The sequence below is a fragment of the Acipenser ruthenus genome, chromosome 16, assembly GCF_902713425.1.
Source record: "Acipenser ruthenus chromosome 16, fAciRut3.2 maternal haplotype, whole genome shotgun sequence".
Lineage (NCBI taxonomy): Eukaryota > Metazoa > Chordata > Actinopteri > Acipenseriformes > Acipenseridae > Acipenser > Acipenser ruthenus.
Genome location: NC_081204.1, coordinates 19,741,584 through 19,885,762, shown reverse-complemented (window position 1 = coordinate 19,885,762; position 144,179 = coordinate 19,741,584). Strand labels below are relative to the sequence as shown.

Genomic DNA, 144,179 nt, shown 5'->3' with positions numbered 1-144,179 from the left:
GTTAGTTTCCCCCAGTGGAGTGTAAATTATGAATGTTACTTTCTCTGCCAAAGGCCTTTCTGTGGGAGACTTCTTCCATCTCTACCTTTGAGTTACCCACCTCTGAAGAGTCTATGTAGAGACTCTGCTGATATAATAGCTGTTCACTGTGGAGTCGACGCGTGGGGTCTATGTAGAGACTCTGCTTATATAATAGCTGTTCAGTGTGGAGTCGACGCGTGGGGTCTATGGAGCAAAGATTCTGCTGATATAATAGCTGTTCAGTGTGGCGTCGACGCGTGGGGTCTATGGAGCAAAGATTCTGCTGATATAATAGCTGTTCAGTGTGGAGTCGACGCGTGGGGTCTATGGAGCAAAGATTCTGCTGATATAATAGCTGTTCAGTGTGGAGTCGACGCGTGGGGTCTATGGAGCAGAGACTCTGATATAATAGCTGTTCACTGTGGAGTCGACGCATGGGGTCTATGGAGCAGAGACTGATATAATAGCTGTTCAGTGTGCAGTCGACACGTGGAGTCTATGGAGCAGAGACTCTGATATAATAGCTGTTCAGTGTGGAGTCGACGCGTGGGGTCTATGGAGCAGAGACTAATATAATAGCTGTTCAGTGTGGAGTCGACGCGTAGGGTTGACTCCACACTGAACTAGAATGGTAATGCCCGAATGAAGGTGTGTGGAGACGGGGGAGGTGGTGGGCAGCACAAACAATCTCACATTCATTCATTCTGAGCACCCACACAGAGAACTGAACTACACTAATGAAGATGGCTTCATTCTGAGCACCCACACAGAGAACTGAACTACACTAATGAAGATGGCTTCATTCTGAGCACCCACACAGAGAACTGAACTACAGTAATGAAGATGGCTTCATTCTGAGCACCCACACAGAGAACTGAACTACAATAATGAAGATTGCTTCATTCTGAGCACCCACACAGAGAACTGGACTACAGTAATGAAGATATTTGCTTGGCTGACATATAATTAACCTATTTGTCTGTGGAAGGGTAGAGTTGCGATCAACACTAGCAACGGGTATAGCAGAGCCAGGAGACAGAGACTGCAGTTTATTTTACAAAACAAAGAAACAAAATATTTAAACAAAACACCAACAATAAATCACACATCCACAAAGGTTCCCTCAGTGTAGAGACAAAAGACACAGCCTGCTGCTCCCAGTCCTAAATTAACTAACCAGAGACCTGGCTCCCAGCTACTGTTTTATAGAGATGGCCACTCCCAAACTGTGAATCAATTAACCAATGTGGGGATGGCCTGTCAAACTTCAATTCAAAATACACAAAAGAAAAAAACTAACAAAATCGACTATTTACATGTGCAGGGCCCCATACCCTGCTACAGGATACAAAATAAAACATTGGCGTAAACATTTGGGGACCCTGAGTGGTTTAAGTGACTACAATCAATGCACTGTGTCCATGAAGTGGACAGTGTCACAGTATCCACAATGTCTACGGAATAGACAGGACCTCATCCAGTGCATAGCGTCCATGTCTTCTTTGCTTCGGAGGTTTCACAAGAGCAGATCCAAGGTGGTTTGTCTGCAGGAACTGAATAGCATACTTTTTTATAGATTTGTTATTATTTTTGTAGCATTGCAAGTTTAGTATTTTTCCAGCTGAAGGTTAAATTACAATCTATTTATTTTTCTTCCTTTGCGTTCTCTGTGTAGCTCAGAGAGATTGCTCTTAGTGTGACGTGAGTTTTCAGACCACTGACGTGCTTTTCCATTCTAGTTTTGTTGTTGCGTGGCAGCTGCCTGCCAGTTGCTCCACATTGACCTGTTTGTGCTCCCTAGAAAAGAAGACTGGCTGTTCATTGCTTTGTCAATGCTGCCCCGCCTAAGTAGCTGGGGGGAGGGGGTTGAAAATTATTATAAAGGAAAACAGCTGGCATCAGCATGCGTAATGTAACTCCATATCTTTATTAAATGAAGTATAATAGAGCTGCTTTCCTTGCTACACTCTAGCATTACAGTCATGAAACAGAGGCACTACACAAACACCCCATGAAAGAACTGCAGTGCAACCGGGCACAGGAAAAGATATGTTTTCACAGCTGAGGATCATTAGGAATCACGTGTCTCAACGTTATTGCAACAGTGGGCATGAACTGGAGGGCCCTTTACAGTTAAAGGTGATATGCTTCAAATACACTTTGTTTCTTTCCCCCTTCAGTGTGCAATCAGTCTGCTGCCCCATTATTGGAATTTAATCATTTTTACATTACAGCCGTCTCTACATGGCTTTGAGCTTGTTTGAGGAATTGCGGTTGTTTGACCATACGTCAAGGGATTTTCTGGAGCTTGTATTCTACAAGCAAGTTCAAAGCCTGGTATGATAGAGACCTTTACAAAACCAGAAACCATTAAAAAAAGAATCAATGTCATTCTTGATATGAAAAAAAAACTGAAAAACAAACAAACAAAATAGAGCACATTATCGGTATAATCTTAAACGTCACTTTGTGCTTTAATGTTCTCGATTTTCCTTCCTCTTCACCACAGTGAATGTAATGAACGGGTGGGTATTTCAGACGCTTTCTTAACAATAAAATGAAGTGCTCTCATTCTGGTGTGTGTTTCAGCAATGAAGGCCGCCACACGCGGCAATATACTTTCACAGCGACATGACCATATACACCAGAAGTGACACAGAGGCGATGCGACAGGTTTGAAAACTGTCAAATCTATACAACTATTAGAAATTGCTATTGACAAAACTATGATCAAGATGGGTACATATTCGTCAACATGATGTGGAAATTATGAGTGTCTTCTCTGACTGTATTTCAACACATATGGCAATAAAGCACACATACCAGGCTTATCCAGTTCCTTTGAAATGGACTCCCATATATTGTCTTTCAAATCTGTACCTTTATAATTGTGATGCCCTTTGTTATAAAGCTCTGAGTATTTTTTCAACGGCAAGTATTATTGTTTCCTCCATCATTCTGGATGCTGCTTCACCGTGCTGGACCACGTGCATTGAAGCTGTTCTCTGATTCCTCAGTGCCTCATTCAATCCTATTAATTTCATGTCACTCCAGTGCCACCCCAATGCTGCTGTCGCATCGTCTGTGATGTGAAAGATACTTATTAAAATATCGACTCTATTCATTTTGTCACATTGCTGCACAGTTTCGCTTGCCGGCTGATTTCCATTACACGAAAGTAGATGTTAAAACTTCATGCTGATTTGAACTCGGCTCTCACCAAGATAAGCACCAACTAAGACGTAGCTTTACAGTAAACTAATGTGATCCATCTGCATCTCCATCCATTTGCTTTTCCTTCCATATGATGATGTAGATATACTTCTGCCTGGTGTTATTATTATTATTATTAGTTTATTTAGCAGATGCCTTTATCCAAGGCGACTTACAGGGACTAGGGTGTGTGAACTATGCAGCAGCAGCAGAGTCACTTACAACTACGTCTCACCCGAAAGACGGAGCACAAAGAGGTAAATTGACTTGCTCAGGGTCACACAATGAGTCAGTGGCTGAGGTGGGATTTGAACCAGGGACCTCCTGGTTACAAGCCCGTTTCTTTAACCACTGGACCACACAGCCTCCTATGTGTTGATGGCTGAAGTGTAATGCTGGCTCCGAGGATCAAACACAGTGCGTTCTCCACAGTGCATCAGCATGACAACCGTCTGGATTGAGCTAAGTAGGGTACATCTCTGGGGTCTTCAAGTGGGCACCTTCCATCCTCTGTGTTTCATCGACAAGCCCACGACACCTCAAGAGGGCTCAACGGTGATACTGGCATCCCAGCATCACCCCCCTCTGTCCCCCACTCAACTCAGCCCAGCTTACTTACCCATACATCAGTGTTGCTTTCTTTCTATTGTGCTTGAGATCCCCAACCAGACTCTTTCCGTCTCAACCACAGCCAGTTGCTGCTCATCTCTGCTGCTTCAGATAAGTTCTTCACTGTGCGACGCAACTCCTGGCCACTGAATCCGACGTCTCTGAGAAACCGCGTTGTAGAGTGTGCCACAAATCCTCGACAACTCACCACTACTGGGTAAACCCGGACTCTCCATCCTTATTGTTCCGCTTCAGCGGCTAGTTGAGCATACCGCAGTTTCTTCCTCTCATACGCCTCATCTACAGCATCCTCCCATGGCACTGTTAACTCCAGACCACAAGAAAATATCGGGTCGAAGGTTAGTGGTGGCAATCTCAGGTGGAAAAATAAGCCGTTGACCAACATCTGCCAGCATTTTCCAGTCTCTAGCAGTATCCAGTTATCCAGGGCGGGGCTTGGTTTTAACACCTTTTCTTGGTGGTTGCTCTCCTGGGTGGAGGAATGTTGTCTATTGTGTGTAATGTTTTGATGGAACTGATGGCAACTTATTGGTCATGTTACGCTTATCTTCCAATGCCAAGGACAAACATCGCTGCACCTGGTCATGGCGCCAAGTAAACCATCCTTGGCTAAGAGCCATCTAACATCCTGTCAAAATGTGCCTTAATGTTGCAGGTGATGAACACAAAGGACATGAGGGATCCTCTCCTACCCAGAGGTTTAGATTCTGTGGTGATGGGAGAACATCATATGTTGACCTGATGAGGAAACTGATCCTGCTCTATTCCATTGACCATAGGTCTTGCCAGCCAATCTTGCGTTGTTCCACACTCTCCCATCTCATCCATTCTCCCTGCTTGGCCTGGGAAATGGCCTTTACGCACTTCATCCTCTCCTCTTGCTTTTGCACCTCGTTGACTACCAGCTTCCTCCGTTGAGCTGGGGCTGCCTTGTGACATGTAGGAGGAGCTGAACTGAGACCAAGACCCTCTCTTCCATGCTGAACTTGCCCCATGATATCACCAATTCGAAGGGCAGCCTTTGCATCTTCCACAGCTTTCTTTGCCGTCCACTTTCTTCCAGTTTTCAACACAGGTGCTGCCTCCCTTACGCATTTGTCGCGTGACTCTACTAATGTCATTTCCAGTCGGACCTTGGCACACTTAAACTCCTCAGTTAGAGCAGAGACTGGTAGATGCAGTATTCCTTTACCATAAAGTCCCACTTTGCTGAGGCAGCGTGGAACTCCCAACCATTTCCTGATTTATGAGCTGATTAAAGCTTCCAGCTTCTCTATTGTTGTCAAAGAAACCTCGTACACAGTAGGTGACCACAGCAGCCTCGGCAGTAGACCAAACTGAAAACATCAGAGTTTTAGTTTGCCTGGTAAAGCGCTGCTGTCTATGCTCTTCAACCCTTCCACTGCTTGTTGTCTAACTTCTCCCACACGAACTGTGTCCTTTAGATCCCTGTCGTACCATCTCCCAAGACTTTTCACTGGCTTCTCAGACACTGTTGGTATTGCCTCACCATTAATGTAGAACATTTTATCTACTACTTTACCTTTAATTATAAAGATGCTCCTTGACTTAGTGGGCTTGAATTGCATTCGTGCCCATTCAATGTTATTGGTTAATTTTCCAAATAATCGATTAGTGCAGGCTAATGTTGTTGTCATGGTTGTCATGTCATCCATGTATGCTCGAATTGGTGGTAGTCGCATTCCAGAAGCCAAGCGCTCTCCTCCCACTACCCATTTTGATGCCCTAATGATTACTTCCATTGCCATGGTAAAAGCCAGTGGAGAAATGGTGCATCCTGCCATTATTCCAACTTCTAGGCATTGCCATGTAGTGCTGAATTCTGAAGTTGAAAAACTAAATTGCAAATCTCCAAAGCAGGCTTTTACTAAATTTATTATTGTCATCGGTACACTGAAAAAATCAAATGCTGCCCAAAGAAGTTCATGTCATATGCATTAGCCAAATCCAGGAATGTCACATGGAGCTCCTTCCTCTCCTTTTTAGCTGATTGAATTTTTTGCCAGATCACATTGATGTGTTCTAAGCAGGTGAACCTGACTGATGTTTGTAGCCTCTTTTTCTTTAGGTATAAAGACCCCACCTGCTCGGCACCATGCTCTTGGTACAACCTGTTTTTCCCATGCCACTTTCATCAGTTTCCACAGGATTCGTAGAACTCCTGAAGCACACTTGTACACTCTGTACGGAACTCCATTAGGCCCTGGAGATGATGAAGCCCTTGCTTTTTTCACAGCTTGCTCTACTTCTTTCCACTTAGGTGCACAGTCCTCCATTTGGTATTCTGGTGGATTGATAGGTGGAATGTCTGAAGGAATTGACATAGGCTCCTGCCTTTTTGAATCTGGATGCAATTAATAGGTTTTGAACAAGGTACTTTATGTGCATAAGCCAGGTTTAAATGTTGTTGTTTTTTGCATAATCTTTAGACACAATAATGTCATTGTTTTACATTTGTTCTGTTGCTAGTTTGTAGATTTAATCTTCCTTACATGGGACAGGAGTGCTGGTGACTCCATGGTTTATTTTTATTTTTATTAAATGACGACATTCATTTAAAACTGGGAGTCCTTTGGCCAAACATGTAAAACAAACAGCATGCTGATGTCAAAAATACTGTTACTTAAAGTAATCAGCTCCAGGTGCAGCAGTATCTACAGTATAAGTACAGATGCATTCAGCTATTCGACCTCCTGAGTGGCACTGCACCAGCCTGCTTGTGTGTTTGCATGGAAAAGAAGTCTGCAGTGATGCAGCTGCTGTGGAATGTCTGTTGCTTATCTGGGAATTTAGCAACTGTTTTCAAGGAGGGGAGGTAGCAAACACATGTTTCACTTTGGGAATGTGAAGAATGTGATGTTGTTGTTGTTTTTTACATTTTTTTATTATCCGCTATATATATATATTTTTTTTTTCCACAGACACATGCCAAGCAGATGTGGAATCAGAGAACAGGGGCTGGCAACTGATAGATTTCACAAGAAACACATCTGTCTCAAGTCTGGTATTTTTGGGTTATTTGCTTTTTACACTAAAATACAAATACTTGTTTACTTGATCCTTCTACTGAAGAACACAGCTTACACACTGAGAATAGTGCCCTGCAGCAGTGACCTCCACTACCTGTGCTATCATTATTTATTAGGCTGACGTGATGAGGTGGTCTATGGCTATGAATGTGTGATCTCTCGTGTGACACATGCTGTTATATAGAACTGACAGAAGGAACCCCAGCAGAAAGGGTGAGATCATGATCACAGTGTTGTGTATATTGAACGACTCTGTGCTCCCTAGCGTTTCATTTCTTACCCGTTTGATATCCTGCTATTGTATATCCTGCTATTTGCTATGGCGGTTTCTGCTCATTATTTACCATGCTTACTTACTATTCCTGCAAAAATGCAGAAACTAGGGACCATTTTCTAAAATGTCTCACTCCAGAAAACTCAGCTTTTAGGAGTCTTTTCAGAAGCAGCCTCCATGGTAGAAGGAAGATGTTAGTGCAGCTGATAAATAATGATCTAGAAATCTAACAGAAACAGCAATGGGTAATTACAGTATACAGAACACACATAGTAGGATATTAAACAATTACTACATTAAATCTTCTGAAGATGTACATGGGATAAAGTACCCCTTTAATACCCCTATTCTATAATCATGGCGTAGGTCCTGGCTGGCTAGGTGAACACATGCTATCAGCTTGGATGCTGTTTGATTTGCATCCAAGGAAACGTCATCTCTTATTGAGTCTCATTAGTGAAAGTGGCAGTGGGTGAGAATCATGTTGCTGATTAATTAAGAGGTGGCTAAACAAGTTGAGCAAACACTGTCAAGTGTCTTAATGAACTCAAGCAGGGAGACACGTGGGTAACAAAAGTCTTAATGAACTCAGGCAAGGAGACACGTGGGTTACAAGAGTCTTAATGAACTCAAGCAGGGAGACACGTGGGTTACAAGAGTCTTAATGAACTCAAGCAGGGAGACACGTGGGTTACAAGAGTCTTAATGAACTCAAGCAGGGAGACGCGTGGGTTACAAGAGTCTTAATGAACTCAAGCAGGGAGACACATGGGTTACAAGAGTCTTAATGAACTCAAGCAGGGAGACGCGTGGGTTACAAGAGTCTTAATGAACTCAAGCAGGGAGACACATGGGTTACAAGAGTCTTAATGAACTCATGCAGGGAGACACGTGGGTTACAATTGTCTTAATGAACTCAAGCAAAGAGACACATGGGTTACAAGAGTCTTAATGAACTCAAGCAGGGAGACACGTGGGTTACAAGAGTCTTAATGGACTCAAGCAGGGAGACGCGTGGGTTACAAGAGTCTTAATGAACTCAAGCAGGGAGACACATGGGTTACAAGAGTCTTAATGAACTCATGCAGGGAGACACGTGGGTTACAATTGTCTTAATGAACTCAAGCAAAGGACACATGGGTTACAAGAGTCTTAATGAACTCAAGCAGGGAGACACGTGGGTTACAATGGTCTTAATGAACTCAAGCAGGGAGACGCGTGGGTTACAAGAGTCTTAATGAACTCAAGCAGGGAGACACATGGGTTACAAGAGTCTTAATGAACTCATGCAGGGAGACACGTGGGTTACAATTGTCTTAATGAACTCAAGCAAGCAGACACATGGGTTACAAGAGTCTTAATGAACTCAAGCAGGGAGACACGTGGGTTACAAGAGTCTTAATGAACTCAAGGAGGGAGACACGTGGGTTACAAGAGTCTAAATCGGCTGCAGATAGGGGTAGTGTAGATAGGGGTCTGTGTTGGCTGCACTGTGATTTGTGTTCGGTTCCACCAGTCAGCTCTTTGCGGGGGACCGAGGGTCTGAGCAATTGGACCGTGTGTATGTAAATGTACCTCTCTGTGTGTGAGCCAATAGGGTTTGTGGGGGGGATCACTTTTTAGGAGCTGCCTGCATGCAGCTCAGGGTCGTGTTGTGGAGTGTTTCTGTTGTTGTTGCTGGGGAGTGTAAAGGAGCTAAATCCATTTTCTGAAAGAGCAAATATTAAAAGGCACTTTTAAGAGTAAAAAAGTGCTATTGAGAACCCACCACATGCATCCACCCCACTGGTGTCAGAAGTCAATGGGATATGCCCGGTCAGAAGCAACCAAAAGAAGCAAGGAAAGGACATAGATCCGGGAGACAGAGAGAGAGACACCCAAGAGAAAGAGCCCCAAGGAGAGAGACCAGCACTACCGCCTGAGTAAAGAGAAACCCCCGCGCTGTAGCTGCCACCAGAGAGAGAGAGTGTCCTGTGCCACCCAAAAGAAAGTGTCCTGCGCTACCAGAGAGAGTACCCTGCGCCGCAACCAGTGAGAGACTGCACAATGCCACCAGCGAAAGAGTACCTCACGCCGCCAGGAAGAGACTGTCCTGTGCTATGAGAAAGAGAGAACCCTGTGCCACCAGAACCCCAAGGAGAGAGTCCAGTGCCGCCACCTGAGAGTCAAACCAGCTACCCTGGTTCAAATGAAAATAGGTTCCCAGGTTTTTAGACTTAAAATGGGGGTGTTACCCCGGTTGACCTACCCCATAATTGTGGGTCGCGACTATTGAAAATTTGAACAGTTAATCCAGATCATAAATGTCCTTATTTCTGATGAACAACCAGGGCCCTCTAGGGGCCAAGAACAGGAACTGTTAGAGGTATTTCCTTTTGAGGAAGAGGTTATGAGGGACCCAGGGAAAACCCAGAAAACACGCAGCCAAAAGAGAAAGTTCCAGGCTAAACCACAGAGGCTTCCCAGGGGAAAGTGTACTGGGAAGGGTACTGTTTTCTGACATAGTTGTTCACAGTCTAGTGATGTTATAGAAACTCCAATTGAAACAGAAGACATGTGTGATGAAATGTGGAACGAGTTACCTGTGTAGCAAAAAGAACAAATAGAGGATGGAAATTTACAGTATGCGTTTGTGACAGAGATCGAATGAGTCTTAGTGTTAGATCTCCCTTTCGACCTGTGAGAGCACGGTGTACGAGGAACAGAGTACCCTTAATGAAATGGCACGACAATTTATTCCGTAGGGTAGATGGAAGTCGGTCAGTTCGGAAGGGGGCGGAGCTATGGCACCCGAGCTCAGTGACCCAGACGGTAAGCGGCGTGGCATCCGAGGACTGGAGGAGCGGATGCGCTCGTTAACCTCGGGGTCATGGGCAAGGGTATAAATAGGGGGCATGGCTTGAGTGATCTGTTCCTTTGCATATGGTTAAATTATATGACCAAGAAGGAGCCCGTTTGTGAGATCGACCGTGAGTGTTTTGTGTCTGTGTTCTAACACTGTGTGTCTTGTGTGTTGTTGTCTCACTAAAGATTACTGAGCACGATCCGGAGCTGCAGCCGCAGGCCAGCGACAAACCCGGACTTCACCACTCACCTTTTCACTACTGGAACTGTCTTTTGTTTTGCACCTTTTAGCACTTAAATCACGCACTGTCTTTGTGTTTGTGTTTAGTGTGGGTGTCGGAACGGGACTTTGGGGTTGCGGGTCAAACCCGTAGGATTATAACGAGAAGTGATACACGCCGCTGTATCACTTCCAGCATTATTATTAGTTACAGGTTTTGCCTTGAGGCTCTGGACATTTATTAATTTAAATAAACACCCTTGCACCTGTACCAACGTTTGTCTGTGTGATTCTTCTGCACTGCACTCACCTGCACGTCATTACCACTTTGCCACACGTGGTTGTCAGAAGTAAGGATGGACTACGCAACACTGTCGGCGCTGCTGGAGCAGCTGGACAGCAGACGGGAGGTGGAGGAAAGACGGAGAGAGGAGAGGTACACTGCGCTGATCGAGAGGGTCGGGCTGGCAATACCTCCCACAGCATCAGCAGAATGCAGCTTCAGAGCGCCCAAAGCACGGACGCAGAAAATGACGGCGGATGATGATCCAGAGGCATACCTGGTGGCATTTGAGCGGCTGGCTACCACCGCGTCATGGCCCCGACAGTTCTTGGCAAGCCAGCTGGGACCCTGCCTGATTGGGGAAGCGCAGGCAGCCTACCAGGCGATGGGGGATGACGACGCCGCTCAATATGACCTGGTAAAGCTGGCTATTCTCCGCCGTCTTAACATTACGGAGGAAACGCACCGAGTGAGGTTCAGGGAGTACAGGAGGTCCCCGAACGTACGCCCCAGGGTGGTCGCGCAGAAGCTCTGTGACCACATGATACACTGGCTCACCCCGGCGCTAAAAACAACTGCCCAGATGGGGGAGGCCATCGTCATTGAGCAGTTTTGTCATGTGGTCGGCGCCGAGACCCAAGGATGGATACGGCGCCACAACCCCGACACCCTGGAACAGGCAGTCAAGCTCGCTGAGGACTTCGAGGACTCCCTGGTATCCGCCCAGACCGGGCTACTCACCCCACCTCAACGGAGCGGCCGAGCCCCACCTCCTCTCTCTGCTCCATCAGCCCCACCACCAGGACCGGTTCAACGACCTCCAAGAGCACCAACCCCAATGGGCGACCTTGCCTCCTCTTCATGGAGACCAAGGTTGGCCCCCAGCTGGGGTAGAGGTGCTGCCCCTGCCCCGTTGCCATACCAGCAGCGGGACAGACCATTTAATACTGTGCCCTCCTTTCCCCCTACCTGTTTTAGGTGCCGCCAGCCGGGACATCAGGCTAGGTCATGCCCATCTGCGATGGAGTGTGACGTGGCCGTCTGTAATCTGGCATCTGAAGCGGGTAAGCGAGGGAAAAATGGTCGGGAGGGGCCTTGTATTGTTAAGGTGATTTTTGGAAATGTGAAAACCCATGCATTAGTGGACACAGGGTGTGGTCAGACCTTAATTAGAGCATCTCTCTTAGGCGGTATGGTGTGGCAGCCACAAGGTCAGGTGGCGATCTCCTGTATCCATGGAGACACGGCAACATACCCCACAGTAAAAGCATATTTATCGGTCGGTCCGATGAAACGTTCCCTGGTAGTTGGGGTAGCGGAAAGGTTACCACATCCCATTATTCTGGGTCGGGACTGGCCCAACTATAAAGATTTATTGAAATTAAGGGCAGTCCCGGCCATACACGCAAATGTGGCAGAAAAAGTAGAAGGGGAAATGATTGGTAATGTTTTTCCCTTTCAAGCGGAAATGTTCTCTTCCCTCTTCCGGCCGAAAAAAACAAACAAAGAGAGAAGGCTGCGGAAATGGGAGGGAGCGTTAATGAGACAAGGCTGGGGGCTGGTGGGAGCCTGTTATAACGGTGAAAAACGTCAGTCGAAGGGGGTCGGAACGCAGTGTGACCGAGAGGGCGAGGTTACTGGGCCATCAAGGGCAGATGTTACTCCCGCCCCGCTCAATATACCGGACATGTGGCACTCGAATGTGAACCTAGTGTGGGAGCAGGACAATGACCCATCACTGGTGCACATTCGGGGACAGGTCCGGTCCATTGAAGGTAAGGATGTTGAAGGCGCTGGGGCACTAGTATTTCCACACTTCATTATCAAGGGGCAATTACTATATAGGGTAAACCTGGCCGCGGGCACAGGACATCCTGTAACACAATTATTGGTCCCACCGTCTTGTCGGCTGGAGGTCATGAGGCTGGCGCATGATATCCCTTTTGCGGGGCACCTCGGAGTTGACAAGACAAGGGAACGGATATTGGCTCGATTCTTTTGGCCAGGTCTTTATAAGGAAGTGTCGAAATATGTAGCCACATGCCCAGACTGCCAGAGAGTAGCGCCGGGTCGAGTGCGCCCCGCCCCTTTGGTCCCACTGCCGATTATTTCCACCCCCTTTGAACGCATCGCAGTGGACATAGTCGGCCCTTTGCTACCTTCTGACTCCGGGTATACGCATATATTAGTGGTGGTAGATTACGCAACGCGATACCCAGAGGCAGTTCCATTGAGGTCCACTAGTGCTGCTGCGATAGCCAAAGAACTAGTGCAGATTATGGCAAGAGTAGGGATCCCCAACGAGATATTGACTGATCATGGAACTAATTTCTTGTCAAATACGCTACAGCAGGTATATAAATTACTAAAAATACGTCCCATCAGAACGTCGGTTTACCATCCACAGACGGACGGTTTGGTGGAACGTTTTAATCAGACTCTAAAGGCGATGCTGAGACGATTTGTGAATCAGGAGCAAAAACATTGGGCATCGCTTCTTCCCTACCTCCTTTTTGCGGTGAGAGAGGTGCCGCAGAGTTCGACAGGGTTCTCCCCCTTCGAGCTCTTGTACGGCCGACAGCCTCGCGGCATTCTCGATCTGTTGAGAGAGGGGTGGGAGGAGCACAAAGGCTCGTCCAAAAATGTAGTGCAGCATGTGCTCCTACTGAGAGATCGCCTAGATTTGGTCGGTCGTTTGGCCCAAGACAATCTCAGATCGGCTCAGCATCGACAACAGCAGCATTACAATCAAAATGCATTAATCCGAACTTTTCGACCTGGAGACAAAGTAATGCTGCTACTTCCCTCAGCGGAATCCAAACTATGTGCTAAATGGCAAGGGCCATATGAGGTGATTCGGGCTATAGGAAAGGTGAATTACGAAATTAAACAGCCCGATCGCCGTAACAAAAAAGAAATTTATCATATAAATTTATTAAAGCCCTGGCAGGCAAGAGAGGTGTTATTTATAGCCCCAGGCAATATAGAGGATGATTTAGGGCCCGAGCTAGAACCCTCTAGCACAAAGAACATTTCGATGGGGGAACAGTTACTTCCTGATCAGCAACGTGAACTACGTAGGTTAATTGAGGAATTTAGCGATGTTTTTTCTAACACGCCCGGTAGAACTAACCTCGCTGAATATGACATTATCTCTCCCCCAGGTGTCACAGTGCGAGAGAGACCTTACCGGATCCCGGAAAGTCGACGGAGTGGCGTTCGCAAAGAGGTATGGGACATGCTCGAACTTGGGGTGATTGAGCCTTCCAGGAGCGAGTGGTGCAGTCCAATTGTGATAGTGGCCAAAAAGGACGGCACCAACCGCTTCTGCGTTGATTTCCGCAAGGTAAACGCTATTGCCAAGTTTGATGCGTATCCCATGCCTCGGGTCGACGAACTCCTAGATAGACTGGGGACGGCGAGGTTCATCTCCACTCTGGATCTGACGAAGGGATATTGGCAGATCCCGTTAACTCGTAGTTCTAGAGAGAAAACCGCATTTTCAACACCAGAGGGGCTGTTTCATTTTACAACCATGCCGTTTGGGTTACATGGTGCGCCTGCTGCCTTCCAGAGACTGATGGACCAGGTTTTACACCCACATCGTGAATATGCGGCAGCGTATATTGATGATGTGGTCATTTACAGCTCCACCTGGCGAGAGCATTTGGCTAGGATCACAGCCGTCCTTCAGTCTCTAAGGGCAGCCCGGCTGACAGCTAACTTGCGAAAATGTGCGTTTGCCAAAAAAGAAACGCAATATTTGGGGTTTGTAATGGGGAATGGCAGGGTGAAACCCGTTGTCTCCAAGGTCCAGGCCTTGGTAGACGCGGCAATCCCCAAAACCAAGGCTCAAGTGCGGTCGCTACTGGGGTTAGCCGGTTATTACCGCCGCTTTATCCCCGAGTATGCCACAGTGGTTAATCCCTTAGTTGACCTCACCAAAAAGAGCGCACCAAATTCAATTAAATGGTCAGAAGAATGTCAGGGGGCGTTTAATACTGTTAAGCAGAGACTTTGCCAGGCCCCTGCTCTCATCACGCCAGACTTCACTAAGAGATTCATCCTCCACACCGATGCTTCGGATGTCGGCTTGGGTGCAGTCCTGTCTCAAATGGTAGGCGGAGTAGAACACCCTGTTCTGTACATAAGTAAAAAAATGCTCCCTCGGGAGCGCAACTACTCCGTCGTCGAAAAAGAGTGTTTGGCCATTAAATGGGCTACTCACTCTTTAAGATATTACCTGCTGGGACACTCATTTGATCTTGTCACTGACCACGCCCCACTCAAGTGGTTAAGCACAATGAAGGACAGCAATGCCCGGATAACTCGGTGGTATCTGGCATTGCAGCCCTTCATGTACCATATGGTACACCGTGCAGGGAAAGACCACCAAAATGCGGATTATTTTTCCCGGGAGGGGGGAGTAATGGGAAAGGTAGGTTTAGCCGAGTGTTCCTTCGGCTCCACTCTGAGCGGTGGGATATGTGACAGAGATCGAATGAGTCTTAGTGTTAGATCTCCCTTTCGACCTGTGAGAGCACGGTGTACGAGGAACAGAGTACCCTTAATGAAATGGCACGACAATTTATTCCGTAGGGTAGATGGAAGTCGGTCAGTTCGGAAGGGGGCGGAGCTATGGCACCCGAGCTCAGTGACCCAGACGGTAAGCGGCGTGGCATCCGAGGACTGGAGGAGCGGATGCGCTCGTTAACCTCGGGGTCATGGGCAAGGGTATAAATAGGGGGCATGGCTTGAGTGATCTGTTCCTTTGCATATGGTTAAATTATATGACCAAGAAGGAGCCCGTTTGTGAGATCGACCGTGAGTGTTTTGTGTCTGTGTTCTAACACTGTGTGTCTTGTGTGTTGTTGTCTCACTAAAGATTACTGAGCACGATCCGGAGCTGCAGCCGCAGGCCAGCGACAAACCCGGACTTCACCACTCACCTTTTCACTACTGGAACTGTCTTTTGTTTTGCACCTTTTAGCACTTAAATCACGCACTGTCTTTGTGTTTGTGTTTAGTGTGGGTGTCGGAACGGGACTTTGGGGTTGCGGGTCAAACCCGTAGGATTATAACGAGAAGTGATACACGCCGCTGTATCACTTCCAGCATTATTATTAGTTACAGGTTTTGCCTTGAGGCTCTGGACATTTATTAATTTAAATAAACACCCTTGCACCTGTACCAACGTTTGTCTGTGTGATTCTTCTGCACTGCACTCACCTGCACGTCATTACCACTTTGCCACAGCGTTCAAACAGGAAATTGAGGTTGATGAGGATTATTGGGCAAATAGGGGCACGGTAACAGTTCCACATTTCATGGTAAAAAATTTGTTTTTATATCGGGTCACAGAAACAGAAACAGGAGACTGGGTAGAACAATTGGTAGTACCAGGAAAGTTTAGAGAGCTTATTTTACAACTAGCACAGAGTCATTTGTTAGGGGGACATTTAGGAGGACAAAAGACAAGAGACAAAATAATGACAAGGTTTTACTGGCCCGGTGTTTATAGAGAAGTTGAGAGGTATTGCTTAGTGTGTCCAGAGTGTCAGTTGGTGTCCGGGAAAAAACCTAAACAAGCCCTTTTAATCCCATTGCCAGTCATTGAGGTTCCCTTCGAATGGATCCCAGTCATTGAGGGTCCCTTCGAACGGATCCTGTCATTGAGGTTCCCTTCGAACGGATCCCAGTCATTGAGGTTCCCTTCGAACGGATCCCAGTCATTGAGGTTCACTTCAAACGGATCCCAGTCATTGAGGTTCCCTTCGAACAGATAGGTATGGATTTAGTTGGGCCCCTGGATAAATCTACCAATGGTTTCCAGCATATATTCGTCATAATCGATTATGCCACACGATATCCTGAGGATAGTCCTTTAAGGAATCTCACAACTAAAAACTTTGCACAAGCCCTAGTACAAGTGTTTGCACGAATTGGGTTTCCAAAAGAAATTATCACCGATCAGGGAACATTGTTTGTCTCCATGATTCTGAAAAAAAAACTATGTCAGTTGTGTAAAATTAATAAAATTCTAACTTTGGTTTATCAGCCTGTCGTCAGGTGCACGTGATGTGGTGTAATCAAAAGACAGTCCAAACAGTATATCTCCCAAATAATCTGTGTCTATTTGAAAACAAACAAAAAGATCTGCCCCTCTACCCACGATGGTATCGGCGGGTACACGGCAGGCTTTGAAAAACCCGAAAATAATACTTTTAAACAAAAACAATAATCCAATGGATGGCTTTGATCCGCCATCCTCTGTGCCGCAAGGGTGAAAGCTGGACATGGTGAAAGTGCTCAGTCCTAACACAGAATCAAAACAAACACTACAGGCTCCGGCCGTCTGGTTACGTTCGTCAGCTCAAGGCGGCGTACAGACGTAGCTGCTTCCCCTTTGTACCCACAAACTCCTCCCTGCAATCAACCCGTCGCCATGGTTTCTCCAATAGAGGGCCGTCCCGCAGCTGATTGCAATAGTCTTTCCGGGGTCCGTGCAACTACGGTGGTCATCTTCCGGTTTCCACCTACCATCAAGGCAGTCCATCTGGGAGGCAGCATACCACCGTCCTTACACAGCATCCTTTCTGATCGGGAGGAAGATTTACAACATTGACTCTTTCTCTCTTTATCACACACCCCCAGACAGATGGGCCTGTAGAAAGGTTTAACAAAACTTTAAAACAAATGCTGAAGAAAGTAATACAACTTGATGGGAAGGACTGGGATATGTTTTTTCCCTACCTTAGGTTTGCTATTAGGGAGGTTCCACAGGCATCAACCAGCTTTGAGTTACATTACCGGAGGCAGACAAGAGGAATTTTGGATGTGGTAAAGGAAATTATTATTTATTATTATTATTATTATTATTATTATTATTATTATTATTATTATTATTTATTTCTTAGCAAATACATTTCAAGTATTACAGTACAAGTAATAATACAATTAAGAGCAAGATAAATACAATGACTTTGGTTCAAGCAAGTACAAGTGTGACAAAATACAATTCAATAATACAGCAGATAACAGTGTCAGTGATAGTTACATCAGGATATGATTAAATACAATATTACTACAGATTAAACACTTGGCAGATTACAGTACTCTGAAGTACAGGATTAAATGCAGTAAAATTGGGGGCAGATAAGAGCAAATAAAGCGCATTTAAGGAAGGGTGATAAGTGTCCCAGGGGGAAAACAGAGGAGTTCTACAGGTGCTGTCTGAAGAGGTGAGTCTTGAGGAGGCGCCGGAATGTGGTCAGGGACTGGGCAGTCCTGACATCTGTAGTAAGGTCATTCCACCACTGCGGAGCGAGGGTGGAGAAGAAGCAGGCTCTGGAGGCAGGGGAGCATAGAGGAGGTAGAGCCAGTCTTCTAGTGCAGGCTGAGAGGAGAGGTCAAGTGGGGGTGTAGGGAGAGATGAGGGTCTGGAGGTAGCTGGGTGCAGTCTGGTCAAGGCATCTGTAGGCTAGTACAAGAGTCTTGAACTGGATGCAAGTGGTGATCGGGAGCCAGTGGAGTGAGCGGAGTAGTGGAGTTGTGTGGGAGAAGCGAGGCAGAGAAAACACCAGGCAGGCAGCTGAGTTCTGGATAAGCTGGAGCGGACAGGTGGTGGACGCAGGGAGGCCAGCCAGGAGGGAGTTGCAGTAGTCTAGGCGGGAGAGTACCAAGGCCTGGACCAGGAGCTGGGTGGCGTAGTTGGTGAGGAAGGGTCGGACTCTTCGGATGTTGCTCAGGAAGAATTGGCAAGTGCGTGCCAGAGTGGAGATGTGCTGAGAATAAGAGAGGCAGGGGTCCAGGGTGACTCCAAGGTTCTTAGCGGAGGAAGAGGGAGAGAGTGTGGTAGATTCCAGAGGAACAGAGATAGAGAGATCAGAGGAGGGGGAGGAGGAGGAGGGAAAGAAAAAGAGGTCAGATTTAGAGAGGTTGAGGTTGCATCCAGGAGGAAATAGCAGACAGACAGGTAGAGATACGGGAGGAGATGGTGGAGTCAGAGGTGGGGAAGGAGAGGAAAATCTGAGCATCATCAGCATAGAAATGGTATGAGAAACCATAGGATGCGATGAGGGGGCCCAGGGAGCGGGTGTAGAGAGAGAACAGGAAAGGACCGAAGACTGACCCTTTGGGGACTCCTGTTAAGAGAGGGTGGGGTGTGGAAGTTGCTCCACGCCAGGTTACCTGGTAAGTGTGGTTGGAGAGTTAGGAGGAGAACCAGGCCAGAGCAGTGCCAGAGATCCCCAGGTCAGCAAGAGATGATAGTAGAATAGAGTGATCAACAGTGTCAAAGGCAGCAGAGAGGTCGAGGAGAATTAGGACAGAGGAGAGAGAGGCAGCTCGGGCAGACTTAAGTGAGTTGGTGACAGACAGGAGGGCGGTTTCAGTGGAGTGAGCAGAGCAGAAGCCAGATTGGAGAGGGTCGAGCAGAGTGGTTGGACAGGTAAGCAGAGAGCTGGCGGTGTACAGTCCGCTCTAGGGTTTTGGAGAGGAAGGGTAGGAGGGAGACGGGATGGTAGCTCTGGAGGAGGGTGGGGTCGAGGGTAGGTTTTTTGAGGAGGGGAGTGATAGAGGCTTTTTTGAAGGCAGAGGGTAAGAGGCCAGAAAGGAGAGAGGTGTTGAGAAGGGAGGAGATGAAGGGAAGTAGAGCAGGAGCAGCAGCTTGAAAGAGGTGAGTGGGGAGGGGGTCCAGGGCACACGTGGTGGGTTTGTGACCCTGGAGCAGAGAGGAGAGTTCAGAGTCTGAGAGGGGCGAGAAGGTGCAGAAGGAGGGTGAGTTAGTAGGGGATGCAGTGGGTGTAGGGGTTGGAGCAGGAGGGTTTAAAGAGTTTGCGGATATCTGAGATTTTAGAAGAGAAGAAGGAGGCAAAGTCATCAGGGGAGATAGAGGAGGGAGGAGGAGGGGGGAGGGTTTAGGAGGGAGGAGAAGGTAAAGAATAGTTTACGTGGGTTGTTAGTGGAGGCTTGGATTACAGATTGAAAATAAGTACATTTAGCAGAGGAGAGAGTAGAGGAGAAGGAGGAGAGGAGAGTGCGGTAAAGGTCTAGGGCAGCAGGGAGTTTGGTTCTCTTCCATTTCTTTTCAGCAGATCGCAGTGTGATTCTTGCTGAGCGGAGCACAGAGGGGAGCCAGGGTTGGGGAGGGGAGGGGCGAGCAGGTCGGGAGGTGAGGGGACAGAGGGAGTCGAGGGAGGAGGTGAGGGAGGAGAAGAGGGTGGAGGTAGCAGAGTCTACGGAGAGTTGTGAAAAGGAGTCGATAGGAGGGAGGTGAGAGAGAGTAGTGGAGGCAAGGACAGAGGGGGAGAGAGAGCGGAGGTTACGGCGAGAGCTGACAGTGGGGGTAGGAGGAGCAGGGAGAGAGGGGAGAGACAGAGAAAAAGAGATGAAATAGTGATCAGAGAGGTCCAGGGGGGTGACAGAGAGGGTAGAGGGGCAGCAGGCCCTGGAGAAGGTGAGGTCCAGTTGACAGCCAGCTTTGTGGGTAGGAGGGTGTGGCGGAGTGTCCCGCCTCTATGTATTATTATTTGTATTTTTATTATTATATTTAAAAACCCAGTGAGGATGCATGGCTGATCAGCTACTGATTATTTAACTAGCTGACAGTCATGCATCCTTACCAAACGTGTGCAGACTCTGGCCGAGGGATAATAAGATAATTAACTACTAGTTAATCCCTCGGCCAGAGTATATAAACCTGCAGCTCTCTGCACTCTGGGTTGGGTGTACAGAGGAGAGTACGGGGAGCGGAGAGAGCGAAAAGAGTAAGGAGGGAGAGAGGAGAAGACGAGTCCCACCTCCCCTTCCAGTGAGACGCGGGGTATGGGACAGGACGTAGAGAGAGGACAGGGCAGCAGGAGTAATAGTGTTATCAGGGGACAGCCAGGTTTCAGTGAGAGCAAGGAAATCGAGAGAGAGGTGGGAGGCAAAGACAGAGATGAATTCATCTTTTTTAGCAGAAGAGTGACAGTTCCAGAGTGCACGAGACAGTGTGCGGGAGGGGGGGAGAGGCAGAGGGATGAGGTTAGAGGGGTTAGAGGAGCAGCAGCGGAGAGAGGGCAGAGAACGAGGGCGAGAGGACAGAACAGGGATGTGAGAGAGGAGAGAGTAACTACCGGGTATAATCTGATAATGTGCTAAAATGAGGGATAGAATGGGAAGAATCAGTAAATTGGTAAATAAAAATCTGATAAAAGCACAGGAGCAACAAAAGAAAGCATATAATGCAGGAGCCAGGTTAAGAAAGTTTTTAGTAGGGAACAAGGTAGTCGTTTTACTGCCCTTGCATGTCCATAAGTTTCTAGCCAAGTGGCAGGGCCCTTATCAAATTGTAGAGAAGTCATCTGATGTAGATTACAAAGTGTTCCCACCTGAAAAGAGGAAAACATATTAGATATACCACATGAACTTGTTGAAGCTGTGGAGGGAAAGGGAAACATCGGTCAGTACTATCCAGGAGCAGAACTTAGATCTGGGTCCTGAAGTAGACAATGAGAGTTCCACAGGAATAAAAACTGGGGAACATTTAGCAGTAGAACAGGAAGGTATGATTAAGTCTTTAAGTAATAGGCGTGTTCTCTGATCTGCCAGGACGAACAAGTTTCATAGAACATCACATTGTAACTCACCTAGGTGTGTGGGTGCAAAAGCAAAATTCATAACAACATTGGATTTGACTAAGGGATATTGGCAGGTACCCTTGTCGCCTGGCTCCAAGGAGAAAACAGTGTTTGCAACTCCAGGGGGTTTATATCACTTTAACATGTTGCCGTTTGGGATACATGGTGCACCAGCAACCTTTCAAATGTTAATGAATTGGGTACTCAGACCACATGGTCAATATGCGGTGGTTTGAAGTACAGATTGGCAATCGTTTGTTGTCGTTTTTAGTAAAGATTGGAAATCTCATGTGCGAAAGGTAGAAGCTGTACTGAGTTCTTTAAGGGAAACAGATTTGACGGGCGATGCAAAAAAGTGTGCATTTGCATTTAAAGAGACAAAGTATCTGGTCTTTTCACTGGGACGGGTTAATAAAACCTCCGAGGTAGGATTTGAACTGGAGACCTCGTGGTTACAAGCTCTTTTCTTTAACCACTGGACCACACAGCCTCCTGTGTAGAAACTTTGTATGCGCAACCACACAGGATCTTGCAGAGGGTGAGGATATGTCAGGGGACATATTCCAAACTGTAATATAGAGACTATAGGACCCTGGGGTTAGGAACAGGTACTCATCAGGGAAAACTGGCCGTAATTGTATGATTGATTGCTTGATTGGGATCAATTGGATTAATTAAGCAAGTATTTAAAAGGTGGCCATTTTGGATGAACACTGAAAAGAGAGGGAGAGGAGAACCCTGAGTAAAGATTGTTGGGATGGAGATTCCATAAAAACAAAGGTATTCTGGTAAACTGACTCTGTGGCACTGTGTTATTGACAAAGAGTTTGGATTTGCGATTTGGTTACGGTTATTTGTGTTTACAGGGGAACAAGATCAGCTTGCTTTGCTGCTACAGAGGGATAAAAAGTGTTGAGTTACGTCCCCAGAAAGGGATTAGGAGTTTGTTTTGTTTATCTTGTTTTGTTTGTAAATAAACACACACTACAGCATTTTTCATTTCATTAATTTCTGTTTGGTTGGATTATTACAAGCAACACATCTTCAGCATTTGGAAGGAGAATTTATCTGTGTGACAGGATTGCTGGGCGGTGACGTCAGGACAGATGCAGGAAGTAAAAATACTGACACCAATACTGCAGATTTCAAAATAATAGATGCAGAGGCGCTGTTTATTCAAATACAAAAATAAATAAAAGGTTTAAACAAAAAGAAACTTGCTCACAGAGTCAAAAATAAAACAGGTAAACAAAAACAAGTCACGAACACAAAGTATAAATAAACCATACAGGTCAGGCTGGGCTGTAGTAAATGCATAGTAAATGCATGGAATTTACAAATCACAGTGTAAATGTATATGATTTCAGTTGATTAAGGCATGTGACAAAGAAAAATGTATGATGCAATGACAACAAATTGATAAGATTTCGAATTGAATATAATGTGAATCATGAATAACATACTGGTAAATGAGTTATGGTCAATAAGATAATGCATAATAGCAGTTATTCCACTGGAATTCATTTGGATTTGTGTTGATTATTTCAAGGTGTTACGCCAGATTTTCTAATAGGAATACCTTTCGATTTGCGGTCCCCTTCTCATAAAATCAAGACATAATAATAGGCTGGTGTGGGATGCATTCAGAATTTTTAAAACAATTGCCACACTGCAAGCAATTACTCTGTTCCATTAACCTGAGTCAGTTTATGGTCTAGACAGTATGTGCTGAATAAAGTAATTCAAATAGAATATCACTGTTGAATTTAATGTACATAGTTTGATTCAATTAGCAAGGCAAATCATTTTAATTAGCTGCATATAAACACTTACACATCCATACTCTTGATATTACTTTGAATCGGTTCGTTTTCTGTTGGGGATGAAGACAGTCCTATTGCTATAATGCTGGTTTGTGTGACTCATGATACTATTTCATATCCTGACCTCACACACCACATGATCACATAAAAGGGTTCAGTAATTGTCACAGGATGGCTTGCGTGGTGATGTCAGACCCGGAACAGAAAAACACAGAGTGGTAAGTGAATGGTGAATAGTGAATGGCGTTGTTGCATTGGTTTATTGTAAATGAACAAATAAAACAGTTGAACAAATGACAAACACTTAACAAAACAAACGGTGCACTGGCCAAAATAAATAGACAGACGAAACGAAACCAAACAGTGAACGAACAAACAAGTACCGTGCTGGTGCTTCCAGCACAAAATACCAAGTGTTATTTTAATTTAAAGTTTACTCCCTACTTTCACTCTCTCGTTCTCCACTCTCGAACACACAACCCCGAGTGAGTGAAACGTGCACCTATATATACAGTTGTGCAGGGATTCAATTACTAATTCATTATTCACTTGAATCCCAGCACGTGAACTAATTTGTGCAATCCCTGTGCTCACATACTAATACACATTTTATCTGCATGTGAAGTGATTGTGCAATCCCCGTGCCTAAATACATATTATAACACGCGTGCTACATAGACCAATTTATATTCCGTGCACTACTATACCACATATAACAGACAACATGAAACACACCACATACAACGCAAAACACAAAATATGCACAGGGGCGGGGCACACTGCCACAGTGATATATCCCATTTTCCATCCCTAGTGAAGAAAGCCTGAAATCTAAATGGATGCGTAGCGCCTCCCGTCTAGAAAATCTGGGATGGCACTATATCCCTGTTAGAGGTGGTAGCCGCACTGTCTAAGAAGACTCTACTGATATGCAGGCCTTTACTGATGAGTGTGGTCAGTCTGATCGATCGCTGAGACCCGTGACGATGCTGTTAATACAGCACGCCACTTATCAGTTCAATGGATTTCTGGATTATGGTTTAATCACTTCAACACCATAATGAAAACCCACTTACAGTACCATGCCGTACCTGTGTACTTCAAGTTTCCCATTCTATTCTATGATCGGTTTCTCAGTCTAGTGTTTCAGGTTTCATTCTCTAAGGCAGTGCTAGTACTGTGAAATGTGTAATGAAAGTTGGGGGAGGGTCAGGTGACATTTGCATCCAATTGCCTGTCATGTAGTGATTCCAATCTACCTCTGGGCGTTTACAAGACTGAGATATATTTTGGGAAGCCATTCAACTTTTACAAGTATATGTATGGTGTTATAAATAAAGTTTAAAGAAGCTGATACATATGAAACAAACCAGACACAAACTATTGGGAGAAACATTTGAGACAGATTCAAATGAGAAGAAAACAAGCCATTATCCCTGTGGGTAGGTACTGAAAAATACTTTTAGCAATGATAACAGTATAACTCTTTGTTTCTACTAAATACGACCCTCTAAAATTCTGATGTCTCCCAGTTGAATAATTCATAATGCATCTCAAGCCAGCTGCTATCCTATGCAGTATATTATGAATCAACCCTCTCTCTCACCTCACGTTACAGTGCTGTGCAGTATATGATGAATCAACCCTCTCTCTCACCTCACGTTACAGTCCTGTGCAGTATATAATAGATCAACCCTCTCTCTCACCTCACGTTACAGTCCTGTGCAGTATATGATGAATCAACCCTCTCTCTCACCTCATGTTACAGTCCTGTGCAGTATATAATAGATCAACCCTCTCTCTCACCTCATGTTACAGTCCTGTGCAGTATATAATGGATCAACCCTCTCTCTCACCTCATGTTACAGTCCTGTGCAGTATATAATGGATCAACCCTCTCTCTCACCTCATGTTACAGTCCTGTGCAGTATATAATGGATCAACCCTCTCTCTCACCTCATGTTACAGCCTTGTATATAATGAATCAACTCTCTCTCTCACCTCACGTCACAGTCTTGTATGAATCAACCCTCTCTCTCACCTCTGTAAACCATGCTCTCTCTGTACAGCACCTAGCAGTGATACCCGGGGGGGGGGGGGGGGCAGACTGTGTGTCTATGGTGATGAGGATTCTATAAACAATGCTCTGTCTGTACAGCACCTAGCAGTGATACCCACTGTGTTGTTACTGTTATTTAAAAGCTATTCCTGGTGTACGTGAATCATTATGAATTAGGCAGTTAGACACTTATCAATAGGTTGTCTAGAAACTTAGTGCCATGTTTTCAAGACTGAGACGCACTTCAACTGTGAGCTAGAAAATGTTTTATATCCAGGAAGGGTTAAGGATTAAGGGTTAAGGGTTAAGTGAACAGCAATCCACAGAGATGCAAAGTTACTTCTGAAAAATAGATGCAAACACCATTGTTATTTACATGCGACTATGTGACTATGTCACCCCGTAACTATGTCATTTCCCTCCACATTGACCTACAGTTGCAAGGTTCATGTTCAATCATCCACCATAAAACCTGTTGCAAAAATGTACCTCTGTAAGAGGCCAAGCAAATGCAAATCTAAATACACCACAAGGACAAACCTAATATATGTATGCAAAGGATAATTGTGGTAGGTGACAGATAATGGGCATCCTGTCCTTCCAAACCTCACATTGCCATCTTTTTAGAGCACTGACGAATCAGCACCTCTTCAGTCTATTCACAATAAGAAGAACATAAGAACGTTTACAAACAAGAGGAGGCCATTCGGCCTATCTTGCTTGTTTGGTCATTAGTAGCTTATTGTTCCCAAAATCTCATCAATCAGCTTCTTGAAGGATCCCAGGGTGTCAGCTTCAATAACATCACTGGTGAGTTGGTTCCAGACTCCAATAATTCTCTGTGTAAACAAGCGTCTCCTATTTTCTGTTTTGAATGCCCCTTTATCTAATCTCTATTTGTGACCTTGTTTCTTTTTTCAGGTCGAAAAAGTCCCTTGGGTCAACATTGTCGATGCCTTTTGGAATTTTGAAAGCTTGAATCAGATCGCTGCGTAGTCTTCTTTGTTCAAGTCTGAACAGATTCAGTTATTTTAGCCTGTCTGCATATGACATACCTTTTAAAAAATTTAAATAATTCTGTTCGCTCTTCTTTGCACTCTTTCTAGAACAACAATATCCTTTGTGGAGAGAGGTGACCAGAACTGAACACAATATTCTAGATGAGGTCTTACTAATACATTGTAAAGTTTTAACATTACTTCCCTTGATTTGAATTCAACACTTTCCCTATATAGTCAACATAAACTCCAAGATCTTTTTCATAGATTCCTTCTTCAATCTCCCATATGGTACATTTTTATTGCCTGCATGCAATACTTAACACTTTTCTCTGTTAAATGTCATTTGCCATGTGTCTGCCCAGTTCTGAATGCTGTCTAGATCATTTTGAATGACCTTTGCTGCTGCAATAGTGTTTGCCACTCCTCCTATTATTATGTCGTCTGCAAATTTAACAAGTTTGCTTACTATACCAGAATCAAAGTCATAAATGTAAAACAGGTCGACATGTGGGGCATGTTGTCTGTATCCTTCTTTGTTAAAACTTGTGAAAAGTAATCATTTAATATATTTGCTATTTTTTCCTCTTCATCTATGATTTTGCCATCTGTATCTCTTAGACATTTTACTTCCACCTTCAATGTTCTTTTTCTGTTGTAATATTGGAAAAAATGTTTGGAATTGGTTTTAACCCCCCCTCTCTCTTGGCCTTTCTAACTTTCTTTTTGACTTGTGTTCTTGGTCTCTTGCCTTTTTTCTCTGGATTATTTTTTAATTATTAAACCATTTTGGACATTTTTTTTTTAATTTATTTTAATTTGTCTACTTTTGGAATGTAATTGTTTTGTGCCTCTAGTACACAATAAGCAATGTATTACACTCAAAAAGACAAACAATAAATAAAAAAATACACATTTTGTCCTAAATAAATGTAAAGATGCCCCAAAGTCCTTTTTCATCTTACAGATACAGATGTTGTTCAGCACAATTGCTTTTGGTCAGTATTATACACCCAAACCAAGCAGTTCATTAATGTATTTAGGAGCGGCTGTTCTGCTTAAAGCAACATTTCAACAGGAAAAAAAAAAAATTCTCAGCAATTTAGCCTTGAAATATGTCACATTGAGAACAAAGCAGTCACACAGTAGTCTGATGCACAGTAATGGCATTTTTTTATCTTCAGTACAGTCTTTGAACGTGAACCTGATCTCCAGTAAAACCAGATGAATGGCAGGAAATCGACAGCTGTCTGCTACTGGGCAGTGTGTCTGCTTAAAGAGGTTCAGAGTTTAGCACCCTGTTCTTCCACTGAGAGGCTGGTCCTTCCAGGCCAGGGCTGCAGTGCCTGCATTAGTGTGGGCCGCTCTGTAACCTTACACCAGGCTTCGGCCTGCAGAGACGCCTGCCTCTCACTCACCTCATTAAATAGCTGGGTCCTTATAGTTACATTAAGATCTACACAGTGTCCATTCTCTTTTGTTTTGCTATGGAAATCCCAACAACTGCTTTTAAGCTGATAATTCATTTTTAAAGATGATGCTTCAAATACTACAATGAATATAGTTTGAAACACCACTTGTATCTTTTAGGGATTGATTCAATACAAAAATACAGCACTGCTTTATGGCCCATGTATGTTCCCAGTTATTTCAACTGTGTAAATCAGCGCAGTGTTATGAGCTGACAGTTTCCTGTTCTTACCCTACCGAATTTCAAGGCCTGGTTATTCAACACCTTGGCTCCACAGCACTCATGAAAAGAGCCTTGCTGAAGAGCTCGCTTTCCCACAAGAGGAGACTGCCACTTCCTTCAAAAGGCTTTTACCCTTTAGCTTACATATCATGCCTTCCATGAGTGTTGTTAAATATTCATTGATGGGAACAGAGCTTGCTGGAGGCCCTTTTTCAAGTAACATAAAGTATATCTAAGCTATTTGCTTCCTAAACACTGTATAGGACTGCCCAGGTCATACCCCGTTGACTATCTACATTACATATCAAAATGATTTGAATTTGTTCCACTTTGCTGAAAGATATTTCACACCTGGATGAAATAGTGAGACAACTAATATTAACAATGCACTGTTATTATAGATGTTAGTTTCGGTTTCTACTTATTTGATTTTATTTATTTATTTCTTTGCAGACCCCCTATCCAGGGCGACTCACAGTTATTACAAAATATCATAATACAAAGTATCACCTTACAGAATATCACATTACAGTTAAGAGCAGTTATAAAGTACAATAAAATCAGTAGAAAATAAGATCAAATTCAAATAAGAGCAAAGTAAAGAATACAGTAATAAGTATTACATTTAAGAGCGAGTTCGACTTCTAGCCAGTCAGATAGCAAAAAAACACGAAGGTTTATCAACCCTTCAAAAGTTAAAAATGTAAATGACGTTAGCACATGTCAATAACACAGTACAGAAGAATGACTGTATTTGACCCATTACTTACTAGTTTTTGACTGAATCCAGGATTGATTGAAACTCACCATAAATATCTACCTGACCTGCCATAGCTGCAATGATCTGAAGTTCGGGAGGTATGTTCTTATGTAAGAGGGTGGAGGCTGGGTACAAACTGGCGACTATGCACATCTTGACCACTATGTGAAAGAGCCAGGCTGGTCTGCAGGTGTGGTTATACAGCTTTCAACCCTGTACACCAGCAGGGGTCTCAGTCCTTATGGTTAGTGGATCACACAGCATTGCCTGTTACACAGAGCTGTAACAGGTCCCACTGTGGATTCTCAACAAGGATACACAGCACTGCCTGTTACACAGAGCTGTAACAGCTCCCACTGTGGATTCCCAACAAGGATACACAGCTCTGCCTGTTACACAGAGCTGTAACAGCTCCCACTGTGGATTCTCAACAAGGATACACTGCACTGCCTGTTACACAGAGCTGTAACAGCTCCCACTGTGGTTTTCAGCACAGATCAGATTGCTATTGACTTCCCTTTTTGCTCATTGCAATGCCATCTGCAGGGTACAGTACTGGAGCGCTGGTTCAATTTCTCTGAACAGGATTTGTTTAAAGCTTACTGTATTTATCAACGGTATCTGTTATCGTGAAATGGGTACCTATTTGTACTTCCACTTGAAAAATATGTTTAAAGTAGTGTTGTACAAATAGAAAACCCAAATTGTGATGTACTCTGTGTATTCATTTAATCTGTGGCTGGTGTCAAAGCACCCAGTTAGCACTAGTCTTGCTTTACCAGCTGTATATATTAATATCAGTTTCTAAATATAGAGGGGCCAGGTTTCCAGAGCTCAGAACCTGGACATAGATAAAAAAAATAGGGGGTGTATTTAAATATAGTGCTTTTTATCACTATTACTGTTTTTACATTAAAACCAACAAACAACAACAACAACAACCTCTGAGTCTGACTGCTGCACAACTACTTCCACTCTGTGGCCAGCTTACACTATATAACCTTATGTGTTGCTACAGCTTACACTATATGACCCTATGTGTTGCTACAGCTTACACTATATGTTATAACCCTATGTGTTGCTACAGCTTACACTATATGTTATAACCCTATGTGTTGCTACAGGTTAGACTATATGTTATAACCTTATGTGTTGCTATTTTTCCCTTATCATTGTGCATACTTTTAATGTCATGTAATAACTCTGGAACATATTACTTTTCTCATGTATAGGACATGGTTAATGCATTATAAACAGACACTTACACTCTACGTACCGCAGTACTTTTCACAACAGTAGACTTTTAGGTCACTGTTCTTTTGTTGCAAGTAGAGCCAATGCGTTAATCACTGTGGCTTCAGTCTTGGTGCGAGCACAGTAAATCGTTTCATCATATAACTTGTGAATTATTCTAGATGTACAGTCCATCTACTTAAAACTCTGGGTGTGTTTTACAACATGAAACAGGACTTCTTTCCGTAGATCACTGTTAAAAATACAGGTTTACATTTTGGCAAGTCTGTTTCTCTTGTTTCCGTGACGTTTTTGCTCAATTAACCTTTAATATGGTGGTTTCACTCGTTGCAATCAAGACTTTGTTATTTTTTGTATTTAATCAATGGCAAGTTTCCAGTTCTTCCACTTCCAAGATCAATCATCCATCCATTATCATTAACCGCTTACTCCTTTACAGGGTCACAGTGAGCTGGAGCCTAACCCGGCATACACAGAGCACAAGGCGAGACTACACCCTGGACGGGACGCCAGTCCATTGCAGGGCACCACACACACACTCACACAGAGGACAATTTAGAGTGACTAATCAACCTGGACAGCATGTCTTTGGACTGTGGGAAGAAACCTGAGTACCTGGAGAAAACCAACATGAACACGGGGAGAACATGCAAACTCCACAGGCAGTACCCTAGGCCTGATTCGAACCCAGGACCCTGGCGCTGTGAGGCAGCAGAGCTAACCACTACGCCACCGTGCCACCTCCATCAATCAATCAATCAATCAATCTTTATTACAGATAAAAATAAATAAAATAAATAATCATGTACAAAACAATTTAGAGTAATAGTAAATGATAAGATGATAAAATATAAATCATGGAACCACATTTTAATATAATTGCTGATTGTCTGTGTAAATTATATAAGGATTGTTATCTGGGGAGGTTGCAAACCGGGATTTTTTTTAAGGTTTTGGGAAAAATGTTGGGACACCGGGACAATCCCGCTCAAGCTGGGGATGTTTGGTGATCTGATCTAAATACCATTTTAATAATGCAGCGCCATACATCGTCGTACCTTATCTTAAAAAGCAGCTGATGCATGCAACTTTAACAGACAGCAGTGTGGAGTAGTGGTTAGGGCTCTAGACTCTTGACCGGAGGGTTGTGGGTTAAATCCCAGGTGAGGGACACTGCTGCTGTACCCTTGAGCAAGGTACTTTACCTAGATTACTCCAGTAAAAACCCAACTGTATAAATGGGTAATTGTATGTAAAAAAATTATGTGATGTCTTGTAACAATTGTAAGTCACCCTGGATAAGGGTGTCTACTAATGAATAAATAATAATGTATTTCCAATATATCATTTGACAATAATCTCTCAGACAGCGCAACACCTTAACAATGCATTTCTATTTTAACTACAGTGTTCCTACACAATCCTATTCACTTGTGCTTGGCATTCATCATTCCTTCTACCCTGTATTTTATACATCAATAAAGAGATCACCTAATCACTAGGTTTACATCCAAGCTTCCAAGTCATGTATAATGACTACAATACAATCTTGGTCTTTCACTGTTCCAGTTACCACAATTACATGTATTTTCTAATCAGTTCTTCAAGCTGTTGATGTGTTATCTTTTATGATCATTTTTTAAAACATTAAATACATGATTGAATATGTATATGGAAATTGGTAAAAGAATCAGCAGCACCTCAGTGTTTAATTGCTTGTGAATAAAAATATCAAAACCATGATGATAGACAAGGAATTGCAACAATGCAGTATAGTGTATAAGACACAACATAATGAGCAATTTCTGAATCGCTTTCAATAGACCATGCCCAGACATTTTCTGACCATGATTGTTTCATGGCCTCTCATGGTATGGCAGTGACTGGTTCTGATTACTTTATGGTCTGATAATGAAAATGGAAATGAGTTCAATATGGTTTGACTGTGGTTCCATATAAAGTAGCAAGCATGGTCCAGCAATGGCTACTCATGGAAATCAGTGCTGACCATGTTAATGGTCTGTGGTTTAACCATGGAATAAACATGGTGTAGCATAGTTTCAACATGATGCAATAGGGACAGGGGTATTCCGGACATTTGTGGTTATGTCCAGTTAGAGAAGCTTACAAAGCAAAACCCCTTTTGCCAGGATGAAAGATCTGAAATAATCCAGTGCCTGATCCTCTCATCAGAAAGGTCTACTTCTATCACAGGCAAGTCTGTATTCTGCCTTGGTATTTAAACTTGATTTCTAAAGGGAACAACCAGTAAAAGTTACAATCATGTTTCAAAGGTCAGACAGAACACAACAACGTAAATATACATTCCATAACCTCCCAATGACATAAGCAGACTGAAGGATAAACTGCAAAAGCTGAGCAATACTACAATCAAAAGAACATGACCCTGTCTAGTTTAAAAATATCTTGCCAGCTTATGGTAAAAAACTGCAAATGATATAAAGCACATCCAGTAAAAAGGCAAGGCCCTTCCTGGATTTGTGACGGGCTTCCTGAGCCGAGACAGCGCTGGTTCATTACATTCAGAACCACTCTGCAGTATGTAGCTTGTCCTGCTACAGACCACATTTCTTGTGTGGCTTCCAAAGCAAAAACATGAACTGTTTAAAAAGAACGCTTGTGAGCCTGTGTGTGCCTCAGAATGAAGTGTGAACTGTGTATGGTTTGCATGCTTTATGACTGTACAGTTAAGTGTTCTTAATCTGGAAGTTAATACTGTACTAAATAGATCGTGCTGTACATTCATTATTAATGTCCTGCTCCAACACAATCCGATAACATGTTGCTGAGTAAGTCGATCCATTTGTTGTGCATCTTAAAGTTGATTTGAGAATTGAATTGAAAAGCTGAATGTGTTCATATGCCAAAAAAAAGAAAACATTATTGCCTTGATTCTTCTGTTTTCATGGAGCAGAGCATATTGCATGTTGTCTCAGCTAAGCTTTTATGCTGAAATTACCGGTGACTTCTGATATTCCAGTATTATCAGTTAAAGTACATATTAATGTGTAAATCAACTCTCCCTTCACCCCCAGAGTGATAGCATCTTTGCTATTAATACTCTGCTCAGAAGAATTTATATGCTACTATCATGAACCATAATCCATCTTTCCAGACCTTTCTGGCTATTTGAAGGACAATGACCCCTCAATGGGATCATATTCATACCACATGTCAAACCGAGATCATTGCATCTGGAATAGGCTACAGGAAAGAAATAGTTCTTCAAGTACAACAAACGTTTGAAGATTATTTAGGAAATACCTCAATAACAGGAAACAGCACATGGTACATATGTATATTTTAATTGATATGCAATTACCCATTGATTGATGGTACCCACTGACTGATTGGTACCCATTGATTGATAGTACCCACTGGCTTTTTGCTCTTGTGTAAAGATTTATTTACACCGCAGACTGCAACTTGCCTGCTGTCGTTTCTATGTTATTTTAAATGATAAGAATAATAATAATAATAATAATAATAATAATAATAATAATAATAATAATAATAATAATAATAACTGGAGAGACTGTCCTGCCTGTAATTCAGTGCAGATGTTTTGCTGTCTGCTGTTCTGTATTGTCTAAAGGTAATATACATGAGGAAGTACTGGCCTGTCCAGATTGTGATTTTTTTCCCAAGCCTCAACATGCTTATCAGCAGGTCCTCTTGTTTATAGATTTTGTGTGTGTTTGTTGTTATCTTATCACTTTTTATTGTCTTTTTGCATGATTGTTAAAGCATTTGATGCCAGGACTTTGATAAGGAGATTACAGTAGTTTATGGTAAAAACAAACAAATACAACAAAAACGATGCTTAACTTCTATACAGTGCTCCTGTTTAGCAACTATAGATGAGCCCAAGATTTGAGCTTGTGGTGCATGTTGATTGTTCCCGTATCTGCATGCATCACACAGGGGCTGTGGTCTCTTTCCTCAGGCATGGAATTCTTAACTCCCAGGTGCGTCATTGTGAACAATTAAACTTGTGTCTGGAAACTATCCAGGACTAGGGGCTAAAGACTGACCAGGTAGCAGACAAAGGTAATGGCGCCACGAGGTCAATCTGTTTTCTGATTTGGCTGTGAACTGTGTTATGTCGCTTTAAAGATGTTTAACAAATAAAAACTTGAACCGACGGTGTAACTTACATATGAACAACACAGCCATCAAAAAATGAGAGCAAAAAGTGACGCAATCCACGGAGGAAGTTCAAATCCAGTTTCCTTTTTCCAAACTGGAGATTCCTGATTTGATCGTCACAGATATCATCAAATGACTTTGTAGACTCCTGCACACAGATGAAGCGCTTTATCCAATGAAAGCAGGCGTGGGCGGGACAGATTCCCATTCTTTTTTTCTTTTTTTAGTTTTGTGTTCTGTTGGTAGGAGACAGAGGAAGTTACTGGTGGAGGTGGAACGTTAACGGAATATAAGGGGAAAAAGTAAGATTTCAAGTTTTTCTTAGATAGTATTATTAAGAGGTGTGTATTGCAGCATGGAATGAATCGTTGTTGGGGTACGGTAGGTACAGCATTCTTCATCTCGCTTTCTATGGATCACAAGTTTTTCCACGTCGCTTCTTGTGGTAAAAGTAGAGAGGGTCTGCATAGCCAGATTTCTGTAAATAAATCAAGAAATACTCTGAATTAAAAAGATTACAAGCTGTTATTTAGTTGCATATACAGACAGTATTTTGAATGCGCTCCAATCTTGCCTTCTGACTGTTCAGTATTCAGTTCAGCGAGCATGTTGAAATGGATCAAATTGAAGCAATCAGAACGTGTCAGCAGTAGCATATACTGAATCCATGCTTATGTATTAGGTCCTGCAATATGAAATATGTCTCTCTGTAATGCATTTATTTAAAATGAGGAAAGCGGCAGTGTTTCTGGCAATCGTGACTTTTTCAGTAGCGTGGCTTCAAACAGTTGATAAAATACAGCGACAGTAGTAGTTTGAGTAAAACGCTGGAAGGACTCTGAGCTCTAGTAGTGTACTGCAGTCTGCAATGTGTTTGGGCTGCACTGTGTGTGTTTCTAACTAATGCGTTTGAGAAAGCTGATACAGTGTTGCAATGCACTATATATATATATATATATATATATATATATATATATATATATATATATATAATTGGTACTGTATCGGCATGGTTTCAACATTTGTCATAGCTCAACTTTGTAGCGAATTATTCGAGGCGAACTTATTTCATTTGTTCCGCATCCAGCTATAATGTGTGCTATTTACTGTATTCAGTGAGCAGCAGCCGCGCTTCGTTTCCTATACCTGGACTGCTTCCTCCATACTCAACGGCCGGTGTTGATCGAATAGCAATGTGCTTGGTTGTGTTTCAATTACAAGTACTGTTTGCAGAGATTGTGCGAGTTGGTTATTAGAGGTCATATTAAAAATGTTTTCCCTACTGTAGTAATACTGTACCGGTGGCTGTATGTTTTATTATTTATTTCTTAGCAGACGCTTATCCAGGGCGACTTAGAATTGTTACAAGATACCACATTATTTTTACATACAATTATCAATTTATACAGTTGGGTTTTTAAAGGAACAATCTAGGTAAAGTACCTTGCTCAAGAGTACAGCAGCAGTGTCCCCCACCGGAGTCCAGAGCCCTAACCACTACTCCACACTGCTGCCACTAGTAAAGGGTGTTGCCTTGTGTTCTCTGTAAACTCAGTAGGGAATAAACATAGTGTACCTTTATTGTTGTACCCTTATATGTGCTGTACCTTGAGTCACACATCCCGTATTACTGTACCAGAAAGCAAGTCATTCTGGAGGATATTGCAGTATTGACCATCCTGCAGAGTAAATGTCTGAGCAATCATTTAGTTGTTAGGAAAGTTTGCTACTGTTTTCTGTTTTACTAATGAGGAGGTTTATTCTAGGTGAGCGCCCACCTGGCAATCTGTCAGTAAAGCTAACTCTAACTTGTAGAAAGTAATAGGTTGGGGCTGTAGTGCAAAGAGTGACCATTTCACATGAGAAGTGCTTTATTGTGTGTACCTGTTTGAGTGGAGTTACAGTCCGCAGTAAGATCTGTTCATCTTCTGCTGTAGCGTGAATGTGACCTGGCAAATGCAAATAAGGAATGGATACAAGAACATGGATTCCGTGTGCATACAGGCCTAATCAGTCCATTTACTCCACATTATTGTATCTCCTGTATTGTCTTAGGTTGTTATAGCTTTCTACTGTGATTGTTTATTAAAGCAATATCCATAAAAACAGTCCTTTATCTAGATTCACTGCCGATACTGCAGTTTATTACACTATATCAGTAATAAATTTAAATAAAACCTGATAGCATGTGAAATACTTTGTGGTATGCTAGTCTCAGCATTGTTTCTCATTTCTTTTTCGATTGGCTCTCTGGTCATTAACACCCTCTCTCCAACATCTACCCAAAAATATCTTTGGGTGATTTTTTTGTGAGCCCCCCTCATGAGTTATTTTGGCCTAAACTTGGTAGAAATACCAAAAATTCAAATTTCAGAGATGGTTAATGACCAGTGGGGGAGGGGGGGACGACTTGAAAACAAAAGGGTTTCACAAAATTTGGAAGAGTGGTCCCTAAGGTTCTTAAAGCAATACTAACATTTTAGGACCTGCATCCCCTACAGGGTAAAGGGTTGGGCTGAAGTTTGAATAAAACTCGTCACTTACCCTTCGTCTGGCAACTTGCCAAAAGTTAGGTGCTCCTGGGATTTTTTTCCTGAAAGCCCTGTTCATAACTAGTCGAACGAGGTGCTACACATGATGGTAGCGTGTAAGTTGAGCCCAGGGTGATTTTTCACTTTAGGTCACAGCTCGAAGGGGGGGGGGGGGGAAGGCATTTCTCACCTCAACGGGCCCAAAAACCCCAGGTGAATTTTTCTAGCAAAATCTGAGACAGTCGGGCAACGGCTCTGGTCGAGTTGGCATGGAATGACCCAAATATACATTTTGTTTAATTAAACCTTCTTGCAAAAATACAAGCATTCCAGTAATGTTGTTGTCACCGTTTAATGAACCTTGGTTTAACCTTGTAGCATTATTATACTGACTCAAGAGTGTACAGGTCACTGGCTTTTAGGGCTGCAACGAAGGGTACATTTTGACCTTCAAGGATCGAACCTTTGATGGTACTCATTTGCATAATTTATTGGTGATGTCACCATTGCTACTTGTTTATATTTGATTGAAAATCCTATTATTTTACAGATAATCCATATAAATGGAATAAAACATTCACATGTAGTTTAAAAATATGTTATATAGAACAGTAATCATGTTTTTATAATTTAAATAAAAATACATGTTGTTTATTTACACGTAATTGAGCCTGCTTGCGATCTATACAGTAAGCTTGCATTGCACCAACTGCAGCGGACAAAGCTTTATTCAACAGTCACTGTTCCAAGCAGGTTATCAGTCACATTTTACTACTACTAAAAATATTAATAATACTAATAATAATATAAACTTACGCTTGTCAAGTGACCCCAGAGACCCCATGGTTATGCCTCTATGTTACGAGTCGCTTGCACAGTTTGCAGTCAACTTTTTTTGGGTTGTCTGGGCATTTAACAAAAAAAATCCCAAACAGCAGAAGGGTTTCGAGACATTTCTTTCAATACAGCTTACGCTATACAATGCTTTGCTGTCGAGATGGAGAATGAAGAAATTAAAGGTTTGCCTCTGGATAACACAAGCTGGAGCGGGGAGGGGCGGACGGTGCTTGATTTTCGAAATTAAAATTATTAGTGTTAGCGTATATTTTGTATGTTTCAAACATATTCTACCATGGCACTTCTCTCACACTGTCTTGTAGATATTCAGTACATATTCTACCACAGCACTTCTCTCACACTGTCTTGTAGGTATTCAGTACATATTCTACCACAGCACTTCTCTCACACTGTCTTGTAGGTATTCAGTACATATTCTACCACAGCACTTCTCTTACACTGTCTTGTACACTAGGTATTCATGACTTATTTAACTCAAGTAATACAGCCACTAGAGGTACGAGCCCACTGCTTTGGATACTATACCCTGCTCCAGTTGTACGTAATGTATAATGATGTGGTAACAGATTTTATTAACAACTTTTGTTTACGTAATATGCATTATACAAATTAAAAGATCACATTTTGCATGTGAGTGACATTTAAAGTGTGATTTTATAGTATTCACACATTATCAAACAGTTTCTGTTAATAGGAAGAAAGTAAGAAAAACAAAAAAAAACTATACACTGTGTGAACCCGTCTGACGAACCTTCGAAGGTTTAAAACAATCCCTGTTTAGGGAACAAACCTTCGAACCTTCGGACACAGCCCTACTGGTTTTATATCAGGATTGCCGTGCAGGTATAATTTGTGATATAAAGTGGGTCATGATATAAAGCGGGTTTCACTTTTGCCTATGACAGTACATTACGAGTGCGAGAAAAAAGAATGAAAACTAACAGTGAATTAAAGAGCAGTGTTTTCATACTGTACGTTTAGTCATTCATTACATTTAAACACATGCATATAGTTTACTACAGGACAAATACTTATTCTACGTTTTGTATCATTAACTGGAACGAAACAGTTTGGGCTTGATTCTGATGAAACGAGTGCAATCGCAGACGCAGTGGTTAAAGTCAAACGCGTCCGCCCCGTAGGGCGTGGCTTCTCCAACAGTGCGATTCTGATCAAAATAAAAACCCAGCGCAAGTGCGTTTAGTGGCGCACTGACAGCGCCCAGCCAATCAAAGCTGAGTAGGTTGGGGAATCTGCTATTCAATCAGGGCCAGGCAACAATCCCTTTGAGAGACAGAATGCGCTTGCGTCACCGCAAGGCTCAGTTTTGAATGTAGAAGTGACGATCATGTAGAGCGGCAGCAGCACAGAGCAAGAACAACCAGTGCAAGTCAGAACAGCAAGTGGTAGATCACTCGCCGAGAGAATACGTAAACCACGCTTCACGACACAGGAGATTGCCCTACGTGCCTCTACCTCTTCTATTAATATAGCAATCATGTATTATTTATAATAATTATACGAGGTACAATATTTCATAGCATTGACATTACTACATGTAAAGTGTAAAATACTTACTACCCTCCCTGATCTGTCTACCAGTAGCAGCAACTGATTAATTTTCTAGCGGGACGAAGTGCTACATCACGTTCCCTGAGCTTGTAATGTACTGAGCTTCAATAGAACCAGGGCTTTACTCTTGTAACGTTCTAGAGCTTCAATAGAACCAGGGCTTTACTCTTGTAATGTTCTAGAGCTTAAATAGAACCAGGACTTTACTCTTGTAATGTTCTAGAGCTCCAATAGAACCAGGGCTTCAATAGAACCAGGGCTTTACTCTTGTAATGTTCTAGAGCTTCAATAGAACCAGGGCTTTACTCTTGTAATGTACTAGAGTTTCAATAGAACCAGGGCTTTACTCTTGTAATGTACTAGAGTTTCAATAGAACCAGGGCTTTACTCTTGTAATGTACTGGAGTTTCAATAGAACCAGGGCTTTAAATCTCATTGAATCCCCCCCTGTTTGTGAAAAGATCATGTAAAAAATAAAAGTACAGCTAACTTTTTTTTTTTTTTTGCATTTGAGTGCATGTTCGTGCATTTGTGTATGTTTCAGTATTTTAAGATTCCGTTGGGTCCTAACATTCATTAGCAAAATAAATCAAATAAAAAGTTTTAGTAATTAAAAATAATCTAGTTTTCTGCAGTATGTGTTAATCCTGATCGTGCTGTTTGTACTTGTTCACAGTGTGTGTTCATAAAGTCAAAGCCTCCTTCTCCTGGCTTTAGGAGAGATGCGACGTGCCTGTGTTGTTACTGTGATATGCTTAAATAAAATTGCTGAAACTAATCAGACTGCGTGCAGGTGTTTGATTTCAACTCGTCATTCAAAATGGAGGCTAGTTGCTATAGTATTGTGGTTAACACTTTCGATTTTTAAATTTTTTTTTTTTTTATCTTTATTTGCTATACTAAATTTAAAGAAATAGATAGGACAGCGAGGAAGCAGAATATTTTACATTGACAGACAACATTCAGAGGGCGTGTGCACTACAAGCATGGAGACTTTCAACAAGCAGGCAAAAGGTAAAATACACGAATACTGTATTTATGTATTTTCAGACGGATTGATTTGGAACAGTGATTAAACAGTTTGAGGTCCTTCATCAGAGATTTAAGCCCTCGTATTGACCAATCAGGTTAGAGGAAATCTCTGATCCATTTTCTAATTAGTTATAAGGTGCTCATGCATTCAGGCAGAGAAACCGTTATCTTGTTTCAGGTCTGCTGATAGTAGTGACTCATTTCAATCACGGAAACAAAGCAAATACATTGTGTTAAGTTTACACAGCAGTTAACTAATTTAAAGCGGCACATGATACACGCACACACACACAGCACTAGCAGTAATCAGTGAAAGGACAGACACACAGATACAGAAGTGGCGCTCCTGTTATGCTGCTCTCCATATACTGTACGGAAATATTTTCACTTTTAATAATTGCTATGAAAATAAATGTAGTACTCCACTGTATCTGCAAAATAGGATGTTTTTCAATTCATATATTTGTTTATTAATAATTTACAAATAATATTATTAGTTTCTTACGTTTTGTCGTTTTTTCATCTTAGGTTCTTTTCTTTTACTTTTCTTTCTTTGATTTCCAATTTCTATGTCAGTCCAAGTGCCCGCAGTTGCTCCTTAGGACTACTTTGCTTTTTATAGTTTGTTCAATTGTTGAAGTTCATGATTGCACCCCTAAATAAACCTGGTTTCAGCGGGTCTTAACGCAGTGCTAAGTTGTCTATTTGGGTCCCCTATCAGAATCACTTTGGTGAATATGTTAATGATACCACACCCCGATATTTACGCTGGCATGTGGTGATGGAGCAGGCACTATGTAACTGCGCAGGACATGTCTTCAGAATACCATGTCAGCGCAGTGGGGTTTATTTTTACGTCTCCGCCCCATTTTTGCGCCACAGAATCGGGTGCAAACCCCGTTTGTGCTTCAACTCACATTTGCACTGTGATCAGAATACAGTCCTTTGTGTCATTATCTAAAAAAGGCATGAATTGTCGACTGATGAGCTGTGAATTAGGTGCTGCACTTTGTTGTTTTGTTTTGTGCGTTTGTATAAGACTGACTGTTAAAGAAGAAAACTGTGGCGACGTTGGTGTTTTGTAACTGAACTGTATCCCGTTAAGACCCGCCCACATAGCATTTGACAGGCTGCACAAAATGTCAACTTGTCAGCCGAGATGATTGTTGGTTGTAGTTGCATTGAAAATTAATTCTGTTCTGTGGTTACTTAGTGAAGCCTGGCCACGCAGCATTTGACAGGCTCCACAAACCTTGACAATAAGCGGGTTTGTGAGATGATATTGAGAGAGGCAATTTCTCATAGAACCTATGGTGCATGGTGAGTGGTTTTTGAAAAATTGTGATAGTAAAAGGGGTATAATATAAAACTGATTCATTTTATGTATATTTTATTTGTTTATTGTTTTTTTTAAAACAATAAACGTTTAGAGGGCTTGGTCCGCACTCGCTACAGTTCGGTACGTTTGGTGTGAAGTGAGAACAACAAAGTCTGCTTGGAAAACGAACCGTACCGAGTCCACCTAAAGAGGCGGTCCCGGTCCGTTTGCCAAACGCACAGAGTCTGGTTTGCTTGCTAAACCTCAATGTGAACAACAGCTGGACCTGGTCCTTTTGCACATAGAAAACAAACTTACAAGGTAACACCACTTGGAAGTAAACAATGCAAGCATAGTTTAGTTCATATTCTGAAGAAACTAGAGCAAACATTCATGCCTCGTTTCCATTGCCTTTTCCCATGTAGCTGAGCTGGCCGGTCTGGGCAAGGTGTAGTTAAAGATGGCTGTCTGCGTTCCAGTGTAATTGTCAGGTATAGGTGACCGAAGATTTTGTCAAACACTTCTTCATTTCTAACTGTGCCTGACAGCTGCTCTGAATGTGTGGTTTTGCACCAAAATGTTGAGGAGAGCTGGAATTTCTTCTTCATCCTATGAAACAACAGCTTTGACAGTTCGTTTACACAACCTTCGCTTACAGTCGCCATTATTCAACAGCTTGTCTTTTTAGCACACTCCTTTCGATGACGAATTTCTGTACAGCAAAGTTTGGCCCTGTTACATATGTAGCAGACAGTACAGTCAAATCAGGTTATTGCTGGATGTAATATACAGTGTTTAAACTTGTTTTAAGAAAGTTTCAAGTTAATGTTTTCTCGTCGTTTTTTCCTTTCTGTAATATTAGATTAGTTGTGCACCCTTTTTATTCTTAAATAAAATCTTTTTATATTTCTGACACGTTGTCTGCGATTGCCAAGGTAATTCGGGTCCTACATGATGTGGAACTCATAAGGTGTGTGTGTGTGTGTATTAGTAATTCTAAATAACGTTTTGTTCACTAAATTGTTCTCTGGCACAAATCTATGACAAGAAGGTCTTTACATACGCATAAAGCAAAGTTTTGTGGAGATTCACCAAACAAAGAAAAATATTATCGAGGTCCTGCTGTTCTATACGTTGTAAAACAAAGCCAACAACACGTTTGTCTTCTATGTGACATGTCCCAACATTACCAAGCTCATACATACATCAAGATTATGAGCCATATTTATAAAGCATTTTCTGTAAAGTTCACCGGACTGTTTTAAAAGGAAAAACTAAATAATAATACAAGGTAAGTGGTGACCTGAGCATCATAACACAGATTATTCTAATAATAATGAAGATGGTGATTATGTAGTGCTTAACAACAACGTAATAATAATAATGTACTTTAAAATACTTAGTTAATAAACAAAGGATCAAAGAAGGAATTTGTAAAGAAACACAAATGTATAACAATAAAATAATTTTGTTGAAAATATCAGTTCAACTATACTACTATTGTCCAGCTGTCTGCTGACAGCTGGAGATGTACCGGGCATCAAATCAGACTGCAGTACTACTACTGGTACCACGAAGAAAAAAATAATACTACTATGAGTACAACTGTACAATTACTACTAATATATGATAACAATAAAACTGTTGGATATATAGGAATGTTCAATAACTCTGATCTATAGATTTTACAAGTTGCTGGAGGTCACGGTGGTAACCTTTTATCAAAACAAGACCTGTTTTGTAATGGATCAGCCCATCTCTAGTATGTCCAATAGGAATGCATGGGTGGGGTTATGTATTTATTTCGTCTTTTGGATCCTTTCCAAATCGCGTCTGGTGTGGATTGACGTTCGGTGACTTTGTTCACGTCGCTCTCTCCAGTGTGGATGCAGCCTGGCTCAGAAGCTTCTAAAGGTCCTGTGCTTTCCTCTGCAGGTAAAGCATCACATTGATTCTGTTAGGTAAAAGTTAATTTATGAGGTGCAGCAGTCGAAAAGGTTCATGAGCTGGTCCCGGGGAAGTGATCGCAGGACAGTTGTGGCTCAGGACTGCTGATATTCTGTGGAGTTCTGTTTGTGATCGTATGTCTCAGGCCAGCCCCTTGTGGTTAAATGAACAGTAACAGCAACCCTTAAAGGTTGAGGCATGGGAAGGCATGTGTTGCCAATGCCACAACAGTTCTATCTGTGCTCTGTAGACTTCAGTCTTCATTTCATCACAAAACAGCATATAAGGAGGAATAGACAGTAATGGGTCTGAATTCATTGAGTGTTTACTCCTCTGTAGAATCTGTACCATTTTTTTTTTTTTAATAAGGAGGAAAAACAAACTGGAAATGTTACAACAAAGCTATTTATACATAGGGGCCATTGAATCAACACACTGAATTATTTAGTTAAAGTTTTGCAACATTAATGGTTCGTTTTTCCATTAACAAAAGCTTTAAAATATCTGTGTTTCTTTTCACAATTCTGTTATTAGTTTTTAGGGTCCTCATTTGAAATGTGCACCGATCAGTCTTTCTGTCTGTCACCCTTGGTGAACACCATGACTTCCTCTCTAAATCTTTATTCTAGCCTGCTTGATCGTTTGGCTTGCGATTGGGTGTAATCTGATGTTGCTTTTCTAATAATGACAACATGATGGGGAGCCTCTGTATGTGCCTGCACTGCTTCTCTTTCCTGGGGCACAGCTGCATCATGTGTGAAGTACAGTAGCACCATGAAGAACACTGCCACACTCGCAGATGAGTGCTGGAGTGCAAACACTGCCACACTTGCAGATGAGTGCTGGAGTGCAAACGCTGCCACACCCGCAGATGAGTGCTGGAGTGCAAACGCTGCCACACCCGCAGATGAGTGCTGGAGTGCAAACACTGCCACACCCGCAGATGAGTGCTGGAGTGCAGATATCTCCTGTAGACTCTGGAGGGGGATTTTGGGGTGTCTGGCTGTGAGCACGTCTGCCATGTTTAAACCGTGTTGATCCGTTCATTTTGAGTGCACACTGAACAAGTGCAGTTAATTCAGCAGGAGAAATACAAATAATGGATGCTGGCATGCGCTTTTTTATATTGTGGTTACTTCATCCCACAGGGGTTGAACTTGGTGATTAGAAAGCTACTCTAAAAGCAGACATTGTGTCTGAGTTGCAAAGCCACAGAAATGTGTAGCATTGCACTTGCTTCCAAGAAAGGAGCCAAGTTGGAAATGGCTACCGTCCCTTTGATCCTGTCAGGCTTAAAAACAATGCAGTAATACAACAAATGAAGAGAATTCAAAACAGATCAGTGTTTTCCAACTGTTGATGTATTGCTTTCCTGAAAAAAGGTCAACAAAACTAACTGCAGTAATGTATTGCAGCAAGAGCTAGTTGATGATTAAATTGGGAGTCAGACCTCTGGGGGCAGGGCTGTCTGCTCAGACTTCACTATATTAATATAAATTAAAGGCTGTGCAGGCTGCAGTTTCGATAGGCACAGTGACCTGATGCACTGTCCCAGCCATTGAGGATGAGGTGTGCCGGTACAGCTGTGTCCTGTTCATTTTATTCACATGTGCTGCATGCCATGGCCTGGATGTGGAGGAACAGGTTTCAACAGCATCTGTCCAGCAGTGCGCTGATTACACAGTTCAGTTCTGCACTGCATTTAACCATATGCTAGGAGCACAAAGATGTTTCTTTTCCTTGCAGTGGTTGGGTACGGAAGCCTTGCATGACAGTGACTGCCACAAACATTACTGTCCTTAAAACGCCGCTGCTGGTGGGAATGCTGCACGATGCAGCCTGTTCAGATAGTGTAAAGCAATCATTGTGGATTTGCAGAATATCAGAGGAATCCGTTGCAGCTCAATCAATTTGTTGAGTGGAAGCCAACATGTAATTGACTTTCATACACTGAATAATTTGGTGCTTTATTAAAAAATGCCATATGCTGAAAAAATAAACCCTGGGTGTGGCCTGCGGCCTGCAGCCTGCAGCCTAGGTCACATTGTTCTGCTGCCTGTTTTGAGCCAAAGCGTTTCCTCCTCCCTCAGTCATTGGGCATGCTCCCCCCCAGGCGGAGCGGTGTTTCTCAAGGTCTCCTCCTCCCTCTGTCACTGGGCTTGCTCCCTCAGGAGGAGTGGTGTTTTCTTTTGTCAGTAAGCATAAGTATTTAGTTACGAGAAAGTCAATACCTTATTTATAGCCTATATACTGGGCACCAAGGTTATCAGTAACCTTTTTTAAGTTTCTGTTTTCTTATGCTAAAATGCATTGCAAAAACCATTGCCTGTGATGCCTGGAAGTCAGGCGTGACAGGCAATATCATGTATTCTGTTGATTTTAGAGTGTTCTCTATTAAATTGGGCGGCCACACCTCAAAAAACTCAGTTTGCTTTAAACAAACTGACGTGCGCTGCATTTAACAAAGAGCAGGTTCTGCAATGTGTCCTAATTGTATTGGGGAACCATGATTATGTCTTCCGTTTTATCCCTGTTCTTGCAGCTCATGAGCTGTGTTTATGGAAACACGTACTTTGTCAAATGTTTATCTTGTTGTTTTATTTTTTAACTTGTTTCCCAACTCTATAGAATATATTCCAGTTTCCTGTACCCTGCAGCAGTGTAAAAATCACCATCCCATACACCGGTTTCGCAATCCAATTCCAGTGTAAAAGAAGTGCTAAGAAAAGAAACAGAAGATTATTGAAGCCATGCTAGGAGAATGTCTTCATGCTACAGTATATCTCCATTGGTAACGATTCTGATTCTAATGGAGTGGTCCAAGTAACTAATCTCCCATCATTTAAACAAATCAAAATACAGTTTAAATGGCAACAGACATACTGTATATTAGCAATAAACCCACATCCAGTAGCTGTGGTTCGTTCTGCTTATTGTAGGTAATCAGTCCTTGAACCTGTACTTCCATATCCTCCTTGATTGAACCAGACTGAACTTGCAGTACTGTCATGCCTTTTTAGCTGGACCTGTGCTTCTTTGCCCTTGTTGAAACAGGTTTAAAAAAGGAGCAGTGCTAGAAGCACAGTATAATGTGTTATTTACTGGGCTTCACAGTATGACTCCGCAAACCAGAAGTGAAATAGAAACCCTAGTGGTGTGTCCACGCTCCAGACAGTAAATACAGTAGTGTGGGAGGCCTCAGAATGACACACGGAGAGTCAGGTTTCAAAGAAAAGGTGCCATCACTTTAAAACACACTATTTACAATTGACAGGTCCTGAGAGGAGCGTATAATAAGTAAGTCCTGGTTCTTTTAATACCACAGTCCCGTGCTTGACCAGTCGTTGGCAGCCGTAAGGCAGGAAACAGCTCTGCTTAGTCTGACAACAAAAATCACACCGAAAAGTTAAGGCTCCACATGCTCTCTCCTCTCTCCTCTCTCCTCTCTCCTCTGTCCCAGGAACACTGTCCCAACCGGTGGAGAGGCTGCCCCTTTTGTACACCTTGGCTCCGCCCCATACCCGATTACCTGGGCTTGGAACCAGGTGTACCTCGCTCCCCTCCACCAGCCTCCTAGCAGGCCGACGCCTACAGAATGTTAACCCCATAGTTGCCAGAGCCTGCTGGATGGACAGGTCCCCCCTGCTCCCCCTGCTGGTGGGAGGTGACCTTTTCTATCTACCCAGTCACAAGTAGATATTTGCAAACATGCCTACTGTTTGGTTGTGCAAATTTCAATACTGTAAAACCTCATAAATATAGCACCTGGACCCTGGTGCATGATCACGTCTACTTATTGGGTGCACACATTTGAAGTAGAATGCTGTGAACCAAGTTTTCTATTGAAATACCTTCAACGAGTGAGCGCTACATTTTCTTCATCAGTCGCTTGTAACACATACTACAGTATTCTAAAATCCCATTCACTTGAATGTTTTTGTGTTTCTCGCAGGACAGTGGGTCCTATGCAACAATGGCAATACATGCTGTTTGTTTTTTGTAAGGTGGTGAGGGACATTGAGAGGAAGGACTACAGTGGCTGTGCTGGAGTGTTTTAGTCCAATTCTCTTATCGCTGTGCAGAGGAAGCTGATGTCATGCTTGTGGTGCCTTTATTGTGGTGGCTGGAGAGACTCCAGTTCCACTTCCTGGGCAAGAGTCATGTGATAATCACAGCAGAGCAGTTTAACTGATGGAGCAAGGCATGAGTTCATTATTTAACAATAACTGGGGCTGGTTATTTTTAGCAGTTGCGTTGTTGACAATGGTAAGAAATGAGGACATTTCTGAAAACACTCTTGTGTAATGCGTGATCAGTGAAATGGAATGACCCTCCAGGACTGTGATCAGACACTCCTACACCCCTTCGCTTGTTGCATAGTGTGGGCACAGTGAGTTCAGAGTAAATACCTGGCATAGATCAAAGCACTTCACAATATTATTATTATTATTTGTTTATTTAGCAGACGCCTTTACCCAAGGCGACTTACAGAGACTAGGGTGTGTGAACTATGCATCAGCTGCAGAGTCACTTACAATTACGTCTTACCCGAAAGACGGAGCACAAGGAGGTTAAGTGACTTGCTCACGGTCACACAATGAGCCAGTGACTGAGGTGGGATTTGAACCGGGGACCTCCTGGTTACAAGCCCATTTCTTTAATCACTGGACCACACAGCCTCCACAGTACAGTCACAAAGTGCTGCAGTAAAGGGCTGCACCATTTTTACAGCTCATGTCTTAGTAGTTTAATATCCATTCGTGTTGTGTGTGTGTGTGTGTGTGTTCTCAATCAGTGTCTGTTATTTGCAGTGTTAACTACAGTGACTATGAAGACGTGTGCAGTTTTTTCAGTTCTGTTCAGTGGAAATGCTGGCCCAGGCTAAGCAGTCATGTCTCATGTTCTTCTAAGTCAACCCTTTGCTGCCCAGTGTACAATGTATTTGACATTGGGCCAGTTTACATGAGTGGTTTGTCTCCCGTGAATTGGCCGTGCGTGGCCATGCTGGCAGGGAAAGCTCGTGAAAATGCCCCTAAAACGGTTGCACTATTTTAATGGGAAAGTCTCATTTACCCGTGAGAATCAAGGAAATGCTCGTGAAATCAACGCACTTACACATGAAAACACGAGATTCTCATGAAAATGTGAATTGGCTCACTCAAGTGCCTCACCTGAAGCCACCTGGGAATATGTAAGTTACCATGGTACAAAGATGGCAGCAGGAAAGTACATTTTTTGTTTGCAGTAACTCCCTTATCAGATTGATGTTGCAGATAACCCCACTTTTTTCGTTGTCTTCCCTAAAACTTTGCATAATGCTAATCATACACAGATCTAAATGTTTTTGTAAAGTACCATACAGATTGTATTTACCAAGTTTCTGTTTAAAATTATTACTAAAAGTGTTTGATAAACTGCATCGTGGGCTTGTTAATTCAGGTGGTTACAGCTACTGTATAGTACTTCAGAATACACTTGCAAATAGCTTTCCAAACAACTGTCAAAACATCTTTATTGTAAAGTACTACTAAGTACTGTGTTTAAATGTGTATAACTATACTGCCTTGCAATTTCTCTGAGTTATGTCTGAACAAAACCCGTGTCCACCCTCCACTTCCGTCCGTTGGAGCGATGAAAAGACTCTGTGTTAATATTCATAATAAGGGAAGAGGATAGGATAAGGCAGCTTGATACAAGGCACAACACGAAACTTGTTTAACCCACTCTCAAAATAAAATGTGGTGTGGAATTTTAATGACTTATTTCTTGAGACTCAACAATACTACTTAATATTCCAATACTTGATTTAGCAGAAGCAGTCATACAAGTACAGCACAGATAAGGATGCTATACTTGGTATAAAGAGATACAAAAATAAGCTATTGAAACCCAAATGTGATAGAAAATAAAAGTACACCATCGAGTTACAGAAATATAGCCGTGCATCTCTAATAGCAGGACCCTCTTCATATCGCTGTTGTGCAATTCTTGCTGGCTGGTTGAGGTAGCTGTTCCTCTGCTTCGCTCACCGTCAGCAGCCACTGATGCCTGAACACCTCCTTACGGTCCTGACAAAGATTGTGCAGGATACAGCAGGCAGTAATAATTTAGGGAACAAACTTGTGGTTCACTTCAGTATGCTTCAGTAGTATCCGCCACCTCGCTTTCAATAGCCCAAACGCCTGCTCAACCACCACTTGGATTTGGCTCAGTTTATTATTAATGAAGATAAACCCCCACCCCACAGATGATGTGTGAACAGCAGTGCGGGCGACAACACTAAAACAAACTATTAAAAAAACGGGCACATCATTAGCAAATCAGATCTTTAATAACCATGTTCGTAAAACACGATGACACGTGGATTCTCTCTCGTGAAACTGTTCTCTGCTCATGTAAACAGTATTTTGGGGACTTTCACAGTAAACAGCACGAGAGTCAAACTGGGCCTTACACGTCGCTAATTTAAATATGCCCCACCCCCTTTCCTTCATTCGCATTGCATTCTGGGAAAAGTGGGTGTTTCCAGGAAAATGAGAGACTTTACATGTAAATGCAAAAAGGTACCATGTCCACGTTTTATTTCATGAGAAAAAGCAAACACTCATGTAAATTAACCCATTGAGAACATAGGCATTAAATAGGTATGAGAGGATACCAAGGGAGTACAGGGTTAAAGTGTAAAGATTTCTGTAGCCAAACTAGCCTTTCACTAATTATACATGTACTGTAGGTCAGACGCCTCTGTTCCCTGGCAGATTGACACCCTAATGATGGTTTAAACTAGAGGATGTAGGTGACCAGGGATAATCGGCTATTTGTTTTATTACATTTTTGCTAAGTCTGCCAAGCAAGCATGATTCATTTGGATAGCTGATATGGGAATTAGGAATTTAGTCGCCTGGTAAAACATGCCAGCTAGGCTTTAATTAAAGGTCTGATTAGATTAAACATGTTATCTACTTTAGTCATTGGTTTGAAATAAGTTTAAACAAAGACAGTATGGCCGTGTGTAGCTGTGCTTTATTTATAATCCATATGATGTACTAGGCCAAGCCGACTCTCTCCTGGGGGAGTAGTTATTTATGTATTTTATTTTTGTTACAATCCTGAATGTGATGGATGTGAAATGTGTTGGCTGTCTTCCCGTGTTGTGCGCACTGACTGGAGTTGGGTGCCTGACCTATTTGAATGACTCTGGAAGGTTAATCCACTGTTTACTGAGAGACTGGACGAAGTTGCCGCTTCATGTAAATGCTAATGCCTTGCGGCTGCTCTTCGCTGGTATTCGAAGCCAAGCACAAGTCGTGCAGTCCAGCTGGCTGGAGTGGACGCTGGTCTGGCAGCAGCTTGTGGGGTTCAGTTTCAAACAGGGAGGGGCACACCAGCCGGTTGCTCTACATTGCATGTTTCAAACACTTGTTGCCTTATCACAGCTTTTATTTCTGTGTATGCCAGTCTTAAGAAGAGACTGTAAAATACAGCAAAGAACAGATATATACAGTTCCATGCAGCTGTGGTTTGTCTCAGTAGTCTCGGGTAAATTGCAATTATGTCATTTAAATAGCTAGCATGGTATTGGAGGACCTGTGCTTGATTTTGAGATTGCACACAATCTCCAGTGGAACAAACTATAATGAAACCCTGTCAACAGCTTTTTCACAGAGGTTCCACTATTCATGTAGAATGTGTTCAGGTAATACTCTCTCAATGCAGTTTCAGGATTTCCTATGAGTTTGACACCTGAACTTAAAGGAACCATATTCTGTATGAAGTACGTTTTTAGAATGCAGTAGTCTCTGTGTATGGGAGCACCTCCTAAGAGAACACTTTGCCTAAGAGAACACCCTTGTCGTGAAACGGATTTCTCTGTTGTAAATGCTCCTCCTAAAGGAACAGGAACAAGCGATTCGTTCACAACTGATAATGTGAACTCCTCATTATCAAACTGAAATTCAAATGGTTTTTCAATCTTTTTCAAATGTAACTTGTCATCGCGAGAGTGTCTTGAGGCACACTGATTGGTTTATTAAATATTTCCAGAACCACCGTCATGTCATTGCCTCGTTTTGTATTCTGAGTTCCACGAGGGCACCTCATCGCTACAAAATGGCATGTAAACAAACAGCGAAATGCACTGCTGTTTCTCTTCTTACAAAAAGTTGGAAACTGTTCGAGCGCTCGAAAAAAACGTTAATCAGACACAAGTCGCTGAGCAATTTGGTGTTTCCCGTTCTGGTGAGTTGCTTCACCATTCTGTTAAATCATTTTGTGCGTGTCTTGAATATTGCTCCTGTACAGGTATTCATAATTAATCTAGACCTGCTGCTGCATTTAACGTGTGTAGGGGTGCTGTGTTAATTTAGTTTGACAGTTTATTAACATTAGTTTGTCTTTTACTTTATTATTATAGTTTATTAACATACACTTGCCTGTTGCTTTTCTCTTACTTATTCTATTCTATTCATGTTGATGCATGTGCGTCATGACAAGTAATAAATAAATATGTATTTATTTATTGATTCATATTGTGTCTGATGGTCAACTTCATCTAAAAGAATACTTCAGCTAAGAGAACACTTTGCCTGCTTCCTGAGGGGTGTTCTCTTAGCTGGAGACGACGATTTCTCACCGGTTTAATGACACTAATGATAATGTTTTTTGTAAAATTCTCGGTTGCTATTTCTTCCTGTATTTTATTATTTTGCTAGACTTCCTACATGGAAGACTTCTATTGCATACTGTAGCAGTTTCACCCATTCCAGGTTTTAATATGTTCTTGATTAGCCACAGTGTATAAGGTAACAAACTCAGGGGTGTCTTGTTAAACTCATAAAACCAGGAATGGATCCAGCTGCTATGCAATGAGTCTAATTTCTACCCCTGTTACTAACCAATGTCCTTTTTTAACATGGGTGCTATATCTGAAAATGCTGTTTTTTTTTTTTTTAACGCATATTTGAAGTGGGTTTAGAAACAACCACCAAGGGTGTGAAACTGTAATTTATACCCCCTCTAACTGCTGACAATCTCATTTTTAACAGTGAGTTTGCAAATGGAAAATCTCTATACAAAACCACACTTTAAGCAGTGTGAAAAATTGTTCTTATTTTAAAGGTCCGATAGCCCTTTTTAAGCAGCCCCAGAGACAACAGTGGTATTTTTAACTTTTCTGCCTTATTTTGTTAATTACAAAAGTAAAAGACAAAATAAGAACAAAAACCTAACTCCCTAAAAAAAAAACACAGAGGTCACTTCAGTGACAGCCTGTTGTCACACAGAATGGAGACTGCCCAGAACAAACATTTTCCTCTGTTTAAATACCTGCTACAGGCAGGCGACAATTAACTAACAGAAAAGATAATTACACCTGTGGCTGTGCAAACACAGCCACACCCCCACCTTTCTCTGGCAGGAACAGAAATTAACCCTATCCCTGCCAAACCCCAACACATTTCTTCCAGGCAGAGATCCGCTCTGCCACAGTAGGTAAAGCTGCGTACAGCATTCTTCTTGTAATATGCATGTTCCTATATCATCTAAAAACAAGCCGCTGCCAGTGTCACTCTCACTACAACAAGCATGGCACAATGGAGTAGAAATAATACATTCAAAATAGACACGAATATTCAACCAAACAATGAAGAGAAGCCGGAGACAATGAGGTTCAGAACAATGTAAGGAGACATTTTTGAAAGCTCAAGAAAACAAAAACACAAAGAAAAAAACACTTGCTGATATAAACCTATAAGTCATCCTTTCAGTCAGTGGGAGAAACAAGAGAACTTCACCAGATACCTGAAAAAGACAGCATCGCAGCAGGGGCAGGGAGGCGTGGCCCCTGTGTGTGTGTCTTTATTGTATAGCAAGACGCTGCACTGTAATAGAACAATATCCCAGAACTAAAGAATACGCTGTGTAGGCCGACCTTTACCCAGTGAATATTAACTACAAAACCAAGGATGCCAAATAGCAGCTCAAGTTAAACGTTGGTGTGTTTATTCGGAAATAAATAGTACATAAAGTTGACACCGCATTTTATTTTTTTTTACCTTTTTTTTTTTTTTCATTCCTTGCCATTGACGTTTCTTCACAGTAAACGGTGACCATAGAAACGTTTTCATAAAGTAATAACATGAGGTTTACTTGTGCCTTGTTGTAGCTGAACAAGCAAACGAAAACTGAAATTTAACTTTAAACACTGCAAATAAAACAAACGTGGAAATGGCGTTGTGAAATGAAGGGGAAAAAAACTCACCGTTTTGGTTCTTGTTTATTACATTCCACATAACAAAGTCGCACCAAAAAAATATGTAGTACAGTATATTCGGTATATAAAAATCAGTACACATTTCCAGCAAGTTGGGCACTGTTTGATCGAGGCATTTCAGAATGACGTGCTTTCCTTTATTCTGTCCCATGGTATTCTGACACGCTCTAAAGCAGCACAATGCTTTTATGACCCAAATGGCTTTCCTTAAAGATCACTATGCATGCGCGCATAGTCTGGTTTGTTTACTTTTTGCTGTCTAAAACTTTTAAATAGAGGCTCAAGAGCGTCTGTGTTGATCCTCTGTTGTGGTTTTTTTTTCTTTTTTATATTAATCTCACATCACACAGAGCTCTTTTTCATTTGCAATTTTTAAAACTGTTGCGCAATTTCTGGTGAGGCGGTAAATAAGTGCAAGGAATTTGTCATTTCTAGCGAATACAAACATCTGATTTTTTTGTATCTGAATAAATGTCAAAAAATATTTTTTCGGATTTGTAGGGCTTGAAGTTTTCGGGCGACAGATTTAGCTGATTCTGTTTCATAACTAAACTCAGAAAAAAGCTGTTAATTGTAAAAGAATCTTTGCTTTTGCCTTCATATCTTGCCTGAGCCTAATTCTGGTCCCTTTTAATTTTATTTAAAGCAGAGCTGACAAATTACGTGAATTGTTCATCCCCGATCCTATTTTTAACTCTCATTTCATTTTTGCAGTCGACCTAATTTAATGTTGTGCTTTTGTTATTGTGTGTGAAAGAGCTGCCGGGCAAAAAACAAACCAAAAAAACAAACCAAAAAATATACGCACAGTTTTTCAAGAATCTTTGCTTAAGACACGGCGATGCTGTTGCTGTTATTGGAATGCAGAAAAATATGAAAACACACGTAGATGATGGCAACAAACACTGCTTAGAATCCCGTCCCGTTGTCATGGGAACGGTCTACTGTTAGTATATATAATAAAGAAAAAAGTGTGTCTGTGTTTTATATGTATATCTATACATAGATTTTTCAAACTACTACATGCCATAGAGTTTAAACGTTCATAAAAATGTATCAAAATGCACATCCCTGGAGTTTATTAGCCTTTGTGTTAAAATGTGTATTTGATGGATGTGCGTTTCAGGAGGGGGGTGGGGTGGTGTGGTTAGTCTCGGTACTTCATGGTGTCCAAACGGAACGGTGGTCTACGACCCATTCTCGACCTCCGGCAGCTCAATCTGTTCCTGAGGAGCATCAGGACAGGTGACTGGTTCACCATGGTGGACCTTAAAGATGCCTACTTCCATGTCCCCATACTACCAGGCCACAGAAAGTAGCTGAACTTCTCCTTCCAGGGAAAAGCATACGAGTTCCGTGTGCTGCCGTTCGGCCTCTCATTATCTTTTTCAAAGTGCATGGATGCTGTACTGGCCCCTCTGAGACTCATGGGAATCAGAGTTTAATTATCTGTAGGACTGGCTCATTTGTGCCGTCTCGCCAATGCAGACAGCAGCTCACATGGATCTAGTTATCAAGCTTTTTGGCAAGCTTGATCATATGGTAAACGTACCTAAAAGCCAGCTAGTGCCGTCCCAAGTTGTCACCTACCTGGGAATCCGCTTGAATTCAAGCAATATGATTGCCACTTTGCCAGACAAAGGAGTTCACAGGTTCTCATCCTGCCTAGAGCTTTTCAGCTCAGCAAGAGACTGAAGGTGCAGCTCCGGGCCCGATAGCAGCAGCATCCCAGATACTTCCTCTGGGTCGCCTCCGAATGCGCCCCCTCCAAGTGTGGTTCAGTCACAAGGTTTTTCATCCTGCGTCACTGCATGGTGACCCTTTCCTGGTGGAAACAACTGCGCCTGGGAGAGGCTCTGGGTACTGTTACCAGGAGGGAGGTCATCACCTCTGATGCCTCTGGCACAGGCTGAGGTGCGGTGTGGAATGGACGAGGAGTGCAGGGCGTGTGGCAGCCCCCCTGGGTGGGTGGCCACATCAATCTCCTCGAACTGCAAGCAGTGTATCTGGCCTTGTAGCATTTCTCAGGAGGTTCAAGGCAGGCATGTGTTGATCTGGACGGACAACACTACAGTGGTGGCTTATGTAAATCACCAAGGCGACCTGCGGTCACCCCGCCTCCTTCGAGTAGCCAGCAAACTACTGTTTTGGGCACACAACAACATTCTGTCTCTCAGAGCAGTTCATCTGCTGGGAGTTATGAATGGGGCAGCGGACCACCTATCAAGGAAGGTTCCCTGTGAATCGGAATGGAGACTTCACCCCGACGTGGTGAATGTGATTTGGGACAGATTCTGGAGAAAAGACATAGATCCGAAATTGACCCACTGTCCCCTCTGCATCTCCATTTAGAAGAGCGAGGCTCCGCTAGGTGTAGACACCATGGCCCACAAGTGGCCAAGGGCTCTACTGCACGGCTTTCCACCTATAGCAGTACTACCGATGTGCCTGGAGAAGATCAGGCGAGACCGGGCCAGGGTGCTGTTAGTAGCCCCGTTCTGGCCCAGATGGACTTGGTTTTCGGCACTGTCGTAATTACTGTGCGACCACCCCTGGCAACTGCTTCTCCTCCGCCACCTGCTCAGTCAGGTGCGAGGGACCCTGTGGAACCCTGACCCATCGAGCCTACAGCACAGAGTGCTGTGATCCAGCGCTACTGTACAGGTATTTTATTAGAAGTGTGTGCATTTAATCTTCCATACAGTGCAGTAGAACAGATTGTAGTGAAAGCTGGCAAGCAACTGCTTGTGCATTTGTATAGTAGTATTTGTATTTCCAGATCAAACCTGCTTTCAACCCCCCTTCAGTCACCCAACAGTTTCCATGGCCTGTGGAGGGTAAGACTCCCCAGTAAGCAGTTTGGGCAGGAGATTCTACTGGAGTTAAATATGCTGCTGCAGGCTATGCACTCTTTAATGTGCACAGTGTCCAGCAATGTACCCACCAGTCAAAGCAATCAATCCAAATACAATACTGATTGTTGGAGTAACAATCAGTGTTTGAATTAAGGCTGGAGAGGTCTGAACAGTAGATAAAAATATCAATCCCATGTGGGGCGGTATTTTAGTAAAAGGTTAACGGAGAACAGTCTGTTTTATGAGGGTCTTGCTTTGATTTTTTGAAAGGTTTCATGTTTGGTAAAGCCGTGATGCCTTTTAAACCACTGTAATTGAATCCTGCATGCTGTAAAAAGCAAGTCACATTTGAAATAAATACAGAAGTAAAATATAAAAACTTAATCAAGTCTATTTTGTTGTTAAGAATGTAGGCCGGTATCTTGTTTAATTGGTAAAAGGATGTTTATAGAAAAAGGTTCAAATGAAATGCAGGTTTACAGCACTGGTTTGAATACCTCTTTATGCAGTGCAGTAGGATCAGCAAGGAAGGAGGGTCTGTGTAGACTACTGTGCTCCAGCTGTCCAGGGCTCCTGTTTCTTCTCATGCCAGCATCCCTCCCACACAGCCCTCTTTAGGGTCCGAGTGTAATAACAGTATTGCTCCACCCATTTGCAATGTGGTTATATGTGCTAAAATCTGATATTGTAACACCACACTCCCACTACGCCTGGCCCTGGCCTTGGGGAAGGGAGTACCACTTGTGGTGACTGACGCATAAAGAATAATAAATGTTTCTATATGTTGCAAGAATCGCACCATGTGTTGGACTTAATTGCACAACACTTAAACCTGGCCAGGTATCTTGTTTATGTTTAGTTTTTCTAATGTAATAAAGTCTCCTATTAATGGTACATTGTTAGGACTAGCCCCTTAATAGGTTTGGAGGCCTTTTGAATAAACCCAAAGTACTAAAATATGAATGGTTCGAGACTGTGCTTTGTTTAGCATGCTGATATGAGCGGGCTGGGTTTAACTATAAAACTAACTTTGACTGGGATTGAGTCGCTAACGTGCTAACACTTTGTTGTCTGTGTTTGCTGTTTAAACGTGTTAACTGTGTATGTTGGTTTGTTTGAAAATAGAAATGCAGTGCTTTCTTTGTCTTTGAACGGTAGCCTATATGATTGAATGTGGTTTGTTTGGAGTGATTTAACAGTGTGGATTGAGTGTAAGGTCTTGTTATGCAATGTTACTGATCAGTACTTGATATTACAAATACATTTCTTTTTTAATGGTACTTTGCTGCAGCCTTGTTTTATTTATTTTATTATTTTTCTTTTCTCTTTCGTCCCAAGCTCAGTTAAATCTAGATGGAGGAATACAAAAAGCAGGATTGAAATAACCGTAAATTTGTGGTCTGGTTTAAATGATTGATATTTTCCTTTTTCTTTGGGAAGTGGATTACAAAGATTTCTGCGTCCTTTTCACTGTACTTTCCCTCTGTATTAATATTTATATATGGTTCATTCAGGGAGGTAACTTTTTTCTTTATTTAGTTAGCTTTTGTTAAAGGTGAGTTTGTTACACACTGCCTGCCACATCAGCCCTGGCCTTAGAGAAGGGAGTTCCACTGCCTGCCACGTTGACCCTGGCCTTAGAGAAGGGAGTTCCACTGCCTGCCACGTCGACCCTGGCCTTAGAGAAGGGAGTTCCACTGCCTGCCACGTCGACCCTGGCCTTAGAGAAGGGAGTTCCACTGCCTGCCACGTCGACCCTGGCCTTAGAGAAGGGAGTTCCACTGCCTGCCACATCAGCCCTGGCCTTAGAGAAGGGAGTTCCACTGCCTCCCACATCGACCCTGGCCTTAGAGAAGGGAGTTCCACTGCCTGCCACATCAGCCCTGGCCTTAGAGAAGGGAGTTCCACTGCCTGCCACGTCGCCACTGGCCTTAGAGAAGGGAGTTCCACTGCCTGCCACATCAGCCCTGGACTTAGAGAAGGGAGTTCCACTGCCTGCCACGTAGCCACTGGCCTTAGAGAAGGGAGTTCCACTGCCTGCCACGTCGCCACTGGCCTGGTTTGCTATATCGTACCGGATGTGGCCAGTCATCACGTAGCAGGGAGGCGTGGGCTGGAGAAGAAGCCAATAGGGGAACAGAGCTGCACGCGTCAAGCTGTTTTCACGACTGCAATGTGTCTGTCAAAGGTTAGCCAAAAAAGATAATTGTGTCAGCAAGTGGGAGAATGAAGAAACAAAAATGAATTTGAACAATCTGGGCTGACTCTGAAACCCAGAAATAGTTAATGGGCGCTTTGCGGAATATACGTGTCCTTGGCGAAAGTCGTATGTGTAGCGAAAATAAAAATAGCGACAAACGTTTTTTCAATTGCAGCATTCATTGCACGGGCAGTTTTTTTCTGAATGTAGTACTGTCATGGGTTTCTTTAAAATGCTATCAATGCTATCCCACAATCCCCCAGTGACTTTGACGCTGGACAAGAAATTCTGAGGTTGGCCACGTTTGGAAAAAGCACTGAAACACGTTTGCAGATAGGTTGATGCTGATCCTAACTAGAAAAAACTTAAACTTGATATACAGTATGTACCGTGTACAGAAATGAGTGCTGGAAGTTTGTCTTGTGCAGTTGGAGATGCTCAAACTGTGTGCAATAATACCTCTTATACAATAAGAGACACCCAACACATGATGCACATTAACTTATTACGAATCACAAACAAGCATTACTTTAACTTGGTGTAACTTTTGAATCGTGTTGTGCTGTGCTGTGTGCACAGAGAGATGCCTCTTTAGAATTGTGCTGTGCTGTATGCTGTGTGCACAGAGAGATGCCTCTTTAGAATTGTGCTGTGCTGTGTGCACAGAGAGATGCCTCTTTAGAATTGTGCTGTGCTGTATGCTGTGTGCACAGAGAGATGCCTCTTTAGAATTGTGCTGTGCTGTATGTTGTGTATGGGGAGACGTCTGCACAGGATAGGATCTCCTGGCATTATTACAAATTCTTAATATTTCTTTGTGGCAAAGTGGCTGTAGTGTGCAGGTGTAGAGGTGATGCGGTGCACAAGTATTGTATTGTGCTCTTATTGTATTACTTGTATTGTAACGCTTAATGTGTAAAAAAAAGTGCCTCCTATTTTCTGCTCTGAATGCCCGTTTATCTAATCTCCATTTGTGTCCCCTGGTCATTGTTTGTTTATTTTTTCAGGTCAAAAAAGTCCCCTGGGTCGTCCGGGTTTGTGCTGGCCTGTAGCGACAGCTCCGGATCGTGTTAGCCGTCTAATAAATAACAAACAGTACAATTAGACTCGACAAAACAAACAAAGACTAAACACTCACGGTTATTTTACGTTCGTCCTTTAGCCGTTCTCTCTTAACCATAACAAAAAGAACAGATCACCTTGCTCTGTCCCCTTTTGTACTGTCAGTCACGCCCCCTTGGTTAGCGAGTGCAACCGTTTCTCCTTCAATCCATGATTGCCATATCGCTTCCCTTCTGGGTCGATGACTTGGTTTACCGTAGCTCCGTCCCCTTTCCACCTATCCCTTGGAATGAATTGTCAGGCCATCCAGTCCGGGGCACACTGTTCCCTTTACACAGCGCCCTCACAGGTCGGGAGGGAGATTTATAACCAAGATGCATTCTTTTTCTGTCACATTCTCACATGTGATTTATAATGTGGAAATGAAGTGCTGGATTAATGCTTTTAATAATGTTTAAAATTGCTTTGCAGTATTTTTTCCTTGTTTTTGGAAGTCTGAAACTGCAGTACCTGAGCTTCATTCCTAACTGTTTCCAGCTTGGCATTCAGCTTTTTACCTGGCACTTGCATGTTGATAACTCGGTCCCTATTTGGATAAATAGGATGAGTTGTTTTTGGAATTCTGTTTGAAATGGCATCAGTTTTCTGCACTGGCTATTCCAGTATTATGAGTTATTATCCATTTAAGGTGGTTGGCCAGAGAATATGGGAATGAATCAGTCTTGGCTGGGGGATCTAGGAGCCTTCTTTTATTTGTTGTTGCAGGTAAATTAGTGTACAAGACACTGGGCACTGTTTAATGCAAGGAGCAGAATACACAGGCTATAAACTACAATGGGAAACAAAAGAAGTTACTGTAGCGATTTGCATTATAATATAGACCTGTATTAAAAATCACTATATAAAAAAGAATAGCCAGCTGTTTAAAAACAATAGCGCTCTGTAAATATTACTCTAAATAGAAACTCAACTAGTACACTTGCCGATTTATCCAAACAAGCTGCAAAAAAGTGATTTCTGTGAAAGCGGAACACAGTAGAGACTCCAGTTAACCCTGAATGAGTGCCTACTGAAGTGTATGAATGTAGATTGATATTATTTGCCATTGCAGGTCCAGAGATCATTCCCTCAAGCTGCAGGGTGTTGTCTCTCCTTTCTCTCTCGTGCATGTATTGAGTAATGTCTCAGTCACTGAAGATCTCACTATTTTATGATTTGCTTGCCTTGTTACGCTGCTGGTCAGTGCCCTCTTTTATTAGCAGCTTGGCTGGTTTTCATTCACCCTTTTTTATCACACATTTAACCATATATTCCAGTTTATTTTAAGGTCCAACAAGGGCTGGTTTCACAGACCCGGATTATTCTTCAACTACCTTATCTACAGTACGGTAGCACGCCAAGATGGGTGCTAATCAGCATCTGTGAAACTGTAGAACAATGTGGTGCAGAATGGGTTTTCTACTTTCTACTTGTTTGGATTTTGTTTGTACCAGGACTTTTCTGGTAGTTCATCAGGCTTAATTAAATTTGATTTGAAGTTCCAACAAAAATGTATTGGTAATTGCTGTATACACTGTTATTGGGCTTAGGAATGCTTGTGAATGCTACTGTAGCTGGTTTTAGACCAGTAGAGACATGGAAAGGGGTGGGGCGGGGGTGGAGCTGCATGCAGTGAGATGCACATTTTCTTGTACGTGGTTTTTAGATCGGCGGGGGGGGGTGGATGGGACAGCCTAAATCAGTAGGGCTGGCAACTGGCAATAAAGGTCTATAAATATCCTTGCACAGCCTGTAATTTTCATTGCATCTGTTCAGATTTGTATTTTCACACACAGCCACTAAATGCATTAAGGAAAAGAAAGCATGGAAGTTAGTCTAGGTACAGTAATCGAAGACACGGTGAGCTGTGGTACTGTGTGCAAGATGAGTGCCTAGTTAAAGTTCAGCTGGGAGTAGAAATAAAAACAAACCAAGCGGTAGAAGGCTGCTGGCAGGAAGTGTTCTGGCTTGTCGACTGTGCTGGCCTCTGTGAGCCAGACAGGAATGCTGGGTTTTTAGATTAGCACACAGGGCGTGGAGGCAGACCGCTCGCAGGACTGCAGCTTCAGGTCAGGACTACTGCATCGTCTTTTACATTCATTTTGGGACAAATGGGGGTCTAGCCTTTACATCTTCACAGCAGGGTTGCTCCTGTGTGCCGGGTTGGGAGTTTTCTTCTCAGTGTTCTGCCTGCAGAGCTGCAGATTTAATAGCAAATTGTTGAAGTGTGCTCCGTTGTTTACAGTCTGGGGAGTGCACTCTTTTCCGTGCATACCTTTACATTGAGTTTAAAGTGAATAATTATTTTTTGTATAGTGTTTTGTTTTCATGTGTAACATGTCTGCACATGTTCACAAGGTTTATTGTTAATGGAACAGTAATTTTAATGGATTTTTGTAAATGACCTGGAAGTAAATTGTGTTGAGTTATTGAGCTGGCATTTCTTACACAACTCTTTTAACCAGTGATGCTGTAGATTAATGTTCTGAAAAGGAAAAAAAAAAAACATTTAAAATAAAATGTTAACAAGGAGACAGGGACACATTCCAGGAAGGCGGTAGGAACCTGACCTTTAGATTCCAGCAACATGAGTGTAGTTTGGCTTGTTCTGCTGCTTTGAGGGGGGTGTCTGGGGAGGCCATACTCCATGACCTGACGCTCTCGCTGGCTTGTTCTGTGAGCGGGGTGTAGTAGAGGCCATGCTCCATGACCTCCTGACGCTCTCGCTGGCTTGTTCTGTGAGCGGGGTGTAGTAGAGGCCATGCTCCATGACCTCCTGACGCTCTCGCTGGCTTGTTCTGTGAGCGGGGTGTAGTGTGGTGTGTGTGGAGGCCGTGCTCTCTGACCTCCTTGCGCTCTTGCTGGCTTGTTCTGTGAGCGGGGTGTAGTGTGTGTGTGTGTGTGTGTGTGTGTGTGTGTGTGTGGGGGGGGGGGGGGGCTGTGCTCCCTGACCTCCTCGCGCTCTCGCTGACTTGTTCTGTGAGCAGGGTGTAGTGTGGTGTGTGTGGAGGCCGTGCTCTCTGACCTCCTCGTGCTGTCGCTGGCTTGTTCTGTGAGCGGGGTGTAGTGTGGTGTGTGTGGAGGCCGTGCTCCCTGACCTCCTCGCGCTCTCTTTGGCTTGTTCTGTGAGCGGTGTGTAGTGTGGTGTGTGTGGAGGCAGTGCTCCCTGACCTCCTCGTGCTCTCTTTGGCTTGTTCTGTGAGCGGGGTGTTGTGGTGGGTGTGTGTGGAGGCCGTACTCCCTGACCTCCTCGCGCTCTCTTTGGCTTGTTCTGTGAGCGGGGTGTAGTGTGTGGTGTGTGTGTGTGTGTGGAGGCCGTGCTCCCTGACCTCCTCGCGCTCTCTTTGGCTTGTTCTGTGAGCGGGGTGTAGTGTGGTGTGTGTGGAGGCCGTGCTCCCTGACCTCCTCGCACTCTCACTGGCTTGTTCTGTGAGCGGGGTGTAGTGTGGTGTGTGTGGAGGCAGTGCTCCCTGACCTCCTCGTGCTCTCTTTGGCTTGTTCTGTGAGCGGGGTGTTGTGGTGGGTGTGTGTGGAGGCCGTACTCCCTGACCTCCTCGCGCTCTCTTTGGCTTGTTCTGTGAGCGGGGTGTAGTGTGGTGTGTGTGTGGAGGCCGTGCTCCCTGACCTCCTCGCGCTCTCTTTGGCTTGTTCTGTGAGCGGGGTCTAGTGTGGTGTGTGTGGAGGCCGTGCTCCCTGACCTCCTCGCACTCTCACTGGCTTGTTCTGTGAGCGGGGTGTAGTGTGGTGTGTGTGGAGGCAGTGCTCCCTGACCTCCTCGCACTCTCACTGGCTTGTTCTGTGAGCGGGGTGTAGTGTGGTGTGTGGGGAGGCCATGCTCCCTGACCTCCTCGCGCTCTCGCTGGATTGTTCTGTGAGGGTGGTGTGTGTGGAGGCCATGTTCCCTGACCTCCTCGTTCTGCTGCTCAGCACTTTGCCGTCCTGGTTTGCAGAGGCTTTGTGAAGTGGCGGGCAGCTGCCTCTGTGCACTGGTGAACTGCTGAGGCACGGCATAGCTGAGTGATGAGCTGGAGGCTTCGGCTTTGACCGAGGTTTTGTTATGGACATGCAAAGATTTGTGCTGGGTCAGCTGATTTTCAGACTGCTGGTCATGGGTTTTAATTATTGTTTTCCATACATTTTCCTTCAGATGGAATTAGTACTACAGGTCATAATCAATATAAAATTGATAGTGATTTGGTAATTGTACATAAACCCAATATGAATAGTTGCAGTATGCCTTTTAAAGTGTTATGGTAACGAGAGTCACAGCTGCAGTTTTATACCAGCACATTGACGCAGCATACCTGAAAATACTTCTCTGCATACAGGTGCAGTGTGCTTCAGCTTAACCATCAGTGTTATCAGACACACTCTACTGTTACAGATTCGAGTTTCTGGCAAGTCTGTCCTCCCTCTATCTCGAGTGTATTTCCTTGTTTGCCACTCCTGCCTTTCTTTCAGTAATTCTGCTTTAGCGAGGATTTTATCATTTTATTCAAGCAGCACATACAGTAGCAGCAAGCTAGATTAACTGGTAGCTTAGTGTAAAGGGTGGGATCTGTGTCACTGGTAGGTTAGTGTAAAGGGTGGGATCTCTGTCACTGGCAGGTTAGTTCGTGTAAAACTTATTTATTTATTTATTTATTATTTATTTATTTTTCAACAAACTAAAACCCCTGCACGCTGAAAAGTGGGGCAGAGCTTTTCATTTTTTTAAACTAGACATAGCTTCTTTTACTGTAAACTAATGTGATCCATCTGCGTTTCCTTCCATCTGATGATGTAGATATCTTTTTGCCTGGTGTTGATGGCTGAAGTGTAATGCTGGCTCCAGGGATCAGCATATTTTGCCTCCCTGACGCATCTGCACACACAGCGGCTGCAACGCTGGCTCCAGGCATCAACCACTGTGCGGCCTCCCTAGCGCATCAGCATGACAACCGTCTGGACTGAGCTGAGTAGGGTACTTCTCTGGAGTCTTCAAGTGGGCACCTTCCATCCTTGGTGTTTCGTCGACAAGCCCACGACACCTTTAAGAGGGCTCGACAGTGATTCTGGCGTCCCAGCATCACCCCCCTCCGTCCCCCACTCAACTCAGCCCAGCTTACTTACCTTCCTTTACATTGACGTTGCTTTCTTTCTACAATGCTTGACGTCCCCACCCAGAATCTTTTCGTCAACTCTTTACCACTAAATCCGATGTCTCTGAGAAACCGGGTTGTGGAGTGTGGCACAAATCCTCAACAACCCACCTCCACTGGGTAAACCTGGACTCTCCATCCTCGCTGTTCCGCTTCAGCAGCCAGATGATCAGTTTTGCAAGAAATTCAGAATATGACAGGTTTAAAAAAAGAGTTCTCTAAAAGAGATTAATTTGAAACCAGATACTGTAGGTGAATGCTACCCTCTCTGGCTCTTGCATGACCTCGTTTTACATGCCTGTATAATTCAGGAATAGATTCACTAATATAAGGACTGGTAAGGAATGTGCACCTTGGCTCCAAAGTAAGTATAAATTAGTTTTCAACACTACCTGTTGGGGCGCAAATGAAATGCATTATGGACTGATAATGTTTTTAGTGGTCACGATTGGGACCCCACGATAACAAAGCGATAATATTTTATTGAAATCGAATATTCCATGAAATTAAAAACTTGTCTTGTATATAAACTTACTGTCAAGAACGTAATCTGTGGTGTTGCTTCTAAAAGTTATTGAGAATATGCATATACTGTGAACAAATACAGGATGATACTGGAGAGATAAGAGTAACCTTATTTTATTAATTTATTTTATACATATTATTTAGTTTAAAATCTGTCCCAACTGCAGCTGTCTGTCTTGAATGAAACTAATACTATTTAACATTTACTATGTTGTAATGTGCCGCTGTTTCTAAAAGTTTTTTTTGTTTGTTTGTTTCTGGTTAAATACCAGAAAGCAACCTGCTTGTCAGGTACGTGAAATCCAGGAGCAACCAAAAGTAATGTTTGGGAGTATTTTCGGTTCTGGGAAATTTAAAGGACTAGACGGTGTACCTTTTATAAGCAAGGACAAGGCAGTGTGTGCAATATGCAAATGGGATACTTCACTGTACATCTGAAAAACAAACATCCAGAATAAGTAGATGATAAACCAAAAAAACTACAGCCAAACCAAAATGATCAACCGGAGAATGTGTCGCTGTGGAAAGTTCTGTTGCAGGAAAGGGTAGGCTACCTCTAATGTACTGTACTGTTTGGGGGGAAAAGTACACTGTAGTTGTATTCACTGAAGATAATGTAAATCTAAGTGGCTATGCAAAGTCATGTAAAGTTTTGATTACATGTGACAGCAAAAAGTGATATGCATCTCTGCAGCCTGGCTGGGCTACGCAATTCATAAAATAATCTCAACAGCAAATTTAAAAAAAAAAAAAAAAAGAGAGAGAGAATTATTTCCATGTGAATAGGCCATAGTGTTAATGTATTTTTTTTCTCTCCTTTGGAAGTGGGTTTTTATTTAATTATTTTTTTTTTTCTTAATTTACCATTATGTTTACATTAGAAATTCATCCGATTTTACACAAACAAGGCAAAGGCTAGTGACGGTAGGAATATGAAAATTGGAGAGTGCTCTGTTTAAATGCCAATGTATTTATCAAACATGTCTTAAAACATCCAAATTTGTTTGAATTAGTTTTTTTATATCATGCTCTATAAAAAGAGGACTTGTTCCTTTAAACTTGTTACTGTGAAGTTTTTTATTTTTTCAAAAGCATTTTAACTCGATAGTGATCGATAATAGTCGTTAGAACGATAATCGATATCAATGTCAGGGTTCGATTTTGACATTTATTATTATTATTATTATTATTATTATTATTATTATTATGTATTTCTTAGCAGACACCCTTATCCAGGGTGACTTACAATTGTTAAATATCACAATACAAAGTATCACATTACAAAATATAATTTATACAATATACAATATCGAATTGCAGAATATCACATTACAGTTAAGAGCAGTTATAAAGTAAAATAAAAATCAGTAGCAAAGAAGATCAAATTCAAATAACAGCAAAATAAAGAATACAGTAAGTAATTACATTTAAGAGCGAGTTCGACTGAGAGCAGTTAACTTATAGTAAAACTATTTGCATATATGAGTAAAGTCCAGTAAGAGCACATAGTAATTACGATAAATGGAAGAGAATTATTTCAAATAAGAGCATAAATGGAATTGATTTTAAAAAGGAAATTGAATTGTTTTTAAAAATAAATATAAATGGAATTGATTTCAAAAAAGGAATTGGAATGGATTTAAAAAAGGAAATTAGATTGATTTTAAAAAGGAATTGGAATGGATTTTAAAAAGGAAATTAGATTGATTTTAAAAAGGAATTGGAATGGATTTTAAAAAGGAAATTAGATTGATTTTAAAAAGGAATTGGGATGGATTTTAAAAAGGAAATTAGATTGATTTTAAAAAGGAATTGGAATGGATTTTAAAAAGGAAATTAGATTGATTTTAAAAAGGAATTGGAATGGATTTTAATAAGAATATGGAATGGATTTTAAAAAGGAAATTAGATTGATTTTAAAAAGGAATTGGAATGGATTTTAAAAAGGAAATTAGATTGATTTTAAAAAGGAATTGGAATGGATTTTAATAAGGAAATCAAGTGTCTGAACATAACATGGCATCCCTGAGGTTCGCTTCTTATCTAAATGTAGCCTGAAGGTCCATTCATACTTTAACATTCAAATGATGCAGTGCTGGACTACAATTATTTTTGTAAAGCCAAAACGTTAAGAAAATGTCATTAAAGGCCACAGAAATACAGAATGTGATCACCGCTGACTTGCATTTGTGAAGCTGTCGATAATGAGCAGTAATTGGGACTCATTCCTCCTGAGTGTCTGTCCCTCCATGCCTGAGTGAAATACCCAGTGGAGACAGCCAGGAGTCAGTGGAGTAGTAGACTTGTGTGGTAACCTACATGAAAGCAGCATGCAGTGGGCAAACACAAACTAACTACTGTATTATGAAATACAGCACACGCTATGCTTGGAATATATACTGGATGGAATTATTATGGGTGACCTAAGAACTTGCGATTCATTAAGTTGTAAAGCAATTGACAATGTGCTGACTACAACTAGGTGGGTATTGGATATGTGCATGTGTTCTCAAATGTGTTTGATTTTGAAATTCACGCCCCTATAAGCAACCACACTGAACCATGTTGAACTAGTATGAGCTTCACTGTTGAATCAGGGCAGCCACTGTCATGCCGGCTCATCTCCTGTATTTACGTTTCTATCGCAGGTAGTTGTTTGTGAGAGAGTTCCTAGGTATAGGGCTTATTGAAGCAGTCAACACGTGGGTTTGCATTACAGGAGCTTGAGTCTTTGCTCGTCTGAAAGAGTGATGGGCTTTTAATTAATTTAATAAGCCGGTTTGTTGAACTAAGAGATGACGTAATTAAAGTTCATATTTATTTATACACATTATCCTGTGTAACAATAATGAATTGGAAATAAATAGTACATATCTTCTGTGTGTTGAATAGAGGAAATGTTTAGTTTATATAACTGGCTGTTTGCCATTTAAACAAAGATTATAGCATTTAGAACATGAACACCTATTGACAAAAGAATAAAGTGGCTGTTGTTTTTCTTCATGGTTCACTTGCATATTGAATGCGCTCCTTTGTGTTCTCTGTGCTGTAAATCAAGTTTGTTTGGGACATGAAAACTGCAGTACAGCCCTAGATGATGACCTATATTGCCTTGCAATCCAATTTCTTCTCTTTTTGTTGGGGAAAAAATATAGATGTGCACTACAACACAAACCCGCACACTGCAGTGCACTGCATGGAGAGAGGTGCACAGAGTATCCCAACAGTGGATGAGTTCAGATTGACACTGTACAGCATGGCTAGCACAGAGGCAACGAGCCCCACATTCTCATCAATGGAGATTTCCTTTGATATTTTTTAACCCTGATAAAAGCACTGTGCCGAAATGTTTGTCATAGTTTTAAATGAATGTGTGGTGCTTGTAAATGTTCTGTTACATGTACATGCATTGTAATACAAATGGGAACTTTTTTAGTTTAAGATTTAAAAGTAAATGGAAGAAAAGCCAATATTAGGCCAGCCTCTGCAGAGTGAGTGAAGCTTTGCTTCTTGCTGCTCACAGTCTCCACTTCATTCTCCACAGGATCACTCTCAGTTTTGGAAACACATCACAGTACCTTTTGAGGGAGATGGCGGGCAAGATCTCAAAGGACGAGCTCGAAGAACTCCGAGAGGCTTTCGAGAAAGTTGGTGAGCATTGCATTGTTGACATACAGAACTAATAAAGTGCTTTACCGGAGTGGCTCTGGACATGGGTGAACCATGCTGCATTGCTGACCATGATGAGTGTTTCATGGTCACTCATGGTATAGAAATGACAGGTTGTGATGTACAAACACAAACTGAAACTCCTTGGTCTGACAATGAAAAGTAGTTGAATATCATTTGGTTGTGGGGCCATACACCAAGCACGGTCTGTCAATTGCTCACCATGGGGAATAAGGGCAGCGTGGTGTAGTAATTCAATGAAGATGTTGAGAAAGAACATAAAAACATTTGTGAAAGAATTTTTCTTTGCATTTGTACATATTCTAGCATTTAGTATTTTACAATTCTTAGTATTTGTACATATTCTACTGTTGAGTACTTTACATAGTTATGGAAGAAAAAACATGGTAACATGAGAACCATATCTGGGTACTGTTTTACATGGGTAAATGCATCTTAGAATATCTTCATCTAAGCAGGGTACAGGCTTGGCAGTACTACACTGTTAACTGTGTTGGGTTTCACTGCAGATCTCAATGGAAATGGCTTTGTGTGTGACTATGAGCTCCAGGAACTTTTCAAAGAGGCTAACCTTCCAATGCCAGGCTATAAAGTCCGGGAGATCATTCAGAAGCTGATGACGGAAGGAGACAAAGACAAAGATGGCAAGATCAGCTTCGACGAGTTCGTTTCCGTGAGTATTCTAGAACGAGATGCAATTTAAACACACATGCATAGTGCCCTGTGCTGGAATTGGGTCACCCAGGGGCAAGATGATACAGCTTCTGGGAATCTCTTCTGTTCCACTAATGCAGTGGGGTCAGACACATCCAAGATAAAGAAGATATTTCTGAAAGGGATAGTTACATTTTAATAGGGTGGAGATTACATGAGGGAAAGGGTTTTATAATAAAGCACTGCAACTTTCCAGTTCCTTCAGCTCCCTACAGATGGAAGAATGTAAGGGTTTCCCGAGTCCTCGCTTTGGATTATACACGTGTGCCCGCTCATCTAGTGCTGGGACAAATATTCAAACCAATATTTTTTGACATGTATTTGGATACAAAAATCAGATGTTCGTATTCGCTACAAATGACAAAAATACCTTGCACTTATTTACCGTCTTGCCAGAATTTGCGCAACAGTTTCAAAAAAATGGTAAATGAAAAAGAGCTCTGTGTAATATGTGAGATTTTATATATATATATAACACTGAATCAACACAGCAGCTCTTGAGCCTCTATTAAAGTTTTAGACAGAAAAAAGTAAACAAACCAGATTATGCACGCACACCCTTATGGAAAGCCATCTGGGACAAAAATGCATTGTGCTGCTTTAGAGCGAGTCAGAATCTCATGGAACAGAAGTGCCTCGCTTAAACAGTACCGAACATGTTATAAATATTGTTGTGACTTTCTGTTATGTGGCATGTAATAAACGAGAACCAAAACGGTGAGTTTTTTCCCCTTCACTTCACAACGCCATTTGCACATTTGTTTTATTTGAAGTGTTTTTAAAGTTAAATCTCAGTTTTCGTTTGCTTGTTCAACTACAAAAAGGCACAAGTAAACCTCATTTTATTACTTTATGACAACATGTTGATGGCCACTGTTTACTATGAAGAAACGGCAATGGCAAGAAATGAAAAAAAAAAAAGAAAAATAAATCTGCGTTGTCAACTTTATGTACTAATTTATTTTGGGAATAAACAAAACAACGTTTAACTTGAGCTGCTATTTGGCATCCTTTGTTTTGTAGTTCACTGGGTAAAGTAAATCCCACACAACTTATTCTTTACTCCTGGGATATTTTTCTATTTTAACGTGTTACATCTTGCTGTAAATAAAGGCACACACACAGGGGCCATGGCCACGCCCCCTGCCCCTGCTGCTGTGCTGTCCCTGCCTGCGTTTAGAGCAATATAATGGCTTTTACTACTTTTTGAAAAACGAACAAATATTTAATTTGAGCGAATATCAGAACATGAAAATCCTGTGTTCGTCCCAGCACTACTTTCATCAGAGCTCATGGGTTACTTCATTGATAACACTGAAGTGATCATGTACAGTATGTGATGCAAGCTTTGAGCAGAAAGGGATCATTTCCGACAGTGTGATGACACAGTTCACCTGATTTATTGATTTTAAATGTAGAACTGGTAGCAGCCTCTAGTAAAGAATATTAGAAACTCCCCAGGCCAGTGTCATCAAGTGTCTTTTGAACAATGCCAGTGGTTTAGCTTCCTCACTCCCCTGGTAAGCCGAAGCGCTGTGCTCTGTGGCTCTGTCACTCATCTCTAGGGTTCATGACTATGTGTGATGCCTGAAGCATTCCTAAAGACCCCCCTCTGAAGAGGAATCTGTCATACAGGAGAACAACATGCATGCTAATCCTCTATCTGCAAGATCACTGGGACAGGCTAGAACTATACTTGCTCTATTGCATTGTGCATTGTTAGACACTCATCCGTACCACAGAATTACACAGCGGGTAAATTAACAAATACTAAAATAATAAACTTTTTTTGAAAATAAAAAAATAAAACAACTAGTAGGTGTTTAATTTTGTGCTCCTGTTATTTGTTGGTTTTGTATTTTATTTTATTATGCCTGTCATTCATTTTCATTTGAACTCTTTTTTGTTTTTCTGCAGGTTTTATTGTTTGGTCTCTGCTCTTGATTTACAGCAACAGCGTCTTCCTTTTGTTCTTGGTTGGTTCAGTAGTAGGTTTCAGTTGATTGCCTGCATGTGTGTCTGAGTTGTACCTGCACGCTGGCTCTTCAATGTGTCCCTGTGTTCTGACCCAAACCCTTGCTGTCTTACAACTTCACAAGCTAAAGTCTTCTCCTCCTGTGCGCATTGCTGTTCCTCCTGTGCTCTCAGATTAGGGTGTGTGTAGACAACACACAGTGATTCTACAACGCAATATATGGAAGCAATGCGAAAGCCGCTGTTTTAATCTTTTTCAATAACTTCCTTTTGGACCCGTTTTCATAACGTGTTCTTCCTGAGGTGATTGTATCATCTGGGTTCAAGCTGTCCAAATGTTCTGTTCTAAAATGAAAATGCATGTGTTCTTTCAACCTACGAATAAAATAATATGGGAAGGTATGGCAATGCACTGAATGTTTAGTAATCTTTTGAATTGCTTTGAAGACTTTGAGCAAAGACTTCAGTACCTGTATTTCAACCTTGTACAAAAATAACAGGGTGCAGTTTGTTTTCCAATGTCACAGTGTGTGAGCAAAGTGACCTTGCACCTGACAGACCGATAGCTGCTATGCTCACCTCAAACTCCTGCTCTTAATCATATTGTATCACAACTAATACATTCAAAACATTTTGAGAAAGGCTTTGATTCACGGCTGTATGAATTTACCATGTGTGTGTTATTGGTCTTCATGTTAATATTCCCTCTGACAGTCACAGTATTGAATCCGTTGTGTATGGTGCTGGTGCTCACTGAATAAGCTGAGTTGTAGAACTCAGATAAGCAGCCTGTAATTGTTTTTAATACACAGTGTGTTGGCTTGCAATGTGCTTCTGTAAGGCTGTGGGTGGAATTTCAGCATCCTGACTGTGCACTGCACTGTCAGTCCGCCCAACTTCTCTGCAGATGTGTTTTAGTTCATTACTGTGTTTGTTTAACCTGCATAAAAATACCCAAGTGGCACTTGGTAAGGGACGTAGCAGTTACTACGAGACGAAGTCCTCAAGTGTATATTTTTTATTCAAGGCAAGCTATATAATCCTGTCTTGTTTTGATAAAGAATGTAACAATGCAGTGTGTGGAATTGATCCTGTCGGACTGCAGCCAATGCTGGCAGGATATTTAAAGAATTTAAGCTCCTGGACAAATACTGTATTCTCCTTTTTAAAGAGAATAGAAAAACAGCTAAATATAACACGACCCCTGCACACAGACAGTAATCTGGCACTGCGGTTGGAAGAGAGTGTTTGTTTATTCATAGCGTGCACTCCGCTTGAGGTTTTACATTACCAACAGGAAAGCACTTTTTATTATTTTCTCCCCTCTTTCTGTGGTAATGGGATATTGAATAGCCAGTGAGTTCACTGTAATGGATTTTCCTTTACTCCACATGTCAGGAATGCTGGTGTGTATCTTTAGGGACTGGATCTCAGCAAGGGTTTAGGGTTCCTGAATCTAAGTAGTCAGGATCATAGGATAATAGAAAAAGAGCCTCGTTCTCATGATTTTAGAACAGGTAAACGAGCCAATGCAAGAAGAGAAGGAGACTTTGTGGTGTGGTTGAATGCGTAATTGATATGAGATGGTATAGTCCACAGTGACCATACCACTTTGTTTGTGTAATATAGATTATGTAAAATAATACAATGCATTGATTGCATGGTTCAAACTACAGTAACAACATTTAAAACATTTATAAATATCCAAGGGTCCTTGCCCCCCCTCCCCCCCCCCCCACCACCACTTTTGAAACGCACACATGTAAAAGATCTGTTACGGTTGTCAGGCTTCACAGCACCTTCCTTGAAATGTTTTGTCACCGGCAGTGTTCGTGTGCACCGTACAGGAAACTCTAATCAGGCACAAGTGCACCTCTGCTTCTGACATCATCACGCCTCACCATGGAGATGAGCCATCCAGCACGACTGGAATTCGGTGTCATGGTTTAAGCTTGCCATACACCAGACGCGATGCGATGTGTTTTTAAAATTGCCGACGAGATACTTTCGCAGCGACGCAACCACACACACCAGAAGCGACACAGAGGCGATGCGACAGGTTTGAAAACTGCCAGATCTATACAACTGTTCATAATTGCGATTGACAAAACTATGATCAAGATGATACATATTGGTCAATGTGATGTGGAAATTCTTTTACGGTATTTCAACACATATGGCAATAAATCATACATACCAGGCTTATCCAGTTCCTTCGAAATGGACTCCCATATATTAATAATAATAATCTTTAGAGCACCTTTCATGCCACAAGGTTCAAGGCACATCACACAAGTTAACAAGTTTACAATTACAAAGACAGATATTATAAAAACACTAACAGAGGACAGAATAAAATCAGAAGGCTAAATTATAAAGAGAAGTTTTAAAAGTAGCCACTGTGGGTGAATCTGATATGATCAGGCAGAGAGTTCCACAGTACGGAGCCCGAACACAAAAAGCAACCTCGCCTTTCTTCCTAAGCCTTACCCTCAGACTGCAGAGCAGGCCACTATCAGCTGACCGATAGGGAGACAATAACTCTGACGAGTAATCTGGTACCATTCCATTTAGTGCTTTAAAAGTAAGCAATAGAATTTTAAAATCAATTCTATATTTCACAGGAAGCCCGTGCAGAGATGCCAGCACAGGAGTTATATATGTGTTCTCTTTTGTGTTCCGGTGAGAACCTTTGCAGCTGAATTCTGCACAAGCTGTAGCCGTGAGCACAGGGCGTTACAGTAGTCCAGTCTAGATCTGTATCTTAATAATTGTGAAGACCTTTGTCATTAAAGCTCTGGGTATTTTTCCACAGCAAGTATTATTGTTTCCTCCATCATTTTGGATGCTGCTTCACCCTGCTGGACCACGTGCATTGAAGCTGTTCTCTGATTGCTCAATGCCCTAGTTGATGAGTGACAAATTGCAAAAAAAATAGGATTCAATCCTATTTATTTCACGTCTCCCTGGTGCTGCTGCCGCATTGTCTGTGGTGTTAAAGATACTTATTAAAAGTATAGGTTCTATTCATTTTGTCGCATCGCTGCACAGTTTCGCTTGCCGAAACGCATCTGGTGGGTAGCAGCCATTACTGTCCACAAGCCACTGTTTGTTTTGACGTCTCCTCTAATGAGGCCTAACTAATATAATTTAGCAGCTTGTGCTGTGTGTGATCATGTCAATATGCAGCAGGCCTGTTATCTTGTTATTGTTAAATAAATAATTTAAAAAAAAACTGGCACTTCCTGTTTACAGCATAACTCCTTGTGTTTTAACCTCGGAGTCTAAATTTGAGCCCACATTTAGAATATTAATTTGCAGTGTTTGTTTTAGAAAAGAAAAAAAACCTCTTGGGTATAAAAGTAACGTATTGAATGACTTGTTCCAGATTTTCCAGGAGCTGAAGAGCAGTGACATCGCTAAGAGCTTCAGGAAGGCAATCAACAGGAAGGAGGGGATCTTGGCCATCGGAGGCACCTCGGAGCTGTCCAGCGAGGGCACGCAGCACTCCTTCTCCGGTACAGCCACTCTGCCACACACAGGGGATTCACACAGTTAAAGCACAGCCATTCTGATTGTTTACCACACTGATCGATAAGTCCTAATGTGGAGGGTATGTCAGTTGTCAATGAAAATATGAAATTAGTGCAGGTATCTTTTTTTTTTTTTTTTGCTTTTCGTCTTCTATTGTATCTAGTTTTTCTAGGTAATGTTTCTTTGTAATTCCTCTGCCCTGTAAGTCCTAATCGTCTCATACAGGTTTAACTCATTTCACATACATACGGTACGTGTTTGTTCACTCCCATGCCTCCGTCTGCTCAGATGAGCCTGGGTGTCCCTGGCGTGCTGCCCCCGAGTCCCACCCCACTCTGCTCATTGTTTCAATGCAGCTTTCCTGTTCTTGTTTAATAGAGGAGGAGCGATACGCCTTTGTCAACTGGATAAACAAGGCATTGGAGAACGATCCAGACTGCAAGCATGTCCTTCCCATGAACCCCAACACCAATTCCATGTTTAAAGCTGTCGGTGATGGCATTGTGTTGTGGTGAGAATAAAAACACTGAAATCTGTATCTCTGTATTTTTCTTAAATGGTTAAAGGTTATCTAAAATGCATTTTCTTTGGTCTCATTCGCTCTATTCCCATTATTACGAACCCCCTTGTTATTTGTACATTTGTAATCTGTCTTGTTATATGCATCTTGTATTATGTGCATTAACGCTGTCCTTCGTTGTGCTCCAGTAAAATGATCAATCTCTCTGTGGCCGACACGATTGATGAAAGAGCAATCAACAAGAAGAAGCTGACACCGTTCACAATTCAGGTGAAACACAGTTTGGAAGGGAGGTTGGGGTAATGGCTGTACAATAGGTGGATATCTTTAGTTTATGCTAATGCTGGTGTCATTAACTCTGTTGCTGTTATTAAGCGTTTCAGATCCAGATGTTTGAATGTTTTACTTGTTCTACAAATCAAAGATGAAGTTTGTGTTTCCATTTGGTCCCAGTGTAAGAAAACAATTGAAACATGCTGGAGCTAAGCAGTCTCATAGCAGCAATGTGCTCCTCTTTCTCCCGTAGGAGAATCTGAACCTGGCCCTGAACTCCGCCTCTGCGATTGGCTGCCATGTGGTGAATATCGGAGCCCTGGACCTGCGTGAAGGGAAGCCTCACCTAGTGCTGGGCTTGCTGTGGCAGATCATCAAGATTGGCCTGTTTGCAGACATTGAGCTCAGCAAGAACGAAGGTGTGTTAACTGGAGTGCTCAGGGAGCTGTCTACCTCGATACACGCACAAATTCAAATAGAAACTTTTTAAATAAAGCCAAATGTTTGAAAACTCACAGGGGAGAGCTCCTACAAGTAACAGTATCAGTCTGTTTAGTTTTTCAAAATAATTTGGCACTAACTTGGCACTGTGGTAAGTGCATTGTGAACACTAGAGATTTAGGAAGGAAGGTCAAGCTGCAAGGTCTGTCTGAAATCAGAGTGATCAGCTCCACCCAGGAGAAATAGAGAGCTGAACTGCGATATCAAGCTGTTAACAAATATATACAAATGATATATACATCTATATTAGTAATGTTCTAGATCACAATAACAATGCATTAAAGCTAACCTCTTTTGAAGTGAGAATCAAACATGTATTGCTTTCAGATTCCCGTTTCTCCACTGTTTCTGCTTTTCCAATGCACTGTATATAGTCCCTGGGCCAGTTCATGTTTAGCCCCTGTATGCTAAAAGGATACTTCTTACCATCTACTTGTTCTTGGTATCTATTTTTCTACCAGTTAATCCCTTTTCTGTGCTCCATTGCTCTCTCTTCTACCAGTTTAAACCCTTTTCTGTGCTCTATCGCTCTCTCTTGTTCCAGTTTAAACCCTTTTCTGCAGAGGAGTCAGAACTTAGTTATTTTACATATCCCCAATGTCTTCTCTAAACCATTATTTACTATGTTTGTTTTTTCTGAAAATAATACGGTTCAATGCAATTTGATCTTTTGATACATATTCATTATTATTTATTTAACCAGGATAGTACTCATTAAGACCAAAGCGTCGTTTACAAGGGTGTCCAGACATAAGAGCACAAACAAGTCAGTCAATCAGCAGCTCAGCAGCAGAACACCGAATCTAAAAACATTACGAAAAACACAACTGCGGAGTGCACAAGAGTACGAGAACAGCATCGCCAGTGCTTAATCTATCAGATATATCAAATGAACATTCAGAACAGCATCGCCGGTGCTTAATCTATCAGAGATATCAAACGAACATTCAGACCAGCATCACCAGTGCTTAATCTATCAGATATAAAGGAACATTCAGAACAGCATCACCAGTGCTTAATCTATCAGATATAAAGGAACATTCAGAACAGCATCACCAGTGCTTAATCTATCAGATATAAAGGAACATTCAGAACAGCATCACCAGTGCTTAATCTATCAGAGATATCAAATGAACATTCAGACCAGCATCACCAGTGCTTAATCTATCTGAGATATCAAACGAACATTCAGACCAGCATCGCCGGTGCTTAATCTATCTGAGATATCAAACGAACATTCAGACCAGCATCGCCGGTGCTTAATCTATCAGATATATCAAATGAACATTCAGACCAGCATCGCCGGTGCTTAATCTATCAAATATAAAGGAACATTCAGAACAGCATCACCAGTGCTTAATCTATCAAATATAAAGGAACATTCAGAACAGCATCACCAGTGCTTAATCTATCAGAGATATCAAATGAACATTCAGAACAGCATCACCAGTGCTTAATCTATCAGAGATATCAAATGAACATTCAGACCAGCATCACCAGTGCTTAATCTATCTGAGATATCAAACGAACATTCAGACCAGCATCGCCGGTGCTTAATCTATCAGATATAAAGGAACATTCAGAACAGCATCACCAGTGCTTAATCTATCAGAGATATCAAATGAACATTCAGACCAGCATCACCAGTGCTTAATCTATCAGATATATCAAATGAACATTCAGACCAGCATCGCCGGTGCTTAATCTATCAAATATAAAGGAACATTCAGAACAGCATCACCAGTGCTTAATCTATCAAATATAAAGGAACATTCAGAACAGCATCACCAGTGCTTAATCTATCAGAGATATCAAATGAACATTCAGAACAGCATCACCAGTGCTTAATCTATCAGAGATATCAAATGAACATTCAGACCAGCATCACCAGTGCTTAATCTATCTGAGATATCAAACGAACATTCAGACCAGCATCGCCGGTGCTTAATCTATCAGATATAAAGGAACATTCAGAACAGCATCACCAGTGCTTAATCTATCAGAGATATCAAACGAACATTCAGAACAGCATCGCCGGTGCTTAATCTATCAGAGATATCAAATGAACATTCAGAACAGCATCACCAGTGCTTAATCTATCAGAGATATCAAACGAACATTCAGAACAGCATCACCAGTGCTTAATCTATCAGATATAAAGGAACATTCAGAACAGCATCACCAGTGCTTAATCTATCAGAGATATCAAATGAACATTCAGAACAGCATCACCAGTGCTTAATCTATCAGAGATATCAAATTAACTTTCAGAACAGCATCACCAGTGCTTAATCTATCAGATATAAAGGAACATTCAGAACAGCATCACCAGTGCTTAATCTATCAGATATATCAAATGAACATTCAGACCAGCATCGCCAGTGCTTAATCTATCAGATATAAAGGAACATTCAGACCAGCATCGCCAGTGCTTAATCTATCAGATATAAAGGAACATTCAGAACAGCATCACCAGTGCTTAATCTATCAGAGATATCAAATGAACATTCAGAACAGCATCACCAGTGCTTAATCTATCAGAGATATCAAATGAACATTCAGAACAGCATCACCAGTGCTTAATCTATCAGAGATATCAAATGAACATTCAGAACAGCATTACCAGTGCTTAATCTATCAGAGATATCAAACGAACATTCAGTCCAGCATCGCCGGTGCTTAATCTATCAGAGATATCAAATGAACATTCAGAACAGCATCACCAGTGCTTAATCTATCAGAGATATCAAATGAACATTCAGAACAGCATCACCAGTGCTTAATCTATCAGAGATATCAAACGAACATTCAGAACAGCATCACCAGTGCTTAATCTATCAGAGATATCAAATGAACATTCAGAACAGCATCGCCGGTGCTTAATCTATCAGAGATATCAAATGAACATTCAGAACAGCATCACCAGTGCTTAATCTATCAGATATAAAGGAACATTCAGAACAGCATCACCAGTGCTTAATCTATCAGATATATCAAATGAACATTCAGAACAGCATCACCAGTGCTTAATATATCAGAGATATCAAACGAACATTCAGAACAGCATCACCAGTGCTTAATCTATCAGAGATATCAAATGAACATTCAGAACAGCATCACCAGTGCTTAATCTATCAGAGATATCAAACGAACATTCAGACCAGCATCGCCGGTGCTTAATCTATCAGAGATATCAAATGAACATTCAGAACAGCATCACCAGTGCTTAATCTATCAGAGATATCAAATGAACATTCAGAACAGCATCACCAGTGCTTAATCTATCAGATATAAAGGAACATTCAGAACAGCATCACCAGTGCTTAATCTATCAGATATATCAAATGAACATTCAGAACAGCATCACCAGTGCTTAATCTATCAGAGATATCAAATTAACTTTCAGAACAGCATCACCAGTGCTTAATCTATCAGAGATATCAAATGAACATTCAGAACAGCATCACCAGTGCTTAATATATCAGAGATATCAAACGAACATTCAGACCAGCATCGCCGGTGCTTAATCTATCAGAGATATCAAATGAACATTCAGAACAGCATCACCAGTGCTTAATCTATCAGAGGTATCAAATGAACATTCAGACCAGCATTGCCAGTGCTTAATCTATCAGATATAAAGGAACATTCAGAACAGCATCACCAGTGCTTAATCTATCAGAGATATCAAATGAACATTCAGACCAGCATTGCCAGTGCTTAATCTATCAGATATAAAGGAACATTCAGAACAGCATCACCAGTGCTTAATCTATCAGAGATATCAAATGAACATTCAGAACAGCATCACCAGTGCTTAATCTATCAGATATAAAGGAACATTCAGAACAGCATCACTAGTGCTTAATCTATCAGAGATATCAAATGAACATTCAGAACAGCATCACCAGTGCTTAATCTATCAGAGATATCAAATGAACATTCAGACCAGCATTGCCAGTGCTTAATCTATCAGATATAAAGGAACATTCAGAACAGCATCACCAGTGCTTAATCTATCAGAGATATCAAATGAACATTCAGAACAGCATCACCAGTGCTTAATCTATCAGATATAAAGGAACATTCAGAACAGCATCACTAGTGCTTAATCTATCAGAGATATCAAATGAACATTCAGAACAGCATCACCAGTGCTTAATCTATCAGAGATATCAAATGAACATTCAGAACAGCATCACCAGTGCTTAATCTATCAGAGATATCAAATGAACATTCAGACCAGCATCGCCAGTGCTTAATCTATCAGATATAAAGGAACATTCAGAACAGCATCACCAGTGCTTAATCTATCAGATATATCAAATGAACATTCAGAACAGCATCACCAGTGCTTAATCTATCAGAGATATCAAATGAACATTCAGAACAGCATCACCAGTGCTTAATCTATCAGATATAAAGGAACATTCAGAACAGCATCACCAGTGCTTAATCTATCAGAGATATCAAATGAACATTCAGAACAGCATCACCAGTGCTTAATCTATCAGAGATATCAAATGAACATTCAGAACAGCATCACCAGTGCTTAATCTATCAGAGATATCAAATGAACATTCAGAACAGCATCACCAGTGCTTAATCTATCAGATATAAAGGAACATTCAGAACAGCATCACTAGTGCTTAATCTATCAGAGATATCAAATGAACATTCAGAACAGCATCACCAGTGCTTAATCTATCAGAGATATCAAATGAACATTCAGAACAGCATCACCAGTGCTTAATCTATCAGAGATATCAAATGAACATTCAGACCAGCATCGCCAGTGCTTAATCTATCAGATATAAAGGAACATTCAGAACAGCATCACCAGTGCTTAATCTATCAGAGATATCAAATGAACATTCAGAACAGCATCACCAGTGCTTAATCTATCAGATATAAAGGAACATTCAGAACAGCATCACTAGTGCTTAATCTATCAGAGATATCAAATGAACATTCAGAACAGCATCACCAGTGCTTAATCTATCAGAGATATCAAATGAACATTCAGAACAGCATCACCAGTGCTTAATCTATCAGAGGTATCAAATGAACATTCAGACCAGCATCGCCGGTGCTTAATCTATCAGATATAAAGGAACATTCAGAACAGCATCACCAGTGCTTAAACTATCAGAGATATCAAATGAACTTTCAGACCAGCATTGCCGGTGCTTAATCTATCAGATATATCAAATGAACATTCAGAACAGCATCACCAGTGCTTAATCTATCAGATATATCAAATTAACATTCAGACTAGCATCGCCGGTGCTTAATCTATCAGATATCAAATGAACATTCAGAACAGCATCGCCAGTGCTTAATCTATCAGAGGTATCAAAGGATATGGCTAAATTAGGAACACTAACTGATATTAGATTTTACTAAAACTGAGCTCAAGTATGATGGAGCTGAACCATTCTCAATTTTGAACACAAGGCCGTACCAGTGAACAAGTCTTTGTTGTGCTAATGCGAACCATCCCAAACGAGCATACGTCAAACCACTGATTAGAAGGGAAAGCAAGCCCCAGGCCAGTCCTGTGTAGTGATGGTGGGTGTGTGTGTTCCCAAGCCCCTGGCCAGTCCTGTGCTGTGATGGTGTGTGTGTGTGTGTGTGTGTGTTCTCAAACCCCTGTCCAGTCCTGTGTAGTGATGGTGTGTGTGTCCTCAGCTCTGTGTAGTGATGGTGTGTGTGTTGTCAAGCCTCTGGCCAGTCCTGTGCAGTGATGGTGTGTGTGTGTGTTCTCAAACCCCTGTCCAGTCCTGTGTAGTGATGGTGTGTGTGTCCTCAGCTCTGGTGGCCCTGCTCCGAGATGGGGAGAGTCTGGAGGATCTGCTCAAGCTGTCCCCTGAAGAGCTGCTCCTGAGATGGGCCAACTACCACCTGGAGAGTGCAGGCTGGCACAAGATTAACAACCTCAGCTCAGACATCAAGGTAAGCATGCATACCCCCAGGAGCCAGGAGCCTACCAAGGACTCGCAGTGCAGCGTCACAATAAAAAAAAAAACAATAATACCTTGTGCCAGAGAATTTGTGTGTCTAACCGAGGGATAAGCTCCTATAAAGTCTGATTTATGCCTAAAGAATTGTAAAGTAAGCTGTCTAACAGATTAGCCTAGAAAGTGGTAAGCCTGGAATGCATTAATACATTTCAAAACATCAGTAGATAGCCCCAGGTTCAGATGTTAAGAGCATTACACTCTATCAATGAGTGAAGGATGGCCATAGTCTAGCCAGCTGCTACAGCATTAGTACAATGAAACTGCCCTGGTCATCAATGGTGCCTCTGTATACCCAGGTAATCACCAGGTGCAACGAGTCTGACGGGGTGCTTTGTAACAGGCAGTGTTGCGCGAAGCAGTGCCGTTTGGGATTAGGACCTTGCCGGTGTGATGATGTTAAAAGCTGTAGAACTGCTTGTGCAGTTGGGCCTGGCTCCCTTGCGCAGTTGTTAAGATGCTCCTGTTTCAATGTTGCCAGGTGGCTCCCAGCCTCCACCATGTCGCACCTGCACTTGCCCAGTTTCATTGCTCTGCTGTGTGTGTGTTTTTTTTTTAAATGCAAAGTGGTCAGCTGACGTTCTAAGCACTGTGTGGGTCCATAGCATCTCTGATTTGTTTTAATGCACAGTCCTTCAAGGCTGCACGGCTGCTTTCCTGCTGCCGGTGTTCTTGCGCAGGGTCTATTCACAGCAGACCTGTTCCACACAGCGCCGCATTTTAATTTGATAATGCCCTGCGGCTGCAGATGTGTAATTTATAAATACCATTAGTATGATTGTTTTGAACATTTATGCTAAATAAACAGGAGCACTGAGGGACAGGCAGAGCAACCGCCATGATCGACTCCTGCAAGGGAGCACTTGCTTCTAACCCAGAAAACGAGTGTGCTGTGTCTGGTACCCTGTCTTCACACACTGGGGATTGATTTGAATGTTTGGATCAGTATCCAGAGTGAGCATGCTGTAATATATTTCACATGCTATGGGGTGTTTTTATTCATAGTGACCTGGATTTTTGCCTTCTGGTATTTTAGATTTTTTTTTCTCTCCTTTTTTCATAATTCTATTGCTGTAATTCTGAAGTGAACAGAAATGGCTCTAGTTACGAGGGGTCACCTTGTTGACCAGGGTACTCATTGAGTGCTATCTCTTTCAGTGCTAAAAGTACAAGTGCACTCTTTGTGCGATCACTGCCTCTCATCACATCCCATGAACATGAGGTCATTATTTCGATTTAGAAACGCTTGCTGTTGATAAAGCAGTAAGTGAGGCATGTGAATGTTTTCTACTAATGCCCTAGCTTCTAATTACTGAAGTTGTAAATATACACTTTGTTTTTGCTTCATACCGCATTATGACAGTCGCAGTCTTTGTGAAATAATTTTACTGGCTGTCCTCAAAGCTCTTCACCTGTATTATCCATGTGCCTTTTATGCAAGGTCATTTCCCCCCATGTTATTCTGTGCTGATCACCATACTGTATAAAATGTTTCACACTACATTCCTCCTTCTCTGTGCTTTCTTCTGCTCTTTTAAAACACTTGCTTTGGATCCATACTGTTATTTCTGATTGGGATCTAACCTTGTATTGTACACCAGCTGACAGACTTCAGTAACTCTGTGAAGGTACACTGATTTATATACTTGTATACGTGCTGTTGTCATTGTTTCTTTACATTTTCAACTCCATATAATCAATTTGTGTAAGGTAAAAAGATAAGGTAATGTGAATGTTAGTTCAAATACTGTACAGTAAACCTACTGCAAACCAGGAGTATTTAAAATAAGACGCTTGTCACATTAACAACGGAAAGCTAAGCCTGTCATGTTGAAACTTAATAGTTTAGTCTGTTTGCATTGCCTCGCTCTCAAAGGAGTTAAATGTGTTTGCATTGTCTTGCATTCCAGTTCAGTTCACAGGATTTAATAAGCTTGTTCAATGCATTTCTTGCAGCAGTGGAATAGAACCATTTCACAAAACCTCAGGTTTCCCTGCATGAAAGTCTGTATTTGTGTTGGCAAAACCCCAAATTGCATGTGTTTGTTTCCTATTCAGAGTATTGTGACTAAGCCATTGTGTCAGTAATTTTTTTCCATTCTTGTAGGATTCAAAGGCCTATTTCCACCTCCTGAATCAGATTGCACCTAAAGGAACTAAAGAGGATGAGGCTCGCATTGACATCAACATGTCCGGCTTTAATGTAAGTCAATATTATGTAAGAGATAAACACATTTTTTTAAATAATAAATTAAATAAATGATCTGAATATTTTCAGTATTTGTCTCGTGAAGTTGACTGTACCAGGGAATGTAGTTTTCTAAATTAAATGGCTGGTTACACAGTTGGACAGATTGTGCAGTAGGTGGCACTGTTTGGTGAGGAGGGGAGTTTGTTTCTGCCTTTTGTTTATGAGTTGATGACAGTACTTTTAGAGAGGATGTAACTCTGGGACTTCCTGTCTATCTCAGCTGGTGCCCAATAGCTTCTTAAACTCCATTATAAAATGGGTTGGGAGATATGTGTCCTGAGTACCGATGACTTCAGTTTGTTTAAGCCTGTTTGGGATACAGCAGGGTGATGTTGTGACTTGTCTTTTTGTTGTCGCGTGTAAGTTTTCAGGACAAATGAAGACTCTTTTTGTTTTTTTTAAAGTGGGTATCTAAAATTAGGTTTATAGATCATACCACTGTGGGAGAATTTAAAAAAAAACGATTCAGGCCAGCACGCAAGCTTGTGTAGCTGCTAACTGAATATTGTGTGCTATGTGATGTTATCACTTCAACAAAGAAAGTTTTTAAAACTGTGTTTATTTCAGTCTTAGGTGCAGCTTTCCAGTCCATATTATTTTTTGTTTGTGCTGAACAATCATTAAAAACCGACACAGCACAGTTCATTACCGAACTGTTGCGGTCTAAATCTGCATAATCCTATCCGTTTGTAAAAAGTCTTAGTTGCTGGGACTTGTTTTTAGCCGTTGGTTGTACTGTAATAATTCAATGGCTTGGAATGCCTGTCAGCCAATCAGGATGCAGATATCTCCCAACCCATTTTATAATGGGAATTATTCAGCCTGTTTCTGATGGAGAAAATATACTTTGGATATTTTTTATGTAATCCAACCTGAATGAGAATAATTGAGAGAACTGCAAGCCCAAATGCTGTTCTGAGCTGGCTGAGTTTCTGTAAAGCATGCATCTGCACAGAACTGCTACACTGTATCCCTTCTGGGTTTTGTTGTAGTTTATTTCAATGGTTTAAATGTGCTACACTGTATCCCTTCTGAGTTTTGTTGTAGTTTATTTCTTCAATGGTTTAAATGTGCTACACTGTATCCCTTCTGAGTTTTCTTGTAGTTTATTTCAATGGTTTAAATGTGCTACACTGTATCCCTTCTGAGTTTTCTTGTAGTTTATTTCAATGGTTTAAATGTGCTACACTGTGTTTCAATGTTGAGAATGAGCCCTGGGGGTGTTCAACATACAAACTGACACACCCCACTTTGTGAAGCCTCGCGTGCCAGTGCTTTAGACGCACCGTTCTGAAACACAGATAGCCATCTTGGAGTTCGGAGGGCAGGAATGTATTGCAGTGAGTTAACAGGTTCACTCACTTCTGTGCTTCTTGTTTAATCCACTAGACTGCATGTCATTTCAATGCTGGCTTTAACTAAAACAGTTGCCTATTGTACTCTATTGCTGGCCCCATGCTCCCCGCCCCCCCCACACTAAGCTATTCTAAACTATTGTAATGCATGCAGTCATTTCCTTAAAAACAATGAGCTGAGCTCTAATGTGAAATGCATGCTGAGGAAGGCTAGGGGGACTGACTGGATATGACTACTTAGATAGATAGATTTATTGCATTTATATAGCGCCTTTTTATACAAAAGTATCGCAAACCTGTTCGTATTCTCTCATTAGTATCCAATATATTAGAAAGATCAGTGTATACTCGATTAGAAAGTTATTTCATAGTTAACAAAACATTTTGTAAGTTTCAGTCAGGATTCAAAGGTGGATTTTCTACAGATACATGTCTTACTCATCTTACAGATTATATTAGATCTGAAATTGACAAAGGTAACTATACTGGCATGGCACTTAACCTACTAAAGGCTTTTGACACTACTGATCAGAACATTTCTTTGTGAGAAACTAGAAGCAATGGGTGCAGGGTCGATTTATGGTTCAAATCATATCTTAGCAACAGGAAACAGTTAGTCAATGTCAATGGTGTTGAATCAAAGTTTGAGTATTTATTGTGGAGTACCACAGGGAAGTATTTTAGGCCCTTTGTTGTTATGTTACATTAATGACATGCCAATAAGTGTTAAATGCAAGCTTCTGCTTTATGCTGATGATAGTGCTATATTAGTATCAGGTAAAGATCCACAAGAAATTGGCAAATATTAAGCTCTGAATTAGAATCATGTAGTCAATGGCTTATAGACAGTAAACTGTCATCGCATTTGGGAAAGACTGAAGCTATCCATTTTAGCTCTATGAGGAAAAGAAAACACACTGTGAGCTTTGTCATGTCATTGAAAGAAAAAGCTCTGTTAAACATCTTGGCATTATCCTGGATGAAATAATGTCAGGCGATTCTGTGGCACATGAAATTATAAAGAAAATTAACTCGTCTAAAATGTGTTTTTTTTATGGAAAAATTAAAAATGGTCTGTCAAGCTTTAATTCAATGCCATTTTGGCTACTCTTGTTCATGTTGGTATTCAGACCTTACCCAAAAAGTGAAGAATACGTTTGAAGTAACTTAAAAAAAAGGATGGTGAGTAAGTAGATTCAAGAAAATGCACAGAGTCCTTTTCTTCACTCAGTTGTTAGGTTTATTGAAATATGCAGGGAGTCTGGTCCCAGGTACAGGACAAACAGAATACTCGTTCTTACAATTGTTGCATGACATTAAATACCCTTCTGCATAGGTGTCTCTCTCCTCCTCTTTCTCTGACACTTAACCAATAGAAAAGGTACAACTCATTATCCTGTTACCATATATTTCATTTAGTGTGTGTGTGTGTGTGTGTGTGTGTGTGTGTGTGTGTGTGTGTGTGTGTGTGTGATCTAGTGTGAAGACCTCTGAACTCAGTGCATTCTTCAGACCCCTGGTGCCACAAAGGTCCATACATCTGGTTTTTGTCATCTTCCTTGTTCCTATCTCTCCGTTTTGCCTGAGACCCATTGGTCCCAGTGGCATTAACTCTTTGGATCTCTCTGAAGTCTTAGAGCCTGGTCTCTTCTGGTCCCCTTGAAGACTAGCTTTATGACCCCCTCATAAACCAGCTGTATATTCTAAGAATTAGTTTTATACCCCAGTGGACTCCCCGAAGGGCAAGCTTCTTTCATGTCAGGGCTGGAGGTCAAAGGACTTGTTTGTACAGCCGTGTGCTGCTGGCCAGCCATTTGCTTTGACACAAAAGAATCTTAACTTCTCTACCATATTGCCTTCAATTTACTTCCAATGTGCAGTTGTTTAAGTATAGTTAAATATACGTTAACTTGGTGTTTTTCTCAGCTCTCTGCTACCATCCATTGCTCAATGAAGCTGCTATTTTTTGCTTGCTCTGAGTCAATGCAGTGCAAGTATCTATATACCCAGAGTATATAGCCAGCTTTCATCTATCACAGCAGTGCTTGCATTTTTGGAACTAACAGTTTTTTCTATCCAATGTTAAATCACTTTTCAGAAAAATAACATGAATACAGCCGTCATTCCTCATGCGTAGCAAACTGCTATTCAATACTTGTTCCATGTTTTCCAACAACGTTACAATTGGCACAACATAAAGTAATTCTCTTTATAAAAGGCAGGGTCACATATTGGACAGAAATAATGAATTAGTATTGGACTTCTCAATGTCAACGACAGAGCCAATCACTTAAAACTAAATCAAGTTTTCAAAATTCATAATAATGTATCAAGTAATTATTTACATAACCATTTCAAGAGAGTAGTAGAGCAGCATGGTTCTACTAGAAATAGTATTTATAACTGTGTTGTGCCAACGGTAAATAGCTCAGCTGTGGATACTTTTTATTTCACTGGCATACAGATATGGAATTCACTACCAAACCATTTTAAGAGTTTGAACAGCGTGAATGTTTTTAAGAAGGAGGTAAAGACATTTTTATCTAATAGGAGACTTCAGATGGAAGAAACCATGTCTTCCTGAATGCCCTTGCGAGTCATATTATAACATTTTCATTTCAATATGTCATTTCTTTTTGCATATAGTTTCTGCCCTTTTCATATCAACAGGACCCCAGTGGAAATAAGTTGACATCCTGGGTATTAGGTCACGATGCTGTCTATCTATTTTTGTGATTTTTATGTACACTGCTGATCTGTTTTATTGAGGTTTGAACTTTTTACATTTTATTCAATATTCTGCTTTCTTTTTATCAACAATGTATGTGGACTTTCACCAAATAAAAACAAAACAAAAGCACTGTACAGTACATAGCAGAACAAACAAACAAACCACAATACATTTGCATAGCATGTCACACATACAACAGCCACAGTCAGACCATTTAAATAACAGTATACACATAATACAAAAGCAGCAATTTTACATTAAAACTCACTAAGAAAGCCATTTTATAAAAGTGCGTTTTCAGTCTTGACTTGAAAACAGCAACAGTCCCAGCTTCCATGACAAGCGAAGGGAGAGCATTCCATAATTCAGGAGCTCTACAAGAAAAAGCCCTACCTCCTGTGTTGCTTTTGTTGACCCTAGGAATAACCAGCAGCCCCGCATCCTGTGATCTCAGAGTGCGGTTTGGAAGATACGGGGTCAGTAACTCCTGCAAATAACTAGGTGCTAATCCATTCAGGGCCTTGTAAGTTAACAGCAAAATCAATTCTATACTGCACAGGGAGCCAGTGTAAAGAGGCCAAAACTGGGGTAATATGTTCATGTTTTCTGGTTTTAGTCAGAATTCTAGCGTCTGTATTTTGAACAAGCTGCAAGTGGGATACCACACCTTTTGGGACACCAGAAAAAAGTGCATTACAATAATCTGCAAAACTAAGCAGTATTTAGATATGCTATCCTCCAACGTCTCTGCTTATTAACATGAACAGGAGAAGGATGACCTGAAGAGGGCCGAGTTCCTGCTGCAGCAGGCGGACAGACTGGGCTGCAGACAGTTCGTCACCCCAGCCGATGTGGTCAGTGGGAACCCGAAGCTGAACCTGGCATTCGTTGCTAACCTGTTTAACAAGTACCCAGCACTGACCAAGCCAGAGAACCAAGATATTGACTGGAAACTACTGGAAGGTAAGTCTGTGACTTGAAAGGAAATGGCGAGATGTTGTTAACCCTTTAAGGACCAAATGTTTTTCAGTGAGTTTTTTTTGGCTGTATTCCTATCTTTCGTGCAAACAGACTAAATGGTGTCCTTTTAGTCTGGGGAACATTATAAAGTACTTAAGAAACCATAAGAAATTTCACTCACATATATATTTTTTAACGTCATTTTATTATCCTGTATTCTGCTTAGAGTTACATGTTTACAGGCATGTTATTCTATGACCCAAGGGACCTTACAATACTTCCTGAAAGTTTTGTTGAAAAATATTGATGTTTGGGCAAATTACAAGACATTGTATCACCAGAGTGATGATATAATAAATGTTTAGCCCTCAGGGTCTTTATAAGCAATAATGGACAGTACTCTCGATTTTTTTTTTTTTAATTTTCGCAAAATCTTTCTCAAAATAAAATAGTTCCTGAAAATGTATCTTATAAAGTAAGTTCATGAAACATTATTTTGTTTTTTGAAATTTATAAATGTTGTAAAAATATATATATTAAAACACATGTTCTAATATAATTATAAGTCAAATGCATCGGATTTACAGTGTTTTCCCATTTTTTTTTTTAAAACAAGTTCCTGTGATTGTTTTCTTTCTGCGTGCTGCTGTAAACTTTCTCTGCCCTTTAAAAATTAAATGTCCGTCTCAGTGACGTCACAAGAAAAAAAAAAAAAAAAATCGGGCAGTGGAATTCAGTCCCTTCCCTATACAATGATATGTAAGCAATAAGGCACTTCAGGGTGACCTGGCTTCACCTTGTGCCTTGCAACGCGCCCGAGGCGTGGTGATCAGAGGAGGTTTCAGGGGAGGCTAGGGAGGCAGTATAGTACAATTAATATTTAATAATAAGTATATGTCTCTGTGTGAATGTGTGTGCGTGTGTTAACAGTACAAAAATAGAGACTGGTAGCAATATATCGCCCTTTGCAGGTGCAATTCCAATGGTGGTGCTTCCTCCATGGGCTTTGCCTATCTCAGTTTCTTCCCATTGAAATTGCATAAGACACGTGATGCTTGAAAGCGTTCTCTTATTGGATTAAGCGCAGTAACCTTTTTAGTACAGGGAGACAGCGCCACCGACCCTGTATTGCACATGTGCGAGAGAGCGAGGATTGAGAACAGTGAGAGAGCGCGAGAGAGAGCGAGGGAGCGCGGAACAGTGAGAGTGCGAGAGCGCAGAACAGTGAGAGCGCGGAACAGTGTGGAGTAGTGGTTAGGGCTCTGGACTCCTGACCGGAGGGTCGTGGGTTCAATCCTGGGGGGGGACACTGCTGCTGTACCCTTGAGCAAGGTACTTTACCTAGATTGTTCCAGTAAAAACCCAACTGTATAAATGGGTAATTGTATGTAAAAATAATGTGATATCTTGTAATAATTGTAAGTCGCCCTGGATAAGGGCGTCTGCTCAGAAATGTAATAATAAAAATATATATATATAACAGTGAGAGAGAGTGCGAGAGTGCGGAACAGTGAGAGTGCGAGAGAGAGCGAGAGATACAGTGAGCTAGATGCAATTGGAATTTTGAACTTGACAATTTTAATTATCACAGTTACACCAATTAGGAAATATTAATATATTTGGAATAAGCCTTAGTAATTAGGGAGGTAGGAAAGGAGCTCCTTTTTTTTTTTCATCAACTTAACTATTATAAATTTAAAATTGCCATTTTTACCATTAAATTCTTAATAAAGCCAACATTATTTATTATGAAATTATTACAATTCTACTGAGGTGATAAATTATACAGCTGTATGCTTATTTCTGGACATTTGTATGTGATCTACATTATAGTTCAAATACATTTATAGCTGGGGGGATTCTCTTTTTTTTCTTCAAATTACATTGGTGGTTAAATGCAGAACAAGGAAGCACGAGCTATGGTGTAACTAATGTAATATTAATATATCATTTAATTATATTTAATTAACTATAATTCTCCAAAAAAACTATTTAAAACAAACAAGCAAACATGCATTTTTTATTAATACAGTAGATTATATTACATTATTATCTTGTTTATTACAGTAGATTACCAGCAGTGAAACAGTAAAGACAGGGAGACAGACCAGAGAGAGAGAGAGAGAGAAAAGGAGGGATTGATAAAGACAGAGTAGACCTCAAACAGCCATCCACCCAGTCTGCCCTGCTGTGTGACGCCCTGTGATCAGAGAAAGGGAGGGAGAATAATACGTATTCAGCTAACCACCCACTTAGGGAGCTTTTTCCACACTAACACCATCAACCTGTGAGCTGCTCTGTGACACCCTTATATACATAGGTAGGCACCTCTGACACACACCAACACACATAAGAGTGCCGTACAGCTGGGTTCAGCCACAACTCAAACTCACTAATTCTCCACTCGCGCTCCCGTCTCCCCTGCCACAGACCTCACCAGCCACCACTGGTGGTGATATTAGAGTATATCACATAACCTGAAGTGCCTTATTGCGCTTAGAAAGTGGGATAACTACTAAATTGAAAACAAGTGTCAATCATTTTAATTGACAAAAAGCCATTTTTATTAAATAGCCTTTCGTCTAAAACTGAGCTAAGAAAAAAGTTATATATATATATATATATATATATATATATATATATATATATATATATATATATATATATATATATTGATATATAATCGTTCTTTGTTATCTGGGGTAGTGCGGTATCCATACCAGATTTGTGCTACCGCTTCACAGTGGTGAGACGTTATTTGCATTACCTGGTTACTTATCAAACTGACTTTGCAGTTTATGGCTGGACAACGTGGAGGACTGCTAGGCCTGTGTTAAACAATTTAAAACAATACAGGGCACAGCAGAAGAGATGATACCATCGTCCCTGGACGAATGTACGTGCAGAGAAAGGTACGGCAGGAATTCGATGCATTTCTAAATATTCTGCATCAGATCACACAGCTGCGCAGGGGGTGGGACCGGTAACAGCAGGCAGACCGACCAGAGGAGAACAACAGACAGACAGACCGGGAGCAACGGCAACAAAACATCAATTTAACCACCAGAGTCTCTTAAGAGTGACCCTAATCTTTGTAAAAAGCTGAACGTTTAAGATATTTAAAAGACTGTTTATTTTCAGAATGAGAGAGGGAAACGCTGTAGTTCAGGGAGAAGGAGCGGAGAGTGATCAGAATGGCGAGCTTTAAATTGATTTTATATTTACTTTTGTTTTTTTCACTACTTTTAATTTAATTGTTGGTGTCCGATTTCAGACTCATTCAAGATCTCACATACACTTCGATTTCCCAAAAGGTCAACGTTTACATGAATCTTGACAGTCATATTTATTGCTATTTAATTCCAATATGTCTGCCGTTTTTGGTATTCTTCAAAATTCTAGTGGCGTATGGATATCTACCAGTGATTTGCCCCTGTTTGAAAATAAGTGCCGACCCTTGGTAATAAGCTGTAAGATCAACACCGCCATGTGACCTGTTTTGACCAATCATTTAAAATACCCATTTTATAAGCGTTAACAAGCTGTGTTAGAAAGTATGATGACCAGTAAGTCAAAGAAATGAAGTGCGTGTATTAAATGTGTTTACCCGATCACGGTTGCAGAATGACACTTCAGGATGATCGTGTTACACCATCACGTCCTTAAAGGGCTTTAGGACCCTCTTTGTTTTGCAGCTCAAACACTGTTGGTAAGCATGGCTAGTGAGGATATTGTATTAGAGCAGTATGCATGTTGAGTTGTATTAATTGGAATCCACATTAACCTTGTATGATAAATCAAGCTTGCTTTCTTATTAGGGTCTGTTTGTATCGTATATTAGGGAAGCTTCAATCAGAAAAAAATTGCACCCACGTTAATTCTGTGTTCTACGGAAATATTCAGTATGCGAATGTAATGGGGCTGATGCTGGGCGTGAATTGGCGACCCCACGCACCGCAATCGAGCTTCTAAACCACAATGCAAGAGAGCCAAGATCATCTGCATTCATGGGTTTAGAGCTTTTAACCTCCTCTCACTGACAGGACACACAGTCTGTAATGGCAGAGTGTCACACAACACAGCCTGTTACACTAATGCAGTTATGTGATTCAGTAGCATCATACAACAACTGTGAAAATAACTCCCAGACTGTGTTTTATTTTTATTTATTGGTTTTCTTATTAAATCAAATTGTTGAGAGAGAAAAATAACAATAAATGTCCTAACAGCTGAAGTTGATGTTATGGCTCCACCTAGAGGTTATATTGCATGTACGTAGGTTCATTTTCAAACATGAGAATTTTTGCCTCTGCAGATTTAAAAATTGATGTCTGATAAACTTTTTTTTTTTCTGTCTACAAAATAACATTTATTAAACCTGAAAAAAAAACACATTTAGTTTTTGTATTAGAGATGTATGTTCCAGGTGGTAAATTTGCAATATTGAAAATCATTTTGAAAAGGTTGCAGAAAACACATGACGTTTTGCTGGGAATGAATGTCCTTGAGTGGCTGGAATGAGATTCAGTGATATCCCTTCTGATTGATGGAGGACATGAGCATGTTTATTATGCAATCCCTGAGGAACCCATAGCAATGTAGCTTTATTGATGAGCAGGTGCTGAATACAGATAGTAATACAACTTATAAGTTGATGGAAATGATGTGAAATCCCAGAATCCAGGAGATGCCTCGTTTTGGACTATCAAGTTTATTCTGTCAGCTAAAAAACGAGAGACTAGTGTCTGTGTAACACCGGTCCGCGTGTCTGTGTAACACCGGTCCGCGTGTCTGTGTAACACCGGTCAGCGTGTCTGTGTAACACCGGTCAGCGTGTCTGTGTGACACCGGTCCGCGTGTCTGTGTGACACCGGTCCGCGTGTCTGTGTGACACCGGTCCGCGTGTCTGTGTGACACCGGTCAGCGTGTCTGTGTGACACCGGTCAGCGTGTCTGTGTGACACCGGTCCGCGTGTCTGTGTGACACCGGTCCGCGTGTCTGTGTGACACCGGTCCGCGTGTCTGTGTGACACCGGTCCGCGTGTCTGTGTGACACCGGTCCGCGTGTCTGTGTGACACCGGTCCGCGTGTCTGTGTGACACCGGTCCGCGTGTCTGTGTGACACCGGTCCGCGTGTCTGTGTGACACCGGTCCGCGTGTCTGTGTAACCTATTTGAGAGATGGAAGTCGATGCTCAGATTTCTGTAAATCATTACAACTCAGTGTTTTTAAGTGAAAATTAATTCAAATGTATTTGTATCTACAGTGACAAGATAGTAGTGCAATAGTGCAGGATAGTGCATCAGCTGAGGATCCAGTAACATGGTGCTGAGGTTGTGAAAGTCCAGTGCAGAGTAGGCGGGGTAGATCAAGAGATGTAGTATGCAGTCTAAACAGGTGGTTCTTGAGGAGGTGGCGGAAGGCAGTGAGAGACGGAGCAGTCCTGAAATTCTCCAGTAGCTGGTTCCACCACAGGGGCTAGGAAGGAGGAGGAGTGGGCATGGGTGGATGGAGAGTGAAGAGAAGGCATGACCAGTCGGCCAGTAGAGGAGGTCAAGAAGGCAGTTTCAACACTGTGGGTTCTTTTCATTTGATGGGGCTAAATACCGCTTTACTTTAAACTATTCAAATTTGAACCTGATACAGGCAGAAACAAACAGAAGAGATCAACGTGCATGGTTGGATATGTGTTTTTTTCTGCAGTAGTTTGTTTTTTAATAACCTTGGACCTTTCATCAATTTTTTAGACAGTAGCAGTATTTAGATGCAACACCAGATTGATGAATTGAATAAACCGCATCGTCGACTTCATAATAGTTGACCCTAAATTTGTTTCGCTCCCCAGGTGAGACCCGAGAGGAGAGGACCTTCCGCAACTGGATGAATTCTCTTGGTGTGAATCCACACGTCAACCACTTATACAGGTGTGTCTCTTACCCGTCTCTATACAGGAGGTCTCTTACCCATCTCTATACAGGGGGTCTCTTACCCATCTCTATACAGAGGGGTCTCTTACCTGTCTCTATACAGAGGGTCTCTTACCCGTCTCTATACAGGTGTGGCTCTTACCCGTCTCTATACAGAGGGGTCTCTTACCCGTCTCTATACAGAGGGGTCTCCTACCTATCTCTATACAGGGGGTCTCTTACCCATCTCTGTACAGAGGGGTCTCTTACCCGTCTCTGTACAGGGGGTCTCTTACCCGTCTCTATACAGGTGTGGCTCTTACCCGTCTCTGTACAGAGGGGTCTCTTACCCGTCTCTATACAGAGGGGTCTCCTACCTGTCTCTATACAGAGGGGTCTCCTACCTGTCTCTATACAGGGGGTCTCTTACCCATCTCTGTACAGAGGGGTCTCTTACCCGTCTCTGTACAGGGGGTCTCTTACCCGTCTCTATACAGGGGGTCTCTTACCCGTCTCTATACAGGGGGTATCTTACCCGTCTCTATACAGGTGTGGCTCTTACCCGTCTCTATACAGAGGGGTCTCTTATCTGTTTCTAATACAGGGGGTCTCTTACCTATCTCTATACAGGGGGTCTCTTACCCATCTCTATACAGAGGGGTCTCTTACCCGTCTCTATACAGAGGGGTCTCTTACCCGTCTCTATACAGAGGGGTCTCTTACCCGTCTCTATACAGAGGGGTCTCTTACCCATCTCTGTACAGAGGGGTCTCTTACCCGTCTCTGTACAGGGGGTCTCTTACCCGTCTCTATACAGGGGGTTTCTTACCCGTCTCTATACAGGGGGTCTCTTACCCGTCTCTATACAGAGGGGTCTCCTACCTGTCTCTATACAGGGGGGTCTCCTACCTGTCTCTATACAGGGGGTCTCCTACCCGTCTCTATACAGGGGGTCTCTTACCCGTCTCTATACAGAGGGGTCTCTTATCTGTCTCTATACAGGGGGTCTCTTATCTGTCTCTATACAGGGGGTCTCTTATCTGTCTCTGTACAGGGGGGTCTCTTATCTGTCTCTATACAGGGGGTCTCTTACCCGTCTCTATACAGGGGGGTCTCTTACCCGTCTCTATACAGGGGGTCTCTTATCTGTCTCTATACAGGGGGCATTTTCTTTTACAATGTGGTATGTTTTGAATGGTGTGGTGTATCTTTTACAGTGTGGTATGTTTTGAATGGTGTGGTGTATCTTTTACAGTGTGGTATGCTTTGAATGGTGTGGTGGTGTCTTTCTTTTACAGTGTGGTATGCTTTGAATGGTGTGGTGGTGTCTTTCTTTTACAGTGTGGTATGCTTTGAATGGTGTGGTGGTGTCTTTCTTTTACAGTGTGGTATGCTTTGAATGGTGTGGTGGTGTCTTTCTTTTACAGTGTGGTATGCTTTGAATGGTGTGGTGGTGTCTTTCTTTTACAGTGTGGTATGCTTTGAATGGTGTGGTGGTGTCTTTCTTTTACAGTGTGGTATGCTTTGAATGGTGTGGTGGTGTCTTTCTTTTACAGTTTGTTTTTGTCTGTTTGTTTTGCAGTGACCTGCAGGATGCCTTGGTTATTCTTCAGCTCTATGAAAAGATCAAGGTTCCAGTTGACTGGAACAAAGTTAACAAACCCCCATACCCTAAACTTGGTGCCAATATGAAAAAGGTGAGCTGGGTTCTTCTGCTGAGATGGTGGAGTTGTGAATGAGAGTTATTGGTTTGTAGCTGCCATGTACAGCTGATACATTTGTCATTTATTCAGAGAGGTGCAGTCAGCAACCGATACAGGCAGTAAAAGTGTCTAGACTTCACAAACACAACTCAAAACATGTGCATACACATTGTACAATATATTCATATAATCTAATCCATGCTGTCAATTGTAAAAGTAAAGTCAAGTAAAAAAAAATAAATAGAATAGTGCCTGTTACATTAAAAAATAGAGAGGTATGTCAGCTCTTAGTGTGCATTGTTAACTTGGACCTTTTTCTATAATGTGTTCATAGCACAGTTTTCTTTTTCTATAATGTGTTCATAGCACAGTTTTCTTTTTTTAAATTTTCTTTTTAGGACATGTTGAAACAAAATCCCCTCTCTACAGCAATTACTGCATAGACTAATATTTCATAATGCTTGTCCTGTAAGATTTAACTTGTATTATAGTACATGACTTCGTGATACATGCAGATGAGGGTACAACGCTTTCTGTATTTTCAGCTTCCTTGTTTATGATTAATTGGTTATTCAGGAGTCAATTTCACTCCTGACTAACGTTATCCGTCCTCTTGCAGCTGGAAAACTGCAACTATGCAGTTGAATTGGGTAAACATCCTGCTAAGTTTTCCCTGGTGGGTATTGGTGGACAGGACCTGAATGATGGCAATGCAACATTGACCCTGGCGCTGGTGTGGCAGCTAATGAGACGGTAGAGTACTTTTTTCTCCTGCTGTTCTGTGCCTAATGTGTTGCACATCACGATTTGATATTTAAGCAGTGGCTGTGGACTTAACATGTTTGTACTTAATAAAGTGCGCTGAGACAGACATGGGTTTTCATGTTTAAACATTCTTTTAAAATTAACAAATATTCAAATATTCATTTTAAATTAGATGGAAAACAAAAGTATAATTCGTACCATATTGCAGTAAACCAAATCTCTCTGGAGTAAAACAAACCCTTCACATTGCCTTGTATTCATTTCAGACATTCATTCATTCATTGTTTCCCTTTGCATGATATCTTTTTACAGTAATTCTGTTATATAAACAAATAAGAATATTTTTGCCATAGAGTACATTTCAAGCAGTGTTTTGAGTATTTGGCCCATCACTGTTAATACATGAAATATAAGGGCATCTGTTTTTTACATGACCCAGTTGGCTGTGGATGTGTGTGCTCCTCTGTTAGCGTTGGGTGTGTGTGCTCCTCTGTTAGCTGTGGGTGTGTGTGTGCTCCTCTGTTAGCTGTGGGTGGGTGTGCTCCTCTGTTAGCTGTGGATGTGTGCTCCTCTGCTAGCTGTGGGTGTGTGTGCTCCTCTGCTAGCTGTGTGTGTGCTCCTCTGTTAGCATTGGGTGTGTGTGTGCTCCTCTGTTAGCATTGGGTGTGTGTGTGCTCCTCTGTTAGCTGGGTGTGTGTCCTCTTCTGTTAGCGTTGGGTGTGTGTGCTCCTCTGTTAGCGTTGGGTGTGTGTACTCCTCTGGTAGTGTTTGTTGTGTGTGCTCCTGTGTTAGCTAGGTGTGTGTGCTTCTCTGTTAGCTGTGGGTGTGTGTGCTCCTCTGTTAGCTTGGGGGGGGGGGGGGGGGTGCTCCTCTGTACTAACTCTCCCGTCCTGCCCTGCAGATACACACTCAATGTGCTCGAGGACCTCGGAGAAGATGGGGCCAAAGTTAACGATGATATCATTGTAAAGTGGGTCAACTCGACTCTGTCTGCGGCTGACAAGAAAACCAAGATCCAAAGCTTTAAGGTGCAGAACTTGTTTGGAATCCTTGCCGGTATGAGATATGCCAGAGTTGTAATGCACTGGGGCTTCAATTCAGTACTTCCCATCTACTCTCAAATGTGAATTTCATAGGTTTGCCTATTGGCATAAAGTTTATTGTATTACATATTAATTAAAAAATGTGTATGCAATATATATTTTTTCTTTAGTTACTAGTGGTACTATGCTCTAGATGTTTATTTTGTTGTCTTGTTTTTTTTTTGTTTTTTTTTTAATAGGACAAAGAAATTAGCACAAGTTTGGCTGTTGTTGACTTGATTGATGCCATTCAGCCTGGCTGCATTGACTATGATATGGTGAAGACAGGGAAGCTTTCTGATGAAGACAAGCAAGAAAACGCCAAGTAAGTGTGTGCATAGTATTGGTGTATTTGTGTACATAGTATTGGTGTATTTGTGTACATAGTATTGGTGTATTTATTCAGTGGTTTTTACTGCAAAGAAAATACTTGAACATCAGATAGTGTGGACAAAACCTTCATTCTGTAAAACCTTGTTAGTACTTCTTCAGGACGGGTCATTGAGCATTTCAGACCCTGGGGTTTATATTGAGGCATCGGTATTTCAGAGCCGACATTCATGCAGTGTTTGCAGGTCATAGGGATAGTGATAGCTGGGGGTGGGGTGTGTCAGTGATTTACCTGTCTGTGGGTCTTCACTCCCTTAGGGACTAACGCAAGCCCTCTCCTCCCCTGCAGGTATGCCGTGTCCATGGCCAGGAAGATCGGGGCCCGGGTGTACGCCCTGCCGGACGACCTCGTCGAGGTGAAGCCCAAGATGGTGATGACCGTCTTTGCTTGTTTGATGGGAAGGGGCCTGAAGAAGGTGTAACACAAACTAAACTAAACTAAACTGCCTCTCTCACCGCAAGCAAACGACTGGCCCATAAGCCATTTGCTGGTTAAAAGGCTTTTGGTTTAGGAATTAGTACAGCCGTCATTTAAATATTAAAGGACATTTCTAAAGAGTTTTGAGTTTGCAAGACAAGAAGTGTAATAGGGGATGCTTGGGGTGGGGAAGGGGGTTGTGTAAATCTGAAAAACAAAAAGGCAAATTCTCTTTCCCCAAGTTAGTATGGGTTGATTGGCTAAGGTACACATTGAAATGCATTCATATCACAGTACGCAAGAACCAGCAAGTGCTCATATTTATCACATGAAGCCATGTAAGCAAACTTGTAGATTTTATTTTATGATGTGCATGTTCATTTATCTGGGTTTAAGGTTTTGATCATTCATTTCAGAAGACCATACATCTCAGTGGGATACAGGGGTATCAACAGGGCTGATACAAACTGCTTTGCTTTTTTAAACTACTTTTTTATTTTTATTTTTTTTGTTACTTATATACCAGTTTACCAAAAAATTATTCATTCCAGGTAGAGGCTGTAGTACGTTCTACAGTTATGAATCTTGCGTATAAATGTGTGTACTTTAGACATGCTTTTTACAAAAAAATAAAAACTATGCATGAACGATCTCTGCATTTTTATTTAAGTCAATATCAGCTGTGAAAAAGAAGCGCTTTTGTGGGTGGGAGAGGAGAGGGAAGCCATGGGTTGGGTGTATTAAGAAAATGGATGAATTGTACCATTTAGAATCAAAGATATTTTTACAAGTGTAAAGAAGTATTGTCACCACAGGTTCAAAGAACCCAACATTATGGAGAGTGTTCTTGTTTGACTGGCTGTATTCTGCTCTGTAACTGCTGGATAAAACTGTACTCCATTAATAATATCCATTGTAGAAAACCTGTAACACAGTGGCTGTCGGTTGACTGAAATAAAATCTATTTACAGCAAACCACTTGAGTGTTTTCCCATTCAACTTAACTGACTACCAGCTACAGTGCTTTCACCCAATATACTGCTCTGCAAAGATTTCTCTTGGGTGGTTTTAGATGGGGCTTTTGCTTTTGTGGATTTTAGTTCAATTTTCTTTGCAGCTGAATTTCTCACACTGTACAGTTATAGTGAGGAAATGGTCCTTCTGCCTAGCAGCTCCTCTCCAGCTGACTGGCTTTGTGCATCAGGGTGGATTCCTCTGGTTCTGGAGGGTCATTCTACTCCAGGTGCCTCTGCTACAAGGAGTTTATAAAGTACTTTTGGACCTTGGTGGAGGGAGGCTCAATAAATCATTGAACATGGCTGGAATGGCTAACTTGATCTATCCCCGTCCTAGTCCTTCATGACAGTGTGGCACAGCAGTCTGGAGTTCTACTGTATATACAAGACACGGGTTAACTCTCCCCCTGTTTCAGAAGAGGGGTCACATACATTTTCACTGTCGAGTGCTTTAGTTTCCTGCAACTGACTTGCTTTGAAAACTCTGTACATGCGTTCTACAACATTTTTATCATCCATAACTATTAGTGGTGCAATCGGCAACCTCATTTCTTATTTGATTATCGTATAGGCATTTATCAACGATAATCAATGCATTATCAATGCATGTTTTATTTTTCAAAATAATGAACAAACATTTGTTTTAACAGAAGATACAATAACTAAAAACACTGTTGTTAAACAAAGACACAGCTTACATTCAAATTAGAACACTTATTATAAAATAAAAGAAATACAAAGGACTTGAGTTTTTAACAGCTGAAAAGAATATCAGATGTCCCTATTAACATTGTTATCATAATAAAAAATACTATATTTTAACAGAAGTCATTTCTATCTGAACTATGGTTGTTCATTGCTGGTAACATTTTCTGTCTAAGCAAAGCAAAACATTTGAATTAATCTCACAAATCCTGACTAATTTAACTACCGTACTAAATTCAGATTCTTTTTATATAATATTGCCCTAACCCTAACCCTAAGCCCCCAAAATGACCAATCTTTGTCAGTTTCTTCCATTTGGAAAACAAAAAAAACAAAAAAAAAACAACGTATTGCCATTATTTTTAAATCAAGAAAACGTGAATACAATAGGCCTACTTTTAATTTAGCTTGGCCCAAGAAAATGTAGAGGCCAAATGTGTGTATCCTAGGAACGCGCTGACATTGTTTATCTACCGTACTAGCACTAAAAGAAGAGCACTCTCACACACTGAAGGTTTTAATGCAAACCGGCAACAGGAGACTTCAAACTGTGCTCTAATTTGATGTATCGATTAATCGAAGCTCGTGAAATTTAAGGCCAGGTGATCAATAATCAATGGATCAATTAATTGTTGCATCACTAATAACTATACATTTAGAAATACTGAAATAAACAAAAAAGGGAAAACAGACTACTTAGGCAGACTATCTTTCTTTTTCTTTCATGAAAATAGTCCATGTTGCACAGAGGATTTTCGAGAATGGAACACAAGGTAACCTTTAACACAAACGGACGCACGTCCTGCAGAGGGCTTTGCATTTAAAAAGGATTGTGAGTTGGCTAAAGAATGGGAATGAGGTGATAAAATGTGACCAGTCTGCTTGTGGTGTGATTTTACCTGGGACTTGGCCAAGCAGAGTATTTCAAAAAGTTCCTGTACGTTTAGAGGCAATTATTTTAAAAAAAAAGTGTGGATTGAGGAATAGAAGGCTGTTCTATATTGCAATATTTAAATATTTGAGCTAAATAAACATCTAGTTCATTTATTTAACTTTTTTTAACAGTACTTTTTTAAAACAACCGTAACAAGAATGTATTCTTTGTCCGATGTAAAAAAAAAAAAAAATCACTGAAAAAATCACCGAAATACATTTTTTATAGTAATTGTAAATTGAGAATGTTACAACAATATCCTTTTCGTTAATGTCTATTTAAACACAGCTGTGGTTGAGTATTAAAAGACCTACATTACAACTTCACGTTTGATGTCATCCCTGAGCACATTAAGATTAGAGGATTGTTCTGCATCTACACTATTGACCACAGGACCTGTTCAGCACCACAGGGCAGCTACTGCAAGAGCTGCAAATCAGGGTTTCATGCATCTCCAAACTGGAAGCTGCCCTCCCTTTAGGGTTTGCATTATCAAGGGGATGCAGAGGTATATTGCATCTGCAAACTGGAAGCTGCCCTCCCTTTAGGGTTTGCATTAACAAGGGGATGCAGAGGTATATTGCATCTGCAAACTGGAAGCTGCCCTCCCTTTAGGATTTGCATTATCATGGGGATGCAGAGGTATATTGCATCTGCACAAAACCAAAAGGCTTTGGTTAATTTGAAGTCTGATTCTCTTTAAAGCTGCTCCCCCCAGTTTCGTGAGATTGTTTGGGATATTGCTCTGCTAGTTGCTTAGAAGTTCATTTCACCACGTTGCTTTTTTGTGGTTCTGTGTAATTAATCACCTTTAGTTTGACGTTTGCTAACCGTTTTAACTTTGCACTGCTGCCAATTTAAAAGACGTGTCCTGCTTGCGTCCTGTTTTCATTGTATCCTGAGCAATAATACAGCTCTAAGAACTGCACATCCAAAATCAGAGGAGGCCTACTGTAGTTTACACTCACGTATTACATACACAAAGTAGTACTATGTGTAGAAAAATACATAAAAAGCAACCACAGGACAAAAAAAAACAAGAAAGGAAATTATGCCAGTAAGGAGACTTTTATTTTTTTAGCCTCTGGATATATTCTGGGCTTGCTCTCTCTCTCATATTTGCCTATGGAAGGTCATTCAGGTCAAACACTTGTTATTTAGAACATAACAAATTCAAGAAAAAGAAAAAGGCCACCCGGCCCACCTATGCTGGTTGGCTTTGGTGCCAGCGTGGTCCGTTAAGACTTCGGAGAGGAAAAACAAAAACCCCCGAACCAGGTTAGGAGGAGAATGAAACCTCTGGGAATCCATGGCTAGACGGACAGCCCTCCCTCCAGGTGGCTAGCTAAAGGTCTTATTAAGGTCACAGAGAGGGTTATACAGTATTGTTCATGACAGCATCTAGTTTATTCTTGAAGGATCCAATAGTTTCTGCTTCAACAACTCTGTCCGGCAGCCTGTTCCAATGGTTCACCACCCTTTCTGTGAAAAAGCTCTTTCTCCCTTCAGTTCTGAATATGCCCTTCCTCAGCTTCCACTCGTGGGCCCTGGTTCTGTTCTCTGTGACCTAAGAAAAATAATTCTCAGCAGTTACTTTGTTAAACCCCTTGACAATTTACCTCTATTAAGTCGCCTCTGGCTCTCCTCCTTCCTAGGCAAAAAAATGAGAAAACAAAGCAAGGAATCTGCATTATGTGCGAAGCATTCCCGTGATGTTTAGCACCATGGTACTGGCATCACACTGACGAATCATATCCAAATATGCTCTTTTGCATGGTATGGCGTGATCGACAGTAAATTGTGCTCGTTCCATCTATTATGGCGTTCTACATGTAAACTTATTTTACAGTATTTTGACAGTAAATACCTATGTTAATAAACCATGTTCAATTCCGAATCAATCGATAAAAAAATTAAAAGTTACGGTCATCACATTCAAATCGTCCTACTTACCCATTAAAGTCGTTATTACTAGGGTGACCAAATGGCACTTTTCTTCCGAAGACACCGGGACAGGCAGAGACAGTTCAGGTTTACAGACTCTCAGCTCCTGTGCATGTAACAGACAGGTGTGTAGGGTTATACATGTACCTCAATTACAACTATAATGGGAAACTTGTGAAGTCTGTATTTCATGTTTTGGTATTTGCTGCACATACAGCGTTATCTAGGCAAGCAAAAATAAACCTATGACTGTTTTTATTGGTTTTAATTAAATTAGAATAATAACAATGCCAGAGCCTTGCTATATTTTTCCTGATGGCTTTTCCATGCAAAGTATTGAACATGCAGTTTAAATTCATTCCATCTCAGTTCCAGTTTACGACCCTCAGTTTTCAATTTAAACCATGCCTTCTTTAAACCAAACCAAAGCTTATTTTAAAGACACTCTGAGTTTTAACTGCTACAGCATCTGTGATACCAGTCAGGGTGTTGTAGGTGTTAACCAGCTCATCTAATGATAAAGACTGAGGAAGTGGAGATGAACTCCATGCCTCAGAAAACTTTCCAGCAGTTGAAGAATGAACTACCCGTGTTTTAATTGTATGTTTCAGACTATTTGCAGTTAAAGGCAAATTAATCTAGAAAAGAATGGCATGATCAGAAATAGTGAAATCAATAGTTTTGACATTTTGAACAACTAAACCACTAGAAATTATGAAATCTAAAGTATGGCCACGAATATGCGTAGGATCTTTAACATGCTGGACAAAATCTAGGGAATGCAGTAGCTTCAGAAATTCCAAAGGGTTAGAATCAGATTCAATGGCAACATGGATGTTTAATTACAATTTTCTTGATGCACAGAATCTCTCTGAAAACAAATGTATTCGCTTTCTATTCGGCAAAGTTATTATACATAATCCAAAATCGTCTGCACTGTAAATGATTATCACGTTACCATTTACTTCCCAGCTCAGAATAATTGTGTACCATTTAAAATGTTTACAACATCAAAAGCATTAACCTCAAGAAAAAACTAGAATAACTAACAATGATAAACTTTTTATTAAAGCCAGCATAAAACGTATCCAAAGGGACTCGGTATAACTTTACATGGCTTGGCACTTTCTGTAGACTGTTTTATTCCTTAGTTTTTCTTTTGCATGTAAGGAATGTATCAATTGTTGACTGGAGAAACAATACACAGGATAATCTGGATTTACAGCACTGTGATTATATTCATGTTTACCGGAGCATTTATACTTTTAAAAAATGCAGAAACATTGTGCTTCACTGATTAGTATTCAATTATACAACTAATTTAAATCTGCAAGGTTCATTAGCAGCACAGAGCACTCTCCATAGGCAGAACTGCCACACGCCTGCTTCATCCACCCAATGGAAATGGGTGGATGAAGCATGAGTCATTCCACGCCAACTAAACCAGAAAAGGGGCATTTTGCTGCCCAACCGTCTCAGATTTTGCTAGAAAAATTCACCTGGGGGTTTTCGGGCCAGTTGAGTTCAGAAATTGTAATCTTTCAAAAGTGTTGGGTGTTGGAGAATCCGCTCGACTAGTACATCCAATCCAGCGTATGTTCCAAGTGTGCCAGTGTTACGGGGTTCACCTCGCCCGTGTATTATTATTTGTATATTTGTATGTTTTGTATTATCATTATTATATTATGATTTATTGTATTATTATTGTTGCGGTGCGGACAAAAGCACCACCATTATGTGTTATTGATTTAGTGTGTTTTTAGAACCTTGTGAAGATGAATGACTGATCAGCTACTGAGTATTTAATTAGCTGACAGTCGCGCATCATTTTTAAACCGAGGCCGAGGGCTAATAAGATAATAACTAGCTAGTTAACCCCTCGGCCAGAATATAAAAGACCTGCAGATTGGCTGCACTGGGATGTGTGTTCAGGGAGAAAGAATGGGAGTGAGGAGAGTAAAAAAGTAAATAACCAATTGCTACGTGGTGCTGGAGGACCAGCACGGTACTTGTTTGTTTAGTGTTCGTCCCTGTGTGTTAGTGTCTGTTCGTTTTGGTTATCTGTCTGTTTATTTTGGCGTCAAGTGCCGTGTCCTGTGTTGTGTTTTGTTCAAACCTTTTATTTATTATAAACCGGCGCAAGCAAGCGCCTTCATCATTTCATTTCACCGTCCTCTGTGTTTCCTTTCCTGGGTCTGACGTCACCACTCATCCAGCCTGTTCACAGCCAGACAGTGATCATGTGCTTCAGAACCTCTTCGACTACTTTGAAGGAACTACAGGTCCAGATTTTGACTCTGGCACCCGAGTCATGGTCAGTTCATCAAGTCAAGCTGGCACGTAAGCTAAAAAAAAGGATAAGGGTTTGATGGCGAAGCCTGACTCTAAACGTGGTTGGACTTTGATGAAAGTACGAGTCTTCTACGAAGAGCAAGAAGTGAGTCACGTATGTCCAGGGGCAAAACAGGTGGTAACCGTGCGTATCAATGGAGAGAAAGTGAAGAAGCCAAAGCACTTAATGCTTGTCGACCGTCGCAAGGCCCATCGTACCTTCCAAGAGCGACAAGAAGATTGGGTTCTCGTCATTTGCAGCTCTGCGGCCTAAGTGGTGCATACTGCCTGGAGCTTCTGGGACTCACTCCATGTGCGTCTGTACGTACCATCAGAATGTAATGTTAATGTTAAAGGCGTGTGGTGTCAGGAGGACTACAAAAGCTTGCTTGGTAAGACTGTGTGCTCCCTTGAAGAAGAAGCTTGTATGACAGGTGCTTGTGAAGCATGTCCTGGCCATTTATATCAGACAAATAGCATTTGCTGTTTGCCATTCCCATTGATTTCAATAACAAAGGCATCATTTATACCGTGTTAAGCACGCCATATATTTCGGGCAAACTCAGCTGTTTGGATCTCGTTATGTGCCGTTCACACAGATTTAAATAACAAATGCACTGCTTATACTGTAGTAATCGCTCTTACTTGATCTTACTATTCACATAGATTTAATTAAAAAAGGCAGCACTTTACTGTAGTAAAAAAGCTTGACAGATCAATTAATCAGCTGTTTGCACCTCGTTACTGAGCGATTACCCCTGTATTGTACCTTGGCTATTTAATCCCTGTATGCAGTGTCAGGTTTATTACAGTTTGAAAAAACAGCACTGACTGCAACAGCAAGCAAGCATGGCTGGAAAGTGAAAAGTGATGAGCATCAGCACAAAAATTCAGTGTAAATAAAATGTCTCTGTTAGATGCTGTGTGCTTGCTAAAGCATGCTTGGAACTCTGTCAGTCAGCAAACAATGCAACTTTGCTTCAAAAAGTTGGGGACAGTGTGGGAATGGACCTGATTATGGACTGGGGAAGGGGGTGGGAGTTCTCTGTAAATAATGTGTGTTTGTAAACTGTGTTATTCTTGTTCAGATCTGTTAGCGTTCTCTGTGTGTTTTGGTGCTTGTGTGACTTAGAGCTGAAAGTGAGTGTGACCAGGCAGAGATAGAGAGTGTTGGACCAACGAGTGAGGAAGGGGGAGGGATTTCGGTGTGTGTCTGGAGATGACACTTTGAAAGAGAGAAGCAGGATCTGGTGGCGGGAGAATTGAGAGAGAGAGTTAAGAGAGATTGAGCTTGTGAGTGAGAGGAGAGGACTGAGAGTAACTAAAAGCTAAAAATAAATAAATACAGCGGTTTCTTACTGCTTTGAACCGCAACTGTTTTCTGGCTCATTATATCCTGAAAACCCTGCAGCTCAGCGCTACAATATGTAAATAAATCCTGTTCACCTTCCGTATCAACTTCAGCCTCCGTCTCGATCTCCTGACTGTCACTCAGCAGCGAATGCACACATCCACACAGCAGACGGCTACTCTGTCACAAGCATTAATACCCTGTATCTTTCTAAACAGGGATTTAGGGGAGCTCCCTAATAAAACCGCATACACGCTTGTTTGTTTTGATTACTGTACTGGTGATTGGGGGACATTTTGAATGTCAGGTTATTGTGTGTGAGTTTATACTGTCCATCGCTTACTGCGGGTGAATCACATTAACACAAACGCGCCCATTCTAAGCGGTGGCGACTACTTTGCCACATCACAAAGAAAAAGTCTGTGTGATGGTGTGGGAGGTACTATTAAGGCAAGAGCAGCACAAGCTAGTCTTCAAGGCAACATCATTCTTACCCCTTACCAGCTGTATGAATGGGCAAAAGTACACATAGCCTGTGTGCAGGTCATGTTCGTCTCTCAAGAACAGGTTGAAGAGAACCACCCTTTCCTTAATGTCAGGTATGACGACGCCCTAGCCATCACCGACTCCAGGGAAGCACACCACTTTGTACCCGATACCCCAGGCAAGATAAAGGTCTCATTTACCAGTGAAAGTGGTGACAGTGTTGAAAGGTGCAGTTATCCAGAAGGGTCCAGCTCAGCTGCATCTGGTGACAGGGTGAAGGTGCTGTAGCACAATAACATGTTCCCTGGAGAAGCTGAGAACGTCTCTGATGATGGAGCACAAGTGAAGGTGATGCATCCTGCCGGACCGAACACCTTCAAGTGGCCCTTCTGAGGACAGACTGTTCTATGAATGGAAGAAGAACATTGTGAAGAAAATGTCACTCCCCGTTCCAGTTCACACATGCAGTAATTTTAAATTTGATGATTACTGAACTTTGTGATGTGTGGTTTCTATAGCAGTTGTTAACCAACCACACTCTGCATGCAACTTTTAAAATGTTTAAGATACTTTCTTTTTAGCAAAGTTATATACGTGTCATAAGAACTGAGATTTTTAGTTTGATTCCAATAGGAGGAGATGTGAAATTCTAGTGACTCTGGAAGTTGTTAACCCTTGAAGTTCCTTAGGTTTAGCATGGTAATCTATTTTTTTTGTTTTCTATCAGTTTGTAGTTTTTAAAACGCACCTAAGTGAGGTTTTGGTAGTTTCAAATGTGTCACTGTAACAAAGAAATTTAAGTTCCACACGCAAGTTCATAACCCCTCAGCTCCAAGCTAGTGCCACTGGAAGCACACTCCGTCACTTTTTACCTTAGATCTAACCCCACATAATGCAAAATTGAAGAATAACGCCAGTTTGGTTAGGACTATGTGGTACTTAACCTCAACAAAGTGGCCATAAGCAATGCTCGAATGCATGACAAATGCAACTTCAAAAATCTGCCAGAAATAAAACATCTGCAAATACCAAAATGTTCTGCTTGATTCTTGTAGATCTTGGGCTCCTGGTATTTTTTTTTTCTCGAAAGCCCTATTCATTATGAGTCAAACAAGGCAGCGTCTTCGTTGAGCCCAGGGTGTGTTTCCTGGTCAGGGTCACCTTTTCACTTTTGGTTGACCTTTGCCAGGTCACAGCTCGAAGGGGAAATAAAAATAAAAATAAAACATTAGCATTTCTGAACTCAGCGGGCCCAAAAACTTCCTGTTGAATTTTTCTAGCAAAATCTGAGACGTCGGGCAACGGCTCTGGTTGAGTTGGTGTGGAATGACACACGTGTACATGTGGGTGATCATTGCGAAACTACACTATACTAACCTCTGAGCTGCTAAACAAAAATCTAACATTTATACACAGTGGCTTAACGATAATATATAATACAGTTTAAAAAAATCAGTCCAAGATTATTTTCTTTTTACTTTGTACATACCCCCTATGATCCTTAGGAGTACCTCGGGGGTACGCGTATCCCTGATTGAAAAGCACTGGTCGAAATACATCTATTTTGTAGCAAAGACATTTTTATTTTTGCATTTCATTGGCACAAACAAGCTAAAAAACAATACTGACAAGTTACTTCTCATCAGCTATATATATATATATATATATATATATATATATATATATATATATATATATATATATATATATATATATTATTTTTCCCACTCACTGACCGGCACAACACAAACACTGCCATTACAATTAAATAAACTTCCTGTGCAACAAGTATTAGGGCCCCACCTGTGCCACTTATTCACATTCTATGCAGCTCAAACTCTATGTGGGTCTTAAACTGCACATGAAGTGATCTTATAGTGTTGAGGCAGTTAAAGCAAATCTATAGAGATCAGAGGGCAACAGGCATGATGTCACAGTGCATCTGCCATCTTTGTAAAGGAAGAACATTATGTATAAGTCTAGAACATCACCATACATTTAAAACCACCCTTCCCATTTCCTAGCTCCAGATTGTCCTAAATTGAAAACCTCTCATCTGTCAATACTGTTTGCTTTCAAGCATGCATCGTATGCCCGCGATACATACTGAGAAGTAAAGCTAGGACGCCCTTCAATGTTCATTGGCTGAGGTAGAGTCACGTTGTGTTACGTCGGGAGCACCTACAGTTTAGCCAGTTCAACATGGCGGATCAATAACAATTGTTATTACGTTTGGACAACATCCGAGTTACAAATCTGTAAGTTTTTACTCAATATTTATGCACTGCTGTATTTGTAGTTACTGTAGAAGCGTATGCTGTGTCATAACTGAGAAATGAAAACGGGATCCAGGCAAGTTAGTACGTGCTACAGAGCCTGGAGAAAAGAGGGGGTGGGGGCGCAACAAACGAACATGTACGACTAGCAACAACAGTACCGTGTGTGTTTTACTGCTAAAACAAGACTGTTGTGTTTGATACGGCTCAATTGCACTTTATATAGTGCAATACTCACATTAAATATGTTTTAGTTCATACGTAGCGTGATTATTTGATGCATTCTGTTTTGTACTGACCGCAGACAATGACCGAGGGGTAAAAATACAATAAAAAAAGACACGTACCGGTGGTACTCCATTACGGCAGGTATTCGTCATTGTAAAATCAATTGCAATCGCTATCAACACGTTTAAGAGCCTGCACAAATCCCAGCTGTTATTTGCATGTGGTTAAATGTTCTGTATTGTATTCAAGTGCTTCCGGTTCATGTACGTCGTTATTCAGTGTTGGTTCATTCTGAAGTAATGTTGACTACATGTAAAGCAAACCGTACTGATATAATAAAAACACATATTTAAACTGATTCATGAAGTGTATATGTACAAAATATATAAAGTAATTATCATGGTATAAACTTAGCCGCGCTGTGTTGTCATGCAGTGGCCCTTTTAAAAGTATGTACTGTATTGTACAGGGATCTGTATTGCAGGGGCCAGAGGGCAGCTGCCTACCCTCATCTACGTTTTTTTTTTTTTTTTTTTTCTTTTCTTTTAAAGCCACACCATTTAAGGTATTGACTGGTCCTCAGAGGGGACCTGCAAGACACTTGAACCAAAAATACTTCTTCATCATTTGCGTCATGTATTGCAAAATATTTTTTTTATTATTTTGCTGTGTCAGTAACCTATATGTAGACCTATATATTTTTTCTCCACCAGTAGAAAAATGGCAGATCGCAAGCTAAAAGCCTTTGCCACTAAACGGACATTAAGTAAAAAGGAACAAGATGAACTTAAGAAAAAGGTAAGTGACATTTACAAACCCTTTGCATGTTGTGTTTTCCATGCTGTTTAATATGTTGTTAATGTGCAGTTTTTATCCCCATAAAAGTAGAGGAGTCCATACATTACATGTCATTCTTTATTGAGAGGATCAGAATCTGTAAAGAGGTCTGACTGTCCTACAGTTTTACATGTAAAGCACATTTTAACATGCGCCTCGGTCTTGGGGCTTTACACTTTTCATAAGACTGACAGACTTTGTATTTACAGCCATGCTGGGGGATGTAGGTCTTTTTAAGCTGAAGTGTTATGCTGCAGTGTCTAATAAATAGGTAGTGCTGTACACGCACACACATTAAGTAAGGCTCACAAACAATGCGTTGTTCACTCAAATGTTGTGTTGAGTATGTTTGATCAAACTCATCTGTGTTTAGGAGGAAGAAGAGAAAGCTGCAGAAGTGTTTGAAGAATTTTTAGCATCCTTTGATGGTAGCGATGACAGCACTGTGAAGACCTTTGTGCGAGGGGGCATTGTAAATGCAACAAAAGGTACAGAATATGAATGTTGAAATCCTCCACTTCTTAAAACATGGTTTGTTTGATATAGCTGGTAAAATGTGTGAATCCACAACTGCTCTCCTTTTTATTTATTTTACATTACAGAGGAGGAAGCTGCAGAAATTAAGAAGAACAAACTATACCGGCCTGCGACGAAATTAACTCCAGTGCAGCAGAATAATGTTTTATCAACACCATCTTCAGACTCAAAGAAACCTGTATGTACCATTGGTTGCCAAATTGTCTTAATCTACTGATGTATCCAAACCAGGCAGACTGGGAACCGGCCTAATTTTTGTGTAACTCAATTATCATTAATTTTGAGCTAGCAATGCACTCGTGGCTATGGCTCAAAACCAAGTCAAGACATATTATTGTGTGGTATATATATATATATATATATATATATATATATATATATATATATATATATAATAAATATAAATTACACACATATATAGCGCTTGATTAGTAATGAAGTAGTGGAATTAATATTTTGTTTTGTCTGTCAGTTTATAAAGAAGAAAACGGAAGAGAAAAAGAAAAGTAACCTGGAACTGTTTAAAGAGGAACTCAAACAGTAAGTATTTGCGCGATACCTTGCAGTCTTTTTTGATTAGGGCAATGCGATTTCCACACTATAAAATCAACCTTGGGAAAAAAAAAAAAAATCTACATTTTAGGATACAGGAGGAGCGTGAGGAGCGATACAAAAGAAAAAAATGTACATCCGAACCCGGCAGCTATGGAGACATGGAAATGCAGCCGCCTCGACGGTCATGTAAGATAGAATTTCCTAACCTGCCTGACAATACTAGAAGTATGAAGATATTCCGCTTATCATGTAAATGTATAAAGATTTGATATGTACCATAATGCATGGTATGATCCTGGTTGTCTATATTGTATGATTTTTATTTTATCAGTTGTCCTGACCTGTATTGCTTGGTACATTTTCACTGCTCCAAGGTATATTTAAAGAAAAAAAAAAAAAGATCTACCACTGAACCACTTTCTTTTGTCTCCTAGTGTTTGATGATGATTTAGGAGACCCGCACACAACCAATTTGTATATCGGAAGCATTAACCCAAAGGTAATATGTACAATTTGTATGTATGTGTGTATATATATATATATATATATAGCAGCAGTGTGGAGTAGTGGTTAGGGCTCTGGACTCTTGACCGGAGGGTCGTGGGTTCAATCCCCAGTGGGGGACACTGCTGTTGTACCCTTGAGCAATGTACTTTACCTAGATTGCTCCAGTAAAAACCCAACTGTATAAATGGGTAATTGTATGTAAAAATAATGTGATATCTGTATAATGTGAAATAATGTATAATGTGATATCTTGTAACAATTGTAAGTCGCCCTGGATAAGGGCGTCTGCTAAGAAATAAATAATAATAATAATAATAATATATATATATATGTATATATATATATATGTGTGTATATATATATATATATATATATATATGTGTGTATATATATATATATATATATATATATATATATATATATATATATATATATATATATTGTGTATATATATATATATATATATATATACTGTATATATAGAATCCAGGTCAAGGGGGCTTATTTCTAGTTCTGGCTAATGAAGGCTATATCTTGGGGAAATGTTTTAATAAAGCTATTGTTTGTTTAACTGTGTTTACTGTGCCACAAGACTTAAACAAATCTTTTTTTTCTAGATGAATGAAGAAATGCTTTGTAAGGAGTTTGGCAAGTTTGGGCCATTGGCAAGTGTGAAGATTATGTGGCCACGGACTGACGAGGAGAGAACAAGGGTTAAAAATCGTGGATTTGTAGCTTTTATGACCCGAAAAGATGCAGAAAGAGCACTACAGGCACTGGATGGTAAGTGGTTATCTGTGTATCAGCAGGTGCATGATTAATAACATTGACCCTCTCGTCATACATTGAGTGCAGTCACACACATTGGTATCTGCTCCATTGATATCTGCTCCATTGATATCTATAAAGTGCTCCTATTCCTGGCAGTGAAAGTCACATTATAGAGTATTTGTCACTGGTCCTTATTTGCTACACTTTTAGTGAAAAGTATTTGCCATTTATTTGAAATATACCTTTTCAAAAGTAGACTGGTTAATATGAAGGCCTCTGTACAACAAACTTAGACCCATTGTTTCCGTATCTGATGCCGAGAGACTAATGCATGCCTTTGTTTCATCTAGAATTGATTATTGTAATGCACTTTATTTTGGTGTCCCAAAACGTGTGGTATCCCGCTTTCTTATCTTGGTGGGTTTTAATACAACTTTAAAATTGCTGCTTTTGTATTGTGTATACTGTTGTTTAAATAGGATGTTGAAATGGTCTGATTATGGCAGTTGTATGTGTGACATGCTATACAAATATATTGTGGTTTGTTCTCTTTTTCTGCTGTGTACGGTGCTTTGCGATACTTTTGTATGAAAAGCGTTATATAAATTCAGTAAATAAATAAAAACAAGGTTTTGATGAAATGCTATGAGGGATAATAACCATCCAGCAGGTTTGTATGTGCTTGCATCCTTCACACATTCTGCGTTTTATCAACACCATCTTCTGACTCAAAGAAACTTGGTTTTCATGTGTGGGTTTTATATTCACAGGCAAGGTGGTAATGGGCTTCGAAATGAAGCTGGGCTGGGGAAAGGCAGTCCGCATCCCCCCACACCCTTTGTACGTTCCTCCCGGTGTGCTGAAACTAACTACACCCCCCCCTCCATCTGGGTTACCCTTTAACGCACAGCCTCGAGAGAGGTTCAGAAATCAGGACGCGCCAAAACCACCCATTACTAGATCCAAGGAAGAATTTGACAAGGTAGTGTTTCCACGTTATGGGGGAAAGAGGTCTATGCATGCTTTTTATCTAGAGCAGACTAGAACTCAACAGGACTTTTGGTAGGTTGATCTACTGCATTTTAGTAGGGTGCAGTTTATCACTTACTTTAGTGTGTTATTTTCTAATTAGAATTTTTGTATGCAAGTCAGAAGAAATACATTCATTTTGCTGGAATAAATAGAACTTTCATTATAATTAGGGCTTCTGATTTTCGGTTTTAACCGATAAACCCGATAAAACACTCCCCAATACAAAAAATAATTAAATCGGTGGATAGCCAGTAAACACTGGAAAAACTGTGGAAATGGTTAATCTAGTCACGTTGACTTTACCCTTTTCCCATTAAAAAATAAAACCTACTACAAAAATAATAATAAATATATTTCCCTGTGCTGCTTGGCAATGTCCCGCCTTCCTGACTTGTATCTATCATTGATTCGTTCTGAATACTTTAAACCCGCCCCAACTACTGAGTGACAGCACATTCCTACATTTCTATTGGAGACACTGCTTGCAAGATTTAAAACAAGATTACAATCAAGATGGAGGCTTGTTAGTGGGATTTAAAGCTGTATTACAGTTAAAACATGGAGGATTTAACCCTTTGCAGTCCATTTATTAATTGCGCGTCAGGCACGTCAGGTCTAATTAATTTTCACACGCGCAGTTAATTTTAGACGCGCTGTTTAAAAGTATTTTTTTCCACAGTCAAACGGGTTTAAATGGCCCTGCATATCAACAATATAGCTTTCACCTATGTAAGAAATAAATAATAATAAAAATAATAGTCGTACATACCGATCAATCATCTCCTGATCACTCGTTTTATCACCAAACTCCTCAATAATCCCCAAGTCATTATTTTATTACTATAACATCTCAAAAAAGCTCTGCAAATGTCCGTGTTCTCTGTGCGCTGATTCACAGGCAGCCAGCTTGTTTACTTACGACCGCCCCGTTATCTGACACCAGGGCCATGTATGACTAATCATGAGATACGCCTTTTTTTTTTTGTCTTTTTTTTATCGGCTTGTCTCGGCTCCTGTCGCTCCCACTTGAATGGTTTTCTCGGCTTTTTCTGGAGAAAAAACGACTAGAAACCCGTTTTTTGCGTTGCTATAATGATGTCGGACCCAGTCCGACAAAGGACCTGAGAGGAATAATTGCAATGTCGGACCCAGTCCAACAATGGACCGCAAAGGGTTAAAACAGAATTGCGATGAAATGTACAAAAATGCCTACACACAAAAACCCCAGAAGAATGTGCCCGTTGTGGAAGACAGCAAAGGAAAGAAGGTACAACTTAAGTGTGCAAGTACTGTCGAGTTACTATACATATTTTGACACACACACAAAAAAAAATGCTCGAGCATTTTGGAAAGTAACCGAAAACACTAATTTCATAAATTATATAAAAAACGAAAGCCCCGAAAAAAATGATTTACATAAAACTCGAAAATAGCTAAAAATAAACACCGAAAAATACAATTAATAAAACCCGAAAAACAGAAGCCCTAATTATAATATGTATGTAATGGAATTCGTATTAGCTACAGAAAACAGATCGACTAAGATTATGATTGCAGTTTGTGAATGTTTTTTTTTTTTTTTCTTGATGCTATATATATATATATCCTGCAGTGTTTCACCTGTATATACTCACTTTCTTTATATTTTTACTATTTGATTTGACTTCACGTACAGACTCTGTCCGAAGCCGTAGTCAAAGTGGTTATCCCAACAGAAAGGTACACTTTCAATCCATTCTTACTACTACTGCTACTACGACTGACCAGCATTCTTACAACACACAGTTTAGAAGGAAAAGATCCTGTATTCCAGGTTACGAGTCTAAACCAGGAAGCCCCCCAGTCCTACGAGCAATCTCAAGAAATCAGTAAAAAGCTGAGAGAGAAGGAAGGTATTGATTGCTAAATACATAGCCCTAAACCAGAAAACAATATATATATATAAAAAATATTCTTTTTTAGTTTTTAAATAAACATTATGAATTGGTTTTGCCTTATTGGCCTAAAGGCCCTTGAATTCCATGTGTAATAGATGTAGTTCTACTGTGTGTTTAAAATAGTTAGCTGCTCTGTTGTTAAAGTGCACAGCTAGTCACTTCAGAGACTTCCAATGTCTTGCTCAGAGAATTGGGGACTCCTGCTATTCATAGTCATGAGTGTGGCTGGTCCTGGAGTCCTGGAGTAAAGTTCTGTGATAGCTGCAATGCTTCAAGGAACTCCTGAAAAAACATGTAGAATGACAACCATTGTGTGGGCCTGCCTAGCTTCTCGTGAATATATTCATTAAGTAAGCAGTATTTAGAATGTACTGCATGCAGGTAATGCTTGCCCTGCGGATTGTTTTAAGAACTACGTTCATCAAGTGTAATAAAAGAACAAATCATGAGATATGCCACATTCTTGTAGAAGAAATGTGTAAAATGATGCAGTACGTTTTGGCTTATGCTTTCATGTGCAACACTTAGTTCTGGCTTGAAATACAAATGTTTCAGCTATAACAGTAATAATTCTAGGATGTACTGGTGGCTTTTCAGCATTAGTAACATATATATATAAATTTGATTATTACCAGGGGACTGCAATAGCTCTATGTTAGTTAATTGTATTGATACATTTAAAAAGATATTACAGCAGAACAAAGCCTGTAGTAGCTAATAGTAGTAAGCAATGTTCTTTTCATAAAAATAGTTCTACCTATCTCTGTAGTTTGTTGTTTTCTGTGGGATTAGATACAGTTTTTGGTTTTGGAAACACTGCATGACCCCCTGCAGCTCATGAACTACACCAAACTAAGGGAGCCTCTGAAAAGCATTTCACTGTAGTGTTAGCTGGAGCATGTCGGCAGTGAGTGTAGCTTTTGCAGCCATTCAGTTTCACGAATTAGACATTTTCAAGGCCAGAAGATGAAAAGATATGAATATGTTCTGTATTTTTTTTTTTTAATAGGAACCTATTAGGGCTTATCCACAGAATGATTGAATTTGTGGTGCGTGAAGGACCCATGTTTGAAGCTATAATCATGAACAAGGAAAAGAGCAATCCAGACTTCAGGTAATCGCTGAGTAATGGTGCTCATCTTGCAATGTGTTGGAATATGAACTGGGGTGGGGGTGGGGGTGGGGGGGGGGGGGCATGGCATACATCCCCATTGTTCTGATCTCTTCAAGGAGGATGGAAAACAGCAGGAAAGTTTTACCAAATGGCTCAGTCAGTCCATGTGTTACACTGTTCACAGGATGAGTCAGTCAGTCAGTCTGTGTTACACTGTTCACAGGATGAGTCAGTCAGTCCATGTGTTACACTGTTCACAGGATGAGTCAGTCAGTCCATGTGTTACACTGTTCACAGGATGAGTCAGTCAGTCCATGTGTTACACTGTTCACAGGATGAGTCAGTCAGTCCATGTGTTACACTGTTCACAGGATGAGTCAGTCAGTCTGTGTTACACTGTTCACAGGATGAGTCAGTCAGTCCATGTGTTACACTGTTCACAGGATGAGTCAGTCAGTCCATGTGTTACACTGTTCACAGGATGAGTCAGTCAGTCTGTGTTACACTGTTCACAGGATGAGTCAGTCAGTCCATGTGTTACACTGTTCACAGGATGAGTCAGTCAGTCCATGTGTTACACTGTTCACAGGATGAGTCAGTCAGTCCATGTGTTACACTGTTCACAGGATGAGTCAGTCAGTCAGTCTGTGTTACACTGTTCACAGGATGAGTCAGTCAGTCCATGTGTTACACTGTTCACAGGATGAGTCAGTCAGTCCATGTGTTACACTGTTCACAGGATGAGTCAGTCAGTCTGTGTTACACTGTTCACAGGATGAGTCAGTCAGTCCATGTGTTACACTGTTCACAGGATGAGTCAGTCAGTCCATGTGTTACACTGTTCACAGGATGAGTCAGTCAGTCCATGTGTTACACTGTTCACAGGATGAGTCAGTCAGTCCATGTGTTACACTGTTCACAGGATGAGTCAGTCAGCCTGTGTTACACTGTTCACAGGATGAGTCAGTCAGTCTATATGTTACACTGTTCACAGGATGAGTCAGTCAGTCCATGTGTTACACTGTTCACAGGATGAGTCAGTCAGTCTATGTGTTACACTGTTCACAGGATGAGTCAGTCAGTCCATGTGTTACACTGTTCACAGGATGAGTCAGTCAGTCCATGTGTTACACTGTTCACAGGATGAGTCAGTCAGTCCATGTGTTACACTGTTCACAGGATGAGTCAGTCAGTCCATGTGTTACACTGTTCACAGGATGAGTCAGTCAGTCTGTGTTACACTGTTCACAGGATGAGTCAGTCAGTCTGTGTTACACTGTTCACAGGATGAGTCAGTCAGTCCATGTGTTACACTGTTCACAGGATGAGTCAGTCAGTCCATGTGTTACACTGTTCACAGGATGAGTCAGTCAGTCCATGTGTTACACTGTTCACAGGATGAGTCAGTCAGCCTGTGTTACACTGTTCACAGGATGAGTCAGTCAGTCTGTGTTACACTGTTCACAGGATGAGTCAGTCAGTCCATGTGTTACACTGTTCACAGGATGAGTCAGTCAGTCTGTGTTACACTGTTCACAGGATGAGTCAGTCAGTCTGTGTTACACTGTTCACAGGATGAGTCAGTCAGTCCATGTGTTACACTGTTCACAGGATGAGTCAGTCAGTCTATGTGTTACACTGTTCACAGGATGAGTCAGTCAGTCCATGTGTTACACTGTTCACAGGATGAGTCAGTCAGTCAGTCTATGTGTTACACTGTTCACAGGATGAGTCAGTCAGTCCATGTGTTACACTGTTCACAGGATGAGTCAGTCAGCCTGTGTTACACTGTTCACAGGATGAGTCAGTCAGTCTGTGTTACACTGTTCACAGGATGAGTCAGTCAGTCCATGTGTTACACTGTTCACAGGATGAGTCAGTCAGTCTGTGTTACACTGTTCACAGGATGAGTCAGTCAGTCTGTGTTACACTGTTCACAGGATGAGTCAGTCAGTCCATGTGTTACACTGTTCACAGGATGAGTCAGTCAGTCTATGTGTTACACTGTTCACAGGATGAGTCAGTCAGTCCATGTGTTACACTGTTCACAGGATGAGTCAGTCAGTCCATGTGTTACACTGTTCACAGGATGAGTCAGTCAGCCTGTGTTACACTGTTCACAGGATGAGTCAGTCAGTCTATATGTTACACTGTTCACAGGATGAGTCAGTCAGTCCATGTGTTACTGTTCACAGGATGAGTCAGTCAGTCTATGTGTTACACTGTTCACAGGATGAGTCAGTCAGTCCATATGTTACACTGTTCACAGGATGAGTCAGTCAGTCTGTGTTACACTGTTCACAGGATGAGTCAGTCAGTCTGTGTTACACTGTTCACAGGATGAGTCAGTCAGTCCATGTGTTACACTGTTCACAGGATGAGTCAGTCAGTCCATGTGTTACACTGTTCACAGGATGAGTCAGTCAGTCCATGTGTTACACTGTTCACAGGATGAGTCAGTCAGTCCATGTGTTACACTGTTCACAGGATGAGTCAGTCAGTCTGTGTTACACTGTTCACAGGATGAGTCAGTCAGTCCATGTGTTACACTGTTCACAGGATGAGTCAGTCAGTCCATGTGTTACACTGTTCACAGGATGAGTCAGTCAGTCTGTGTTACACTGTTCACAGGATGAGTCAGTCAGTCCATGTGTTACACTGTTCACAGGATGAGTCAGTCAGTCCATGTGTTACACTGTTCACAGGATGAGTCAGTCAGTCCATGTGTTACACTGTTCACAGGATGAGTCAGTCAGTCCATGTGTTACACTGTTCACAGGATGAGTCAGTCAGTCTGTGTTACACTGTTCACAGGATGAGTCAGTCAGTCCATGTGTTACACTGTTCACAGGATGAGTCAGTCAGTCCATGTGTTACACTGTTCACAGGATGAGTCAGTCAGTCCATGTGTTACACTGTTCACAGGATGAGTCAGTCAGTCCATGTGTTACACTGTTCACAGGATGAGTCAGTCAGTCTGTGTTACACTGTTCACAGGATGAGTCAGTCAGTCCATGTGTTACACTGTTCACAGGATGAGTCAGTCAGTCTGTGTTACACTGTTCACAGGATGAGTCAGTCAGTCCATGTGTTACACTGTTCACAGGATGAGTCAGTCAGTCCATGTGTTACACTGTTCACAGGATGAGTCAGTCAGTCCATGTGTTACACTGTTCACAGGATGAGTCAGTCAGTCTATGTGTTACACTGTTCACAGGATGAGTCAGTCAGTCCATGTGTTACACTGTTCACAGGATGAGTCAGTCAGTCCATGTGTTACACTGTTCACAGGATGAGTCAGTCAGTCCATGTGTTACACTGTTCACAGGATGAGTCATTCAGTCCATGTGTTACACTGTTCACAGGATGAGTCAGTCAGTCCATGTGTTACACTGTTCACAGGATGAGTCAGTCAGTCTGTGTTACACTGTTCACAGGATGAGTCAGTCAGTCCATGTGTTACACTGTTCACAGGATGAGTCAGTCAGTCCATGTGTTACACTGTTCACAGGATGAGTCAGTCAGTCTGTGTTACACTGTTCACAGGATGAGTCAGTCAGTCCGTGTGTTACACTGTTCACAGGATGAGTCAGTCAGTCCATGTGTTACACTGTTCACAGGATGAGTCAGTCAGTCCATGTGTTACACTGTTCACAGGATGAGTCAGTCAGTCCATGTGTTACACTGTTCACAGGATGAGTCAGTCAGTCTGTGTTACACTGTTCACAGGATGAGTCAGTCAGTCCATGTGTTACACTGTTCACAGGATGAGTCAGTCAGTCTATGTGTTACACTGTTCACAGGATGAGTCAGTCAGTCCATGTGTTACACTGTTCACAGGATGAGTCAGTCAGTCAGTCTATGTGTTACACTGTTCACAGGATGAGTCAGTCAGTCTATGTGTTACACTGTTCACAGGATGAGTCAGTCAGTCTATGTGTTACACTGTTCACAGGATGAGTCAGTCAGTCCATGTGTTACACTGTTCACAGGATGAGTCAGTCAGCCTGTGTTACACTGTTCACAGGATGAGTCAGTCAGTCTATGTGTTACACTGTTCACAGGATGAGTCAGTCAGTCAGTCTGTGTTACACTGTTCACAGGATGAGTCAGTCAGTCCATGTGTTACACTGTTCACAGGATGAGTCAGTCAGTCCATGTGTTACACTGTTCACAGGATGAGTCAGTCAGTCAGTCTATGTGTTACACTGTTCACAGGATGAGTCAGTCAGTCTATGTTACACTGTTCACAGGATGACTTAGTCAGTCTAAGTTGTACTGGTCAGTGCGATACAACAGTCTTGGACAGGAAAGAAAAACAACCTGCCAATGAGAGTTTGTTAACCTTCGATATTTTATATTTTTAGATTCCTGTTTGAAAACAAGAGCCAGGAGCATGTGTATTATCGGTGGAAGCTTTTCTCAATTCTTCAGGTGAGAACTACAGTCCAGATGTATAAAGACCAAAAAAAAACTTGACATTAAATAATTATGTTCACGCATTCCTAAATGCCTGTTTCGAATTTTGTTGATGGTATGAAGAACACTGTCTAAAAAAATAATGAATGACTTTGCCAAATGGAATCGGTGGCTTCTTACAATTGTAAAATGTTCCATCATCTGTACATAAGTTAAAAAAAAAAAAAAAAAACTAACTAAAATTGCATGAAATAACAGGTATTGCAGTAAATCCATGTATTAGTTTCCCTGTTTCTTTTACTGTCAGCATTAGAACAGTAGGTTCCAGGTTTATGTATTTATTTATTTATTTATTTTTATTTATTTATGGTGTCAGGGTGACCCACCGAATGAATGGAGAACGGCAGACTTCCGAATGTTTCGAGGAGGCTCTATATGGCGGCCTCCGCTTTTAAATCCTTATCTTCATGGAGAGGAGGAGGTGAAAGACGAGCCCACATCTCCTTCGCAGCAGGAGGAAGAGCTGAAAAAGGGCCAGCTAAAGGCAGAGTAAGTACTAGCTGATCTACAAGGACACTGCAGTCTTAGTCTTTTGGGTTTTATTTAGTCCATGAATTAAGAGTAATCTAATACCCCTTCTCCACTGGCACATCCGACCCGTGAGGGCTCGGTACGGTACGGTTACGGGTGCTTCTCCACTGGCACATCCGACCCGTGAGGGCTCGGTACGGTACGGTTACGGGTGCTTCTCCACTGGCACATCCGACCCGTGAGGGCTCAGTACGGTACGGGTACGGGTGCTTCTCCACTGGCACATCCGACCCGTGAGGGCTCAGTACGGTACGGGTACGGGTGCTTCTCCACTGGCTATTTGTTAAGCCAGGTGAGAACCAAACTGTGAAACTCCAGCCTAACAAGACATCTGAATCCGGCTGCGAGACGAGCCGAGGCAGGGGCGGAGTTAAGGATTTTCATCATTACGTTACGTCAGGCAGTACACTCAGACAAACAACAAACAACATGCCGGGCAGCGAGTGTAATGAGGGAAAAGCACAGCCTTGGGACGCTGTGGAAGTGCAGGCTCTAGTTTCTCTGTGGGCAGATAGAAGTGTTCAGGAAGATCTAGAGTCGTGCGTCAGAAATGAGAAAGTTTGTCCGAATTTCTGACGATTAGAAGCAAATGAACATAAACCGCGGGTATAGTACACTTAACTCACACTCAAAACCACACAATTGTACCAGATTTCTCACCCTTTATCTGTATTAATATAAAGAAAAACAAATGCGGAAAATCGAACAATTCTAAACTTATTTACAAAAAGTCAAACAAAATACTGTACAGTTGTACCATGCATACGCGCAGCTTTATTTTTTTTTTAAGCACCCAAACAAAAAACAACTGGAAAAAAAGACAGCTGTCCTTAAACGGGATATTTTTGGCAAATCATATTTTTAAAACCTTCTTTTTTCCCCTTCAACAGAACTAATTGAACTTTTAGTAAGCTGATATAATCAGTAAGATTTGTGGATTACTGTATAAAGAAATTCCTAAATATATTTACAAAATATAGTGATACAAGATAGAACGGTACCGTTGGTCTATTAACTTTTGTTTGTGCATCTTTTGGCAAACTGAGTTAATAAATTGGAATAACCCAGGCTCCCTTTATCGCACCGCGAGGGCTCGCTACGGACCCAGCGCGGCTCGGTTGTACAGTGGAAAAGAGGCATTAGATCTTGGTCCACATAGTGGCAAGCAAATTTTATTGGGGAAGTGTGTGTGTACCTCCACTGAAAAGCTTCATAGAATGCAATCCTCATTGCTTTAAGTGGAATGACACGTCATGCCGATTTGCAGCAGCTCTGACCAAGTTTGCTGAACCTGTGCATTGGCATTTTCTATCTCTTGGTGATTTAAGCCTTGGCAGGGGATATGTGTGGTTCTTATTACATCTCGATGGAAACATTTCATCACAGGACATTCTTTTTTAAGTGATTATTTTATATTTCCATGATTGTTAAATTGAGCCATGGTTTTGTTTCAGACACAGAGATAAGCTTGAAAACCTATTGCGAGGGCTGAGCCCTCGTAAGGAGGACATAGGAGATGCCATGGTGTTCTGTTTGGAGAAGGCTGAGGCAGCGGAGGAGGTGGTGGGGTGTATTGCAGAATCACTGTCCATCTTACAGACCCCGCTGCAGAAAAAGGTAACCGTAAAGATGAGTTGAGCTTTGTTTGAGATTGCAGTTAGTAAGTACTGGTCAGGATGAGCTGAGCTTCGTTTGAGATTGCAGTTAGTACTGGTCAGGATGAGCTGAGCTTCGTTTGAGATTGCAGTTAGTACTAGTCAAGATGAGCTGAGCTTCATTTGAGATTGCAGTTAGTTAGTACTGGTCAGGATGAGCTGAGCTTCGTTTGAGATTGCAGTTAGTAAGTACTGGTCAGGATGAGCTGAGCTTCGTTTGAGATTGCAGTTAGTACTAGTCAAGATGAGCTGAGCTTCGTTTGAGATTGCAGTTAGTTAGTACTGGTCAGGATGAGCTGAGCTTTGTTTGAGATTGCAGTTAGTACTGGTCAGGATGAGCTGAGCTTTGTCTGAGATTGCAGTTAGTTAGTACTGGTCAGGATGAGCTGAGCTTCGTTTGAGATTGCAGTTAGTTAGTACTGGTCAGGATGAGCTGAGCTTCGTTTGAGATTGCATTTAGTTAGTACTGGTCAGGATGAGCTGAGCTTCGTTTGAGATTGCATTTAGTAAGTACTGGTCAGGATGAGCTGAGCTTCGTTTGAGATTGCAGTTAGTACTAGTCAAGATGAGCTGAGCTTCGTTTGAGATTGCAGTTAGTTAGTACTGGTCAGGATGAGCTGAGCTTTGTTTGAGATTGCAGTTAGTACTGGTCAGGATGAGCTGAGCTTTGTTTGAGATTGCATTTAGTTAGTACTGGTCAGGATGAGCTGAGCTTCGTTTGAGATTGCAGTTAGTAAGTACTGGTCAGGATGAGCTGAGCTTCGTTTGAGATTGCAGTTAGTACTAGTCAAGATGAGCTGAGCTTCGTTTGAGATTGCAGTTAGTTAGTACTGGTCAGGATGAGCTGAGCTTTGTTTGAGATTGCAGTTAGTACTGGTCAGGATGAGCTGAGCTTTGTCTGAGATTGCAGTTAGTTAGTACTGGTCAGGATGAGCTGAGCTTCGTTTGAGATTGCAGTTAGTTAGTACTGGTCAGGATGAGCTGAGCTTCGTTTGAGATTGCATTTAGTTAGTACTGGTCAGGATGAGCTGAGCTTCGTTTGAGATTGCATTTAGTAAGTACTGGTCAGGATGAGCTGAGCTTCGTTTGAGATTGCAGTTAGTACTAGTCAAGATGAGCTGAGCTTCGTTTGAGATTGCAGTTAGTTAGTACTGGTCAGGATGAGCTGAGCTTTGTTTGAGATTGCAGTTAGTACTGGTCAGGATGAGCTGAGCTTTGTTTGAGATTGCATTTAGTTAGTACTGGTCAGGATGAGCTGAGCTTCGTTTGAGATTGCAGTTAGTAAGTACTGGTCAGGATGAGCTGAGCTTCGTTTGAGATTGCAGTTAGTACTAGTCAAGATGAGCTGAGCTTCGTTTGAGATTGCAGTTAGTTAGTACTGGTCAGGATGAGCTGAGCTTTGTTTGAGATTGCAGTTAGTACTGGTCAGGATGAGCTGAGCTTTGTCTGAGATTGCAGTTAGTTAGTACTGGTCAGGATGAGCTGAGCGTTTGAGATTGCAATTAGTTAGTACTGGTCAGGATGAACTGAGCTTCGTTTGAGATTGCAGTTAGTTAGTACTGGTCAAGACACGCATTGGGATCAGTACCAGCATCTTACTGGACTGGAATCTCTAGCTTCACATCACATAGTGTGTTCTCTTCCAACAAGAATGCACTGCTGCATGTTTCTGCTGTCTTCTATCAGTGTGTACAGTTTCTCTCCCATTATAATTAACCCCTGCCTGTCTTCTTTATACAGATTGCAAGACTGTATTTGGTTTCAGACATTTTGTACAACTCTTGTGCCAAAGTTACAAATGCATCCTACTATAGAAAATAGTAAGTGTTTTTCTTCCTTCATAGTTCCATGTAGGCATGATTTGCAAAGCTTTGATTTTATACATTTGTGTTAACTGTGGAGTGGAGATAAAAAAAAAAAAATCTGTTTCTTTTCAGCTTTGAGGTAAAACTCCCTCAAATGTTCGATGATATTGGCGAGGCATACAAAAACATACAGGCAAGACTTCAAGCAGAACAGTTCAAGGTAAACTTAAAGAATATTGCCTCCTGTAGTAAGACTTTCCTCAGCTCTTTAACTTGGATGTACACAGGTAGTAGTCTTTTAACAATACAGCATCAACAGAAGCTTTTTCTTCCCTTGTATCAGGTTTAATACATTATAATACCAGTGTGACTGATATTTCCCTATCTCTGTATTACGGGTCCCCATTTTAATGTGCTGAGAATTCCCCATTTTATTGTTTCACTTATTTTGTGTTTTTTCAAGATATGTAAATATTTAAAATACAACACTTCTAGATAAGCTGCTCGATCCTGGTTTCTTTGCTGTAGGTCACATGGTCTGATTGGAGGTTGAACATCATGAAGTTATCAGAAGGAAAGGGGATATTATTGCTTGTGCTAACAATGGAGTGTAACGTTTCGGTTGAAATTCCTAACCAAAAGCCTTTTTTTTTTTTTTTTTTTTTTTAGCAAAAGGTGATGGCTTGCTTCAGAGCGTGGGAGGACTGGGCTGTCTACCCAGAGCCTTATCTTATTCAGTTACAGAATATTTTCCTGGGACTAGTGAAGACTGGAGAAGAGATAGTGGAAAGATCTATGGTATGTCCGTCCTACACACGTGATGAGTCATCATATTCCTCAGATTGTGCCTGTTTTTTGACATTCTACAAAAACCGTGACATATAGGTCAAATCTGTTTGTTAAGAAAACTGACACATAATCGAGGAGTGTTATAAACCTTCTTAGGCAGTTCTAACTCAGACAGAACCCATTTTTTAGCCATCTCAACTCGAGGTCCAGAAACACAGATCTTGTTCAATGCACTGATACCACTTTTGTGTTAATCAAATGTGTAAAACTCTAGTTATTGTCATTTCTCTAAGAACCACCCTTCTGTTTATTAACCCTTTGCGGTCCTATGTCGGACCTGGTCTGACATTGTAATTTTCCCTTTCCGGGAAAACACTGAAAATAATCTTTACTGGGGGTTGAGCTTTTTCAAAATGTAATATATAAAAATTAGGGTTGTCAGTTAATCGCAGTTAACTTCTGCGATTAACGCGTACATTTTTATTAGATACATTTTTTTAATCTCTTGTCCTCTTGGCATACCGTTATTCATTTCCTGCTGTACCATTTTTATACACTCGAGTGCATGCCAGGAATGAGTGTAGTCATCGTTTGAATATAAAATTAGTCACTGTACCGCATTATGTAGAAAAGCACTCAACCTGAAGGACTTGTGAATGGGAAGCTTATTTAAAAAAAAAAAAAGAAAAAAAAAGTGCTAGGTCATTGGATAGAAAGAGGGTTACTTGTATCTACTGTCAAAGTGAGCTCCAGTATTACAGAAGTGCATTTAGTCTGCTGTAGCACCTGCGTGCTAAACATGGTTTCATTTCTAAAAATAGTAGTTCTCCTGCTACAGTCAACAACAAATGAAACCCGTCACTTTTGACATCGTACTCTTAGAAATTCATGACGATGACTGCAAGCCCATGAATCAAGCTAAGTACCGTACTATAACCAGTGCTGTTGAAAAGTGGATAGCTGCCGACTGCAGACCCTTTAACATTGTAGCTTTGTTTTATTTCAATAAACAATATTATGTACAATTATGGAGGATATAACTGTTACTCATGAATGTTTTGTTTTACTTAGGCAATTTCAAGTTATTAATAAAAAGTAATATAAAATGATTACTAGTACATGAAACTTAGCAGGTATCATCCCGTGTAGATTACAGTTCAGATGCAAAAAATAAATTGCACTCCTGTGTCAACCAAGATGGCGGCCTGATGCATTTTTTGGAAAAACCTTTCACAATATTCTTAGGAACCGGTGAACCGATTGATCCGAATCTTCGCATATGTCCTCAGCAGCCAAACCCGCTTCAAGTTTGCAGGAGTTGCTGTGATACATTTTACTATCAAAATGGCTGCCACCAAATTCGCCAAAACACGCCCAAACATCAAACTGCTTCTGTTTGCAAACCGTTTAACCAACTAACTCCTAACTTGGCAGGTATCATCCTGGGGACAATGGAATTCAAATATGGCAAAATGGTGTTCTTACGTAAAACAAGATGACGGCCAGACCTACGTTTTCTTCATAAATTTAAAACTGCTTCATTGAGAAATTTTTTATTTGATTAACACCAAAGCTGACAATCATCATCCCTGGTATTTGTGCATAAACCAATATGGCCACATGACGCATTTCTTTAAAAACCTTTCTAAATATTTAGTCAAATGTAAAACTAGCTTATAACTCTTTACAGTGCACATAGGTTATGGTTACTATACAACACATTTAGGAACCCATGTATGCTGTATTCAAAAATTACCTTGATTGTGACCTTTGACCTCTCCTTAAGGTTAAATGTAAAATTAGCTTAACTCCTTATAGTGTGTAGCTAGGGTCATGGTTATTATGGTGTTTAAAGTTATAAAACATTGTGAGATAATGAACTAATGCAGTATTTTGAATTGCTCCATAAAACTGATCTGTTGCTGACACTTGCTACAGCTTGCCAAAATTTCCAACTGGTACTGAGCTTGGAAGCCGTAAAACTGCTTGGCTGGTTGGTGTTGGTGTTGTTGTTTATAGCATCAGTAATAATCCAAACTTGAGATGGATGCAGTAATATATTAATTAAATATGCAATGAAAACTGAGATTACAATTTGTAATCTTAAGATTAATCGCTTGACAGCCCTAATTTATATCCAGTAGTCTTCGGCTAAGAGAACACCCTTTGGGAAATAAGCGAAGTGTTCTCTAAGACGGCGTTAACCACCAGACACCAATATGAATTAATAAATAAATAAATAAATAAATATGTATTCCTTGTCATGACGCACGTGCATCAACATATGAAGTTAACAGAATTAAGAGAAAAGCAATAGGCAACTGTATGTTAATAAACTATAATAATAATAAAGTAAGAGACATACTAATGTTAATAAATTGTCAAATTAAATTAACACAGCACCCCTACACACGTTAAATGCAGCAGCAGATCTAGATTAATTATGAATACATGTACAGGAGCAGTATTCAAGACATGCGCAAAATTATTTAACAGAATGTGAAGCAACTCACCAGAACGGGAAAAACCAAATTGCTCAGCGACTTGTGTCTGATTCACGTTTTTTTTCGAGAGCTCGAACAGTTTCCAAATTTTTGTAGCAAGAGAAACAGCGGCGCATTTTGTCGTTTGTTTACGTGCCATTTTGTAGCGATGAGGTGCATTTGTGGAAATCAGAATACAAAACGAGGCCAACCAATAAACATTCTTGTTAGAATGTGGTACGCGTACCAAACCTTGATCTGTGCAATGTCAGAAAGAGGTACACTGTCAGATTTTGGTACAAGTGCAATCAGTTGCGATCAGATGGGTGTTTTCCTATTGTCAACATCATTTTTTTGCAAACTTAAACTGAAAACAGACAATCAATTTCTCTAAAAAGAAAAAACAATTCACGAGAAGTCCACTGCAAAGTTGCACAAGTAAAAAAAAAAAAAATGTGTTGCATATAATAAATATTCGTATACTATTTTCATAATGATGGAAAAATATAATAAATTACATTAAAAATGATGTAAAAGACAGAACAGCATAACGTACCAGATTTGAATGGGCGCTTCCCTGCTTTCTTAACGGAAGTCGTTTAGGCATGCACGAGCAAGCGTAGTGCACGGAGTACCACTTAACATGTACCTGAAAATAACACTACACAGGTAAAAAATTAAAGTTACTTTTTACCTCCGAGTATAGCATCTACTTTGACTTCAATTCAGGTAAAATCTGCCAGTCTGATTTAGACATTGCCGGAACTGTGTATGTAGTGTGTTCTTAAATAGTACATTTAGTATTATTTTTATTATTTGTTTTGCAAAACAGAAACGTTACAGTGATGGCGTGTGCTTGGAACGAGTGGAGATAGTGCAAAGAAATAAATTATATTGGAGACATTCAGGGAGGTCAGCAAAATCAAATTACGTATTATTCAAGAATGCGGTTATAGAAATATATTTCTACAATGCTTAAAAAAACTTAGAACACAGTTTAAAGTAGTAAAGAGAGAGGCTTGTTAAAAGCCAAATAAAGGAACTCCTCGACTCACGACGCTTCGACTTACGACACACAGCACTTACGACTCTTTTGCGTTATTACCCTGCTTTGGCTTCACAATGTCGATACGGCATTTACGACACGGCGAGACACGAGCCATGCGTCATGTGCACACGCTCGGTGTCTGAACTGCAGTACCTGTCATGGGCGCCCTGACTCAGTCACTCTGCGATATTTGCAGATGGGTTTGTGTGGGAGTGTGTTTATTATTATTATTTGTTTATTTAGCAGACGCCTTTATCCAAGGCGACTTACAGAGACTAGGGTGTGTGAACTATGCATCAGCTACAGAGTCACTAACAATTACATTTCACCTGAAAGACGGAGCACAAGGAGGTTAAGTGGCTTGCTCAGGGTCACACAATGAGTCAGTGGCTGAGGTGGGATTTGAACCGGGGGCCTCCTGCTTACAAGCCCTTTTCTTTAACCACTGGACCACACAGGCTCCTTACGTTTACCAGCTGGATTTGTTGTTATGATTGGCTGCAAAGACAACGGGCTAACCAGTGATTGGATAATGTTTTGTTGAGTGGGTTTTTATTGTGCACAGTTTCCTAGTAACTGTAATATTACTCGTGTAATAGAAAATAAAAAAGTACTCGGCGTTAATATCTCCGTCGAGTCAGAGTCTTTTGCTCTGTGACTCGAGTCCGAGTCATGAAAAATGTGTATAGACACACACACACACATTTGAAAGGAGGCATAACTACAGTGTACAAACATTTTAATGTAATTATTTATTTCTTAATGTTTCAGACAAAGCCCTTCTTCAGCTATGTAGAAAGAAAAGTAACCACAGTGCAGTAAACTTGTTATTTTTCAAGAATATCACTGCATGCTGACTGTGCTGATGGTTTCAGACTCCTGATTTGGATGGTGCTCCTCTGGAAGACGTGGACGGGGTTCCTCTGGAGAACGTAGACGGCTCTCCACTGCGGGGAATGCCCTGGGACGCAACCTCCCTGGACGGAGCCCCAGTCGATGACATCGACGGAGTTCCACTCACCTCCGCTATTGACGACATCGATGGGATGCCTTGTATGTTAAACCTTTTAAATACTGCCTGAACATGAAATAGAATGGGCCTTATGTTCAAAGCGTTTCCTTTATTTAACCTAATGTTACACAGTGAGATACAAAACATCTAAAGAGTGCAGAAAAGAATTTGAAAGATATGACTTAATTGTTTGGTTTAGTTGTGTAAAATTAACAACAACTTTCAAAAAACTGGATTTAATTAAAGACTGGAGTAAACTCTTTGAAAATATGGCCCGATATTTATCACACACTGTTCTTGTATTCAAAAGCAAAAGTAACTTCATTTTGGTAGTTTTGGGTGAGATACTACAATAGACTTACACAGCTCCTGAATTTGTTTAACAGTCATATAGGAACAATATAGCTCTGCACAGCATGTTGTGAGCCAGAGGAACTTCACTGTCGATCCAGTTTTAAAATGTGCTCCCAGTCAAATAAAAACCTTGTTTCAGAACTGAGTAGTTTCAGGTCTAAATGTAAAACAAAACAACCTTTGCATTGGAGTAAAGCTTAAAGATTAAGTAGAGGGGTTCTGAAAAATACAGCGTTACACGTCCTACAACTGTTTAAATAACACACCTGTAATTTCTTTTCATTGTTAACATCCTGACAACTTATACACGTATAACTTTAAAGTCAGTTTCAAAGCTCTTTTCACAATGTCCGCTCTAGTGCACTAATAGTGTTAGGGTTATTGCCCACATTGTGCAACAGGTAACACATTAATAACGATCCATGGTGTGGTACAGAACAGAAAGGCTGGAACACTTATGTGGTTTTTTTTCTTTTTTTTTTTTTTCTTTCTTAATCGCTCTTCCTGCAGTGATTTTGGAGAACTGGTTTTAAACCCCAGTCCTGGGACCCAGTGTGTCTGCTGGTTTTTATTTAAGTTACTTATAAAATGTTTTAGCTAACTTGCATAACAATCTGCAAGAGCTGAAAACAATTAAAAATGTTTAATTAAGCACAGTAAGTAAGCACAGTTTAAGTAAGCACAGTTAAGCATCAGTTCAATTAAGGGTCTAGTTAAGTGATTGAGAGCTCAGTTGGAATGAAAACCAGCAGACACAGTGAGTCCTCAGGACCGGGGTTGAAAACCACTGATTTAAAGGACAGATCTCAAACCCCAGTGTGCTAGAGCGGCCATTTTGAAAATAGACTTTAAAGTTATAAGTGTAAAAAGGTGTCTGGATGTTAAACAATGAAAAGAAATTACAGGTACATTATTTATTTAGTAGCAACACGTGGGGACGTGGAACACTATTTTTTGGAACCCCGCTACTTGCTCGATTTAACTCAAACCCCATATGTTTAAATGTTAAATAAAAAATATGTAACTCATGGGGGTTCCCGAGTGGTGCATCCGGTAAAGGTGCTCCGCGTGGCGTGCAGGATGTGCCCTGTAGCCTGGAGGTCGCTGGTTCGAGTCCAGGCTATTCCACTGCCGATCGTGGACGGGAGTTACCAGGGGGCGGCGCACAATTGGCCGAGTGCCGCCCGGGTGGGGAGGGTCAGCCAGAGTGTCCTTGGCTCACCGTGCACCAGCGACCCCTGTAGACTGGCCAGGCGCCAGCGGACCTGCCTGTAAGTTGCACGGAGCTGCGTGGTCTTCCGTCGCTGTAGCTCTGAGGTGGCTGCATGGCAGGGCCTGCAGAGTGAAAAGAAGTGGATGGCTGACGGCACGCTTTTTGGAGGACGCATGCGTCAGTCTTCATCTCCCCTGAGTCAGTGCGGGAGTGGCAACAGTGAGCTGGGTTGAAATAAAAAAAATGAGCTTTCCAACTTGGAGACAATGAGAAAAAAAATAATTACCGATTCCAAATAAAAAAAAAATGTAACTCATATTTGAGTTTGATTTGGTGGTATTAGTTCATGGTTTTAATATTCAAAAGCCATGGCGCATAGGCGCTGGGTGTATAGATTTCTCTTCATGTCTAACACCTTCAAAAACATCTGTATTCATTTGATATTTATAGAGCTGTTATGATTCATGAAATATTCAATATGCCCTACAGTAAACCCTCAATTGTTTATTTGTGCATTTCAGTAAATGACGCAGTTTGCACTAAAGAGAAAAGCTCTCTTCCACTTGCCAAGGTAGCTCTGTCGAAGTGGGAGGTGATTGACGACTCCGAGGTCACAGCACATGGTAATGTGGAAACTGTTTCGTTGTTGTGAATGCTGGGTTCTGAGGGGCGGGTTACACAAGGACGTCACAAGTGCATGTCTGATTTTTAAAACATGCTCATGTTTCTTGGTCTGTTGTTGCTGCCTTCCATCAGGTAGTGTTTTTAGCCAACTAAACTATTTCACTTGCCAATAATCGTAGTCTGTTTTATAGTCTGCTTTCTAGAAAATGTAATGAATTATTACTTTGATTGTAGAACACACTGTATTCTTTTAGGGTAGAATGGGCAACTTCAGCTTACTGCTCTTGTTCTGTGATTTAAATAACTCAGCAACCTGATCTGAATTACAGGGATCACAGTTTAACTGAATGCAGCTCTTAAGTAGAGAACTGTCTTCTCGGCAAAGGACACTGAATTGTTATTGTTTTTTTGTTTTAGTTTGTTTGTTTTAGATACATTTGTATCTTAAAATATTAAGTGTGTCTAAAAATTCCATTTTGAGCGAATCAAACTGTGCATTTCCAATTGATGATACAGGTTAGAGCAGTGTGGAAATATACAGTGGCATGGTGTATGGAGAGGGTGCAATAATGATACAGCTTCCTGTGTGTTTGATGGTCTGTGTTTTTGTATTTATTAAACAGCAAGTACAGAATCAAAATGGGACCTGCTTGATAATCAAGATTCAGAAGAAGAATCGAAAAATCTCATGTAAGCCTTGTTTTTTTATGCTTTCATGTCTATAGTTAGGTAGATAGATATGGGGGGGCGGCACATTGCTGTTGACTCTGTCTATAGTTAGATAGGTTACTAACTCTGAGAGCACATTGCTGTTGACTCTGTCTATAGTTAGATAGATTACTGACTCCGAGAGCACATTGCTGTTGACTCTGGGCCACCTTGGGACTGTCCAACGACATAATCACGTTCCCACAGGTAACCTACACTATGGTTTCCCCTAAAGGTCTTTTAGAAGTCACTTTAATTGCTAATACACTTAAGTGGTGCTCAATTCAAAACCACTGGACATTTCTGAACACATTTTTCTTAGCCTTGAGAAAGCAAGTTCTGTGCATTGCTTGATGATGGTGGGGCAAAAAACCTATTCATATGTTTAAAATGTAAAGACACAGCCCATGCATGTTACCTGTGTGTCTGCCCCGGTGCTATGCAGGGAGGAGGTGAAGGAGGATGCGGAGGAGTCCGAAGAGGACAGCAGTGACTCGGAGCCCTCCACTCCTCAGAAAGATGAGCTGCCTGACACCAAGCCCCCACAGAGCCTCTTCGACTTGTCTGAGGGGAAGAGGGCCAAACTACGAGAACTCGAGGCAAGCACTTCTACTTCTCATCCAACATCTCGGGAAAGCAACTTACCCCCCCTGTTTATGAATAAGATGATGTTTTGTAGATGGTTTTCAGTTTAAGTAGCTTGTAGCCCACTAACAAGAAGACAGCTGCATACAAAGCAAAAAAATGTCAAGTCACAACAAAAGGGAAATAAATGGTTGTTAGTGGTCAATACTGTTCCATGTGTGGTTTAAAGAAGAATAGAAAAGGTATCTAACATTTGCTTAACTAATGGAGTCTTCTTTTTTACAGTTAAAAGTTGTGAAATTCCAAGATGAACTTGAGTCAGGAAAAAGACCCAGGAAATCAGGCATGACGGTTCAGCAGCAGGTGGAGCACTACAGGAATAAACTCTTACAGAAGGTATGCCGTTTCTTACTGTGCGGAGCTCCATTCATGGCTGCAGCAAATATGTGTACATTCGTCAAATATAGATCTAGTTAGTTTTCCTTACAGATGCACTATTTCTGTGGTTTTCTTTATCGATTAGTGATGTTTACAGTAAGGGTGGTGGTGTGTTTTTCATTCTGATAACATATTTACAAATGTATGCCATCTTTATTCCTTGACTTAAGCAAGAAGAAACTAAATCCAGTAGTGGAATGTTATGGCTAATGCCTTTATCAAGGAACGTTTATCTACTTGTCTGCTCCACATTGTTTAAAGCAGTGGTTCTCAAACTGTGGTCCGTGGACCGGCTCCCTTCAGGCGGTCTGTGAAAAGGTTACATAATTACGGAAAGGAAGTGGCAGCATAGTTTATAGATCCATTGCAAACCCCAAATTTGAGACCTTATAAACTCAGCTACAGATGGAGATATTCTCCATGTAGGCATTTTCTTCCTACAAGTTAAAGAAAAAGGTCTTAAGATCTCCGTCATATGTAGTTTTGGAGTGTCTAAAATGTATTCTTTACTAGGAAGTTTTCGTGTATTGCGCTCATGTGCACTCAACACAGCAGCTTGTAAAGTAAGGGATAACACGACAGGGCGTGCGTTGTGTTGCATAAACATGCAGCTGTAGTTGGAGGCACAAAACAAAGCTGTGTCTTCAACCAGCAAAGCTGTATGTTAATGCAACACAACGCACAAGCCCTGGGGTGTTGTTATGCCGATTTATAAAACGGATGCAGTAAAAAAAAAATGGTTTGATTTTCCAAAAAAACAAACAAACAAGTTTATTGTATATCATTCCGCTTCGGTGAAAACAAGTTTAATTTGTAAACCATTAAACTGGAGGTTTTCAATGTTTCCATTTATTGTAATTCATTAAAATGAATGAAGCCTCCGTGCTGGTCTCAATTGCTCCGTAAACAGAGCTGACATAACCTGCAATGTTAGCTTTGTTAGTGACCAAGCATTTTAAAATGCCAATCATGTATTTTTGTTGATAATGAAAAGATACAGAAAAGGAAGCAAAGACAAAGTTCACTATCCACGCATTACTACCGCGATTGAGACGAATAACACAGAGGCTAACATAACAAATTGGAGTACTCTTGACCAGCCGAATTACACACTGAAGCATAGAGTTATCGTAACAGACCGTTTACATTTTCAAGACAAACTGTTTTGAAGTCGATTACCATTTATTTGTTTTATCAAATCAATAAAAACACCAGCTGCTCAAGAATTTGTTTTCTTCGATTTCTAAGTTGTTGACTTGTTAAGTCTTTCTCTTGCTTTTTTTTTTTTTAAACGGAAGTCAATTAATCAATTTAAAAATAAAACTTTTTTTTTCCCCTCTCGGTAAATTAGTGTTAATGAAAAGTAAACTAGAACCGTTCTTTAAAACTCCAATCTTAAAATAACTTTGCTCACAGAAACAGGCCAACCCATCTCATTAAAACAAATAAAGGTAAGTTTACAATTATTCTTAGTATTATAGCAATTTTTTCAATGTGCTTATTTTTCAGTCAGCTATACTGTTTATTGCGTGGTCTGCAGAGATCCAAAAAAAATTCAGGTGGTCCGCGAACAAAAAAGTTTGAGAACCACTGGTTTAAAGTTAAGGATTTGGTTTTCTTTCTTAGACTTTGTATTTTCTTCCAGGAGTGTGAAAAAGATGAGCAGGAAAGGAGAGAGAAGACATCCCAGAAGTCAAAAGACAGAAACAAGAAAGAAGAGAAGAAAGACAAAGAGCGCCTGGAAGAAAGGAGCAAAAACAAGGAGAAGGACAAGAGGCGGAGTAAAGAGTCGAATCACGAGCGAGAAAGGAACAGGGGGAGAAGCCGAGATAAAGAACGGGAGAAAGAGGATGACAAGATGAGGGATCGGTCAGACAGACAACGAGGAGGCAGCTACTCGTCACCTGCAAAGTAAGAAACCCCAAAAATACCAGAGAACCCAGCTTAATGTGTGTCTAAATATGAAACTAACAGAGAACCCCAGCTTCATGTGTGTCTAAATATGAAAATACCAGAGAACCCCAGCTTCATGTGTGTCTAAATATGAAACTAACAGAGAACCCCAGCTTCATGTGTGTCTAAATATGAAAATACCAGAGAACCCCAGCTTCATTTGTGTCTAAATATGAAAATACCAGAGAACTCCAGCTTCATGTGTGTCTAAATATGAAACTACCAGAGAACCCCAGCTTCATGTGTGTCTAAATATGAAAATACCAGAGAACCCGGCTTAATGTGTGTATAAATATGAAACTACCAGAGAACCACAGCTTCATGTGTGTCTAAATATGAAAATACCAGAGAACTCCAGCTTCATGTGTGTCTAAATATGAAAATACCAGAGAACCCCAGCTTCATGTGTGTCTAAATATGAAAATACCAGAGAACCCCAGCTTCATGTGTGTCTAAATATGAAAATACCAGAGAACCCCAGCTTCATGTGTGTCTAAATATGAAACTAACAGAGAACCCCAGCTTCATGTGTGTCTAAATATGAAAATACCAGAGAACCCCAGCTTCATGTGTGTCTAAATATGAAAATACCAGAGAACTCCAGCTTCATGTGTGTCTAAATATGAAAATACCAGAGAACTCCAGCTTCATGTGTGTCTAAATATGAAAATACCAGAGAACCCCAGCTTCATGTGTGTCTAAATATGAAAATACCAGAGAACCCGGCTTAATGTGTGTATAAATATGAAACTACCAGAGAACCCCAGCTTCATGTGTGTCTAAATATGAAAATACCAGAGAACCCCAGCTTCATGTGTGTCTAAATATGAAAATACCAGAGAACCCCAGCTTCATGTGTGTCTAAATATGAAAATACCAGAGAACTCCAGCTTCATGTGTGTCTAAATATGAAAATATCAGAGAACCTTAGCTTCATGTGTCTAAATATGAAAATACCAGAGAACCCCAGCTTCATGTGTCTAAATATGAAATTACCAGAGAACCCAACTTAATGTGTCTCTAAATATGAAAATACTACAGAACCCAGCTTCATGTGTGTCTAAATATGAAAATACCAGAGAACCTTAGCTTCATGTGTCTAAATATGAAAATACCAGAGAACCCCAGCTTCATGTGTCTAAATATGAAAATACCAGAGAACCCCAGCTTCATGTGTCTAACTATAAAAATACCAGAGAACCCCAGCTTCATGTGTCTAACTATGAAATACCAGAGAACCCAGCTTCATGTGTGTCTAAATATTATTATTGTATTACAGCTTGTTGCTGCTGATCTCCACTTAGATGTTTAATATAAATTCTAATTTAATAATAATTCCACAAGAGGGAACCTAACTTGTATGGGTAGTGCTTGTATTAGACATGTACTTTCAACAGCTGAGTTGTAATAGGTTCTCTCTCTCTCTCTCTCTCTCTCTCTCTCTCTCTCTCTCTCTCTCTCTCTCTCTCTCCTTTTTAATAGAACAAAGTCAAGGTCACCTAAAAAGTCCAAGCGGTCCCACTCCCCGTCTCCTGGCAGAAGGTCGTGGAGGTCAAGCTCACGATCACCTCACCGCTCCCACAAAAAATCAAAGAAGAGTAAGCACTGACTAGCAGTGGTGTACATGCACTGAGAAGAGTAAGCAGTGGCCAGCAGTGATGTACATGCACTGAGAAGAGTAAGCACTGGCCAGCAGTGATGTACAGGAACGGCTTTTCCACTTGCTTCAGTGACTGGAAAACCAGCCATTTTATACATGTAGGATTTATTTCTTGTTGTTCTTCAAGAAAATGATTGATTTTCATACCTTAACTGATTCAAGTCAAGCTTTTGGTACGTTTTGTAATTCAGTTTGGGGCATCAATTGTAAAAACGATTTTTCTTTTCTGTCAAAAACCTTGCTGGCTGTTTTAAGTAGAATGTTTCAGTAACATTTCAGAATAAATGTGTCTTCATGAAGTCTGGTAACAGGAAGTAGGCTTGAACTGCTCATACCGCTCCCATCGTCCCAGGTGTGCTCCGCATTAACTCGGAGGAATCGCACTTCCAAATCCAATCAGAAGTGGCGGATTTCTTTTTTAAGAAAGGACACAGTATGTGGGGTTTCATTATGGCCTGACATCAAAAAAATAATAAATAACAAGCATATGCCCATATCTGACACTCCACTCCCAATTTGAAAGTTTTATTTTGTTTTGTTCTTTTAAAAAAGGAAACAAAATGGGTTGTCTTGGATTCATCTTTGTTCTGCCATTTGTTTCTTATCCATGTGCTTGTCCAAATAAACATGTTCCCTTATCAGTGTCTCCCTTTTGTACCTCAAAATGAACTCTGAATGACCTTAATCTTAAAGCATGGCAAACCAAGATTAGGAAATTTTCTGATCTGTTTGTTCTCACAAAGTGATCACTTTTTTGTGCTCAAGGTTTTTTATTTGCTTCTTGGTACCTGATCACTTCATATGTCCGATTTATAGTTAGACCTCTGGAGTAAGACTGGTGTACATCACAGGAAGGGACTTGGTAGCAGAAGAATCATTGTGTTCCTTAGCATTGTATTGACCATCCAAACAAGTTCATGTTAGCAGAGATGATGTTGCTCGTCCTAGTAGAAGGAGAGGAAATCGATTTTGAAGGCTTGGCTGTCACTCATTTGCAAGTACAATGAAGTACTAACGAGTGGAGTCATCAGTGCAGTTACTTGGTAATTCCCTCATTTAAAAACAAATGTGTTTTGAAGTTCTGTTTTAGACCCTTATACCCCTTCTGCACTAGGGGCATAATATTTTGACTATCGATAATTCCACAGCTGTTGAGGTCGACTAATCGAATAGTTGCCCCCCCCACCCCCGCCTCCCATTCAAAATGAGACATTAAATGTGAAATAATGCAATGTGACAGTTATTGCAATTGCAATAAATTCTGAACTTTATTTTAAAATACTTAGCTAACACAACACCTTTAACAACTTTTATTAAATAAACATTAGGCTATTTTCCCACATTCAAACCACACTTAACATATAGCCTACCGGTCTACGTTAAATCAAATCGGAAACATACCTGTGCGTTCGAGTTCCAGTGAATAAAAAATAAATAGCCTATATAGGCAATAGCTTGTTATGTATGTAGCTAGCTTAATAATATTAATAAATAAATGAATGAACAAAAAGACCTGAGTGGCATTAACCCACTAGCTTTCCAGGGAAGCAAAAACAAATCCTAACAAAAACTTTAGGAATAATTAGGGTAGCAATGTCAATTATTATTATCATGTTCACTTATTCTTGTTTTTAAAAAAAATCAGCATGTCCACATGGTCCAGAAGAAGATGAGTGCGCAGTCTGTTGACTATCAGGCGCGCAGCAGAGAAAACTCTCAGCTGGTACAGAAGTTGCTGGGATGCACAGGTAGGCTTTCGCAAGCCGTGATAATTTCCTGTATCTGCTTTCATTCACCTTCCACCATGCCTGAGGGTCTTCATAGGGAGGAATGCACTCATCTTGTGTGTACTTTTCCAGTTCCGTTTGTAGAGAGGTTGTGGCGTCTGTGTAGTACTCATCTCCGAATAAAGTAGCCACAGGAGAATCCTCGTCAGAGCGTTGTTGCTTTGCGTGTGGTCCACTTGCCTCTGATGTACTTGGTTCCTTTTCTGCGATAACAGTGTTCTCCGGGAGACTTGAAAGTAATTCCTTTATCTTTGACTGCATTCCTGACCGCATCCTCTGTAAACTTCAAGTGTTTGTGTCTGGGGTCTAGAAATGAAGTGATGAGCGCCACCTTTTGCGCTGTTTCTGTGTCTTCGGGTGCCAAGCAGCGCTTAAGTGACTTGGATACAGTTGTTTTAAACTGAGACTTTTGTGGACTCTCATGTGGTAGAAATCAGATGCTTGGACAGCAGAGTGGACATGACAGGGTACATCATAGAGATCGATACCTTCGACTCACCGCACAAATCAGTTGTAGCGCATTTCAAGGAGCGTAACACTGGCAGTAGCTTCTCGATAACGTCCCAACTGTCGTCAGCCAGGTCAAGTCTGCGGGCATCTGAAAGCTTTGTGTACCCCCTAGACAGGACTGCGACAACTGCCCATCTCTGTTCTTGTAAGCGCTGAAACATGTCATAGATTGAATTCCATCGGGTCCGGCAATACTGCACCAGACTCTGCTCAGGCAGAGTTTGTTGTTTTTGTTTCAAATTCAGCGCCTGAATAGCTATTGCACTGTGATGAAAATGTGACACAAGACGGCTGGCCGCACCGACTACATTATGTATGACACCAAGTTTAAAGCCACCGCAAAGCACAAATTCGAGTCCCATTCAACAAACTCAGTTTGCTAAGATGATGTTGCTGGCATTGTCATGAACACAGGCAGTGATTTTTCCCCCATAAACCCCAATGGTCTACAGCGGTGTTCAACACATTTGCGATATTCTCTGCTGTATGCCTCTCTGACATGGCGCGAGTCTGTAGAACTACGCTTTTCATTTCCCAATCCTCTGTGAAATGACAGGCTTTGTGACGGTTGACTCGGTAGTTGCTCCTCCACTGGCACATCCGACCCGTGAGGGCTCGGTACGGTACGGGTACGGGTGCTTCTCCACTGGCACATCCGACCCGTGAGGGCTCGGTACGGTACGGGTGCTTCTCCACTGGCTATTTGTCGAGCCAAGCGAGAACCAAACCGTGAAACTCTCAAGACATCTGAATCCGGCTGTGAGTCGAGCCGAAGCAGGGGCGGGGTTGAGGATTTTCATCATTACGTTACGTCAGTCAGTACACTCAAGAAAGACAAACAACAAACAACATGCTGGCCAGCGAGTGTGATGAGAGAAAAGCCTTGGGACGCTGAAGAAGTGCAGGCTCTAGTTTCTCTGTCGGCAGATAGAAGTGTTCAGGAAGATCTGGAGTCATGCGTCAGAAATGAGAAAGTTTGTCTGAATTTCTGACGATTAGAAGCAAATGAACATAAACCGCAGGTACGGTACACTAAATCACACACTCAAAAACACAAAATTCTACCAAATTTCTCATAGTAAAACCAAATCCTGTATAGCTGTACCATGCATACAACTACGGCTCTCGTTTGTGCTAGCGCTGCTGCTTTTTTTTTTTTTTTTTTTTAAGCACCCAAACAAAAAACAACTAGAAAAAACAACACTAGCCTTAAACTGGATATCTTGGCAAATCATATTTTTTCCCCCTTCAACAGAACGAATTGAACTTCAGTAAGTCAATATAATCAGTAAAATTTGTGGATTACTGTATAAAGAAATTCCTAAATATATTTACAAAATATAGTGATACAAGATACAGCTGTACCGTTGGTCTTAATTTTTGAATACCATTTGTTTGTACATCCTTTGGCAAACTGAGTTAATTAATAACAATAATTAATAACAACTGTCTTTCGTTGCGTGTGACATCAGTAGCACGGCTCGGCAGTGGAAAAACAACCCAGGCTCTCCTTAAGCACACCGTGAGGGCTCAGTTCTACAGTGGAAAAGAGGCATTACTTGCAGGACTTTTGATAGCTGAGAATGATGTGTACTGGCACTGACCATCTCCTTACCCAGGAAGACCTTGTACTGTTTGCAGATGGAACACCGTAGCGCTCAAATGAGATTTACACACTTGAAAACAGCGGCGATCATTGTTTCAGCTTACAATGTTATTCAAGGGGAAATTGCTTAACCTGGTTTTCTCTGTACAAAAAAAAAACACAAATGTTGTGTTAATAGGTATTTGGGAGGAGGTAACTTTACATTCTTTAAAGCAGCCGTTTGGAGGTGTAACACCAAAAACACACACAGTTTTCCGGAGAGGAGAGGGATGGCTTGAGTGCACGCAGGTTTGTTTGTTTTCTGTTTGGAAAGCCTTAGTTTTACAGA

At 41.2% G+C, this 144,179-nt stretch overlaps 2 protein-coding genes and 1 long non-coding RNA gene across 7 annotated transcripts; 2 read left to right on the top strand and 1 right to left on the bottom strand.

Annotated features, from left to right (window-relative positions):
• Positions 1-34,085: 34,085 nt before the first annotated feature.
• Positions 34,086-101,025, top strand: LOC117412442 (plastin-3). 4 transcript variants are annotated; one of them, XM_034020882.3, is made up of 17 exons: positions 34,086-34,216; positions 68,809-68,915; positions 69,464-69,627; positions 75,031-75,160; positions 75,555-75,687; positions 75,885-75,966; positions 76,223-76,388; positions 82,283-82,425; positions 84,092-84,118; positions 84,598-84,693; positions 89,595-89,790; positions 95,632-95,710; positions 97,275-97,389; positions 98,015-98,148; positions 99,062-99,188; positions 99,443-99,567; positions 99,922-101,025. In XM_034020882.3, exons 2-17 carry the CDS (start codon positions 68,855-68,857, stop codon positions 100,052-100,054), a joined length of 1,911 nt encoding a protein of 636 aa, XP_033876773.1. In that variant the 5' UTR covers positions 34,086-34,216; positions 68,809-68,854; the 3' UTR covers positions 100,055-101,025. The 4 variants fall into 4 exon arrangements, with proteins under 4 accessions (XP_033876773.1, XP_033876775.1, XP_058844986.1 ...); XM_058989003.1 differs by having other exon boundaries at positions 34,122-34,295; XM_034020883.3 differs by lacking the exon at positions 34,086-34,216 and adding an exon at positions 61,554-61,667.
• A 2,746-nt stretch (positions 101,026-103,771) lies between these two features.
• On the bottom strand, positions 103,772-111,596 carry LOC131697770 (uncharacterized). The gene is made up of 5 exons (XR_009307481.1): positions 111,441-111,596; positions 109,847-110,013; positions 109,018-109,222; positions 104,659-104,755; positions 103,772-104,272 (listed from the first exon to the last, which is right to left on the bottom strand). It is a non-coding gene; the product is annotated as an uncharacterized LOC131697770 (long non-coding RNA).
• Positions 110,906-140,589, top strand: LOC117963432 (U2 snRNP-associated SURP motif-containing protein-like). 2 transcript variants are annotated; one of them, XM_058989001.1, is made up of 24 exons: positions 110,906-111,075; positions 112,038-112,119; positions 112,532-112,646; positions 112,761-112,873; positions 113,168-113,235; positions 113,339-113,436; positions 113,685-113,749; positions 114,375-114,540; positions 115,299-115,510; positions 117,236-117,279; positions 118,507-118,611; positions 122,979-123,045; positions 123,407-123,579; positions 125,076-125,238; positions 127,017-127,096; positions 127,214-127,301; positions 127,751-127,879; positions 132,277-132,454; positions 134,502-134,603; positions 135,228-135,294; positions 135,758-135,911; positions 136,183-136,293; positions 137,981-138,246; positions 139,771-140,589. In XM_058989001.1, exons 2-24 carry the CDS (start codon positions 112,042-112,044, stop codon positions 139,895-139,897), a joined length of 2,769 nt encoding a protein of 922 aa, XP_058844984.1. In that variant the 5' UTR covers positions 110,906-111,075; positions 112,038-112,041; the 3' UTR covers positions 139,898-140,589. The 2 variants fall into 2 exon arrangements, with proteins under 2 accessions (XP_058844984.1, XP_058844983.1); XM_058989000.1 differs by having other exon boundaries at positions 110,907-111,075; positions 112,035-112,119.
• The last annotated feature ends 3,590 nt before the right edge of the window (positions 140,590-144,179 follow it).

What these genes read in the sequence shown, in the direction of transcription:
- LOC117412442 (XM_034020882.3), top strand. Translation starts at nt 68,855, where the DNA reads ATGGCGGGCAAGATCTCAAAGGACGAGCTCGAAGAACTCCGAGAGGCT. An exon ending in CCAAGATCCAAAGCTTTAAG is followed by an intron (nt 99,189 to 99,442) that starts GTGCAGAACTTG and finishes TTTTTTTAATAG; the next exon opens with GACAAAGAAATTAGCACAAG. An exon ending in GACAAGCAAGAAAACGCCAA is followed by an intron (nt 99,568 to 99,921) that starts GTAAGTGTGTGC and finishes CCTCCCCTGCAG; the next exon opens with GTATGCCGTGTCCATGGCCA.
- LOC117963432 (XM_058989001.1), top strand. Translation starts at nt 112,042, where the DNA reads ATGGCAGATCGCAAGCTAAAAGCCTTTGCCACTAAACGGACATTAAGT. An exon ending in CTTCAGACTCAAAGAAACCT is followed by an intron (nt 112,874 to 113,167) that starts GTATGTACCATT and finishes TTTGTCTGTCAG; the next exon opens with TTTATAAAGAAGAAAACGGA. An exon ending in CCAAACTACGAGAACTCGAG is followed by an intron (nt 135,912 to 136,182) that starts GCAAGCACTTCT and finishes TCTTTTTTACAG; the next exon opens with TTAAAAGTTGTGAAATTCCA.